The sequence below is a fragment of the Bos javanicus genome, chromosome 6 (genome assembly GCF_032452875.1).
Source record: "Bos javanicus breed banteng chromosome 6, ARS-OSU_banteng_1.0, whole genome shotgun sequence".
Lineage (NCBI taxonomy): Eukaryota > Metazoa > Chordata > Mammalia > Artiodactyla > Bovidae > Bos > Bos javanicus.
Window position 1 is genome coordinate 70,583,587 of NC_083873.1, and position 144,179 is coordinate 70,727,765.

At 42.0% G+C, this 144,179-nt stretch overlaps 1 long non-coding RNA gene and 1 other non-coding gene across 3 annotated transcripts; one reads left to right on the plus strand and one right to left on the minus strand.

The window, feature by feature from the left end:
- Positions 1 to 6,223: 6,223 nt before the first annotated feature.
- LOC133249555 (uncharacterized) lies at positions 6,224 to 68,489 on the plus strand. 2 transcript variants are annotated; one of them, XR_009737015.1, is made up of 4 exons: positions 6,224 to 6,414; positions 15,570 to 15,660; positions 60,254 to 60,434; positions 68,254 to 68,489. It is a non-coding gene; the product is annotated as an uncharacterized LOC133249555 (long non-coding RNA). The 2 variants fall into 2 exon arrangements; XR_009737014.1 differs by lacking the exons at positions 60,254 to 60,434; positions 68,254 to 68,489 and adding exons at positions 49,521 to 49,702; positions 50,831 to 51,512.
- TRNAG-UCC (transfer RNA glycine (anticodon UCC)) lies at positions 43,355 to 43,427 on the minus strand. The gene has a single exon. It is a non-coding gene; the product is annotated as a tRNA-Gly (tRNA).
- Positions 68,490 to 144,179: the final 75,690 nt, after the last annotated feature.

Below are 144,179 nucleotides of genomic sequence, written 5' to 3' on the forward strand. Positions count from 1 at the left end.
CTCAAAGGCAAATTGAGTCACTTGAGTCACTCAAAGGCAAACTGCACAGTAGAGGGGCCCTTCAAGAGTCAGGGAGAGGGTGTGGGTAGAATGCTGAGAAGGAAAAGAATCTTCTTCCCACTGACTGCTGCTTCATACCTTTGGTTGCTCCTTCCCAGGGTGACCCTTTGAGGCCCACTTTAGTAAGGGCATCAGAGGAAAGGTGGTACAGTGTGGTGGTACCATACATTGCCCTGATGCTGGCTGATTGATAACCAAACAGAGCATGGCAAATAGCATCCTTCTCCCACCTAAACTCCTACCAAAGATCAAATACCCCAAACATTATGTATGAGCTCCAGGAAACTTCAACGGGGTCTGGTCTGCATCTCCTCTGATACCATTTTCTGCACACGTGATAGGGTGAAGCCTTAACAGTACAGAAACATTCCCAGTATCTCTCTTAGCATCACCCTTCAGCACGGAAGAGAATGCAGTCTTTCTCTCTCCCTCTCCCTGTTCAGGGGACCAGCCAGGGCCCTTAACTTTACCATCAGTTGTTCCAAAGATACCCAATGTGGCCTTTGAATAGTCACCTTTCCTGACTCCCTGATTGGCCTGCTTCTTCCCACACTCCCTACTTTCTGCTCCAAGTGACCACCCCCTCTTCCTTTCTAAAATCATTAGGTCAAAGTTCACTTTCTTTAGTGGACATGCACAAATGAGGAAAACTTGTCAACGTTTTCTTCTACCTAGCTAAACAGTTTCATGACAGCTCAGCACTGGCAGCAGGAAGAGCCTCAGAGGAGGACCCTCATCCAATAAACCTGGGCTGCTTGTTTTTGGATCACATGCTGTGAAGTGATTTATTGTTTAAAGTGATGAAAAACGGTGTTCAGAGACTCGGGGGAGAATTTCAGTCTGCGGGGATGCCCCCGCAGTCAGCAAACAATCTTCGGAGCCGTTCGGAGCTAGGAAATGTGGGGTTATTTTGGTAGCTGTCAGCAGGAATTGGCTAGAGTCTGTATGTTAAATAAATACAAACTGCCTATTTAATTATTGAACAACGAGAACAAACGTCCCACTGTTGGCAAGTGAAAAAGAGCCAACACTCAAACTATGTAAAATCCCATCTCGTTAGTTCCCATGATGTGATGTGACCTTGCTCACACCCACAGGGCTGCCTTCAGGCCTCCAGGGCATCTTATCTCCATTTTATTGGAGTTTGCTGGAATTGGAGCACAAGTCTCCTTCAGCAAGAAAAGGCTGGGGAAACAAGCTCAAGTTAACCCCCAAATGGGCTCCAAGGCAACCGCTGTGTTGAAACTTCATGTGGGTTCTACTGCATTTTTTTTCTTCTTCTTTCTGCTTTTGCAAAATTGTTGACATCCTTGCCTCCTGAAAACTGCTGAATCTGAGCAACCAGGAGCAGGAAGTCTCTCCTTCATTTAGGAATGACTACAGCAAGAATTTAAACTCGTTATTTTTGAGAAAATAGCTGTGATATAATGATGATTTTACTATTTGCTTAAGAAGACCCTCAAGGTTAATTAGATAACCAGGCTAAGCTAACTAGAATTTGTGTGACCTGAAGCGGTAAACACTAGGAATTGATTCTAACCTTCCCTATGCACCCTTTTATTTTACTCTCTGTGTGTACATGTGCAAATATAAATAAAACTTGCTTTGTGTTGTATATCATTTAAAAATGTTGAAATCTAGAAGACAAGTGATAAGCATTTAATATGAAAAAATGGCTATTTATAGTCAAGATGAATAGGCTAGCTGACATGAATCTGTTAAAGTGAAGGAGAGAAGAGAACAGACCATGTCAAAACGAGGTGAGCTCTGGGTGCCAGAACTTGTGCTTCTTGCTAGAACTTGTTTTTCTTGCAACTTTAAAGGGCAGCAAACAAGGACCTCCTCGCAAATTTCCCTTTCTATGTTACATTCCATTCTTAGTGTTTAGTACATTGACAGGACTTCAACCTCATTTTCCATGAAGCCCTACCTTTTGATTTGGGGTGTTGAAGAAGACTCTTCAGAGTCTGTTGAACTGCAAGGAGATCCAACCAGTCCGTCCTAAAGGTGATCAGTCCTGGGTGTTCACTGGAAGGACTGATGTTGAAGCTGAAACTCCAATACTTTGGCTACCTGATGCAAAGAGCTGACTCATTTGTAAAGACCCTGATGCTGGAAAAGACTGAGGGCAGGAGGAGAAGGGGATGACAGAGGATGAGATGGTTGGATGGCAACACCGACTCAATGGACGTGGGTTTGGGTGAACTCCGGGAGTTGGTGATGGACAGGGAGGCCTGGCGTGCTGCGGTTCATGGGGTCGCAGAGAGTCAGACACAACTGAATGACTGAACTGAACTGAACTGAACTGAAGACTTAGGATTGAGCTTTGTGAAATTGGAACTTTGTGGAGAGCCTTCTGCCTCTCTAGGGTGAAACTGCAGTTGTGGTGTTTTTTATGTCCATATCCTCAGTGGACATAGTGTAGAGACTGTAGTTAGTGACTGCTCATCCTGACATCTCAGGTCAAAGGCCTCTCCCAGAGGCTGGGCCAGACCCCTCTTCTTATACATTCCCTGTGCTTTTCATTTGTAGTATTTGTGCTGTGCTGTGCTTAGTTGCTCAGTCATGTCTGACTCTTTTCGACCCCATGGACTGTAGCCTGCCAGGCTCATCTGTCCATGGGGATTCTACTGGAGTGGGTTGCCATGCCCTTCTCTTGTAGTATTTACTCCAGACTCTAATTATGTATTTAGATTACAATTATTTATGAATGTCTTCTTCCCAGTTAAATTGCAAATTCTACGAGAGCTGCAGCCATCCCTGTATCTCTTGGCTTTGTCGAGAGAGCAGCTACTCAGGTCCTAGGACCTAGTAATTGTTCAGTAAATGTTTGTTGAATAAATGCTATGTTTCTTTATATAGACATATATGCATATATCACTATACTATCAGTCAGTTCAGTTGCTCAGTCATGTCCAACTCTTTTCGACCCCATGAATCGCAGCACGCCAGGCCTCCCTGTCCATCACCATCTCCCGGAGTTCACTCAAACTCACGTCCATCACGTTGGTGGTGCCATCCAGCCATCTCATCCTCTGTCGTCCCCTTCTTCTCCTGCCCCCAATCCCTCCCAGCATCAGAGTCTTTTCCAATGAGTCAACTCTTCTCATGAGGTGGCCAAAGTACTGGAGTTTCAGCTTTAGCATCATTCCTTCCAAAGAACACCCAGGACTGATCTCCTTTAGAATGGACTGGTTGGATCTCCTTGCAGTCCAAAGGACTCTCAAGAGTCTTCTCCAACACCACAGTTCAAAAGCATCAATTCTTCGGCACTCAGCTTTATTCATAGTCCAACTCTCGCATCCATACATGACCACTGGAAAAACCATAGCCTTGACTAGATGGACCTTTGTTGGCAGAGCAATGTCTCTGCTTTTGAATATGCTATCTAGGTTGGTCATAACTTTCCTTTCAAGGAGTAAGCGTCTTTTAATTTCATGGCTGCAATCAACATCTGCAGTGATTTTGGATCCCCCAAAAATAAAGTCTGACACCGTTTCCACTGTTTCCCCATCTATTTCCCATGAAGTGATGGGACCAGATGCCATAATCTTCGTTTTCTGAATGTTGAGCTTTCAGCCAACTTTTTCACTCTCCTCTTTCACTCTCATCAAGAGGTTTTTTAGTTCCTCTTCACTTTCTGCCATAAGGGTGGTGTCATCTGCATATCTGAGGTTATTGAGATTTCTCCTGACAATCTTGATTCCAGCTTATGCTTCTTCCAGCCCAGTGTTTCTCTTAGGAGATGTAAATACAGTTGCACTTCAAACAACATGAAGTTTAGGGGCCCCAACCACTCAAAAACCTGTGTATAACTTTTGACTCCCCTAAAACTTAATTATTAATAGTCTACTGTTGACAGGAAGCCTCACCAAAAATATGAAGAGTCAACTAACACATATTTTGTATGTTATATGTATTATAATCTGTATTCTTAAAGTAAACTAGAGAAAATAAAACGTTATTAATAGAATGATAAGAAGAGAAAATCCATCTACAGTGCTGTACTGTCTTTTTGATAGCATTACAAGATGAATCATCTGTCACTACCCATATCAATATTGTCTTATATAATTCAAAACACTGTAGATGTCATATGTATTATTAACACCACACATCAAAATGAAAAGATAATATGAATAAGAAATTCATGTCTGTTTACAGGTATAATGACTCAGCATTGATAACAGAGAAGTGGTAGTATGGTTGCTTCATGGCAGCCTGGCCTATACGGTAACAACTGAATCAGTATAAAATTTGTATGATGTACAGTGTTATAGTCATATTCATACAGTCATATTTCAACGTATTAAAAACATTGTTACACTAACTCTTGCTGATAGGCTAATGTTCACTTTTCTCCAGAGAGAGAGGCATATGTACAGTAGTTTAATTATTTGAAAGCAAAGTTAAAAAACCATAAGAAAACTAGAACATTATCAATTTTAACTATCACTCATCTGGTGCCTATATAAGGACAGACTAGTATCTAGATACATGTTATGCATTCATGGCATAGTTTTTTCTTTTCTTTGAGCCTTCTAGGCTATGCAGTTTGTGAATTTGTTCAAATTCTTGCAAATCTCCAAAAAAGTTCCAATATATTTATTGAAAGAAAACACATGTAAGTGGGCTTGCATAGTTCAAAATCCATGTTGTTCACAGGTCAGCTGTGTGTATAGTACACTGTGTATATTCCTGGGGTGTATATATAACTGTGTGCATACCCACACACACTTCTGTGTTTACTTGATCTCTCTGAGCCTCATTTCCTCATTTGTGAAGTGAAAGTTAACGTGAGGCTTTTTGCAAACCCCAGGTGCTGGACCAATAGAAGGACTCAGAAATGCCTTTCATTTCAGAACCTCTGATAAATACTCCACAAATGCCTTCCACGCTTAGGGAATACATTTAAGCATCTCTCAAACTTTCTCTCTCTGCTCAAGCCAGTCCATCATTCAAATTATTCTAAATTTAGGGTCATTTCCAAATATAGCGCATTTCCTGGACAGTTCCTTCCTTGAAAGACAGCCCTGGCCAGCCTGAAGTGGGGGCTAATGCTTCTCTTCAGCCCGGTTGCATTTCTGGCTCCCTCTTGGCTGCAGCGTGTGAGCTGATTGGGGGCCCATGTGACTGTGTTCACGTCCAAGCTCAGTAGAATGAATTTTTCAAGCATGATTTGCAAGTCACGCTATCACATGCCTCCCGAGTCCAGCTGTGTAGCAGCTGCTGCCTTCCCTGCATCCGTTCATCCAGGACTTGGATCAAAAAGCACAAGTACATTTGCTTGAACTGATTTGGTCTCAGCCCAGCTGTGTGTTCCCCATTGTCATCAGGATGTTTACGGACCTGCTGTTCTGGCTGTTCTTGTTTCATTAACACACTTGGGTCTGAAGAGCGTTTTCCCACATGACCCTGGCCGAAGAGGCAATTTAGCTAGGTTGTCTCTGTTACTGAAACGTCTCGAAGGCATTTGTTTCAACCCTTCTGATCTAAGTATACACCTGCGTATTTCTACACTGAAAAATAGAACCCGGGCTAGGACTATCGATTTTGTGAAAGGTAGGTCAGGAGTTTCATTCTTGGTCCACCTGTCTTATCATATGATTTTTTTTTAATTACTATTTGACAAGAGGGCAATTTCAACCTAGGAGACAACCAGATTAGAGGAAGAAAGTCATTCTTCCTCATCTTACTTAATGGGGTAAACAGTTTATCTTCCCAGAAAGTTATTTTGAGTATTCCAAAAACACTGATGCCTGTCACACACCAGCAGGTATTTTATTGGCAGAATCTGTGCTGGCAGAAGAATGGGCCTGGGGCAGGGGTCCGGGGGAGGGGCGGGGTTTGGTGGTAGCATGGAAAGGAGCCTGGTGGGATGGATCGAGGCTCAAGAGCTGGCTGACCCCCAAATATGAGAACATGTGTGAGTCATTCACTCTCTCTGGGACTCCATTTCCTCCTATTAATAACAGGTACCATATATTATCATATTAAAACCTATAATTAAAAATCTGCCTTAGAAATACAGATTTCCAGACTCCCCCCAAAAATCTTATTTCAGTGTTTAAAGTGGGACCTGCGTCTATATATTTTGCAGTACCACAGCCCACAGCCAGTATTTTCCAGGGTCTCCCTTGCAACCACTGTGAGCCATCTGACCCAGGACAGTTTATACTGTTAATGAAGTGCTCTTTCCTGATAAAGAGCGTGGTTTTGACTTTCCAGAGCTCAAAACATTAAAAGGTGCAGCCCACGCACCCATGAGGCACTGACACTCAGAGATGCACTCAAGCCAGGATCACATGCAATAGTGAGGACTGGACACATGGCTGGTTGGAATTGGGATGTGCTGTAAGTATACAGATTTCAAAGATTCAGTGTGAAAAAAAGAATGTAGAATATCCAATTAATGATTGTATTGATTACATGTTGACATGCTGGTATTTTGGATATGATGGGTTAAAAAAAATACATTACTCAGGTTAATTTCACCTGTTTATTTTTTTTTAATGTGGCTACTATGAAATTAAAAATTCCACCAGTGAGCTGCATGTTTCTGTTGGACAGCATTGTTATCAAGCATAAGGCAATTTTTTGAGAACCACATGCCCATGAGGATAGACCATTAACATGCTGCTGTTATTGTTCAGTTGCTAAGTCATCTCCAACTCTTTGTGACCCCATGGATTGTAGCCCGCCAGGCTCCTCTGTCCATGGGATTTCCCAGGTAAGAATTCTAGAATGGGTTGCCATTTCCTCTCCAGGAAATCTTCCTGGACTAGGAATCAAACCCCTATCTCCTGCATTAGCAGGCAGATTCTTTACCACTGAGCTACCAGGGAAGCCCTTGGTAGGTGCCTTATAAAACAATCCAGGGTAACTCTGTTGGTCCTGACCAAAGCTCAGCTCCCAGTTTCCATTCTGACTCGAGGAATTTACAAGTGAAGGCTTAAGAAGGGATTGAACAGGCAGGAAACGGGGATACACTGTTTCCTAAGTCAGTAGATGTTCTTCTTAAGGCACATCTCCTGCCTGGATCCAGCTCTTTCTAAAAATAGAGAAGCTTTATCCATTCCCATTATAGAGTCAGACTTTCCCACTCTCTCAACCCATTCCTCTCATTCTCCGCTTCACCCCTTGGTAACCTAATATCAGGCTGTGCCCTGGATGGTATGACAAATATTAAATTAGAATAAAAATTTTCCCCAACAATATCCATTATAGCAAAAGGTGTAGTGAAACTGGGACACTTCTATGTTATTGGCTGTAGCAAAAATTATAACCCCTTGGGAAACCACTGTGACATCATATTTCAAGAGCTGTATAAATGCTCTTAATCTTAGATTCAGTAAAGCCACGCCAAGGAATGTCTCGGAAAGAAGCATTCAACAGAAGCAAGATAAATATATAAAGATATTCAATGCAGCATTATCTATACTACAAAATTAGAAGCCATTTAAACACCTAATCATTGAGGAAGAGTTAAGAAAATTATGCTGCAACAATTCAATATAATAGTATGCATTCATTCAAATTTATAATTATGAAGACTATGTAGAAACAGAAAAATGTTTACAAGATAATGTTAGATTTTATAAAGTAGAAGATGTAAATTTTATGTAGATTATGATTGTGTGTTAACAATTATGTATGCATATGGAAGAAGACTTAAAAGAAATGTGCAAAATAAAATCTCAGTTAGAGTTATTAAAACATAAATCAGAGCAGTTTGACCAGGAGGCTATACTTCTTATGGAATCCAGAGATGGGCTCCCACAGTGTCCATAAATCAAGTAAAAATAAATAATATTTTGTGTGGCTGTGCATAAAATGATTTTTTGAGAAGTTGAAGCATAATTTTCATTAGATTCTCAGAGGAATAATGATCACTTCCATCCCAAATTAACCAATGCTTAGTGATTGTGCTATTATTTTATTGTTTTAATAATTAAAAGAAAGTGAGGCATATCCTCTCCAGGGACTACCCCAAGGTGAATTTATAAGTGGGCTTGAGGGAGAATAAGAGCCTTAGATGAGAATGTGTCTAACTCTGGCAGAACTTAGGAGGAGAAATAGGAACCTTCAGGAGCCCCCACAGTTTCCCATTTATAACTCTGATCCCACCCTCATCCAGTCCCTCCCATCTCAAAGGTCCTAATCCTTCTCCCTTTAAGGACCCCTCCCCTGCCCCTCCTTTTTCCCTACTCCCTGCTAATATTCCAGTCAGGTCTACTTATCCAACTTCAAGCCCTCTAACCTAAGAAACTAGGCTTCCCTGGGGGCTCAGTGGTAAAGAATCCACCTGTCAATGCAGGAGACACGAGTTTGATCCCTGGGTCAGGAAGATCCCCTCGAGAAGTACATGGCAACCCACTCCAGTATTCTTGCCTAGAAAATCCTATGGACAGAGGATGATGGTGGGCTATAGTCCATGGGGCCACAAAGGAGTCAGATACGACTTAGCAACTAAACAACAACAACAACAGTCTAAGAATCACTTGCCTGCTAAAGGTACTGCAGGGCTGATGGGTTGCCCTTTGGGGGAATCTTTGCCTCTCAACAGGCTCTTTGGATGAGCAACACTTTAGCCCAATGGAGGATTATCACAGGAAGGTATGAGATACTAGGACAGGACCAGAGGCAGATCCATGTAAGGATACTGGCTGCTGTCCATCCTTCAGACCACATCAGACCACATCAGACCGCCACATTCCATTAGGAATTTGAAGGATTCCTGGCATGTGAGGAACATCATTCCATAATGAACATCATTCCCAGTGTCTATTTCTCTCCTCCAATGAAAGCACACACTAGTCAGGACCTTTTTAAAGAACCCCTTAGAGAAAGACAAATACCATACAATGTCACTTAGATGTGGACTCTAAGGTAAAGTGTTAGTCGCTCAGTCATGTCCAACTCTTTGCAACCCCATTTATTGTAGCCCACTAGGCTCCTCTGTCCATGAAATTCTCCAGGCAAGAATACTGGAGTAGGTTGCTATTCCCTTCTCCAGGGGATCTTCCTGACCCAGGAATTGAACCCAGGTCTCCTGCATTGCATGCAGAGTCTTCACCATCTGAGCCCATGACACAAATGAATTTATCTATGAAACATAAACAGACTCACAGACATAGAGAACAGAATTGTGGTTGCCAGGGGGAAGGGGAGGTGGAGAAGGAAAGGATTGAGAGTTTGGGATTAATAGACGCAAACTACTGATATTATATATAGAATGGATAAACAATAAGGTCTACTATATAGCACTGCTGCTGCTGCTGCTAAGTCGCTTCAGTCGTGTCCGATTCTGTGCGACCCCATAGACAGCAGCCCACCAGGCTCCCCAGTCCCTGGGATTCTCCAGGCACGAACACTGGAGTGGGTTGCCATTTCCTTCTCCAATGCATGAAAGTGAAAAGTGAAAGGGAAGTCGCTCAGTCGTTTCTGACTCCTAGCGAGCCCATGGACTGCAGCCCACCAGGCTCCTCCATCCATGGGATTTTCCAGGCAAGAGTACTGGAGTGGGGTGCCATTGCCTTCTCTGACTATATAGCACAGGGGACTATATTTGATATCCTGTGATAAACCATAATGGAAAAGAATATGTATGTTGTATAACTTTGCTGTGTAGTAGAAATTAACACAACATTGTAAATCAACCATAGTTCAACAATTAAAAAAAAAAAACTTTTAAAATAAAAATCCAACAAAGATCTCAGCTTTCAGGAAAGATTCTGATTGTTCTGTCTTGCCCATCTGTCTTGACAGTGTTGGGATTCAGTCATGCTCCACCCCACCCACCCTTTCTTAGTTGAAGGCATTGTTGTTGGTTTTTTGCCCTCATTGATGGCTTGAGGTTGGCAAGATTTTCTTTTTCTGAGACACTCACTCTCAATCCCCCATACAGTCTCCTGGGCTACCTGGAGCTGTAGTCTTGGTCCAATTCATCAGAGTGACGTTTCTTTCATGCCTTCCATTTAGCCCACTTGCCTGTAAGAGAATAGATGTTCCATAATGGACATATTGAGCTGTATATGAGCTGAATAAAAAAGACAAAGAAATGAGCATTTCTAGAAAAGTAGCCTGGAAACTCTCCCCTTGAAAACCAGTCGCCAGCGTTCATTTCATTTGTTAATGGCCTCACTTTCCAGCACTTCTTTTCTGTGGAAGCTTTTTTTCCTATTCCAATCTAACATTTACTCCTTCAACTTTTCTGTCAACTTCTTTTTTTTTCTCCCTGGAAACCTTTAAGCTAGCCAGATCCAGCAGTCATTTTTTCTTCATATATATATATATGTATGTGTATATACTTATGTGTATATATATATATATATATATATACACACACATATATACATATATATACTCCTTTCCTTCTAATTGGAGAAGGCAATGGCACCCCACTCCAGTACTCTTGCCTGGAAAATCCCATGGACGGAGGAGCCTGGTAGGCTGCAGTCCATGGGGTCGCTAAGAGTTGGACACGACTGAGCGACTTCACTTTCACTTTCCTTCTAATTACAAATTCACCAGCAATCTAACTTTCAGGGGAGGGGATCCCCAAACCCCAGGCAGTTATCTCTTGCCCATCCCTGAGCATCTTCCAGGAAGGGCAAGATGATGTTAGACTTTTCTTCAAGATGTGTTTCCATGCATCGTTGTGGTAAGACATAAAACACTCTTCTTCATGTCTGACTTGAGTGATGGCTCTCTAATTTGATAATCTCCCATCTGATGGCAGTGCGGGTTTGGGGAGCTTGTCACCATCACCTTGAGGACCCTTGATTGTATGAGAAGCAGTCACTCTTACTTATTAAAAGGAGAGATTATAGCAGAAAAATACTGGGGATCAGATCAAATCCTGGCTACTTCCTAGATGCTATGGCCCTTCAAGAGGAAACCAAGCCTCAATTTCCCCATCTGACAAAGGTAACATAATAATGGTGGCTATTTCATAAGTCCATACACATTTCACTGTGACAGAAGATCCATTATTGTTACCAAATGTCTCTTCTCACTCCATAATCTTGGATTTTCAGCCGGGTTCTTGGCTATCTGAAATAAATAAAGATTATTATTTCCCAGTCTCCTAGGCAGCTAAATGTAGGCATGGGACAAAGTCCTGGCCAAAGAAATTCAAGTGGAAGAGGTATGGGTAATTTCCTGGAAGTGTCTTTAAGGTGAGAATTTGCACTTCTTTATTTTTTCATCCTTCATCTTGTATAAAAGTGGGATGAAATGGTGGGAGTCCTGTAGCCATCTTGGACAATGAGAAGACTTAGTGAATGAAATCCACCCAGGACAATTTAACAAAATAGAGAAGAGCTTAATTCCCTAACATAATGGAGCATCGTAACTGCCCTGGATTGTTTGCCTGCAGAAATTGGCAGAGGAGAGAGAGATACATTTTATCTCATTTAAGTATTGTAATGTTTTTCTGTTGCTTTCATCCTAAACAGGACCCTAAATCTAATAAGCATTTAGTACATAATAGGTATCATTAAGAAGCAGTCACTCTTACTTATTAAGAGGACAGATTATAGCAGAAAAATACTGGGGATCAGGCATTTTGGAGAACCTCTCCCAATCCCATCCACCCCCCACAATATAATAGAACTTGCAGATGCACCTTCTGTAATGCTAATGCTTATTGAGTGTTAACGATGTCCCTGGCAAGGTAGCAAGTGCCTTCCATGGAATATCTTCTTTAAAGTTCATAACCACCTCAAGAGGTTGGTACTATTTTAGTGTCTATTTATTTGGCTGCTCCAGGTCTTAGTTGCTGCACTGTACAGGGTCTGCGATCTTTGTTGTGACATGCCGATTCTTTGGTTGCCACATGCAGGAATCTTTTAGTTGTAGTGTGGGGGATCTAGTTCCCTGACCAGGAATCGAACTTGGGCCCCCTGCATTGGGAGTGCGGAGACTCAGCCACTGGACCACCCAGTGGAAGCCCCAGGGTTGGCCTTATTTTAAACTTTCATTTTTATAGACAAGTATATTAATTTTCTAGGACTGCCATGATAAAACAACGCAGACTGGGTTCCTGAAACTACAGAAATGAATTTTCTCACAATTCTGGAGGCTGGAAATCCATATCAAGGTGTTCACAGTTTGGTTTCCTCGAAGGCCTCTCTCCTTGGCTTCCAGATGGCAGCCCTCTTGGTGCGTCTTCACATGGTCTTCCCTCTGTGCCTGCTCATCTCTGGTGTCTGAGTCTTAATTTCCTGGTATCATAAGGGCACAAGTCAGATTGGATCATGGTCTGTTCTGATGGCCCCATTTTAACTGAATCATCTATGCAAAGGCCCTGTCTCTAAATTCAGCCATATTCTGAGGTACTGTAGTTAGAGCTTCAACATATGCATTTGGGGAAACACAATTCACCCATAATAAAGAGGAAACTGAGTCAGAAGAGAAGTTAAGTAATTTCCCCTAAAACTATACAGTGAGAAAATAGCAGAAGCCTGGTTCCCAAGTTCAGACAATGAAACAAGTCACGTGTTTCCATTCCATGTTATCATTTCTAATAAATTTGGCATGATGATAAGCCCCCACTTCCCAGAACTCTGTACTTTTAATATTACATATGTGTGCAATCCGTTGTGTCCGACTCTGCAACTTCATGAACTGCTCCTCTGTCTATGGAATTTTTCAGGTAAGAATACTGGAATGGGTTGCCATTGCTTCCTCCAGGGGATCTTCTTGACCCAGGGATCAAGAATGCATATCTTGCATCTCCTTCTCTGGCAGGTGGTTCTTTACCAACTGCACCATCTGAAGCCCATTTAATAGCATGTGGTGTTGTGTGTTGTGTGTTAGTCTCTCAGTCATGTCTGACTCTTTGCGACCCCATGGTCTGTAGCCCACCAGGCTTCTCTGTCCATGGAATTCTCCAGGTAAGAATACTGGAGTAGGTTGCCATTCCCTTCTCCAGGGGATCTTCCTGATCCAAGGATCGAAACTGGGTCTCCTGCATTAAATCTATAGATTTGAGCTTTGAAGGCATAGCTTTGTGTAGTCACCCTTCTCCATTATCTTAACCCTTATTGTCACCTGCTAATGGTCCTGCGGTCTGATGGCTTCAATCCTCCAGGTCCTGGGGAAACGCACCCCCTGGAGCTCTCTGCCCTCCTCACTAGCCAGTGCTCTAGGAATACAGTACTCTAGAAAGAGGCCTAAACATTTGTACAGATGTCAAGGAGAAACTACAAGCTTCCTCCGCTCTGCCTGACTAATGTCCATGTAGGTGACCTGGGAAATCTGCCACAGCCCCAAACCCCAAGCCTCAAATCCTGCCTTCAATGCAGGAGTCATCAGAGGGAGGTGGAGAGTAACCCCAGCCCATGGGTCCCGGCACTGCTGTGTACTGTTGCTTCCTCCCCACCCTCCTTGCTGTACCTCTCCAGGCTCTCAGCTTCTTTCCTACTGCCTGTGCCCTTCATGCCTCATTGCCCTGGCACCTCCTTGGGCACAAGCCTCCTTGGAATCTGTTGTTTTCATTGCCACAGTTTTCTCCTCTGCCATGTCTAACTGATCCTAGAAATGAAGAACATAGCTATTGGCTTGGGGACTTAAAAACCAAAGAGAGCTCTATTTCCAGCCCAAGCACGAATATAAGGTTAAATAAAAATAGCTGCTACTAAATATACATATATTAACCCAATGAATCTTCACAGCACCCCTAAGTTATTTCCCTCTTCTATAGATAGGAAACTGTGGCACAGAGAGGTTAGGGAACTTGCCCAAGGCCATACGGCAGAACAAGGACTTAAACCAAAGTAGTCTGTCCAAGGAGCTCATACTCTTAACCATTTCTCCAAGTATCACAATTTTATCTTTCTCCCAGATAGCATGCAGGTGCAGACACATGCACATACATTCCAAAGACTGTCCTTGGATGAGTCCAACAGGAACCTATGCACCCAATTTATAAAAAAGTTTGACAAATGTAAGATTGCATTGTCTACATACCAATAGACACACCAGTATTTTCTATTCCATAATTGGCAAAATAAGGGATGACCCCAAGGTCTCAGACCATTCCAGGCATTTTCACACATATCATCTCATTTATCCTTGCAATGATATTTTGAAGTAGGCACTATTGTCTCCATTTTACAGTTAAGAAAACTGAGGCTCAGAGAGGTTAAGCAAATTGTACTGGGTCACGCAGCTAATGAGGGGTGGAGCCAAGATTTGAACACAACACTTTAACACTTTTGATATAATGTGGGGTACCCAGGTTACAGGCTAGGTGACCCCAGCACTCATCTCACTACACCACACTGCCTCCCCACTCTGAATGCTGCTGGAATTCTGAACAGGACTGCCAAGGAGGAATGAAAGCAAGGGTGCAGAGTCAGCTTAAAAAGAATATGACATTTACATTAGCTCTAAAGTCTACATTATTGTATTTATATAAACATTCAACAAAATCTGAATTCCAAAATAAAATAGAGCTAATCTCTTGAGTCCCAGCTACCACTTCACCTCTCACCTGCCAAAACCCATCCAGTGAAGAAATTCAACCTGAAACATCTCTAAAGTATTTGTGTTTGAAGTCAAAACCATAAAACGTGCATTTGCTAAAACCCTTTCTCTAAAAATCTATTAATAATGTATGGCCAGAACTTGCAGACAATGTAATTGTTGTTTTAGGGATTTGCAACCCAAGTATTCTATTTTTGGAGGTTTGATTTTTGCCTAGTGATTTTTGGGTACAAGTTTTAAGGAAGGCACATGTTTATCCATTTGCTGATTCGCCCTGGCTCACAAAGCCAACAAAGATTTAAACCCAAATTGCTTTCAATCTTCCCAAGTACCTCATTTTTATCAAAAAGGGACTTGCTACATAAATGATCTGTTGCTCAAGTAGGAATACTCATATGTTAGATGTTGTCAGTATAGTTCCTAGTACTAAACCACTGCCAGCAGGTAAAGGAGCTGAGTTGTAGAAATCGAGAGCCACCGTAGCGGGAGGCGGGACGGGGCGATGGGGCATAAGGATTTCTGGAGAGCCTCTCATTAAGAAAGCATAAATACAAGAATTCTAACCAACAATTTAGGTAAATTAGGAATGATTCCCTTCTGTGTCCCAGTGGTGTTGTGGAAAAAACACAGAATTATGTGTAGCAGTTATGAGTTTGAACCCAGATTCAGATGTGAGAACTTTGACAAGCCTCTTAATCACTCTGAACCTCGGTCTCATCTTCTGGGCACATCAGAACTTATGATTTAGGCTCTTATGAGGTAACAGATTTCAAAATACCTCCTATACATCTGGCATAGAAAGAATATTGAAAATCTTTCATCTTTTAATAGGAAGGATTAAAATTTTCAGAGTTCATCCAGAACTTGAATTTTAAATAATTTTCCATCTAAAAGGGCAAAATTTTAATTTATATGTATTTCTCTAGGAACATGTCAGTTAAGCAAAATAAAAAGGGAAATCCTAAAAGTCTATAACAGATACCAGGAATATCTGAAATCTTTTTCTCAATTTCCAGGTGTTTGCCACTGGAATAACTTGGAGTCAGCCGGCCGTGTATGCTACGTCCTGCCAAAGACTTTTGGGCCATGGGGTTTCTTCACTACAAAGTGAGCAGACCACCCATTCCACTCCCTCACTGCGTATTGCTGAGAAGAGAATGTGTGTGGCCCATGGCCATTGTTCAGTGCTGTTCAATTTGGAACAGCTTTCTAAAGAATGCGTCCATCCATCCACCCACTCGCCCACCCATCCTTCTATCCATCCATCCATCCATTCACCCATCCACCCACCCATCTACTCACCCACCCATCCACATACTCATCTACCCACCCACCCATCTACCCACCCACCCATTCATCCACTCATTCATCCTCCCTTCCATACATCCATCCCTTTATTCAGGAAATATATGTTAAGTATTTACTGTGTGCCAGACATTACTCTAAACATTGTGGTTAGAGTGGTGAACAAGCAGATAAAGTCTCTACTCCTATGGAAATTACATTCTGCTGAAAGAAGACAGAAAGTAAATAAGTGAACAAATAAATATATAAAAATAAACAGCTTTGGCAGCAAGACAAATGCCAAGAAAAAGGGGAATGATGCTTCTAATCAGGGCTTGGAGCTGGAGGAGACTATTTTTGATAAGTGTCCCAGAGAAGGAAAAACTGAGTCAGGTCCAGAATAATAAGCTGGAAGACAAACCATGCAGAAATCCAGAGTTAGAAAACTAGGCAGAGGAAATAAGTCAAGGTTCTAAAGGAAGAAATAGCTTGGGATAATCATGAATAAAACAAAGTTTAAAAGTCCACTCCAAAGCCAGGGTTGAGAGTGGGAGTTAGTTTGAGATGGGGCCGGAGAGGAAGGTCACTTTGCCTGTGAGCCATGGCAAAAGAGTATCCTCAGTGTAATGGGAGGGTTCAAACCCAGAGAGAGGTGTGATCTGATTTCCAGCCGCGGAAAGTCCAGAATCAGGCTGAGGAGAAGTGTGTCCCCTTTCACGTGTGTACTTTTGGTCAGCATTGCCTTCCTTCTTCCTTTTCCTCCTCTCCTTCCCATCACAACAGTGCTGTTGAAATGGCCATCAGGTCAGGGTCAGGGTACACAATCAGAAGTGTCACTCCCTGTTTTGCCAAAAGTTTCCACTTTTAACTCAGAGTCAAAGGATTTGTTAAAAAAAACAAGCCACTCATTGTATAAAAATAAATAATACAGATATTTATTAGAGATTATGACACAACTGAGCGACTTCCCTTTCACTTTTCACTTTCATGCATTGGAGGAGGAAATGGCAACCCACTCCAGTGTTCTTGCCTGGAGAATCCCAGGGACGGGGCAGCCTGGTGGGCTGCCATCTATGGGGTTGCACAGAGTCGGACATGACTGAAGCAACTTAGCAGCAGCAGCAGCAGCAGCAGCAGCTTACTTTCAACATACTAACATTAAAAGAAAAGAGAAATAGAAACAGCAGAGTATACATCATCAAACAGACCAACATCCAAACTTAGCTCGGTTGGTAAAAGAATTCTCCTACAATGCAGGAGAACCAGGTTTGATCCCTCAGTTGGGAAGATCCCCCGGAGAAGGAAACGGTAACTGACTTTAATATTCTTGCCTGGGAGAACCCATGGACAGAGAAGTTTGGCAGGATACAGTCCATGGGGTCGCAAGAGTCAGACAGAATTTAGTGACTAAACCAATAACCACCACCAGACTTAATCAGTGCTGGGAAGTCCCATGTCACAGCACATCTGGGGTCTCAACTGGGAAAAGGTCCAGGCAGTGCATCCACTCCATGGGCGACATTTCAAAAATTGCAGTTCAAGGTTCCTGCTTATAATCCCAGGATGGATGTAAACGGATATCGTCATCAATCTGTGACCAAATTGCAAGCTTGGTTTCATGTTAATGCTCTTTGTTTTGTCTTGTAAAACTTTAGTCAGTTCAGTTCAGTTGCTCAGTCATGTCTTGCTCAGTCAATGTCTTTGCAACCCCGTGGACTGCAGCACGCCAGGCTTCCCTGTCCATTACCGCCTCCCAGAGCTTACTCAAACTCATGTCCATCGAGTCAGTGATGCCATCCAACCATCTCATCCTCTTTCTCCCCCTTTCCTTCCACCTTTAATCTTTCCCAGCGTCAGGGTCTTTTCCATGAGTCAGTTCTTCACATTAGGTATCCCAATTATTGGAGTTTCAGCTTCAACATCAGTCCTTCCAATGAATATTCAGGACTGATTTCCTTTAGGATGGACTGGTTGGATCTCCTTGCAGTCCAAGGGACTCTCAAGAGTCTTCTCCAACACCACAGTTAAAAAGCATCAAACCTTCAGTGCTCAGCTTTCTTTATAGTCCAACTCTCACATCCATACATGACTACTGGAAAAAACCATGGCTTTGACTAGATGGACCTTTGTTGGCAAAGTAATGTATCTGCTTTTTAATATGCTGTCTGGGTGGGTCATATCTTTTCTTCCAAGGAGAAAGCATCTTTTAATTTCATGGCTGCAGTCACCATCTGCAGTGATTTTGAATTCCCCCTGCCCCGCCCCGCGCCCCCCCCCCCCCCAAAAAAAAACACCTTGGAATGTTGCAAAGCCCAGGGCTTGGTTGGCCAGGCCCCTTTCAGGGGCTCAACAATCTCAAGATTCCTCTCCCATCTTATCTAAGGTGCTGCAAATCTTGCACACAGAGCAGCAGTCACTCCCAGTCACTCCTAGTGAGGGCAGTGTCCAGGCAGGTTAGAAGCAAGGTCAAAGACCCATTCTGCTTTGTCTCTGAAGCCTAAACAAGACAATTTATTTAATTTTCCTAACACTCTCGGGCAGGACTCTATGGATAATCCCTTCTACTTTTAGAAATGCTGGCTCAATTGCTAGACTCCTCATGTAACTGCAATAAGACCTCATATATGTATGGCACTCTGACATTTTTTGCAGGGCGTTCACCATCATTATTTGATTTTACCCAGAGAAGTAAAAACATCAGGCATTTTTTTTTACCCTCATGTGACAGGTGAGGAAATTAATGCACAGGGAGGTGAATCAGTATGCACCAGGTCATAGAGCTAGTTGGTGGCAGATTAGAATCCAAGTCCTGACTCAAAGCCTGGATTGCATCTGAGTGGTTCTCAATGGGGCTCAGTAGGGGTGGGGGAGTGAGCAATTCTTTATTATGCTAGACTGTCCCAGATATTGCAGGACATTGTGAATCCCTGGCCTCGGCCTGGAGCAATCATGTGAAAAAGCCTTGTGACAAACAATGCTCCCCCCTCATATTTCCACACACACCCTGGGAAGGATTAGAAATGCCCCTGATAGGGAAGAGTGAAGTTTAATCCCCTCCCATATAGATGGGAAAATGAAGACACAAGAAGCAGAAGGCACTTAGCAGCTGCTCACACATTTGCTGTGTATTGTTTAAACAGCTGTCGCCAATACTCTCCTCTAGTCTTATCTGGTAAGCACAAGGATGCTGACCCATGCACACCATTTATTTATTTAGTCATTTGACAGACGGCTCCTAATTACCTTGTAAGGAAGGGTTCTGTGCTCTAAGCTAAGGATGCCATGTTGCGGAGGGACATGGTGCTTGTCCTCTTCTAATCACGGGGAAGACAGGGGTGGAACCCCAGAAGCTACTGAACAATTACAAGGCAAAGAAGTAAATGTCAGGATGCAGTCACCAAAGTGAAGGAAAAATCTAGACAAGGGCACCCACCTCAGATTCGGAGGCACTGGGAAGGAGAGACTTTCAGCATCACAGCTGCCCAGAACCAGAGCATATTGGAATATAACAAGCTTGCCGTTAATGAAGATGTTTAAAGAGAGAAGAGATCATCAGATGGTTGAGAAAATGTTAAAGGGTTTAAGTGGCACCTGAGAGGTCAATGTCATTGCCAGTCCTGTAGCCGGGGATGTCCATCATGTTCACAGAAGACAACAAAGAGAATGCAGTCACATCTGAATTCTGTAATGATATGTTGATGTGCAGCAATAAGGGAACCCGCTGCTAGACCAGGTTATAAAAAGAAATGATCTGGTTTCCCCCCAAAGTGCTTTCTACAAAGTACTGAGTTAAAAAAAATAAAACTTACCCTTTCCATCTGTTCATTCACACGGGGCGTTTTCCGAACAATATTGAGCATTGAGAGGGGGTTGGTAACCCCCAGGACTGACCAAAAGGTGGGCTTCTGGGGGGACAGGGCAGGGGCACGGTCCTCTACGGAGGGACTTTTAAAGGGGCACTGGGCACTTTTTTAATCTGAGGTAGCCAGGAGAGTCAGGAGAGCTCCTTAGCACCAATTAACTTTGGTCTGTGCTGATCCGGAGAGGTTGGCAGTCCAAACGTCAGTAGAGGACAGCTCCTGACAACTCAGTGACAAGGGAGAGCATCTCGGGGGACGAGGGTGCCCAAAGACCACAAACGTTGTTTGGTCTTCTGGGAGGTGAAGTGTCAGCTTTCAGCAAGCGTTCCCTCTGTGCAAGGACGGAAAATGGCATCTAGAGAGCTGCTCTAACTGGGTTAAAAGTCGTGTTTGTGCCACTCGTGTCAAAAGGACAAGGCTCAGAAAAAGGAATCAGTCATTGGTCAGGGCGATGATTGTGAATTGCTGATGGCTCAGATTTAAACTTCAAAGGATAAAGCTGTCAGCGTTAACTTTTCTTGTTGCTTCTGTGTTTTCTACTGGAATTTTCTTACTCAAACTAGATGTATGCCAGATACCTATGTGATAATTAAAGAGTAAAATAATGGCCATCAGACTTAGAAAAAAAATCTCTCTTCCCTGCCCATCTTCACATTCAATTTACCCACCTAAACGCCTCTTGTCATTTCAACTATTCTCTCCAGTCTGGCTTTAGCAAATCCTTTCACCAGTGCCGAACTTTATGTTTCATCAGCTTGTTTTTGATGGAGGGAAGCATTGAGATGAATGAGCTATTCTCTTTGAGGATTTCGATTAATTCATTTTCCGTGTTCAGTGTTCAATTTAGGATTCCAAACATATCTTGTGGTTGTCAAACCACCCACTGACCTCTGGTTCAAAAACTCCATCACATTTAGGAGGAATTTTTTGTTCTTGAGAGCCCCCTTATTTTCAAGAGTTGGTCTTTAAAACTCTGTCTTTCCACATCCACCCTCGCCTCCTATTTTGGACCGCTCAGGTCTCCTCTCTCTCTTGAGCCTCCCCCCACTGCACCTCATCCCAGCCCTCTAGGTCATCACAGAGCAGCAAGCTGAGTTCCCTGTGTTACACAAGCAGCTTCCCATTAGCTATCTATTTTATGCATTGTAGTTTATACATGTCAATGCCACTCCCTCAATTTGTCCCACCCTCTATCACATCCTTTCTTAAGATTTCTCCTTCTGTTTTCTTTTACTTCCTTTTTTGTTTCCCCAACTTCACCCAAACTTTACCTGATTTGGACTCAAAAATATCTTTCTAGCAGGGGTCTCTCCTTAGAACATAATTAGATTCTGGGGTTCCCTACACTTTCATGTTAAAAATTATTCCTGGTCTTTTTCTAAATCGTATTAGTACTTCGTTAAGCTTTGCTCAAACACACATGGTCCCTTTAAAAAGGTAACATTTAGTACAACATCCCTATAGAAAATGTAACATAAAAGCAAAATGATTAAAAATTACCTAGAATTTTAAAACCTTTTTCTTTTTTTTTTTAAAGTTTTACATAAGTTTCAGGTATACAGCATGGTACTTCAACTATCCTGGCATTGTAATCTTACTACCCCCAAATGAATATTCTTAACATTTTACTGTATTTCCTTCCAGATACATGAGTGCATTTGTATTCTATGCAAAAACACTTATTTCCCTTAACTTAAAAAAATTAGAAAAGAACACTCTCAGTTTACTGAAATCCAGAAGTGCAGTAGATGCCCCCATAGAGAATTGGACAGGATTCACTCCAGATCTTCAACCAACAGAGCATTTAATGGCTCTTCAGTACACGTGGAGAGTTCAGCTCAGTTTTCTCATCTTGACTGTGCATTAGAATCACCTGGAATGATTGGAAAAAATACAGATGTCTGGGGCCATGTGCAGAAGTTAGGTTTCAATTAGTCTGGGGTGGAGCCTGAAGTGAGTGAAAGTCACTCAGCCGTGTCCGACTCTTTGCGACCCCACGGAATAGTCTGTGGAATTCTCCAGGCCAGAATACTAGAGTGGGTAGCTGTTTCTTTCTCCAGGGGATCTTCCCAACCCAGGGATTGAACCCAGGTCACCAGCATTGCAGGCAGATTCTTTACCAGCTGAGCCACCAGGGAAGCCTGGGGTGGAGCCTTAACATCTCATTTTTCCTTCTAAGATCCCTGTATGATTTTAACATGAGGCCAGACATGAAGGCATTCAGCAGCCAAAGAGATGGTTGTAGATTCTTACACTGTGATTAACAATACCTGAAGACACCATGTCAAGGGGAGACAGTGGGACCTGATGGCTCACATCTCTGGCTGATGTGGGGATGGGTGCTGGGGTGATAGGGCACTGGTACTCAGGCTTACACAGGCTAATTGACTGGAAGGCTCTGATTTACCTTAGGTGATCACTTCATTTCCTCTTCATCCCATTTTTATTTCCCAACAGTAGTCAAATAAGTGAGCTGAGCTCACTTTAGGGCCTTGCCTACCTTCTCTTTCCCAGCTGCTGCTTCTTCCTCTGCTCTGCGGACCCTCACTCCCAAGGCGATGGCCGGTGATTTTCTGGATTGCTGGCTAACCCCTGCGACCTCCTTTGCCATCTTTCTGAAAGACTACTGGCTCTGTCTTAGGGGTGACTTTGTGCACTGACTTGACACAGCTATAGGGAAATGTACAAATGAGAGGATGAAGGGAGCAACATCTTAATTAATCAGATTCTTCAATTTCCAGAACACTACAGACCCTTTTCCAATTGTAGGAGGAAAGATAATCATAGGAAAATAATCCAGTGTCAGGAAACTAAGGAGTCAACAAGTTTCTAGGGTTTCGTAACCAGGAGTCCACAGATAGACTTTAGAGGGTCTATGAACCACTTGAAGGTAAAATGTTGAGCATACGTGTCCATGTGTGTATGTGTGTGCATATTTTTCTGACTCTTGCCACGACTGAATGACTAACACAAAACAAGCTCTCTTGAATTAGGACCCATTTGGAAAATATCCTGACCCTCCCCACAGAAACACACACACACACACATACACACATGGACCCACACACTCAACAATCAAGAGAGTTTAAGAATCACTGTTTCAGGGTGTGTCTGGCTGTGTGGTTCCTACTCCAGTATCACCTCTTATTCTTTTCCCTGTTCCTGATATCAATCTGCTTTACGTCTTGTCTCCATCTACTCTATACCTACTGCCCTAGAGCAGGTCCTCTTCACCTTTCACCTGGAAACTGTTAAGTTTCCTATCTAGACCCTTTCTTCTCTCCCTCCTTCCTGCCTTCTTTTCTTGGCTCTTTCCTTTACCAAACCTCTCTCCCTCATCCAGTTCACTCCTGTCACAGCAAAAAGATCCTCTTGTAAGCTCCAAATTTGATCAAAGGCACTCTCCAGCTTAAACTGGGTGTGGCGGGCTGTGTTCTCAAAGTACCTACAGAATAAAAATCATGCATTCTGTTATGGGATTTACCATCTCTCATACACTTCATTAGATGGTTCCAACGATCCTCCTAATGTTTTCCTCTATGACTCCACATCCTGGCCCAAGCTTCTGCGTCTCTTTGCCTCTGTGTCCTCTACTCCCTCTATGTAGAATGGATCTTTCCTTTACCTCATGTATGCATACTCTATCCAAACGTAGAATGCATGTCTGCCATGATGCTTTCCATAATCCCGCTCATTCTCTCTACAATATAATTTTGTCCGTCGTTGTCTTTCTACTTGCATCATGATTTATGTATGTGTTTTCACTTCCCTTGAGGATAGGACACACATACAATTTATCTCTGGATCCTGCATAAGCTCTGGTATAATACTTTTGGACAGAATTTTTTGCTCTATAAATGCTTATTTAATATTATTCTCTGCATCAGCTACAACAACAAAACACCACAGGCTGGCTATCTTCAACAACAGAAATCTGTACTCTCCCATTTCTGGGGACTAGAAAACCAAGATCAAGATTTCGGAAAATTGAGTTTCTAGTGAGACCTCTCTTCTTGGCTTGTAGACAGTCATTTTCTTGCTGTGTCTTCTCTATGCTCAGAGAGACAGAGCTATGGTATCTTTTTCTTCTCTTAAATGGGCACCCGCCCTGTTAGATTAGGGACCCACCCTTATGACCTCATTTAACCTTAATTGTCTCCTTAATAGCCCTATCTCCAAATATAACCACATGGCGGGTTAGGGCTTCACCATACACATTTTAGAGAGACACAATTCAGCCCATAGCGCCCTCTGTATCTATCTGAAGTACAGATGGACGTGGGGTTTCCCTGGTGGTCTAGTGGTTTAGAATTTGCCTTGCAGTGCAGGGGACAGGTTCGATTCCTTGGTCCAGGAAGATCCCACATGCCACGAGCAACTAAGCCCGTGAGCCGCAGCTACTAAGCCAGTGCTCTAGAGCCCGTGCTCCGCAGCAAGCGAGTTGCCCCCACTTGCCACAGCCAGACCAAGCCTGCACACAGCAATGGAGGCCCAGCGCAGCCAAAAATCAAATGAATAACTGAATCTTGAAAAAATAAGTATAAGTGGACAATCTCCAGTGTGTCTGATAAGGATCCTGTGTCATGGCTGGTTTCTCAATCAACAAATGAGTCAGTCATGTGTAATGTACTTAACAGGGGAAAAAAAAAAAACTGACATTTTAATGTATTGTTTTACAGACTCTAGTCATTTGCACATGACTCTCATAACTTTTGTCATATTTTTATAGCAAATGTAGCACTGTTTCAGAGAAGGCAATGGCAACCCACTCCAGTACTGTTGCCTGGAAAATCCCATGGGCGGAGGAGCCTGGTAGGCTGCAGTCCATGGGGCTGGACACAGTCGGACACGACTGAAGTGACTTAGCAGCAGCAGCAGCAGCAGCAGCACTGTTTACGTAAAATCACCCTTCAATTGATTCATGTTTCCACTTAAATATTTTGAAAAATCACCTGTGAAATCATCTATCTAATTGTGCTTTTATAATATACATTAAGATGGGAGGAGAAGGGTATGACAGAGGATGAGATAGTTGGATGGCATCACTGACTTGATGGACATGAGTTTGAGTAAGCTCTGGGAGTTGGTGATGGACAGGGAAGCCTGGCGTGCTGCAGTCCATGTGGTCGCAAAGAGTCAGACACAACTGAGTGACTGAACTGAAGACAGATATATTACAATTAAAATGATTTGTCCAAAATGCTCAGTACTGCACCCTTCAGAGCCCCACTCTACTAGGAAGGATTCTGTGTATTTCCAGCCCTATTGAGGTCAGGCTTGGCCATGTGACCGGCAGTGGCTAGGGACGGGTGGTGCTCCCGAGCAGACAATTTACGGGCATTCTCTGGACTTACATGCTTCCTTCTTCCTGCCTCAAGACTCAGATAAGATTTGGGCTTTACAGTCCAGGTTTGATGCACGATACTGGATGCTTGGGGCTAGTACACTGGGACGACCCAGAGGGATGGTATGGGGAGGGAGGAGGGAGGAGGGTTCAGGATGGGGAACACATGTATACCTGTGGTGGATTCATTTTGATATTTGGCAAAACTAATACAATTATGTAAAGTTTAAAAATAAAATAAAATTTAAAAAAAAATAAATAAATAAAATAAGGTTGAAAACAGGAAAAAAAAAAAAAAGATTTGGGCTTTAACCTGGTCCTGAAATAAAGAAAACAGGAGGCAGACCTGAAACCACCTGGTAACTTACATGTATGTGAGTGAGAAATAAATGTTTATTATTCTAAGCCACTGAGATTTTTCTTTCATGTCATTGGTTACTGCATCCAAACTTAACCTAAGCTGACTAATCCAATGTCCATTTGTATATTACCTAGAGTCATTTTACATAATAGGATTTTGGGAATCTTACACCCTTTGAGAATCTTACACCTTTTGAGAAACACTGCTGAGTTTCTGAAGGCTTGAAGGAGGAGGCCATTGGCAGTATCTCTGTTTGTCGAATGACTCATTGTTTTCATCTTATGGGAAAATTATTTGAATAGAATGTTTAAAACCTGTAAATAACCCGCATCCTGGCAAATCAAGGACTATAGCTTTTCTGCCACCCTGGGCCCTTGTCGTTGTAGCGTCAAGAGCTCAGGAGGATGCTTCTTTCCATCACATACCTGTGGCGGATTCATTTTGATATTTGGCAAAACTAATACAATTTGTAAAGTTTAACAATAAAATAAAATAAAAAAAACAAAGTAGCCTTTAGTCTCAAGAAGTGGTGACGGAGACTTGGCACTCAGATGACCGGAAGGCATTTTTTTTTTTTTTTTGTCTCAAATGCTCCACATTCTCCCACTGACACTTCAAAGACTTCAAAGGCAACTGGACTTTGGGGAGTTCGAGGCCTTTGAAGTGGTCATAGAGTGTGTGGGAAAGCTTTTTAGGGCTGGAACAGGTGAATGATCTTAGAAGGGAACCAAGAAGTGTTTCTTCTTGGTCTGCCGGTTACCCTAATCCATGCAGTCTTATAAAAATATTAGTTTTCTGCTATGTTAGGAGAATAGCAGTGGTGTAATTCATTAATATTCAGTTTTATAAAAGTTGCTGCTAGGTGAGAATGACAAAATTTTGAAAGCTCTCAGTCTCACAAAATAAAATAGGGGATATGATGAAACCATTGGTCATTCCAAGGTACTTCTGAAGGGCCACCACTGAGAAAAACAAACATCTTTTGGCTTCTCCATTTCTGTCCGTGTTGTGCCCCCAGATAATCATTATCTGCTTTCGCCAAACAGGGGTCTTCCTTCACCCTCTTCCTCTTTAACTCCTGGGCTGCCTGGGACAGTTAACCCCCGCCCCCACCCCCAAACTCCCTCCAGCCCAGTCTTCTGTGAAAGTCTGCTTTCCTGATTCTCTTGTGAACTCCTAGCAAAAGTTTTTTTGTTGTTTCTGGCGTTACCAGCTCACTTCCTTCCCCTTATCTAAATGCGAATGCTCCTCAAAGCTCCTTGGACCCTGTTTGGCTTCTGTTAGGCTCTCTGCTCTGAGAAACTCATCATCCCTACAATACCATTAAAATTTTTTCTATTTATTTATTTTTGGCTGCTCTGGGTCTTTGTTGCTGTACTGGGGCTTTCTCTAGTTGCAGCAAGCAGGGGCTACTTTTCGTTGAGGTGCACGGGCTTCTCATCGTGGCTGCTTCTCTTGTTGCAGAGCATAGGCTATATAGGCATCAGGCTTCAGTAGTTGCGACACACATGCTTAGCTGCCCCTCAGCATGTGGGATCTTCCCAGACCAGGGATTGAACCCATGTCCCCTGCATTGGCAGGCAGATTCTTAACCATTGGACCACCAGGGAAGTCCCTACACAGTCATTTTGAGGTTAATTTGCCACCAGCCCTGACTAATTCTTTGCAATCAGGTGATTGGTGCCAACTCAGAGGGCATATCCCGTTGGGGTTCTACCATCACTCAATATATACAAAACCTTCCCCACCATCAGTCCAGTGAAACCTGCTTTTACACTGTACATCACACTTCCATTTTCCTTGGAACCATTTTTCATTCCTCCTTTTTCAGGACCTCTATACAGCCTATCTCCAAATGAGTTTTTTTTTTTTTTTAATCTTCTTGGATCTTTTTATTTTCTTCTAATTCAGCTTCCAAAATCCTAGTTCAGACTCTAGCAATCTCACACCAGCATTCTGCCATCACACATGTAAGGTGCCCAGTTTGGCAGATTCTTCTGGTTGTCTATTAAATGTCTATTCTCCCCTCTTCGCTTATTAAAAGAGCTCCAGTTATTTGAGGTGTTGCAATATGCTCAGGTAAAGTCTCTCCCCTGCTATCTACACATCTAGTTCTGCTGATGAGCACTTCTACCAGGTAAGATTTCTGGGAGAGCTTTTGTTCTCTTGATAAAAGATAATAACCAGATAGCACATGCCTTGCCACACACACACTCACACATTGGCTTCCTATCTTCCTTTTTTCCTAGATAAAATGTAGAATCAATGGGTGAGGTTAAGATACCAAAATCAGCTAGGTCACCTCAGATACTTTCCTGAGTCCTTGAGAAACTTACCTAACCTTTTTAAGCCTCAATTTTGTATCTGTAAAATGGGTACAGTGACAGCCATATAGGCAGTGAAGATTGAAAGTAGTATGTTTATAAAGCATTGAATGTGTTTATACAAAGGCCTTGTCGCTGTCAGCAAGTGGTGGATAGTCCTCCAGCTGTTTCCATTTTCTAAATTCCTATTATAAAAGTGAAAATGAAGGTCGCTTAGTCTTGTCTGACTCTTTGCAACCCCATGGACTATAATGGAATTCTCCAGGCAAGAATACTAGAGTGATTAGCCATTCCCTTCTTCAGGAGATCTTCCCAACCCAGGGATTGAACCCAAGTCTCCTGCAATGCAGGTGAATTCTTCGCCAGCTGAGCCACCATACTTAGCATAATTATGGTACATAAATGCATTGTTTTATTTTGTCTCTTGGATTACCTGTCTCCTTGGAGAGAAGGAGACTGTAATAAACTTAGAGCAATTGTCTGTTTTTTACTGTTTGTTTCATTACCTCCAAATTGCCTTGTCCAGTTCTGGGTGTGGAACAGGCTCTTAAAATCTCTTAAAAAATAGGCTCTTAAATAGGGATTTAATGAAAGGTTACATGATAAAGGTGATGGAAATAAAATCTTAAATTAAGTATTGGCTGAGGTTAGGAAATCAAGATGAGAAGCTATAAAGATGATCATTTTGCTTTGTAAATATCTTCAAGGGAAGACAGATACAAACAGAGAGGATGCTGCTGTGAATGGCTTCTCTTCTTCCCTAAGTCCAGACTCAAACTCTTTTCTCAGCCCCCATTCTTTCCTCCCCAAATGCTATTTCAACTCCAAAGCATTGCAGAGCAATTCAGATTTTCCTGGAGAAAAAATTCCTAGTCAAACCCTTGAACATACAATCTTTCTCCTCCTGTCTCTTTCTGGCTGTTCTGCTTCTCATATTTCTCCCCCAAAAAAGACTGAAAAATCCTTATATAAAGACTATCATTTGCCATCATCTGGAGCACTAGGTCTGCCTCCTGAGCTTGGACACAGCACTCAGCAAACCAAAGTCCTATTGTTGAGCCGTCCCTGGGGCTAGCATGCTTGTGAGGGCTGTTTGTAGTCTTATTTCTGCCTTGAAAAAGTGAAAGTGTTAGTCACTCAGTCATGTCCCACTCTTTGCAACCCCATGGATTGCAGCCTGCCAGGCTCCTCTGTCCATGGAATTCTCCAGGCAGGAATACTGGAGTGGGTTGCCATTCCCATCTCCAGGGGATCTCCCTAACTCAGGGATTGAATCCACGTCTCCTGCATTGCAGGCAGATTCTTTACTGTCTGAGCCACCAGGAAGCCCCATTTCTGCCTTATGCTGCCTCATTCCAAAGAACCAGGGCAACCCCCACTTCCTTTAAATCTCCTCCACCTACGCTACCAGCCTCCATTTTTTACCTGTCTCGTCTCCACTCTACTCTTTTACATCCTTCTGTTTTTGTCTTCTCCCTTTGCCCTAATCATCAGCATACACTGTTTTTACTCCTCAAAGGCCTGGGAGAAGGTATTGAGACAGGGGTACATCTGCTGTCAACCAGGAACAGTCAGAAGAAAAGGAGATTCTTGACTCACCTTGAGTTTCTACGGCCTTTCTCCTCATCAAGGCATGGGCAGGAGACTACTTCCTACACAGGATCAACTTTTTAGCTTTATCTTAGCCTTGAGAAATCTTTATCTGGAGAGGTCTGGGCATCTATAAATGAGAATCCCCATCTCTGAGTAGAGAGAAAATTTAACCCAGGATATTCTAACGCCTTCATTACCCAATGTAGTTTGGGACCACAAATACAGATAAATGTATCCAACATGTCCTTAGTCTCCCTTTGGATATGTGATCTTATGGCTTGGCCTTATCTTCTTCTAATCAAAATGTATACATGCCAAAAACATTTATTCTGGCACATTCTGCATTTGTAAATGCAGAACAAAAAAGGTAAGGCTGTAGTGGGAGAAATTGGTGCATTTATTTTCTCTGTCACTGTATTTGATTTTGTAAAAACCCTGAGCAGATGTTAGCCTCCTCCACTGCCCCGTCAGGGAGACCCAGGCTCCAGGTATCTCCCCTATGAGGATGGGGAATGGTAGGTAGGGAGGGTAGGCACTGAGGGCCACTCACATCAGACACAAGTCTGTAAGGAAATAAACATGCTAATGTAGTATTTCCAGGGCTTGTTCCAACGGTGTCATGAAGAGATAACCATCACAGTCATTAGCCAGATGTGTTCTTAGCCAGATGTGCTCTGATTCCCTCTTTTCTTTCACCAACTCACATCTGCCCCCACCAACTATGGTCCTAGAGGTGGTGGTTGTCAGTGGCGTGGGTCTCAATCATGGAGACCTCTTGCCCCCTCATGCCTCTCCCCTCTTCTCTTCCTCCCATCAAACTGCTATTTTGTGTCTCTGTTGCAACTGGGTCATGTTTTTGACTTTACCAAGAGGAAGCAAGAGGCCTTCGGTGGGAAAGCAAGAGGTTTCCAGTGTTCACCAAATACAGATGCTCAGGAAATGGGGCACTCGTGTGGCTTGTGTAGAGGGAACTTCTCAGCTACAAGGCTGTGTCCTGTGTGCGGGAGGCCCCGCTCACTCCTCGCTGTCTCCCAGCCTGCCTGACTCCAAACATCCCCGGGAATAATTCAACTTCTTATCTAAGGTACAGGCCAGCTTCCTTGAACCACCAACTGCTCAATTGCACAACATGTCGGTTATATAAGAGGATCTTAAGAAAGAATAAAATCATGAGCCCCACATAACTGCCCCTGTCCAGGCATCACCCCCAGCCCCAAGAAAGGGGCCCAGTTGGGGCAGTTGGTCCATTTGTAAACAGAAGCTGCAGAACAAACCGTTGGTTTCGCTGAATGAAGCTTCAGGGCTCCACATCGTCCTTGTGTTCCCTCAGACTCCCCTGCCCCCACTCCACCTCTGTCACCCCAAATGCAGGCCCTCATTACCCTGGATGAGAATAGAGGGCTCCTCATCATTTATTTATTTTTAGCACTTGCTCAAACTAATTGGTAGCCCTGCAACCCATACATAATACAGTGATCTGGAAGGAACTGACAGCTATTTAATGATGGATGGTATCGGATGGGGACAGAGAACACGAGGCTTATTCTGCAGTGGGTCTTGTTTGACTGTCTGCTGTTGTTTGGGGGTATGCGTTTTCTGATGCACTTGGTCTCTAAAGGTTATCAGCTGAAAATTACAGAGCCAGAGCTCAGCAAGGCGGGTGCAGTCCTCTTCCTACTTCTTCACTGGCCTACAGAGGTGGGTTCAGCAGTTCTGAGCCTTTGAGAGAAAGAGACCCAGTATTTAGAGAAGGAAGGCCGTGTCTTTGACTCTTTCACCTGCCTGGATCCTGGCATGGGAAAGGTAGTAAGGAGTTTGGGAAGAGCATGAGTTCTGGAAGCAAACAAGTCTGGGGAGTCTCAGCTTGAACACTCAGCACTTACATGACTTCAGATAAATGGCTTAAACTTTCAGAACCTCAGTTTCCTCATCTCTCAAAATGAGGAGAATAAGACCTACCCACCAAGGTGTTTTAGAGGACAAATGTGAAAACACCAATTATACTGCCTCCTACAAGCTTAGGTATTCAATAACAAGTTCTTCCTTAATTTGAATTTACCACATCTAAGATTCCTTAGGGAGCTATGAACAAAACACGCCAAGCTTTGCACTTCCATTTTGCTCTTTATTAGTAGGTCCATAATATAAGATAGACAAGACATCAAAGTAACATAGAGGACATGACTGAGACGACTGGGATTCTATTACTGATTATACCTGAGAATGTGCTCAGAAGCTGTGCAATCAAAATGCTTTCATGCTTCCCTGGTGGTCCAGTGGTTAAGAGTACGCCTTGCAATGCAGGGGATACCGGTTCAATCACGGGTCCAGGAGGATTCCACATACCGTGGGGCAACTAGCCTATGCACCACAACTACAGAGCCCACCTGCCCTACAGCCTGAGCTCCGCAACAAGAGAAGCCACTGCAGTAGAAACCTATGCATCACAACTGGGGAGTGGACCAGTGCTCGCTGCAACTGGAGAAAGTCCATGCTCAAAAATGAAGACCCAGTGCTGCCAAAAAAAATAAAAAATAAAAAACTAACTAAAAATTTTTAAAAAGAAGGTCTCCTTTAGGACCCTTCCTACACTGTGAGTAGGAATGTAAATTGGTGCAGCCACTATAGAAACAATATGGAGTTTCCTTAAAAATACCAAAAATAGAGCTACCGCGGGATCTAGCAATCTTACTTCTGGGAATATATCCAGAAAACTCTAAAAGTATATGAAATATACTTGCACCCCAATAGTCATAACAGCACCATTTACAATAGTCAAGACATGGATGCACCTTAAGTGTCCATCAACAGAGGAATGGAAAAAGATGTGACATATATTATACTCACAATGGAATATTATTTCAGCCAAAAAAAGAATGAAATAATGCCATTTGCAGCAACATGGATGGACCTAGAGAATATCATACTAAGTAAAGTAAATCAGACAGACAAATATTATATGATAACACTTATATGTAGAGTCTAAAAAAAATAATACAAAAGAATTTATTTACCAAACAGAAACAGACCCACAGACATAGAAAGCAAACATTTGGTTACCAAAGGGGAAAGGCAGGAGAGAGAGGAGTAAGTTAGGAGTATGGAAGTAACACATACAAACTACTATACATAGAATAGATAGGCAATGAGGATTTACTGTGTAACACAGAGAACTCTATTCAACAACTTGTAATAACCTATAATAGAAAATAATTTGAATACACATATATTTAGCCAAATCACTTTGCTGTATACTTACACAATATTATAAATCAACTACACTTCAATTTTAAAAAAGGCCTTGTATCCTAGGCTGTATGTAAACTTGGATAAATTATATATATTTAAGCTTTCTGAGTCTTAATCATCTCAATCTCATTGGGATTTGAGAGTGATAAGTATAATAATAAGTATACTAACAAGTATAATGTACTAATTAAATGCTGAAATAGAGCAGGTGTCCCCCAAATGTTACCGTCATTTCTTCATTAAGTAGTAATCTTCTAGTTTTGAACTGTAATTAGATATTCATTTATGTAACAGATGTTTATGGAGCAAATGTGTTTATATGGCAGACACAGTCCTAGTTGCTGGGCATCCTATACTCTGGCTTGGGAGAGAGCTGATAAATTGGCAGATGAAAGTTTATATAATTTAGTGTAAAAAATATGGGATTCCATTAGGCTCATGCTACAGAGCTACTTTTTTCATTCAACTATATTTTATTTCATTGAAAATTGTCTGTATCAGTAGATATTAATAGAGAGCTTTTTCATCCTTTTATATAGCTGTACATTGTTCCAAAGTGGGTGTGTATACACACACACACATTATTTAGCCATTACCTTATTGATGGCCATTTGTGTTTTCTACCTTTTTTGGAGGAAGGGAATTGAAAAAATGATATCCTCATTCTTATGTTATTATACTGTATGATAATTTTTGTAGGTTATATTATTTTTTAATCTTTAAATAAAATATCATGGGCCCCAAATACTATCAAATCTCATGATTTTAATGAGTAATATGTCTGTTTCAGTTTGAAAAGAGTGAAAAAGAAAGTGAAAGTCGCTCAGTTGTGTCCAACTCTTTGCAACCCTATGGACTATATAGTCCATGGAATTCTCCAGGCAAGAATATTGGAGTGGGTAGCCTTTCCCTTCGCCAGGGGATCTTCCTGACTCAGGGATCGAACCCAGGTCTCCCACATTGCAGGCGGATCTTTTTACCAGCTGAGCCACAAGGGAAGCCCAAGAGTACTACAGCGGGTATCCTATCCCTTCTCCAGTGGATCTTCCCGACCCAAGAATCGAACTGAGGTCTCCTGCATTGCAGGTATTTTCTTTACCAACTGAGCTATTAGGGAATTCTTGATTGATATTTGTCAACAGTTCATCAACCATGTCAGTTTTGGGGAAACATTTTGACAAGGTTTTTTCAAGTGAACCCTTCCCACTGTTCCATGTGTTTCCTCTGGGTGAGAGGGGAGTACCCAGGTGAGTGCAGGATGCAGTTCAGTTCAGTCCCTCAGTCATGTCTGACTCTTTGTGACCCCATGGACCACAGCGCGCCAGGCCTCCCTGTCCATCACCAACTCCTGGAGTTTACCCAAACTCATGTCCATTGAGTCGGTGATGCCATCCAACCATCTCATCTTCTGTTGTCCCCTTCTCCTCCTGCTCTCAGTCTTTCCCAGCATCAGGGTCTTTTCCAATGAGTCAGCTCTTCATTCACATCAAGTGGCCAAAGTATTAGAGTTACAGCTTCAACATCAGTCCTTCCAATGAACACTCAGGTCTGGTTGGACCTCCTTGCAGTCCAAGGGACTCTCAAAAGTATTCTCCAGAGGGATGCAAATGGGACATTGAATTTCTGGGCTGCTTCTTGCTCAATATGATCATGGATGTGGGGGGTTTTTTTGTTTGTTTTCTGTTTGTTTTTTTTTCCCTCTTCAGGTCTTATTTCTTTGAGGGTAATAATTCCTACCTACTTCTATTCACTAATATGCATCATTCATTTGGCAGCTCATTGGCTATATCAACTTCAAGTCCCTGAAATTATCCTAAAGTACTTTTAGAATCTTTCAAAGGTCTGTCTCTCCCAGTCCCCTCCACTATAACCTGTGTTCCTTCATGCAACAGCCTTCCTGGAAGATTTATTCTTTGAATTAGAATAAAGACTATCTTCAGTTTTAGGTTCACAAAAAAATTGAGAAAAAAGTACGGAGAGTTCCCATATACCTCCTGACCCGTACAAGTACAGCCTCCCCCACTACTGGCATCCCCCATCAGAGTGGTACCTTTGTTACAACTCTGTATAATTCTACATTAACACAACAGTATCACTTTAAACCATAGCTTACATTAAGGTTCACTCTAGTGATGTGGAACATTCTATGGGTTTGGACAAGCATATAATGACATGTGTCCATCATTACAGTATCATACAAAGCAGTTTCACCGCCCTAAAAATCCTCTGTGCTCTGCCGATTCATTCCTCCCTTCCCCTAACCCCTGACAACCATTGCTGTTTTTACTGTTTCCCTAGTTTTGTCTTTTCCAGAATGTCATATTGTTGGAATTACACAGTATGTAGCTTTTTCCAACTGGCTTCTTTTACTTATTAATATGCATTAAAATTCCTCCATGTCTTTTCCTGGCTTGATAGTTTGTTTCTTTTTAGTGTGAATAATATTCCCTTGTCTGTATGTATCATAGTTTATTTATCCATTCACCTACTTAAACACATCTTGGTTGCTTCCAAATATTGACAAATACGAATTAAGCTGCAAAAAAACATCTGTATGCAGGTTTTTGTGTGGACATAAGTTTTTAACTGATTTTGGTAAATACCAAGGAGCCCAATTGCTGCGTCATATGGTAAATTTTGTGAGGAACTGCCAAACTGTCTTCTAAAGTGGCTGTACCATTTTTCACCCCCACCAGCAATGGATAAATCTACTCCACATCCTCACCAGAATCTGGTTTTGTCAGTGATTTGGGTGTATAATTTGGATTTAGATTATGATAGGTATCCAGTAGTATCTCACTGTTCTCTTAATTTGCATTTCCCTCATGAAGTATAATGTTGAACTCTACCTTTTAAATTTTCTTAATCCATTTTATTGGTTTTTAGTTTGGTTAGTTACTGCATTGACATTCCACTGTAAAATGGTTCTTGCTACACAGGGTCATTGTGAGGAAGAAAGGAAAGAATCTTATCTCTGTAAATACAAAATCTCAGTTTATAGCTTTTATTTCTGTATCTTGCTCAAGTTGGATAAAGCCAGAGCTGGAAGTCATATTGGTGGAAAGTCAGTGCCCATGAAGTTCATAGGATAATCAACCTCAAATACACAATGCCTTGTGAGCACAGAGAAGGAAATAACTGGCTTTGCCTGAGGAGTTGAATTAGATTTTATGTTGCCTAGAATATAGTAACCCCTCATTCATTCTTCATCAAATGAGAGGACGTTTGAGAAGGTGGACTCTGGAGTTGGACTCCTTAGAATTGAAACAGTCCTCCATTAGTTGATCAGATTATGACTTTTGGTCAGTTACTTAACCTCTCATGTGAAAAAATGGGGCTAATAGCAACCTGAAACTGGAAGCAACCCAAATGTCCTCAGTGGATGAATGGATAAACAAAGTGTGGTATATCTACACTGTGCACTATTACTCAGTCGTAAAGAAAAAGAATGAAGTACTGATACATGTAACAACATGGATGAACCTTGAAAGCATTAGGCTAAGTGAGAGAAGACAGACACAAAAGGTCCCGTACTACATGGCTCCATGTATATGGAGGGCCTAGGATAGGTAAATCCATAGAGACAGAAAGCAGATGGGTAGCTCCCAGGGGCTAAGAGGAAGGAGTCATGGGGAGTGACTACTTAACAGGTACAGGATTTTATTTTGGGTTGATGAAAATGTTTTGATGAAACAAGATAGCTGTGGTGGTCGTACATCATCGTGAAGGTACTAAAAGCCATTGAATTGTACACTTAAAGGTGGTTAATTTTATCTTAAATGAACTTTCAGTTCAGTTCAGTTCAGTCGCTCAGTCGTGTCCAACTCTTTGCGACCCCATGAATTGCAGCACGCCAGGCCTCCCTGTCCATCACCAACTCCTGGAGTTCACTCAGACTCATGTCCATCAAGTCAGTGATGCCATCCAGCCATCTCATCCTCTGTCATCCCTTTCTCCTCCTGCCCCCAATCCCTCCCAGCATCAGTCTTTTCCAATGAGTCAACTCTTCACATGAGGTGGCTAAAGTACCGGAGTTTCAGCTTTAGCATCATTCCTTCCAAAGAAATCCCAGGGCTGATCTCCTTCAGAATGGACTGGTTGGATCTCCTTGCAGTCCAAGGGACTCTCAAGAGTCTTCTCCAACACCACAGTTCAAAAGCATCAATTCTTTGGTGCTCAGCCTTCTTCACAGTCCAACTCTCACATCCATACATGACCACTGGAAAAACCATAGCCTTGACTAGACGGACCTTTGTTGGCAAAGTAATGTCTCCGCTTTTGAATATGCTGTCTAGGTTGGTCATAACTTTCCTTCCAAGGAGTAAGCGTCTTTTAATTTCATGGCTGCAGTCACCATCTGCAGTGATTTTGGAGCCCAGAAAAATAAAGTCTGACACTGTTTCCACTGTTTCCCCATCTCTTTCCCATGAAGTGATGGGACCAGATGCCATGATCTTCGTTTTCTGAATGTTGAGCTTTAAGCCAACTTTTTCACTCTCCGCTTTCACCTTCATCAAGAGGCTTTTGAGTTCCTCTTCACTTTCTGCCATAAGGGTGGTGTCATCTGCATATCTGAGGTTATTGATATTTCTCCCAGCAATCTGGATTCCAGCTTGTGTTTCTTCCAGCCCAGCGTTTCTTATGATGTACTCTGCATATAAGTTAAATAAGCAGGGTGACATATACAGCCTTGACATACTCCTTTTCCTATTTGGAACCAGTCTGTTGTTCCATGTCCAGTTCTAACTGTTGCTTCCTGACCTGCATACATATTTCTCAAGAGGCAGGTCAGGTGGTCTGGTATTCCCATGTCTTGAAGAATTTTCCACAGTTTATTGTGATCCACACAGTCAAAGGCTACCTCAATAAAAATACTCACTGGATATGCTAAACGGGAGGTTTGACATAGCTGAGTGAGTAGTAAATTAGTGGGATGGAAAATAGAGTTCATTAAATTACCCAGGGTGCCACAGAGAGCCAAGATATGCAAGACAGGTTGCATAGGGCGTGAGGTAGTACAGAATTCTAGAAAGATAAAAGACAAAAATGGGATGAAGAGTATTTGAAGGGGGAAAAAACCCCAGAATTTTCCATAAACATTTGTTGGAAGAGTACAAACCTCAGATCCAAGAAACCCAAAAAGTTCCAAGAAGAATAAAAGAAAACTCATACCTAGGCATATTCTAGTAAAACTGTAGACTGTCTAAAGCCAAAAGAAGATCTAAAAGGCAGCCAGAAAATAAAAGTCACTTCCAAAGTGGTGACAATTAGACAGCTGGTGAGCTTTTCAACAGTAGTAATAAAAGACAAAAGACAGGAATAAACTATGCGATATGCTGAAAGAAAAAAGTGCTGCTAGTGTAGACTTTCAAAGAAAGCAAAAATATCTTTCAATAATGAAGACAAAATACTCTTTTTAGACAAACAAAAATTCAGAGTTTTACCACCAACAGATCTTTGCCCAAGAAAATTCTAAAAGATTCGTTTCAAGGAAAAATTTCAGATATTAGTAAATACTGGGTAAGTCGAAATATAATTTGACTGGATAAGCAACTAAATTAATGTGTAAATTATGGGATTAAATAAAACGTATAACTAAAATAATTAATGTGGGAGTATTTATAGAGAAAGTGAAAAGGGTCACAGTGTTTGGAGGTCTTACAATGCTTGGGAGGAAAGGTAAAGATATTGATTAATGTGTTAAAATATGTACAGCAGTCACTGAAAGAAGACTGCCAAATGTCCCCTATATCCATTGTCCTTTTCTTATATAATAATGAAACTTTACTTTTTATCTGACCACATGACCATTTTCAGCCTTTGAGGCTACAGTGGTTGAGGTGCAACAGATTGCATTTTATTTCCAAATATGGGGTGCCCCTCCTCCTGGGAGGATTATGTATTTCCTTACCCTCCTGACATCAGGTTTGATCTCCTTTGGGAGGGTTTTATTTAAATACTGGTGATATCAGTCTTGGCCAGGTGATTTGTTTAGCCAATAAACTGTCAGTGGAAATGAAATATGTCACCTTCTGAGCAGAAGTTTTCAAAACCATCATGAAGTTCTACCATCTCTTTTTCTTCTGCTCTATCCTTAGCAATGCTTCAGAAAGGGACTGGGGCCAGGAACGAAGAGCAAAAGCTGATGTGTACATGTGACATGAATGAGAAATAAACCCACATTAAAGCCACTTGGATTTTGGAATTGCTGGTTACTATAGCGTAATTTAGCCTTAGGTGAGTGATACAGAAGTTAATGCCCAGAAATAAACCACTGCTATCACAACAAATAAACGAATACAACAACCTCAAATTAGCAGTATATAGTATTGGCTTTCAGAATGTGAAGTAGGTGCCTAGGAAATGTTAGTGGAGGCTAACATATATAGAAAGATGATAATCCATATTACAGAGTGGCCAAATATTGACCAAAACTTGCCTATGCTAACTTGAAAGACAAACTATGGATGGAGGTTCATAACATTGTACAGGAGGTGGTGATCAAAACCATCCCCAATAAAGAAATGCAGAAAGGCAAATAGTTGTCAGAGGAGGCCTTACAAATAGCTGAGAAGAGAAGAGAAATGAAAGGCAAAGGAGAAAAGGAAAGATATGTCCATTTGAATGCAGAGTTCCAGAGAACAGGGGGAGAGATAAGAAAGCTTTTTTAAGGAACAATGCAAAGACACAGGAAAACAAAAGAATGGGAAAGACTAGAGATCTGTTCAACAAAATTAGAAGCACCAAGGGAATATTTCATGCAAAGATAGGCACAATAAAGGACAGAAATGGTATGGACCTAACAGAAGCGAAAAATTAAGAAGAGGTGGCAAGAATACATGGAAGAACTATACAAAAAAGATCTTAATGATCTGGATAACCATGATGGTGTGATTACTCACCTAGAGCCAGACATCCTGTAGTGCAAAGTCAAGTAGGGCTTTGGAAGCATCAGATGAACAAAGCTAGTGGAGGTGATGAAATTCCAGCTCAGCTATTTCAAATCTTAAAAGATGATGTTGTGAAAGTGCTGCACTCAACATTCCAGCAAATTTGGAAAACTCAGCAGTGGCCACAGGACTGGAAAAGGTCAGCTTCCATTCCAATCCCAAAGAAGGGCAATATCAAAGAATGCTCAAATTACCACACAATTGCATTCATTCCATATGCCAACAAGGTCATGCTCAAAATCCTTCAAGCTAGGCTTCAACAGTACAGGAACCAAGAACATCCAGATGTACAAGCTGAATTTAGAAAAGGCAGAGGGACCAGAGATCAAATTGCCAACATCAGTTGGATCATAGAAACAGCTACAAAATTCCAGAAAAACATCTACCTCTGCTTCATTGACTATGCTAAAGTCTTTGACTGTGTGGATCACAACAAATTGTGGATAATTGTTAAAGAGATGGGAATACCAGACCACCTTATCTGTCTCTCGTGAAATCTGTATGCAGGTCAAGAAGCAAGTAAGAACCCGACATGGAACAATGGACTGGTTCAAATTGGGTAAGGTGTACCTCAAAGTTGTATATTGTCACCTTGCTTATTTAACTTACATGCAGAGTATATCATGAGAAACACTGGGCTGGATGAAGCACAAGCTGGAATCAAGATTGCTGGGAGAAATATCAATAACCTCAGATATGCAGATGACACTACCCTTATGGCAGAAAGCGAAGAGTAGCTAAACAGCCTCTTGATGAAACTGAGAGGAGAGTGAAAAAGCTGACTTAAAACTCAACATTCAAAAAACAAAGATCATGGCATCTGGTCCCATCACTTCATGGCAGATAGATGGGGCAACAGTGGAAACAGTGACAGACTTTATTTTCTTGGGCTCCAAAATCACTACAAATGGTGACTGTACCCATGAAATTAAAAGATGTCGGTTCCTTGGAAGAACAGCAGTGACAAACCTAGACAGTGTATTAAAAAGCAGAGACATTGCTTTGCCTACAAAGGTCCATCTAGTCAAAGCTGTGGTTTTTCTAGTAGTCATGTACAGATATGAAAGCTGGCAATAGAAAAGGCTGGGTGCCAAAGAATTGATGCCTTCAAACTGCAGTGCTGGAGAAGACTCTTGAGAGTCCCTTGGACTGCAAGGAGATCCAACCAGTCCATCCTAAATGAAATCAGTCCTGAATATTCATTGGAAGGACTGATGCTGATACTGAAACTCCAATACTTTGGCTACCCGATGTGAAGAACTGACTCATTTGAAAAGACCCTGATGCTGGGAAAGATTGAGGGCAGGAGGAGAAGGGGACAACAGAGGATGAGACGGTTGGATGGCATCACCAACTCACTGGACATGAGTTTGAGCAAACTCTGGGAAATGGTGAAGGACAGGGAGGCCTGGAGTGCTACACTCCATGGGGTCATAAAGAGTCAGACATGACTGAACAACAGCAACAGCAATGAACTTATGATATAAGATGAAGAATGTGGGAAATACAGAATGGGATTTAAAAGTTGCACATTACCACATTGTAACAGCCTGAGATGACTAATGGAATGATCCATATGACCAAATAAATCAGTGTCACAATAAAGTAAGGAGATGCAACCCTACACTGAAAATGCACAGATCTTCAGATTAGAGGTTTTTAAAACTTCAGCTCTATGCTACCAACTCTTTGCTATTTAGTCACTAAATTGTGTCTGACTCTTTGAGATCCCATGGACTGTAACCCACCAGATTCTTCTGTCCATAGAATTTTCCAGGCAAGAATACTGGAGTGGTTTGCCATTTCCTTCTCCTGAGGATCTTCCCAACCCAGGGATGGAACCCAGGTCTCCTGCTTGTTGGGTGTATTCTTTACTGCTGAGCCACCGGAAAGACCAGAGACATATCTAAAGCATGCTACCAGAGACATATTTAAAACATAAAGACAATGGAGAGACTGAAAATGTAAAGGAAGAAAAAGAGCAGACCCTTAAGAGCAAAGCAAAGTGGACACAAATATCCAACTCCACATTCTTTATTGCATAGACACAGCTAGACCATTCTCAAACTGGACAAAGTTCACTTAAGAACAAAATAGTGGAATTACAGTTCAAAAATAGCCTCAGAGGTTTTTATGATGGGTTAAATTGTGCCTCTCCAAAATTTATGTTCAAGTACCTTGAGATGAGATGAGACTGTATTTGGAGACAGGATCTTTAAAGAAACAATTAAGTTAAAATAGGGAGGGACCCAATCCACACTGAGTAGGGTCCTTACAAGAAGAAGAAATTTGGACATAAAAAGAGGCGCCAGGGATGTGTGGGCATGGAGGAAGGACTGTACCAGGACACAAAGAGAAACAGGTGTATCTCCAAACCAAGGAAAGAGCTTTCAAAGAGAACCGACACTGCAGACACCTGATCTTGAACTTCTAGCCTCCAGAACTTTGAGAAAACCACTTTCTGTTATTAGAGCCACCTTGTCCGTGGTTTTGTTTGTGGTATCCAGTTTGTGATACTTTGTGACAGCATCCCTAGGATACTTAAGAAAGCCTTAAATAATAGTAGTAATTGCAATAATGTCATACCCTAGATCTTTTCAGGCCATTTCCTTTTGGAGAATTCCAAAGATCAAAAAAGCGGCCATGTGCAACAAGAAGATGTCTTCTGGCAACTCCCTCCTTACAAAGAGGCTTTTAATAATGGGCCTTGGCACAGAGGTAACCAGCATTGTGCCCTGGGGCGGGTCTCACCATTGTCCTCCTCTGTGGGCAGCCGAAGAGAGCCAAAGATGCAATGCCATCCAAGGGAGTGCCATCTGGGAGGATGTTTCTAAAGAAAACAGGAGGCTCTGGTTCCTGGATTTGCCACTCTGATCCAGTTTAATCGCTAACATCTATAAGAAAAGAAAAGTCCTCTTTCTTTCATATCACATTGGGCTAGAGCCAAATGAGATTCTTCATGCTGATGGTGAGGGGTAATAGCCATATCATAATCATCATTTTAGAGAACATTTCTCTCCTACCAGCTCTTGCTGAACATATTTAGATTCTGAGATAACATTAGGGGGTAAGAACATTTGTCCTTTAAAGACTTCCATTTGAGGGCTTCAACTGCTCACTGGCTTTGTCATTTGTTATTCATATGTGTTCATCAAATTGTTCAAATGTTTTTATTTCCTCCTATCAATGGTTTCATTTAGAAAACACTTCGTATCATCTCCAAGCTAATTATTTAATAAAAAAAGGTTTCTTTCATTTTTTATTTTCTCATCTCTCTTCTTTTGACATTGAGGTCATTTTTCTCATCTGAAACTCCAATGTGTGCTAACTTTACATTTTTATAAATTCATACATTGCGGGCACTTTGTTTTGGTCCAGTGTTTTCCCCCCAGGAGGGGAAAGTTGTATTTATAGGCGTCTATAAATGCGAGGCTTTGTTGTGCTGATCTTTTCTTTCTTCTCACCCCCTCGAGGTTGTGGCTAGAAATCTGTGCAATTCTTGCTTTAAAAAAAAGTAAAGAATGAAAGACAATGTGGTACAGTTGGTCTCTGTTGATTACTTGGTAGTCTGGTGACTGTAGAAATGCTGATCAAAGGCTCTGGACAGTGAAAGCCAAGCTTGTGGGGGAAGAGGCTGAGGGGCAGCAGGATTTAGGAAAGTTACAGAGCTTTGCTAGTATAATCTAATAACTTTTCATACCTTCTTCTTCTTCTTTTTTTTTTTTTTTTTAGATTTTTTTGATGTGGACCAGTGTTAAAGTCTTTATTGAATTTGTCACAATATTGCTTCTGTTTTATGTTTTGGTGTTCTGCCCACAAGGCATGTGGGATCTTAGCTCCCAGACCAGGGATCAAACCTGTGCCCCCTGCATTGGAAATGCAGAGTCTTAACCACTCGACCACCAAGGAAGGGCCCTTCTTTTCCTTCTTTCTTTCTTTCCTCTCTGCTCTTTGGTCTTTCTACTGCTCTCTATTTTTCCATATTTTGTTTTTTCCTTTCTTTCTTCTTTCCTTCATACATGGAAGGAAACTACAAGATTGAACCACAGGCTGGAAATGGCCAAATATCAGCAATTTCACACACTCAGCCTAATACTGGAGAAGGCAATCCCATGGACGGAGGAGCCTGGTGGGCTGCAGTCCATGGGGTCGCTAAGAGTTGGAGACGATTGAGCGACTTCACTTTCTCTTTTCATTTTCATGCACTGGAGAAGGAAATGGCAACCCACTCCAGTGTTCTTGCCTGGAGAATCCCAGGGATGGGGAAGCCTGGTGGGCTGCCGTCCCTGGGGTCACACAGAGTTGGACACGACTGAAGTGACTTAGCAGCAGCAGCAGCAGCAACCTAATACACCAAAATATTCAAGATTTAAAACTTCTGTACACAAAGAAAAGAGAATAACAGTACAATATTATTTTCCAAAAATAGAGATTCTTCCTTATTCAAGAAGGCAATCTGGCTTAGGACTGGCCGTGGGTTTAACCAGGCCTGAATGGAATCCTAGTCCCACAACTTGTTCTTTGCAAGACTTTGATCAAGTGACTTTGCCTCTCTCAGTCTCAGTTGCCTTATCCATAAATGGGAAACCTGGTACCTATTTTACAGGATTTTTCTGAAAACTGAAAGTAAACATAAAAAGGCATGACAATCTTAAAATTTTATTTAAGATTTTATTTTATTTATTTTTTTAATTTTATTTTATTTTTAAACTTTACATAATTGTATTAGTTTTGCCAAATTAAAAAAAAATAAAGTGAGATTTTGAGGCTGAAAAAAAAAAAAAAGGCATGACACCTTACAGAGTGAGTGGTCTGACACATACACATGTCTAAATTTTTTATGATACTTTGGTGATGAGAAAAATGCAAATTTATTCAAAAGCATTACTGAATACTTGTGGCTTCAAGGCAGAAGTTACAAGCTGATTCAGAAAGAATTGATCACATTGGAAAGAAAATGTATTACTCAGTTCAGTTCAGTTCAGTTCAGTTGCTCAGTCATGTCCGACTCTTTGTGACTCCATGGACTGCAGCATGCCAAGCCTCCCTGTCTATCACCAACTCCTGCAGTTTACTCAAACTCATGTCCATTGTGTCAGTGATGCCATCTAACCGTCTCATCCTCTGCCATCCCCTTCTCCTCCTGCCTTCAATCTTTCCCAGCATCAGGGTCTTTTCAAATGAGTCAACTCTTCCCATCAGGTGGCCAAAGTATTGAAGTTTCAGCTTCAACATCAGTCCTTCTAATGAATACCCAGGACTGATTTCCTTTAGGATGGACTGGTTGGATTTCCTTGCAGTCCAAGGGACTCTCAAGAGTCTTCTCCAACACCACAGTTCAAAAGCATCAATTCTTCGGCGCTCAGCCTTCTTCACAGTCCAACTCTCACATCCATACATGACCACTGGAAAAACCATTGCCTTGATTAGACGGACCTTTGTTGGCAAAGTAATGTCTCTGCTTTTTAATATGCTGTCTAGGTTGGTTATAACTTTCCTTCCAAGGAGTCAGCATCTTTTAATTTCATGGCGGCAGTCACCATCTGCAGTGATTTTGGAGCCCCCAAAAATGAAGTCAGCCACTGTTTCCACTGTTTCCCCATCTCTTTGTCATGAAATGATGGGACCGGATGCCATGATCTTCATTTTCTGAATGTTGAGCCTTAAGCCAACTTTTTCACTCTCCTCTTTCACTTTCATCAAGAGGCTGTTTAGTTCTTCTTAGCTTTCTGCCATAAGGGTGGTGTCATCTGCATATCTGAGGTTACTGATATTTCTCCTGGCAATCTTGATTCCAGCTTGTGCTTCTTCCAGCCCAGCATTTCTCATGATGTACTCTGCATATAAATTAAATAAGCAGAGTGACAATATACAGCCTAAGACCATGAACAAATATTTAACCAAAACAGTTTGCCTCCAAGCATCAATATATGGGGGACCAAGTACCAGCATGTGATTGATTGAACAAGGATGGGTTTCCCCAAGACTTAATTCCTTTTGTGATATATCACATACATGGGGCTGTGGGCAATTATGTGAAGTAAGTGTGTGTGTGTGAAGAACATAGTGTCAGGAGTCAAAAGTCAGGATATACTGAAAGGTTTTCCCACAGTTTCAGGAAGACCTTGGAAATCTCATTTTCCAACCGGATGAGGCTCCCCCTCACTTCAGTTGTGCAGAGTAGAAGCTCTTTGGGGAATATATTCCGGGGCACTGGGTAGGGCTTTCTGTTTAAATACTGACTTAATTCTGGGACAGTGGCCACCAGGTACTCTGATCATCACACTGCTGACATCTTGTGGGGCTACAGCAAGAATCTCACAGTCCTGAGGGCATGACGGGAAGCCTTGTGGCTCCATTTCAAATACCCAATGGCTGGGATGAACAACCATGAGGGGTGTAGGTTGAGTATTTGTCTGATTGCAGTGATTATGATAGTTCCTTTACAACCAACAAAGTTGGTTCCTTTACAACTGCATGCTATTATGGGCCTTCCCAGGTGGCTCAGTGGGTAAAGAATCCACTTGCAACGCAGAAGAGACAGGAGACGTGGGTTCAATCTTGGGTCTGGAAGATCCCTTGGAGAAGGAAATAGTAACCCACTTCAGTATTTTTGCCTGGAAAATCTCATGGGCAGAGGAGACTGGTGGGCTACAGTCCATGGGATTGCAGAGAGCCAGTCATGACTGTAGAGACTGAACACAAGCACATGCTAATATATAGCTTGCTGGCCAAGTAACATGCCTTTAAATACGTTTAATAATTTTTGAATCACTTTTAATTTTTTTAATAAGGAGGTATTCACACTCTCCTGTAGGTGTGTGAAGGATTTTGAAATTTGAAAAAGAAATTCATACCCTCAAGGAAGTCGGGAACCCCCGCCCTAGGCTCTGTGACTAATCTCTTCCTGTGTCTTGCTCACCCAGTGTCTGAACTGACCTGTCATTCAGGTCTAATGTTTGATCCTGGGGAAACTTTATGAAATATATTCCATCCTGACTGGGGGATAGTTCTCTACAGCAATGGGCCATGAGTCCCCAACCTCCCTTTGATTTCTCAGTCCAGGTCACCCTCTAAAGGATTCACCACCAACCACCTGGTCCCATTTCCCCTATTTTGATATGGGAACTTGTTTTGGGGGTGTCTTTTGTTTTTTTTTTTTCAAAACCAAAATTTAAGCAAAACCAAAATTTAATTATTTATAACATCCAAATTTCTCTCTATGGTTGTCTGGATGGCTCAGACAGTAAAATTCACCTGGCAATGCAGGCGAAGACCTGGGTTGGATCCCTGGGTTGGGAAGATTCCCCTGGAGAAGGGAATGGCAACCCACTCAAGTATTCTTGCCTAGAGAATCCCATGGACAGAAGAGTCTGGCGGGCTATAGTCCATGGGGTCACAAAGAGTAGGACAGGACTGAGCAACTTTCTTTCTCTTATGATAGGGACCTTTTTTTTTTTAAGAGAAGAAAATGATTAGCTTTTAAAATTATGACCCTATCAGGAAACAATGTCACATTCCAGTCTCACAACCAGCAAAAGCTGAGGAGGAAAAATGACTAACCCTGGGGTTCTCCAGCCCCTTCCTCCTATGGCTAGCCCGGCCCAGTACGGAGATAACTCTGGGTTATACAGCATGTTTCACTGGCTTCAAGGTGAGCCTCAAATACCTTCCAGCAAACGCTCCCTGACACATCCCTGCCTTTACCCCATCACACGCCCTGCTCTCAAGGCATCCGGATGCCAACATTCTGGAGATGCCTCTTCTCAGCTCCAGCTGGAGAAGGACATAAACACACATGGCCTTCACAGCCCATGCCAGGATCGAAAAATGTTTGGCCACTAGCACTCTCTTATTTGTGGTTATTTCTTGCTTCTAATTTTGCAGCCCGCACCAAATCCTCCTCCAAGAGGATACTGCCTCGCAAGCTGACAGCTCTCGGGGTTGGGTGCGGGGAACGTCTAAGCTCAGCACACCACCTGCACTCATTCCGAGACTCAATCCAGGTCCTCTAATGAAAAGTGCCCTAAGCAGGGTTTCTCAGAGCAGTCCCTGGAACACAGCAGGAAAGCCAGTCGGCCCGCCCCAGCACCTCGTTGGCTGCATTTCCTGCGCCCTCCCTAGCTTTCTTCCTCTTTCCTCTCTGCCTACATGCTTCTTTGTCCTCTTCCTGGTGCCGCTGCCACCGTGACCGTCCTTTTGTTGTGGGGGCCCATTGTGTGGGCCAAGTTTTGCCCCGGGGGAGGGCCTCAAGCTGGCTCCGTGGATTCAAAGTGCCGGGGCTGCCGAAGGAAGATTGTCTGACCACAAGCCACCTGGCATCCATCAAAGACAAACAAACACGCTGTGCTTATCACCAAGCTGCCCGGTGTAGCCAAACTGTAAATTAGATCCATAACGGCCTCCTCAGCGGCATCACATGGCCCAGGCACAGACCCTGGTGGCCCTCGGTCTTAACTGCAAATATGAATACTTGAGTGTCACCACCTTGGCTTTAGTTGGAGTGTGAACTTTATTTCAAAATATCCTTTAAAGTTGGAATATATGTACACACACATACAAAGACTGGTAGCACAAGGCCAAGATATAAACAGTGGTTGCCTTTGCCTGCTGACTATGGATCTCTGGGACTTCTTTTCTTTGTATGGTTTTATATTTTCCGAAGTTTCTCCAATGAGGACTTAATCATTTTTATAATGTTGAAAACATGGACAGATACTTTTAATTTAAAATGTTTGAAAATCAAAACATCCTAACTTCTGTGTGGATGAGGAGGTGGAAAGCAAGGTGGGCTTAGTTTAAAAGGAGGGCAAATTCTAAAACAGACTTACAGAGATAGAAAACAAACTCGTGGTGACCAAAGTGGGAGGGAGGGGGAAAAACAGAAGTATGGGATTAACAGATACTGGCTTCTGTATATAAAATAGGTAAGCAACAAGGATATACTGTGTAGCACAGGGAATTATAGTCATTATTTTGCAATAACCTGTAATGGAGTATAATCTGCAAAAATACTGAATTGCTATACTGTACACCTGAAACTAATATAATATTGTAAATTAACTATACTTCAGCTTTAAAAGAAAAAGGCAAATTCTGATTATATCAGAGCCAAGCACCTGGGTGAGTCAGAACCCAGTTACAGTTCCAGCAAACTTCCCCAGCGGAGCCATCTTTCACCTCAGGTCTGGGTCCTGTCACTGCTGATGCACTCAGGGTTCCTGCAGAGACAGTGCTGATCTTCTTGTAGGATTTCAAACCAAGAGGGATATTGGGGAAGTGCTTTCTCCTACTCACCCCAGCCACACCTCTGCCAACTTTGCCTGAGGGCACAACAATCCTGGAACCCCAGAGTAAAGGCCAAGAGGCTTGTCAGTTATTTTTGGATATACCCTTAGGCGCTTCCTACTTTTCCTCAGCGGTCTCACAGAGCTGGAGGTAAGGTGGTTTCTCACCTGGTACAGTGCCTCACTCAAGTTTATGCAACAGAGCACAGATCTAGGTCAAATCTGTATCCATGTGAATAAAACCACCAGATCCCCTCCCATCCATCACTCCCAGGAGTCTTGTCCACACAGTGACAAGAGTTGACTCAAAAGTCTCGTTGTTTGGGGAGTTGTATAGATACAATTCTCATCAGAACATCATTCACTTCTACAGGAAAGTACACCAGCCAGACTGATCATATATCACAAGTATATCTGTGATAATACGATTTGAATCATTCATTTTTAATCTGATTGACTTGGCACTTGACTTGAGACTGAGGATGGCAAAGCTCTCCCAGGACACCCCATCTCTCAATGTATGCAAAGAGACACGGGATCACCATTCTAAACACATGTTCGATCGGAGAGTTAATTTTCTTTTTTCATTTTATGAATTATTTTGGAGAATTTACTCTATCGAATTTCAGAAAGTTAATTTTGAGCTCTAAGAAAGCAGATCCTGCTTTCTTGTCTGCTGCTTTCCAAAACAGTTCTGCCAAAATTCTTCATGCAGATACACTGCCGAAAGATAACAGCAACAGAAGTCATGTCATGAAGCCGAGGATCACTGGGGGAAATGCGAATCCACAGGCCTTCAGATCTGAGGCAGCATTCTCAAATGCTGAAGTCATCTCCTATCCACCCGAGGCCCTCAGATCTGCACATCGATGTATGAAATTGGAGGCTAATATGCAGGTATTGATTTCTCGAAGGGTGAGTGTCAATATTTACAATCCCAAGAGGTGGCAACTGATGGAGGCAAAAACCAAAGTCGAGCTGGCAACTACCAAGGTCACAGTGAGCAATAATCCTGCTCTTCACAATGTGGGTCAAAGCCTTTGCCTCCAAGTGGTGCCCCATTATTTAGATGAAAAGCAAATACTACATTTGGTCTTCTAGACACTACCAATCTCTATCACCTAACAGCCAGGCAATGTGAAACTCCAGGTAACTTACTAGATGTTTTCTACCACACAAGCTTGGTCAAATTAGTCAGCTCTGGGGACAGGGGTTTTTTTCCAACTAATTGCTCAAATCACCTATTCTTCCTTCAGTCCAAAAGCTTGTTCCCTCCTCTCCGTAAATATGAAACTGTCTCTCTGACTAGATCGCAAATCTTAAATAAGATTTACTTTTTTCCCTCTCTCCACATCTCCGGCAAACTACTCGTTGTGTGTGTGTGTGTGCTCAGTTGCTATAGTCGTGTCTGACTCTTAGCGACCCCAAGGACTGTAGTCTGCCAGGCTCCTCTGTCCATGGGATTCTCCAGGCAAGAATACTGGAGGACGGTGCCATGCCCTCCTTCAGGGAATTTTCCCGACCCAGAGATTGAACCCACGTTTCCTGCACTGCAGGCAGATTCTTTACCCACTGAGCAACCTGGGAAACCCAAATTACTCTTAAAAGGCAATTGCAAGTTTATAGGTCTTTTCCCCTTGGTCAGTGGGCTAGCTGAGGTAAACAACCATGCATTACTCTCCTGGGAAGTCAAAGTTTGACTACTCTGCTGGATAGTGAAATCATCAAAGCTGCTCTAGTAATATCTATTGCAAGGATGGACAAAATTGGAGCTTCATTTTTGCAGTCAGGGTCTTTCAGAAATCAGGCGAAACCTGGATCATTTCTATATTTAAAATGGGGAAAAATCCAAATTCTTAGTTTGAAGCTCCCTGTGTACACAAGGCCGGGACCAAAGTTCCCCCTGACTTGGCCCTCCTCCTGATGACAAGCTCTTTGGGTTTGGCTGGGATAACTCAGGTCGTTTCAGCCCTGAATACCCCACATGCCTCAGTGGTACAAGAATGTAACTCTTTCCCCTTACAGGAAAGGATAGCAGATCTGATGCCAACCAGAAGATGCATGAATGTCAGGGGAGACAATGGTAAAGTTGCGAGGTAGACTGTTTATATTTGGGGGGGCTGCGTTCCTTCCTCTCTCCTGTTTCAAAACTTCCCCCCATTCTTGGCTATTTTCCCACTTTATATTCCCACTTCTTTCCATTTATTGTGTTACTAATTATTGAGTGCAAACATTTAACATCACAATTTAGCATCAAAATAAGATTGTGTACACAGAGATGAAACAGATCAACAGGATCAAAAACATGTCAGCGTCCAAACATGCAGGATGTGTGACCGTGGCTTGAAGAACATCCTGGAGATGATTGCGGAGCCTTTTTTTAAGAAATGCTGTAACATCAACCCTCTTGATGGCATAGAAGATAACTTTGTGTGGAAAATCAGCCTCTAATGACTCTGAGTAGAAAAGTATTATAGAAAAGTCATACTCTGTACGTGAAGAAGTTTTAGGAATACCTTACCTTACTTTATTTCACTTATGACTTCCCTTTTGCATATGCACAAGAGTTTATTTGATGAAAGTTTGTATCTAAATGAGGATTCTTTTAATATGCTTAAAATAAAAATTCAAAGCCTTGATCATGATTTAATTTGCTATTTTCTTAGCAGTATGTAAAATCATGGCGCTTGTATTAGTTTGCCAAAGTGAAAATGAAAGTTGCTCAGTCATGTCCGACTCTTTGCAACCTGATGGACTGTAGTCTGCCAGGCTCCTCTGTCCATGGAATTCTCCAGGCCAGAAGACAGGAGTGGGTCGCCATCCTCTTCTCCAGGGGATCTTCCCAACCCAGAGATTGAACCCACGTTTCCCACATTGCAGGAGGATTCTTTACCACCTGTGCCACCAGAGAAGCTCTGCCAGGGCCACCGTTAACAAAGTACCACAAACTGAGCAGTTTACATAACAGCAATTTGTTTTCTCATAGTTCTGGAAACTGTCAAAGATCAAGATGTTGCTGGGGTTGATTTCTTCCAAGGCCTCTCCGCTTGGCTTGTAGATCACCATCTACTCCCTATGCTATGGTTTTCTCTCTGTCCTGTCTGTGTCCAGATCCCCTCTTTGTATAAGGACACTCATTGTATTGGATTAGAGTTCATGCTAATGACCTCTTTTTAACTTAATGACCTCCTTAAAGACCTGGTTTCCAAATACAGTTTATTTTCAGGTACTGGGGGTTAAGACTTCAATAATGAATTTTAGGAGAACACAATTCAGTTCATAACACTACCTTACAATTGATGGCTTCTTAGTTCAATGAATGTTAGAGCACAAACCTCAGAGTATTGTAATGATATTAAATGAGTCCCTGGAGCATAGGAAGCACTATGTGAGCCTTAACTGTTTATTGTTACCTACTTCACAGGGTGGTTGAGAAAGCGAAACAAAATAGCTCTTGCAAAGCGCTTAGCACCAATCCTAGCGCATAGGGAGCGCTCCATCAATGTTGACTGCTATCTCACTATTAATTTGGAGCTATTATTATTTTTAAAATTATTCTTATACCAGTAAATAAAAGTTACTGAGAAAAAATTCACCATACGCTTCAAAAATAGGAAATCTTTTTTTTTTTTTAATCTTGGAACTTAATGATGACATTGAAAACCCTAGTGCACAATTAAGAAAGCAAGAGCTGGTAGCCATGACTTCAGGCGTAATGCTTACAAGATTACTTTAATGTGCAAAAGTGTTTTGTAATTACCTAATTGTCTGGCACCATCTCAAGTCCTATTTTTTAACCCCTTCATGTCAAGCCAAAGACATCTCCAGCGGGTGTGACCCACTGATACAAAATGCATTAAGCTTTTATGGCAGAGCCATGAGACCACCAACAGCATCAAGAGATTAATAATTGGAGTAAGAAAGATAAATTTCTTTTATGAATAATTCAGCCTCTCATTAGAAATTAGAAACTTGAGAGCCCCAATACTTGGGAGAGTAAACAGAAACCTGCCTTTAATGGGTTGTAATTTTAAATACAAAGAGGATGTTGCCAGTTGTCACTTAGACAAGCTATAAACATACTTCTCAATGAAAAGAAACTCCCTCAAAATGAGATCACTCAATTGAGTCAGGTTTGAGACAAATAATGAGATGAATACATTTCTGATCGAGTTTAACAACAATCTTTGTCATCCTGAACAAGGTGATTAACTTCCTTACAGATAAACTTATGAAGTTTTTCAGCCACACACATAAATTTTATATCTAAACTAGGCATTCCTCCACCAAGTCATACTTTAAGATTGCTTCTTCTATCCCAAGCCCAGAGCTTTTCACTGAATCCACGCTTATCAAAGTATCCTCCAAACCTCTAGAGCTTTCTAATATTATCAACAAGGGTACTCTGCACTAAAAATAAAACTAATGAAGGTGGTCCTAGGAAGAGTTGTGCATTTTACGTCACGCCTTAGGTGTGCAAAACTCCAACCTTGGCCATCAAATACAAAGGAATGACTCAAATGATGGAAATTTCCATTCAAGTAGGAGGGAAGGATTTTATCAAGGAAATACAGTACAAGTTTGCAGGTTTCCATCTACAAAAGAATATATAGATTTGTTGCAGAGACAAGTTGTGCTCATCAAGCCCATTTCATGTTCTTCCTGGGCACACAGTCAACCTCCTCTGCAGTAGGTAAGGCCATGTGACAGAGTCCTGGCCAATGAAATGAACGACATTTCCAGGCCTGGCCCTAAAGACACTCCCAGAGCCATCCTCCACTCTCTCATCTACCACGTGCCACCTGGTTGGTGACTCAAGCCTGGAGACCACAGCACTCAGGGTAAGTTTGAGAGAAAAGCCCTGAACATGGCAGAGCCACACTCTAGCAAGAGCCTGGATCCTTACCACCCATATTCTACTGTGACATGAGTGAGAAATGCACATTCACTCTGTTAAGCACTGAGATTTAGCAGCGATTTCTTGCAGCAGCTGTAGCTTTATTTACCATGAATACTACATGTACGAACTTTACTGAAAGGACTATTACAAGGATCAAATTTGTGTGTTTGCTTTTTAATTTATTCAACAAGTGTTTGTCTCAAGTCCATCATGTAAGAGTTACTCTACTAGAAGCCAACTCCTGAAGCACTCTGCTGATAGAGTTTAAGACCTTGGACTTTCAAATCAAAATAGGGATTTGAATTCTGACTTCTTCACTTATCGGCTGTGTGACCTTGCTCATGTTACTTAATTTCTCTGTACTTTAGCTTTTTCACTTGCAAGATGGGGGAATGGGAATTAAAAAATCAAGGTATGTAAAATCCTTAGCTCCATATCCGGTTATATCTCAAAAAAAGTTGACATCATTGTAAAGTCTGGACAAAGCTCCACTTTTCCAAATTAAACATAACATAAATTATGGTGAATCATCAAATTTATAAGTGCATTCTACTTGCGTAACTATGAAACTCAAATCCAATTACATCTCTGGAAGAGACTGAAGAAAAGTTAAAGACAGATTCCCAGCACTTGCCCTGGTGAAGACAAAGAGGCACATCCTCTGGCAGTGTACTTGGAAATCACAGTTTAGTCGAGGAAAAGTAAAATTGCTGGTAAGGTTACTTGCAGATCTGGAAGAAGAAGAGAGGAAGAAAATGGCAGTTACAGGAGGGCTTCCTTCCCTCGGGAACCCCCAGTGATATGTTTCCTTGGCATGCTGGGGCTTTCCCAGTAGGGTGGGCCCATTAAATAAATACATATTTATTTTTCTTTACTTTTGTAAAACCCAGTAATGCAAAGACTTATGTTTATTTAGTATTTTCCTATTTGTTTTCATAGCCAAGACATGTTTGCTGGGTTGGGCAGTTCCTTGAGAAGATCCTATTTCCCTGTCCTGCCCCAGTCAAGAGTTTTTTGGAAGAGAAAACAAAATGACATTTTAGAGGTATGATTAAATAAGCTGGTATTCAGAGATGCCATTAACTTGGAGAAGAAGAAAAAGAAAAAAAAACCTACAAAGTAAAACTAAATCAAACTGAATACATTGGCATTGAAGGACCCCAAGCCTGGAAAAATCTTGTTTAAAAAGTTCATAGTATATAATTTTTTGTAGGCCTGTTGTCCTGGTTTCAATTATCGATAGTTAATGAACATTACTTTTCTGATGTGAACAAAGAAAATCAAGAAAATGGGAGCTCATGCTCGAACAGGCAGTAGGTAACTTGCTTTAGGGGAGAAGCAGAGATCCAAACCAGGGTACAAATCACCCATCTTTGCCTATTCAATGCCCATGGGTTTTACCAAAAAGGAGAGTTTGGGCAAAAATTCTAGGGCAAAGATTCTAAAAATGAGAAGGCAGCAGCTCCCTAAAGAGCTATCCAGGCAAGTAGCTAAATCTATTTTCCATTACAAATGGAAGGGATCACATTGTCCCAGACTTCAAAAAAGGTCAGTGTGAACTTTAAAAACCTCCATTTTATTTGCTCAGTAGTTTGCGTAGACAGAAGACAGAGCCATTTGTAAGAAAGGATCACAATTTTGTGACTCTAACCTTAAAGACTGGAGAAAGATAGGAGCTTCGCCTTCTTGGCACTCCCCCGATGCGATCTCAGGTGGCCAGAGCGTCCTGGGCCTTTGTTCCCCTGTGGCGCAGAGAACGGCCTGGGAACCAGCTGCCCTCAAGGGATTAGAGCCTGCAGTTTCTGCAAAGTCTTTTGAACATTCTTAAGCAAGGTCGGAGAAGGCAATGGCACCCCACTCCAGTACTCTTGCCTGGAAAATCCCATGGACGGAGGAGCCTGGTAGGCTGCAGTCCATGGGGTCGCTAGGAGTCGGACACGACTGAGCGATTTCACTTTCACTCTTCACTTTCATGCATTGGAGAAGGAAATGGCAACCCACTCCAGTGTTCTTGCCTGGAGAATCCCAGGGACGGGGGAGCCTGGTGGGCTGCTGTCTATGGGGTTGCACAGAGTCGGACACGACTGAAGCGGCTTAGCAGCAGCAGCAAGCAAGGTGGACTAGCCAAATTTTCTTTTTAGTGGTCTTTCATTTTAAACAAGACTGTTCTCCCATCCAAGTACTAACCGGGCCTGACCTTGCTTAGCTTCCAAGATCAGACAAGATTGGGCATGTTCAGGGTGATATGGCCGTAGACAACAAGACTGTTCTGAAGAAGGAAAATCTGTCTCCTGTTGGAGTCAGAAAGTCAGCCTTAACAATGGAGTTAACTGATTACCTTCAGAAACCCACTTAGCCCAGACTAGGCTCAGGCTAATAAAGAATTTCTTCAGCAGCCCCAGTACCCCCCAGGAGAAAGGGGATGACTGTTTTCATCTAATTTTCCCCACATCTAGGTTCCATGCCTGGGCTTCCCTGGTGGTTCAGATTGTACGGAATCTGCCTGCAATGCAGGAGACCTGGGTTTGAACCCTGGGTCAGGAAGATTCCCTGGAGAAGGGAAGGCTATCCAAGCCAGTATTCTTGCCTGGAGAATTCCATGGACAGACGAGCCTGGCAGGCTATAGTTCATGGGGTCACGAAGAGTCAGACATGACTAACTAACACTCAAATTCCGTGCCTACATTATGAATCTTTGTGACTGTCTTTGAGAAGTTTAGAACTGAACAAGAGAGGGAATTCCCTGGCCATCCAGTGGTTAGGACTCTGAGCTTCCACTGCAGGGCAGCAGGAAGCACAGTTTAATCCTGCATGTTGCTCAGTGTGGCAAAAAAAAAAAAAAAGTTCTTAAAATGCTTTATCTTCAAACAAAATAAAACACACAATTGAACAAGACCTCAAGAAGGTTACACAGAGATAGGAAAACCCAAAACAAATCCTTGTCAAGGGGAACCTACCAGGCCTGGAAGTAACTCCTCAACAAGACTACCTAGCCACCACATTTGACTGCTCAGAGAACCTGAACTCCAATTTAGGATTGGAACTCAGGAGTGAAAAGCTGGAGAGAGGCAGCACTGCTAGGGTATTGGTCTGTGTGTTCCATGTATGGACTCAATGTAATCTTTACAACAACTCTATGAGGCAGGACAGTCATTATCCAATTTTATAAATTAGGAAATAGGATCAGGGAGTTTGGGTCATTTCCCCAAGTTCACAGAGCTAGTAAGTGGCAGAGCTGGGATTCAAACCCAAGGGGCATGACTCCAGAGTTCATTAACTTAACTACTAATTATAGTATTTCTTCTATAATCTGGAACCCTTAAGATAAGAAGGAATAACTTCTGATGTTGGAAATGCAGGCAAATAGGTATTTTTGAGCGGCACAGCCTTCTTAGCACTCTTCACCTCTCACTTCACAGGACTCCGTTGATTCATATAACCTCCCATTCATATGGGACGTTAGGTCCCAACATCTGGGATCTAATGCCTGATGATCTGAGGTGAAGATGATGTAATAATAATAGAAATAAAGTACACAATAAATGTAACGCACTTGAATCATCCCCAAAACATTTCCCTCCCTGCCCTAGTCCGGGGGAAAATTGTCTTCCATGGCACTGGTTGCTGGTGCCAAAAAGGCTGGGTACCACTGCTATAAGACCCCCCCAGTAGCTATCCCCAGGTCAGTACGGCTACAAGCAGTTTCTCCTGTGCCTCACAGGACACCATCCCTCAGACATCCTATCCTGGCAGATCAAGCACCATGGGAGGAAGCGGCTCTCAGTCCTTCCAGCCCAGTAAGAGTATTCACATTTTCCAAGATCCCTGATTACAAGCCTGAATAGAAAATTTGCTTTCTGATTCATAAGCATCCTTGCCTTTATGTTTCTACAGAAAGCACTTGTGCTAATAATATGATGCTTAATAATGAGATGTCTATCAAAGGAAGTGAAATGTCAGTGGGGAAACAATGATGTTGGACCAAGTCTAAATGTCATGCCTTTTAGAGAGTCTTCACCCAAAAGGGTCCTGCCCAAAGCACTGGTATTTATTAAAGGTGCTGCAAAGCAGAAATATTTGCTTTTCTTTCTCATCGGTGGTTCTAGGGAACTTTTCCATGTTTTAGAAAAGTCCTGGGCCTGAAAGTGCTCAAGCATCAGGCTGGCAGAGCTTGGCAGAGTAACACTGCCGCCAAGTTGAGGACAAATCTATTTGTCCCTCTGTTACCATTAAAACCTTCATCCCTACGTTTAGAACCTGACACGTGCCAAACTGCCCAGTTGTTCCTCGCATGTCAGTAAAGTGTGCAGCTAAGCACGGGGTTTGAAATACATCATCACAACTGTCCAAACACAAACCCCAGTGTATTCAAGAGTCCCAGAGAGGATAAGGGTGTGGGACTAAAATGATGTAAATTGGCCAAGACTCAAAATACCATTTAAAATCAAGCACAGAAAAAAATAGTGCCTGTGAAAAACACTGGATTGACAAGCATAAAGGCATCAAGATTTGAGTCCCGTGTTTTCTGAGCTCTACAGAGAGCCTGCCCCCTTTTTGCTTGGTCTATGTGGCTCATTCTGAAGGGACAAAAAGAAAGTTCTGTTTTAGAAGACGCCTGGCCAAAAGTGTGCCAACAGAACAAGACCCTAGCAACATTGTGTCTGCCCAGCTCTCCACTCCATGAAAACCAATTCAACTCCAGTCAAATCAGTGGGGTTTGGAGGTCATAGGATGAAAAAGGGCTGAAAGGGGCCTCTGGTTACTACAAAAATAAATAAATATAGTCCTTTTAACTTTCAATGTAATTTTCACAGGGAACCTAAAACAAAGAAGCATTGTGCTCTATAATCTAGCCTATCTGGTAGGGCTATGTCAAGTTATGCTACAGTAACAAGCAACTCTAAAGTAGCAGTGGCATCACACAATAAAGATTTACTTCCCATCCTACTGCTTGTCCATCACAATTCAGCTGGGAGGCTCCACTCACAAATAGTCTTCAGAGACCCAGGCTGATACAATAGCCAACATCTCCAAAAAGCCAGAGGGGAAAAAAAGCCCTGGAGGGTCTCAGAGTGGCAGCTACATGATACAGCCTGGAAGTAACACTGATTCAATGGCTAAAAACTCATTAGTCAGAACTACTTGCATGGTTCCACCCAAATACAAGAAGGCCAGGACGTACAGTCCTACCACTTGCCATGGATGACTATCACTGACACTCTTGATCACATCTCTAAGCATCGAAATTCAAACTCTTTGATTCAAACCTTCTATACATCATAACCTTAATATAGAAGCAGAGCTCACAGGCCCAACCTGGCTACAGGGTTGTTCCAGGCTTGAGGCTGGGAAGCCAAATTGTCTAGATTGTTCTACATAGCCTAAGACTCTTATCTTTGGTTGGCTATCCCATTCTTACTCCAGAAGATATCAGAATCCCTGACTTAGTCACGGAATAATTGATTCCCTTGCTCATTTTTTTTTTTTTTTTTAGTCCTCCAGAATGGAGAGAATTTGGAAACAAACCAAGTATTCTGGAGCCTTTCTGGCTCAGGCTCCTTTGCATTCTGGGTAGGAGAAAAACAGACCCCTGGAGCTGGGCAGGGAACCTAGGGAATAATTGTCTGACATTGGTTCTGATCCAGAATTACTGCTGGAGGTCTGTGAAGTCAGCAGTATTTGCCAGCTGCCAGGGAATTCTCCTCTCCCAGGTGTGTGTGTCTATTTTTAGAATGTATGCAGATCTCATGATCCATAAAACGTACATTCAGTTAAAAGGGACCCTGAATTCATCCTAACATTACATATTTTCTCAACCAATAGCTTCTCAAAGTGCATTCAGTGTAATTTCAAGGAGCGGTGAGGAGAGAGTGGTCTGCCAAATTTGGGGGAATGATTCAAAAGACTTAAAGAGGTTCTTGTATAAACCCCTGCTCTCCAGAAAGGGTATTTTGTGAGGGTCTTTTTTTGGCATTCTCAGACCCTTTTGGCAAAATTTCTAAGACAAAGGAAAGCCATAGCCAAACATTTCGATAATTGATTCTGAAGCTAAAATTTGCTTCACTATCACACTGAGGGTGGGGTGAGGTTATAGGGTGGGGAGCATTTTAAGAACGTCAGTCTAGAGCTCTGTGTAAACAAAACCTCTGCTTGCTGGCAGGTCGGTGTAAGTGACATTTGGTCAAAGGGCATCGTGAGAAGCGTTAAATCAACAATTATAGAGCTAGAAAGGAGCGGGGGGGGGGGCGTTGTACACACACACCCTCCAGGGTTCACTGTGATAACTGAATGCCTGTCATCACTTATTCCAGGTATATCAGAGGAACCTGCCCACAGTTATAAATGGAGGGAAAAGCACATGGACATTAGGATCATGGCAACATCTCAACTCCTGATTTTCTGTCATGTTAGCATAGATGATAAACTCAATTGTCCAGCCACTTCCATCTGTGGGGTGACTGCTGATGGTGCAGAGTAGGGAATCAGAACAGCCTCTTTAAGTCCATCTTGTTCATATACCTAATCAGTGCTCCTGCTCTTCTTGGCAGGCTTTTCTGGAAGAGTTGAAGGAGGCGTTACTGAGTCATATATGCCAGTTGCACACAAATCGACCATCTGAGGAAAACCTCCCTGTTGATCGTCTTCCCTCTGAAAGTGGCCGCAGCTCATCACATGAGCTTTGCAGAAAAAATTAGCCTGCTGTACCCATCACCAAACAAAGGCAGAAAGGTTTGCCCCCAAAGTTCAAGGGAGCCCCTCAGCTCTGAGGCCATCTACTCCCGAGAGGCAGAACATGCTGGGTAACTATCAAATCCTCACACTGGGGAGAAATCAAAGGCAGGTGAACCACAGGGGAGCCTGTTGCTTCAGACTAGGCTGCTAGTCACTGCTCCTAAAGACTCAAACACATGCTATTGTTGGAATTTCTGGGAACCAGAGTGACCCCATAGCCAGTAAGACCAAGGGAGTGACTTCCTGCATTACTCTGAGTCCCCAAGTGTCTTTGTAATTAGCTTATATTGGTTAGTATATGTGACTCTCCCTTTTGTTTCTCTCTTTGGAGATCTATCAGCATTATTTTTGCTGTTCAGTTGCTAAGTCATGTTCAACTATTTGCGAACTCTTGGACTGCAGCATGGAAGGCTTCCTTGTCCTTCACCATATCCCTGAGTTTGCTCAAACTCATGTCCATTGAGTGGGTGATGTCATCCAACCATCTCATCCTCTGTCTCCTTCTCCTCCTGCCTTCAATCTTTCCTAGTATCAGGGTCTTTTCCAATTAGTCTTCACATCAGGTGCCCAAATTATTGGAGCTTTAGCTTCAGCATCAGTCCTTCCAATGAATATTGAGGGTTGATTTCATTTAGGATTGATTAGTTTGATCTCCTTGCAGTCCAAGGGATTCTCAAGAGTTTTTTCTAATGCCACAGCTCAAAAGCATCTTTTCTTCGACGCTCAGCCTTCTATTATGGTCCAACTCTCACACCCATACATGACTACTGGAAAAACCTTAGCTTAGACTATATAGACTTTTGTTGGCAAAGTGACGTTTCTGCTTTCTAATATGCTGTCTAGGTTCTTCTTTGCCTTTCTTCCAAGGAGCAAGCGTCTTTTTGCATTTCATGGCGGAAGTCACTATCCACAGTGATTTTCATGCCCAAGAAAATGAAGTCTATCACTATTTCCATTTTTCCCCCATTTGCTGTGAAGTGATGGGACTGGATGCCACGATCTTAGTTTTTTGAATGTTGAATTTTAAGCCAGCTTGTTCATTCTCCTGTTTCACCTTCATTAAGAGGCTCTTTAGTTCAGGGCTGAGAGGGAGACAAAGACAGAAGGGGCTGGTCTGCAGAACATGAAAAAAGTTCCTGCCACCATCCTGGGCAAAGCCCGACTTGGGACAAAGGTATAGTTCAAGCCCCAGATCCATGGGGCCAGGGAGCTCCAGCTCCCCAGGGAAGCATCTGCCACCTGCCCAAGCAATGGGAGCAGGAGGGCCGAAGGCAGACAGAACGCAGGGAAATGAGCGGATTTCCCTGACACAAAGAGGCCGCCCCTCTTCCAGAGGCTCCTTGGGAGCAGCTGCAGATGGAGAAGATGCTGCTGAAGGGGAAAATGTCTGGATTTCACTTTCTGTGTTCGGGGTAAACCCACGGGCCCTTTGGAGTCAAAAAATTATTGAAGTCAAGGAGCACTGACAGCTGAGGTGACTGCAGCCCGCCTCCGCTCAGCAGGCTGTCTTCTGGGAAGATCAGGATCACAGAGCCCATCTGCCAGTACTTACCGCTGAATGGCCACGATCAGTGCTGCGCATGCGCAGAAATGACGCACTGCCGCGGGCCAGGAGGGTAGGTCTGGAGTCAGACTCCGGGAGAGGGCAGGGCCTGCAAGCAGCCTGCAAAGGTGACCAGGATACCAGGAGCTGATGGAGTGAACTCAGATGAAAAGAAAGTACGTAGGAGGGGTCGCAGAGTGTCTCCTTGCCAGTGAAGCAGCTCCTCGAGCAAGGGCGCTGAAGGCCCTGGAGTGGGACTGTGAATCTGCTTCTGAACAAAATCCCAAGCTGATTCCAAGGCAGGTGGTGCCCTGAGCCACATTTTGACTGATGAGACTGATGTTTTATAGGACAGACCTGTGTGTCCTGTGGACATAGGAAAATACATTTTTCTATCTTCAAATGTTTTGGTAAGCTCTTCCAGGTCACTGTATCTTCTTCTCAGGCACAATGGCAGGGAAAGAAAGAAGGGAAAGAAGGAAGAAAGAGTACCTCTGTGGGGCAGGGAGTCCTGTCCTAATGGGGTCGCGTGCCAGCCATCCGAGAGAGCGGAGCTCCGTGCTTGAACTCAACCAGAGTCGACTATGGAAACTTTTGTGGGCAGAGTGTTTGCACGCCTGCCAGCTCACACACTCCCACGCAGATCTGCCCTTGGTCTTGCTGACTGTGAATCTGTGAAATGAAGATCAGTGGTACAGGGACTGATCTTCTGCCTTAGGGTCTTGTCCTTACATTATTACTAAGCCTGCCCCATGAGTTGTGATCTCTGTGTTCCTGAAACTGGGGTCTGACTAATTGTTAGGAATCCTAACATTTTTCCTTTGGAGTTTTGTTTTCATGATCATCTGAAGCAAAAGTTTTACAAGTTATAAAAATAACACTTTTCTTTTGGAGTAATGATTCTCATTTGAAAGTTTTCTTCCACAGAATCAAACTTGACTTTTTTTTAAAGTCAGTGTTTCTCCAGTGATGGTCTCCAGAAATATTAGGAGACCTTCAAATACATTCTCTGGGATCTATATGAATGGCCTTTTCTTTTTTCCATTAAAAGTGAAAACTACCATTTTTGAGAGTTGCAATGGAACAGTAGTTTTAAATATAGGATCTAGAAATGAAATTTTCCTTGGCTTATAATGACGTTAGGTGGAAAATCTCCAAGGTTGAAATACATCATGTGCCAATTCATTTGAATTCAGTTCAATTCAACAACTATTTATTAAGCTGTGGTCCTAATGCTATGGTCGGCACAAGGGAACAGAGTGCACTGAAGTTCCTGATGTACTTGGAAGAGAATTATTGTCCAAGAAGCAATGGGAACATTCTCTCTGGAGGAATCAGGAAGAGCTTCTTAGAAGGATGAATTCACCATTATGACTTGCAAAGAGGGAAAAAGAAAGGGGAAGAGAAAGAGAAAGGTAGACTGAATATGACAGATGCAAGCTGCAGCCTGAACAAAGACACAGCCTGTAACATGGTGTCATTAGTGCACAGGGTTTGAGGTCAGATAGAATGAGAAAGGAGATAAATAGGCAAGGGCACATGTGCCGTGCTGAGGAGCTTGGGCTCATTGGCAGGAGAATTTAACAACTCTTCTAGGTTTTAGTGCCTTTCCAGGATCTCTCTCTCTGTATGCCTTTATTACTCTGTTTTGTCTGGAAAGTTTGAACATGCTCAAGGGCCGTATTTTACAGGTCTCACACTCCTAGGTGTAAAGAAGTTTAAAAAAGGAGACATAGTATATATACATAGTATGTGTGTATATATATATATATATATATATATATATATATATATATATAATCTTAGCAGTGGCATCAGAATTTCATTTGAAGAAAGAAATGAATGTATTTGTTGGAAAAAATACGTGGATAAAGCCTTGGGATAGATTCCAAATATCTGAGAATTTGTGACTTTAAATATCAGAAGAGGGGAAATACTTCTGCATAATTGGGGAGAGAGGAATTGGGGTTCAGGTGCAGGGCTCAGTCCAAAGAGAGCTATTGAGAAGGAAGGAAAAGGTAGAAGGATTGAAAAGAAAAAAAGCAATATGGGAAACAGTGGAAGAATATCTCCCAACTCAACAAATCTTGAGAAACATCTTTAAAAATCCATTAGTGCTGTATAACAGTGGTGTTTTGTGGTGGGATATTGAGGACAGGCTTGAATTTCAGGACAAACTTGAACCGGGGTGTATAATGGAAGGGGCACAGCAGAATGTGTTGTGGAGCCTGAGGTGGCCCTAAATACGTAAGCCACTGGGAGTGTGCAGCCATCTTGGAAAGGGCCCGGGTTTCCCCAGGCTATGGTTCTGAACTAGATTTGAGAGGTGAACTGGTTAATTTTATGTGTCAACTTGTCTAGGTTGTGGTGCCCCCAGTTATCTGATCAAAAATCAGTCTGGGTATCATTGTAAAGATCTTTTTAGATTTGGTTAGCATTTACAGTCAGGAGACTTTGAGTAAAGCAGATTACTGTCAGTAATATTGGTGGGCCTTATCCAATTAGTTGAGGACCTTAAGAGCAAAGATTGAAGTTTCCAAAGAAGAAGCAACTTTGCCTTAGACTGCAAGATAGAAACCTTGCTTAAGTTTCCCACCTGTTGGCCTGCTCTGCAGATTTGGACCCAAGACTGCAACATTAACTCTTACCTGAATTTCCAGCCAGCCAGCTTGCCATTTGAATTTCAAATTGACAGCCCCAAAATCACATGAGCCAATTCCCTAAAAATCTCTGACTCTTGAGAGAGAGAGAATCAATTTTATTTCTCTGAAGAACCTTAATGCAAGGGGCAAGGTGACCCAAAATGATATGCACGTGACATAGCTCTACAGAGGGCGACAGTACATATTTCCAGGTCCTGGGCAGGAGCAAGCCTTGGTAGAACAGAAAGGTAGATGAACTCTAGACAGTCAAAGACATCCATGATTATCTGCGTCAGCTCTGGACTTCTAAATATGGGAGAAAAACAGACCTCTACCTTGTTTATTCTAATCTGGCCAAGTTTCCTGCCACTTGCTGATGACTGCACCTCTGCCTGAGACTGCCACAACCTCAGCCACTATAGAGTGATGGGCCTGAAGACCTGACTGAATTCCTCAGTAGGCTTTTTCCAAATAGCAAATTCGCTGAGCTTAAATGATCACATCTACTTGTCACCACCTTGAATACTGGAGAGGTAAATTTCTGTGGGTTAGGATTGAGAGTTTCATGGAGAAGTGCTAAGGAGATCATCACGAGACGGGAACAGAAGGGGTTAGAGGGTATTTTACACTATAAATGATGGTTTAAAAAATAAAAGCATAGCTTAAAAAAAAAGGAAATTCACTCAAAATAGTATGTGCTGTGCTTAGTTGCTCAGTCATGTCTGACTCTTCGTGACACCATAGACTGTAGCCCACCAGGCTCCTCTGTCCTTGGGGATTCTCCAGGCAAGAATACTGGAGTGGGTTGCCATGTCCTCCTCCAGGGGATCTTCACAACCCAGGGATTGAACTCAGGTTTCCCACATTGCAGGTGGATTCTTTACCAGATGAGCTACCAGGGAAGCCCTTGAAATAGTATACCTGGATCTATAGTCCAGAAGGTGTTTGGTTTAAACAAAACAGAAATGAGTACTCAGGGGTGTGGCCATCATCCTGTTTATAAATAAAGACATCTTCTATTTGTCTCCTCCTATAATTTCAGTTCATTTTTTCTCCTTATTCATGCATTCATTCATTCAATAAACATTTATTAAGTGAATAGGGGCTAGGAGCTCAAGGATGAGTAACACAATTCTTGCACTTCAAGAACCCAAAATTTAGTAGACAGGATAGTGAGCAGATAAATAACCAGATCTGTAAGTGATATTGTTGTTGTTGTTCAGTTGCTAAGTCATGTCCGACTCTTCATGACCCCATGAACTGTAGTCCTCCAGGTTCCTCTGTGCATGGGATTTCCCAGGCAAGAAGACTGGGTTGGGTTGCCATTTCCTTCTCTAGGGTATCTTCCCAACCCAGGGATTGGACTCCACATCTCCTGTATTGGTGGGCAGATTCTTTACTGCTGAGTTACCAGGGAAGCCCTGTAAGTGATATAGAAGAGATAAAAATAAGTCTTGAACCACAGGGAATGCCCAGAGAATTAAGAATGACTCCATAATGAAGGAGACATTTGAGCTGGGCTTTGAAGTTTAAATAGGAGCCTTGCAGTGAGAGAAGGAGGGGGACCATTTCCATCTCCTGCATCTGCATGTCTAGAAATGCAAATATTAAAGGAGATTTGGCCCATTCCAATGTCAAAGGTGGCTTCTCTGAGGAAGTTTCCCTTGCAGTGAGATCTGGGTGAATAAGAGTTGATGAGGAATGAAGAGAATTCAAAGGAACCCAAAGATGCAGAGGCCTTGTGGAAGGTGAAGAATGACAGGTAAAGAGGGGCAGAAATGGAACTCAGATCATAAGGTGGAGACTGGTATGAAATGAGGCTGGGGACATTTTTAGGGAGTCAGGATGATACAGGGATAGACAATGTTAAAGAGGCTTTTCTTTTCTCTTTTTCATAAAAGAAGTGAGAAGTGATTGAAATATTTTCTGTAATGGACCATGTGATCATTTTAGCTACTAACAATCTGAAACTCTCAGACTAAATATATTAAGCTTTTCCCAGGAGCCCTGAGATTCTCAGTTCCCACTGCCAGCATTCTAAAGCCAAGCTATAGGCTTACTGGCTGGACTCACCATCAGTATCAGAATATTATGCCATCTCCAGTAGCCACATAATTCTTCTCCATCAAGACTGGCACACTGGCAAACTTTAATAACTGCCAGGTCTAATTCTGAACAGACATTGCCCTTTAGACTTGCAAAGGGAGCCCTTTCCCCTCCAGAGGCTGCCCTGTCAGTCTCAGAATGACATCCTATAAAACCAAGTATTAGACAAAGCACCAGATGCTTTGTCTAATAGATGCAAAAGATGCAATAGTAGGAGGCAATCATATCTACACATAATACAATCTCTGAGAAACAGGGTCTGGAGCCCAGCAGATACTGCTGCACTGATGGCTGCATTTTATTCTTACCCTATTGAATATGTCATTTCCCACAGTTAGGATGTCAGTCTGTGACCTGAATTTCCAAGCAAGTTGCTTGTACCCTCAGCCATTAGCTTGAAGCAAGGTGAGAATTTTAGCATGCAAAGCAGGGCTTATATATTCAGTGTCGTAGGTAAGGAAGATGCCTTGGATTTTGGCCTGGTCGAGGAGTTGCCTTTATTTTTCATTAATATCATCTTCCTTATAAGAACATGTTGACACAAACACACACACTACACACACTGGACACACAAAGAAAATTCTTGAAGGCTTCCCAGTGAGGATCTCTTAAGAAGTAAAGCCCTCAGAGGCACATTTTATCTAAAAAGGCAAAAAGCTGAGCTGGAGGATTAGAGAGAAGAAGGCTACGGCTAAGGACAGCTATAGCAGACACGCCATGATTCTTCGGGAACCTCAGATTTTCCTCGAGGGAAAGAAGGACTCAAGGTCAAATGGAAAAGCATGAGAAAAAATGAAATTATGGCTCTGTCTTAAATTGCAAGCAGCTCTTTTAGAAATGCTTTTCTGTACTGTTGGTAAAAGGTAGGGGCAACTAGTTTCTTTTCCAGAAACCTGCCTAGAATATGGAAGTGAATTTTGAAAGCAAACAAAATCCGTTTTATCTTCAAACTTCAAAAGGCTTGAAGTTCTATATTCCTGGCTGTCTTCATATTCAAACTACTTACCTGGCCTTTGCTTTGCCCTGTGGCAAACAAGCTTCTTGAACACCAAGGCTAGTTTGTGACATTAAGAAGTGAGCATGTAAACAGCTTAAATGCAGCAAGTGGGTCAGTCTTTGTAAAAGAACTCAGTCTTGTCATCCAACCAAAAGACAAGCAGAATTTTCTGACAACATTGAGAAATGGTGAATATATGATTTCCTGCCTCTACCACCCACCCCAATCAGAAGACCCACTTTCTCTTCACCTTCCCCATTCTAAGCATTCTTGTTCTTTCTCATTCTCCTTACTCTTAGCAAACATTTCCCTAGATGCTTTTGCCCAGTGATAGCATTTTGGGATTAAGAATATACCCTCTCAAAGCAGCAGGGGGAACATGGCTTGTTTGCAGGTACAAGTTCTGGCATTTTAGTTATGCTTCTGTTGAGCACCAGCTGTATGCATATAGAGCTGTCTTTTTTTGTTATCGCTGGTAGGGCCCCATGATAGGCATCTGATTTCCCTTCTTGCATCTTTTCTTCACAGAATGAGTCCTTCCTATCCCAGAGCAATTGTGCTTAGTCTGTATGGCTTGGGTGGAGTTTCCTTCCACCTCCCATCCCACAAGAAAAGTCACGTGGCCTGGCCTTCATCAGTTCCAGCAGGTATTCCAAGATTCTTTGCAGTGATTGGCTCAGAGATATGTAGCAATTGTTGACATTTGGAGTTTCTTGACTCTCTTTGATTGCAACTTTCTGTGCCCTGTTGCAATAAAATTCAGTTAATACAGTAATTAGTATTCTGTTTTGTTCACAAACAGCATTGAGGTTGAAAATGGATGTGCATAAACAAATATTTCCTCATTTTCAATGACTGATGCAGGAAGATCTTTGCTTATAAATGGAAGCTTGACTCAGGTGAGGCCTCCTGGAATGCCACAGGGTTTTAAAAGACAAGTCCAATCAATATAGGTTTACAAAAATAAACTCTATTCTCCCATCCAAAGTACACCTTGTGTGCTAAGTCGCTTCGGTCGTGTCTAACTCTTTGAGACTCTATGGACTATAGCCTGCCAGGCTCCTCTGTCTATGGGGATTCTCAAGGTAAGAATACTGGAATGGGTTGCCATGCCCTCCTCCAGGGGATCTTCCTGACCCAGGGATCGAACCTGCATCTCTTACGTCTGCTGCATTGGCAGGCGGGTTCTTCACCACTAGCACCACCCGGGAAGCCCCAAGTACACGTTGTTTGACCTAGTGAAATTTGCACACACGCTATTTGTTTGTGGGTTTTTTTTGCTTGCTTTTCTCAAAAAAACTTTTGCCACTAACAAAACAACCTTTAAAATATCCCTCTCTTTGGGTTATAGATGCAATCCCCCTTCCATACAGTTTGGATTATGGAAGACTATTTAAGGATCCATGGTTTATTAGCAAATCCGCAATGCCAGCATAAAAGCAACATTTGTGATTTTTCTCTCCACTTTCAATTTAAAGGGAAAATTGCAATAGTATACTTATTTTCGATAGTCCTTTCACATTCATTGCTCAGGGGATATGATGACGTTAATAATTTGGGGGGAAATGTCTCAGAAATTAGCAAAGTGGTCATAGGTTAAAATGACTGGGCATGGTTGCTGTGCCATTTTTGATGTGCAGCAAAATAGGCTTTATTTATTTATTTATTGGCTGTGCTGGGTCTCTGCTGCCACATGAGCTTTTCTCTAGTTGTGGAAAGAAGGAGCCACTCTCTCTAGTTGCTGTGTGTGGGCTTCACACAGTGGTGGCCTCTCTCTACAAGGGCTCCAAGGCACGCAGGCTTCAGCAGTTGCAATGCACAGGCTCAATAGTTGTGATTCCCAGGTTCTAGAGCACAGGTTCAGTAGTTATGGAGTAGGCACCCAGGTGCTTGGTGGCATATGGGACCTTTCTGGAACAGCGATTGAACCCATGTCGCTCACATTGGCAGGCAGATTCTTTACCACTGAGCCATCACAGAAGCCCAAGGTACTGTTTTTGTTTAAGAGGAAAGCTTTGTTCTAATTCATGCAATTAACTGAAAAAAAAAAAAGTCAAAAGTGAAAAAAAAGTGAAGAGTCATATGTAAATAGTGGTTTGCCCTCTGGGAAACTTGGGATCAGAAGATTTTAAAACTACTTAACAGACTTGGAGCAGTATTGGTGTCCTAAGTTTGGTTTCCATTTCCTGGATAGACACTTAGTGTGGTGAAAAAAAAGGGAAGAAACTTTTGCTGATGCCCCTGTGTGCAGACAACTGAAGAAGCAGAGAGTTTGCATTGGGTAGATGCTACCTACTTGACTGCTAAACCCCATTCCAGCTCTGAGAGTCTGGCTATGAGGCTATGAATTTTCTTTTTACATATGTGGCAAGCAATCTTGATTATAATTTGACTTCTCACACAGCTTGCCTTTCGGGAAAAGCTGTGCTGGCCAGAGGACATGAGTATCTCATTTTCTTTGCAGCTAGTATATTACATTCTTGTTAAGAGTACAAGCCCAGGAGTTGCAGACACCTGGATCCCCATTCTGCCTCTGCTTTTTCACCAGCTATGTGATTCTAAGCAGTGTCTACACTTCTGAGCCTCTGTTTTGTCAGTCTATAAAATGAGGACAGTAATGAATGTCTTCCTCACTCAGGTGTGATATGAGTAAGTGACATAATGCAGGTAAAGTGTTTAGAACATACCTTGGAACATGATTCATTTACTCTTGCTATACTTCTTTCATAAACAAATCAGAAGGCATTCTGATTTAAATATTTCTTTTAAAAGATATTTTTAAAGAAAAATCTCAAACACAGAAGCTGCTGCTGCTAAGTCGCTTCAGTCATATCCGACTCTGTGCGACCCCAGAGATGACAGCCCACCAGGCTCCCCCGTCCCTGGGATTCTCCAGGCAAGAACACTGGAGTGGGTTGCCATTTCCTTCTCCAATGCATGAAAATGAAAAGTGAAAGTGAAGTCGCTCAGTCATGTCTGACTCCTAGCAACCCCGTGGACTGCAGCCCACCAGGCTCCTCTGTCCATGGGATTTTCCAGGCAAGAGTACTGGAGTGGGGTGCCATTGCCTTCTCCAAACACAGAAACAGAGGATTGTATAAAGAAGCCTCATGTACCCATTACCCAAAAGTCATCAAATAGTAATGGCCATTTTTGTTTTACTAACGTCCCCGCTCACACCCTTTCTCTGCCGCCCACCACCCCCAGCAAATTCCAAACATGAGTAACTTCACATGAGATTTATATGCTTCTTGATAAGAGACAGTCTACTTCTAGGGTGCTTCTAAAGGACCACTCTACTCTCACTGTGCTGTCAACTGAGACCCTGAATTATTGTGAATTTTCCTAGGTGACCTTCTCTAGATTGTGTTTCAGAGAACATTTTCCCACAGTGTGTTCATAGGTTTTATGCCAAAAGATAGGAGTTCTCTGATCAAGAAAACTCTCAAATTGTTGAATTCAAGAATGCCATCTTGCTTTATTCTGGGTGCTTTTCAGATCTTTTAATAGGTTCTTTCACCACAGTCTCTATGAAGTGAATCTCAGTCATATATAATTCTGCAACCACCTTTCCCAGAAGCACCTTGGGGAACAAGTGCTCAGGGACATACTCTGACCAACACAGAACAAACACCACTTCATAGCCAGATGGTCTGCTCCAGGTCACAAATTTGCATTTTCTTTGAATTTCTAGAATTGCCATTTGGTTAGTGCAACTGGAAGCCAAAATCTTAAATTCTAGGACCACACTGTCCCCACTGCTAAAGGAGAAATGGTATAGATTCTTTGCCTGTATTGACATATAGGGAAGAAGTAGAATAAAATAGACTGAGAGGTGAGAGAAGCATGAATAGAATTAAAATGAACCTAAAATGCAATGTCTTGATCAGCTCCCAAGACCTGAACTCCTAAGCAATCATGGTCTATATAAGCAGAACCCTGTGAAGTTGAGGCCCTGTTTGTTTACACAGCCATTGGACTACTAGCATTAGACTGGAATCTTTATTTAATGACTTAAAGAAGGGGAAAAACAGGAGACTTGGGAAATCTTGGAAAACTATTGAGCCAAAGTGCCCTCTGAGGAATGCCATCAAGAACATACATAACCTGTTTGGTTTTGGAACAACTCTGTTGTCATGTGTGTCTCTGGGAATGTTGCTTTTCAGTTGATACTAAGATGCTGTCCTCAGGAGAAAGGAAGAAGTTGTGAGGCTACAAGGTGGACACCACTGGAGTTCACCCATGTCCACTTCTCTCCTGCTGAGAACTTGGGAGATTGTACTTCTCCATCCTCTTGCAGTTAAATAGAGCCATTTGACTAGCTCTGGCCAAACGTGACCAGAAGTGCGTTAGTCCATCGGCATGCTTCTCCAGCCTTTCGTGTCCTCACTACAGTGATCAGGGTCTCATCTGCATATTTCAGAAACAAAATGGAGGAGCATCTGTCAACCTGAGCAGAACCCTCCGTGACCCAAGATAAACACATAGTGTGAATAAGAATAACACTGTACTGTGTTTAAGCCACAGGGGCCTGGGGGTTAATTTGTTAACATAGCATAAGTCATACTTTCTGAGAGAAGATTTCCCAGAGATCTGATTCAATAGTTCTGGGGAGCCACAAGAGGGTCTAGCACAATAGAGTCAGCAAATAGTGCAAATACTGGGTAAGATTTCCTATGTTGAAAGGAAATCTTACCCAGTATTTGCACTCCTGGACATTTACTACAGATAAATGAAAATTTATGTGTACACAAAAGATCATAGCAGCTTTACTTGTCATAAACAAACCTGGAAAAAAGCAAAATGCCCTTCATTAGATGAATGGCTAAATAAACTATTGTATCCATGTCATGGGATACTGTGCTGTGCTGTGCCAAGTCACTTAAGTCATGCCCGACTCTTTGCAATCCTATGAACTATAGCAGGCCAGGCTCCTCTGTCTATGTGATTCTCCAGGTAAGAATATTGGAGTGGGTTTCCATGCACTCCTCCAGGGGATCTTCCTGACCCAGGGATCGAAGCCTCATCTCTCACATCTCCAGCATTGGCAGTGGGGTACTTTACCACTAGCGCCACCTGGGAAGCCCTTATGGAATACTACTCAGCAACGAAGAGCAAATACTGAAACTATTGATATGACTTACATGGATTTCAAGAGCATTATGCTGAGTGGAATAAAAAGCCAGTATCAAAAGATTATTTACTGTACAACTCCATATATACAATCTTCTCATAATGACAAAATTATGGAGATTGAGAATACACTAGTTATTGTCAGAGTTTAGAGGTCATGGTGGAGAGAAGAGTGGGTGGGCATGACTATAAAGGAAGTACTGATTACTTGAATTTAATTAATTCAATATAATAAATGAATAATTAATTGAATAATTAATTCAGTAACATGTAATACAATAAATGTAATACAATACAGAATGAAGCAGGGCAAAGGCTAACAGAGTTTTGCCAAGAAAATGCACTGGTCATAGCAAACACCCTCTGCCAACAACACAAGAGAAGACTCTACACATGGACATCACCAGATGGTCAACACCAAAATCAGATTGATTATATTCTTTGCAGCCAAAGATGGAGAAGCTCTATAGAGTCAGCAAAAACAAGACTAGGAGCTGACTGTGGCTCAGATCATGAATTCCTTATCATCAAATTCAGACTTAAATTGAAGAAAGTAGGGAAAACCACTAGACCATTCAGGTATGACGTAAATCAAATCCCTTATGATTATAGAGTAGAAGTGAGAAATAGATTTAAGGGACTAGATCTGATAGACAGAGTGCCTGATGAACTATGGATGGAGGTTCGTGACATTGTACAGGAGACAGGCATCAAGACCACCCCCAAGAAAAGGAAATGCAAAAAAGCAAAATGGCTGTCTGAGGAGGCCTTACAAATAGCTGTGAAAAGAAGAGAAGTGAAAAGCAAAGGAGAAAAGGAAAGACACACCCATTTGAATGCAGAGTTCCAAAGAATAGCAAGGAGAGATAAGAAAGCCTTCCTCAGCCATCAATGCAAAGAAATAGAGGAAAACAATAGAATGGGAAGGACTAGAGATCTCTTCAAGAAAATTAGAGATACTGGGACTTCCCTGCTGGTCCAGTGGTTAAGACTCCCAGCTCCCAATTCGGGGGGTCCCACGTTCGCTCCCTGGTCAGGGAACTAGATCCCACATGCTGCAACTAAGACCTGGTGCAGCCAAATAAATGAATAAATATTAAAAAAAGAAAGAAAGAAAGAAAATTAGAGATACCAAGGATACCATGTTTGTTTCATGCAAACATGGGCTCGATAAAGGACAGACATGGTATGGACCTAACAGAAGCAGAAGATATTAAGAAGATGTGGCAAGAATACACAGAATAACTGTACAAAAAAGATCTTCATGACCCAGATAATCATGATAGTGTGATCACTCACCTAGAGCCAGACAACCTGGAATGTGAAGTCAAGTGGGCCTTAGGAAGCATCACTATGAACAAAGCTAGTGGAAGTGATGGAATTCCAATTGAACTATTTCAAATCCTAAAAGATGATGCTGTGAAAGTGCTGCTCTCAATATCAAATTTGGAAAACTCAGCAGTGGCCACAGGACTGGAAAAGGTCAGTTTTCATTCCAACCCCCCAAAAAAGCAATGCCACATAATGCTCAAACTACCGCACAATTGCACTCATCTCACACGTTAGTAAAGTAATGCTCAAAATTCTCCAAGCTAGGCTTCAACTGTACATGAACTGTGAACTTCCAGACGTTCAACTGGTTTTAGAAAAAGCAGAGGAACCAGAGATCAAATTGCCAACATCCGTTGGATAATCAAAAAAGCAAGAGAGTTCCAGAAAAACATCTGCTGCTGCTGCTGCTGCTAAGTCGCTTCAGTCGTGTCCGACTCTTAGCGACCCCATGGACTGCAGCCTACCAGGCTCCTCTGTCCATGGGATTTTCCAGGCAAGAGTACTGGAGTGGGGTGCCATTGCCTTCTCCAGAAAAACATCTACTTCTGCTTTATTGACTATGCCAAAGCCTTTGACTGTGTGGATCACAACAAACTGTGGAAAATTATGAAAGAGATGGGAATACCACACCATCTGACCTGCCTCTTGAGAAATCTGTATGCAGATCAGGAAGCAACAGTTAGAACTGGACATGGAACAACAGACTGGTTCCAAATAGGAAAAGGAGTACGTCAAGGCTGTATATTGTTACCCTGCTTATTTAATGTATATGCAGAGTACATCATGAGAAACGCTGGGCTGGATGAAGCACAAGCTGGAATCAAGATTGCCAGGAGAAATATTAATAACCTCAGATATGCAGATGACACAATACTTATGGCAGAAAGAAAAAGAAGAACTAAAGAGGCTCTTGATGAAAGTGAAAGAGGAGAGGGAAAATGTTGGTTTAAAACTCAACATTTAGAAAACTAAGATCATAGCATCTGGTCCCAGCACTTCATGGCAAATAGATGGGGAAACAGTGGTAACAGTGACAAACTTTTTTAGAGAGGCTCCAAAATCACTGCAGATGGTGACTGCAGCCATGAAATTAAAAGACGCTTACTCCTTGGAAGAAAAGTTATGACCAACCTGCTGCTGCTGCTGCTGCTGCTGCTGCTGCTGCTGCTAAGTCGCGTCAGTCGTGTCCGACTCTGTGCAACCCCATAGACGGCAGCCCACTAGGCTTCCCCGTCCCTGGGATTCTCCAGGCAAGAACACTGGAGTGGGTTGCCATTTCCTTCTCCAATGCATGAAAGTGAAAATTGACAGTGAAGTCACTCAGTCCTGTCCGACTTTTAGTGACCCCATGGACTATAGCCTACCAGGCTCCTCTGTCTATGGGATTCTCCAGGCAAGAGTACTGGAGTGGGTTGCCATAGCCTTCTCCTGACCAACCTAGAAAGCATATTAAAAAGCAGAGACCTTACTTTGCCAACAAAGGTCCATCTAGTCAAAGCTATGGTTTTTCCAGTAGTCATGTATGGGTGTGAGAGTGGGACTATAAAGAAAGCTGAGCACCGAGGAAGTGATGCTTTTGAACTGTGGTACTGGAGAGTCGCTTGGACCACAAGGAGATCCAACCAGTCCATCCTAAAGGAAATCAGTCCTGAATATTCACTGGAAGGACTGACGTTGAAGGTGAAACTCCAGGACTTTGGCCACCTGATATGAAGAGCTGACTCATTTGAAAAGACCCTGATGCTGGGGAAGATTGAGGGCAGGAGGAGAAGGGGACAACAGAAAATGAGATGATTGGATGGCATCACCAACTCAATGGACATGAGTTTGAGTAAACTCCGGGAGTTGGTGATGGACAGGGAGGCCTGGCTTGGTGTGTCCACGGGGTCGGACACAACTGAGCAACTGAACTGAACTAACTGAACTGAATCCAATGGTATGGAACTGCACACGTATTGTACTAATGTCAATCCTCTGGTTTTGACATTATACTAGAGTTATATAAAATGTGACCACAGGGAGAAACTGAGTGAAGGGTACATGACATTTGTCTTTACAATTTCCTGTAAATCTATATTTCACAAGAAAAGTTTTAAAAGAAAAAAGAAATCTCGAGATTTCTACCAAGTCCCTTCAACATCTGTTTCCTCTATTTTGGACAACAGCTAAACCTCTGCTCCGCTTTTACAGACATCTGGCTTTGAGTTTTACTCAGCTCCTTGGCGTCTTCCACGTGTGTCCAAATCACCCGTCCATTTGAAAAGTTTGTAAACAGACCTGAGAGTTTACGCTCTTTGCAGGTACTTCTTTTTCAAGATTTGCCCCCTCAGTTTCTAGTCATTCTTGCAGTCCCAAACTGTATCTTCTGACACCTCAAACCAATAAGATTGTAGTTTTCCGCTTGAATTCTAGCCACCCTGTAGTTCATAGAATGCAGAGTGTTCTCAGAGGAACAACCGAAGAAATGTAGGTCTCATCCAATGCTGTCTGCCTGTTTTCAGTGTTTTTCACTGTGTTGTTGCTGTTCAGTCACTGCGTTGTGTCCGACTCTTTGTGACCCCATGGACTGCAGCATGCCAGACTTCCTTGTCCTTCACCATATCCTGGAGTTTGCTTAAACTCACATCCATTGACTCAGTGAGGCCATCCAACCATCTCATCCTCTGTCATCCCCTTCTCCTTCTGCCATCAATCTTTCCCTGCATCAGTGTCTTTTCCAATGAGTCACCTCTTCACATCAGGTGTCCAAAGTACTGGAGCTTCAGTTTCAGCATCAGTCCTTCCAGTGATTATTCAGGATTGATTTCCTTTAGGATTGATCAGTTTGATCTCCTTGCTGTCCAAGGGACTCTCAAGAGTCTTTTCCAACACTGCAGTTTGAAGGCATCACTTCTTTGGCACTCAGCCTTTTTTATTGTCCAGCTCTCACACCCATACGTGACTACGGGAAAAACCATAGCTTTGACTATACGGACCTTTGTAGGCAAAGTAATGGCTCTACTTTTTAACATGCTGTCTAGGTTGATCACAGCTTTTCTTCTAAGGAGCAAACATCTTTTAATTTCATGGCTGCAATCACCATTCTTTATGTACATATATTTACATATTTAATGATAGTTATATGTACATGCTGCTGCTAAGTCACCTCAGTCGTGTCCGACTCTGTGCGACCCCATAGACGGCAGCCCACCAGGCTCCCCTGTCCCTGGGATTCTCCAGGCAAGACACTGGAGTGGATTGCCATTTCCTTCTCCAATGCATGAAAGTAAAAAGTGAAAGTGAAGTCGCTCAGTTGTGTCCGACTCTTAGCGGCCCAGATATAAAACACAGAATGCATAAAAGCAAATTGCAAACTTGTAGTAGTATCCTATAGGATGTTTTACAGTTTATAAACCACTTCTCCATTTTATTCACATCAATCCTATGAATTAAAAGGAATATTATTCCACAATGAATAAATTTTATGTAATTTACCTCAGATCTCTTCACTTTGAGACCATTCTTCTTTAGCATTTTATGAGCATTTCATTCTTTGTGTTCTCCATAAGCACTTTAGTTCATGAGAGTTCTCTCATTTTCTGGCTATTTTCCCTCCTCTTCTTCCCATGGGTGTTCTCACTCACTTTCATAATTTTAACTACTCTTATGCACTACAAGTCCTAAATTTACATCTCAAGCCATGACCTCTCACTAGATTGACTCATGTATCTAATTAGACTCTCTACTTGGATACACATAGATAGCTCAAAGAACATATTCAAAATTCAACACTATATCTTCACCTAAGACCTGATTTTATTTCTGTATTTTCTGTTTCTTGGAATGGCTCTACTATTTTCAGCACTCAAGTTAGAACCATGAAAGTTATTTCTCACCCTTAGATTCAACTGCCCAGCAAGTCTTGTCAATCCTGTACCTCATTTATTTCTTGAGTCCTACCTTCTCTCATCTCTATCTAGCCTCTGCCTTAGTTCAGCATCTCGGGAGTTTTCATCCAGACGATTGCAATAGACTCATAACTGGTCTCCTCATTTCTGATCTTGCTATGGACTGGGCCAGGGGTTACAGGCCCAAGAGGGCAGGTAGCAACCTTGGACTGTGAGGTGAAAGAGGAGCCCATGTGTTTAGTAAGTGACTCTGGCAATGTGGAACGCCCCCAGATTAGAAAGTTAGCACCAGCAAAGATTAATATGCTCCTGATCTTCTGGTCTTAGCAGACAGGCTTCGTGTGAAGAGAGCCTTGGGGAGATGGTGGGTAGGCAGGCAGACTGCAATTTCTGATGGCTCCTGTCTTTTGGGAAGTCAGAGAATAGAGAATGAAATAGGTGCAAACGGAAGTGGATAAAGGGGTTCAGTGGATTTCCTGGCTAACTCAATGACTCTGCCGGACGAATGGTAGAAAAGCAGCAGGTGCCCCACCCCAGAACTCTGCTCATCAACAGCAGGCAGAAAGGGCGAGAGGAAAGGTTTTGGCTTAGATTGTTTACTGAAGAATTCTCAGTGTCTGATGTAGTCCAAAAACTTTAGTTTCATGTAAATGTTATACAGTCACTTGTGTTAATCAAACTTCTTTAATATAATCCTGTTTAAGTGTCTGTTGTTGTTGTCCAGTCGCTAAGTTGCGCCTGACTCTTTGCGACCCCATGGACCGCAACACACTAGGCCTCCCTGCCCCTCGCTATCTCCTGGAGTCTGCCCAAGTTCATGGCCATTGAGTGGGTGATGCCATCCAACCGTCTCATCCTCTGCTGCCCTCTTCTCCTTTTGCCTTCAAACTTTTCCACCATCAGGGTCTTTTCCAATGAGTCCGCTGTGTTTGTAGTAAGTGTTGAGTGTTTGTATTATATTCCAAATAGTCCCAAGAGTACGGTTGGGGGTAGGGAGGGATGCCGAATAACAATGTACCCCACACAACCAGTTATCTTAAAACGTCACATAGCAAATAAAGCAGTTCTTCACATTGCCACCCAGCACCACCTAAAATGCAAATCTGACAAATCTGCTTAAAATATTTCAGTGACTCCTCATCACAGTTATTAAGCTCAAAATCTTTGAGGTCTATAACTCCCCCACTCCCCACCATGACCTTGCTCCTCCTGTCTTTCAAGCCTTATCTAAAATTTTCCACAGGATTAAGAGTCTTTTCCCATAGTTAACCCCAGATGCTGCACTTGACTGTTGGTTTCATAGGCAAGAAGTCTCTCTGATCCATTTCTGTGTCATCATTACCTAGTATGATGCATGACTCATGCAAGTGTTTAAGAGAGATTTTCTGAACAATTAATTAAATCAAGGATCAGCAAACATTTTCTGTAAAGGGCCAGAGAATAAATATTTTTGGCTTTGCAAAATTAAAGTCTCTCTTGCAATTACTCAGCTCTGCTAATGTATCAAGAAAGCAGCCATAGGTCTCTCTCTCACACACACACACTCACACTCACACAAGAGGGCAAAGCAGCGTTCCAATAGAACTTCATTTACAAAACCAGGTACAGAGCTGAATTTAGCCTGCTGACTCCTGAATTAAAGGAATGGATGGATGAATACGCAAATTGCCTTAGAATCACTTGGTTTTGACCCTAAACCTTCTTTTCTAGGGAGGCAGACTTCCCCGGTCCCTCAGCACACAAATTCTTCATAATTTCCTAAAGCAAGGTCTAAATCAAAGGCTTCTCCAAGTGGATGAAGGACAAGATCTGTTTATTTTCTCATCCAACGGTCTGAATGGAATTATTTTGATGCAGTGTCACTTGAAAGGATAATAGTGGCGGCTTCATTAAAGCTGAACTTTACTATCATGTGTATTAAAAACAGGAAAAATCCTTCCTGATATTCAAGGCTGTGATGTACTGAAGCAAATACCCCAGGATTTTCTAACAGCACAGATTCCCATGGAAAATGAACACAAATGATAACAGAATGAAATGGTGAATTCGAGCATGGTTCAGGTATATGTACCACAGTCATGACTAAGGCTTCGCTGAGGCCCCCTGGGGGCAGAAATGATTGACTAATTGAGCAATTGGAAAAGTTGTGCCTTCAAAAGAAGTCTCAAGCACTAACTATGACCTTTATTAGCAGTGCGTATTAGTCGCTCAGTCGTGTCTTTGCAACCCATAGGCTCATTACGACCCCATAGACTTTAGCCCTCCAGGCGTCTGTGTCCACAGAGTTCTCTAGGCAAGAGTACTGGAGTGGTAGCCATTCCCTTCTCCAGGGCATCTTCTCGACCCAGGGGTTGGACCCAGGTCTCCTGCATTGCAGGCAAGTTCTTTACCATCTGAGCCACCAGGCAGCTCCTCATAAAGCAGTAGGACTCCTCGAATGGTTTAACTCTTCAGGGTCTCAATTTTAATATCTGTAAGTTGTACATAGTAATATCCATATCCCAGGGTTGTTTAGGGATTACAGGAGGTAAATATTTAAAGCCCTGAAAATGGTACAGGAAACACTATTGATCACTATCGTGCTGGGTGCTGTGGTGGGTGTTTTCAGGTGTCTTGTCTCATATACCCCCTCATAGCACTGATCTCTGCCCAACACTACTGTATACTTTAATTTGTTATTGCCTGTCTCCCTTCCCTACTAAAATCTAAGATCCACAAAGACAAGAACCAGTCTGCTTTCTGAACTAAGGCTGAACAGACTCCAGGCTCAGAGCCTAGACCCCTTTCAGTTAAAATGTCATTTTAATGACATTTAGTTTTTCATTTGCAATACTTTCTTACTATATTCTTTCAATTATAAAAGTGATACTTAGTTTCTCTTCATGGTTCTAATAAAAGTGCCCTTTTAAATTTATTTGATAAATAAATCCAAATTTGTATATGAATTTATTTAGATTTGTTTTTCAACAGTTTGCTGATTAAAAGAAAAGTATTAGGTAAGTGGTAGTGAAGATGATATGCTCATGACAAAAATATATACATCTATTCCTCAAATAGCTAAACTTGAGGGCTTGCTGGCGCATAAAACCTCGGAGGGTTTTTCCAAGACTGTCACTAACATATGGTGCTTTTATAAGTAGTGATCTTACCCTGAGCACAATGATCCAGAGATGCACTCCTGCCTTGGGAGACCAAGTTTTGGGAAAGAAAGAGGCAGCCTGTGACTAGCCTCTGGACATACCCTCCCTACCCCAACAGGAAAGGCTCCAAGTTCTTATTTTCTTACTCAATTTTGTTCTCCCAGCAAGTTTCTGGTTAGAAACTTTCTAGTCAGGCCCCAAACATCTTGGAGCCAGACATTAGGAAAATCAAAACAAAACAATAAAAGTGAGGCTTGAAGAAGAAAGCAAACAGCAATGGGAAGGGAGTTTGTCAAGATTTCTTCATTTTACAAGGATCAAGTCCCAGGCATGGGGACATTCGAAGGCAGGATTGCATCCTAACACAAGAGGACCCAGACTGTTTCTTCATAACTCTTTTTTTCTTTCTTGTTTCCCTTTCCCAAGCCTTCTTTTTTTTTTCATTTAAAGGAAGAAATTTAATGCATAGTCTGATGAAATCTTTGGGTCTTCTTTAATTTGTTTTCAATTACATCAGAGTAGGGTGGAGGGGGTGAGGGAAAGTACATGTCAATTTCCTCAGCACCATCTTATTTTCCATAAACTTCCTAACTCATGATGGTAGCTGTCCTGATGACAAGATTTCATATGCTGGGAGGATGGTCTTCTCTACCCGTGCTTCTCAAAATTTAGTGAGAGTGTTAATCTCCCAGGGGTTTTCTGAGTCAGTAGGATGGGAGGCGTCCAGAAGAGAGTCTGCATTCTAACTTGCTCCAGTGCTGCTGGGGATGCCAGCGATGCTGATCCATGGGCCATGCTGGATCCTTGAAGTTATATCATCACCATTTACATACAACATAGCATTTACAAGCATCTCCCTGAACTATTCTTGACCTAGATGCTGAACTGACATTCCTTTTCAAACCAGAAACATTCTCCTAGGTCCTGAAATATTAGAAAGACAAATAAGATTTGATTTCTGCCCTCAAGTAGCTTCTTGATCATGTCTAAGATCAAAGGCAAAGACATAAAATGGTAATTATTACGAGAAAAAGCCCCTGTAATGGGGCATAACATATATACCAAATTCAACTTCAAATGTATACATTACATTCTCTCTCTCTCATGCCCACCATTCCCCAAAATTAAAGTTAGCTCTATTTCATGCATCTAGGACTTGCCTGGACTCTAGATGGTGGGTGGAAGGGAGGTAGCAAATCATTTAGACAAACCTTGTAATGGCAAGAATGTAAAGCATTGAAAAATATTTTAATTTAAATTACCCTTAAAAATCTCTTTGGAATCTCCAGAAGCGGCATTTCATAAATCGCTGCTGAATTTGGTCACATCCTGAATCCTGTCCTCAATTTTGATGGAACCTGTGTCCTTATGCATATAGACAGTAGAAAGCAGAATACCAAGGTCCGATATTATGTTCTGCCTTGACATCTGGAGCGATAAGGAGGGCTTTGAACAGCCTCCCTGCAAGTCTCCATCCCCCGTCTTCAGCAAATGAGGTTCTCTAGTCAAACAACCCTCGTTATCAAGGGAACCAGGTGCGGTTCCCACTTTCCTTGGGTAGTGGGTTTCAGTTCCCTTTCAGGCCAGAGAATTATTCAAACAAGCCAATCACATCCTCCCATGGGAACCAGGGGTCATCTCACCCTCTTGATACAATGAAGCTTGCCTCACAGTCCTGGTTGTTCGCCCTGTTCCTGAGGTTAAGCCCCTGTGCACTATCCCCTGGGGTGGGTGTCCTCTTTCCCAGGCCGTGAAGGTAGGTGGCTGATCTCACTGGCCTGCTGTTGGGTGCTCTGTGTCTGGCCATGCCCGCAACCCTAGGGCAGGAATCCCTCCTCACCAGTGAGGTGAATAGGAGGCAATTAAAACAATGGATGGTTTGGCTTTGAGTGGGATTTCAGCTTGAAGTGTACTGAATGGCATGCAGCTATAGTTTGCCACACTGAACATGGATTTCAAGCAGTTCTGGCTTCCCTCTATCATCAATATTACCTCACAGGCATTCAGGCTTAGCTAACTCCCAGATGCCTTGGTATTTAAAACTATTTTGATTGGATTTCTATTTCAGTAATCCTTCCACTTACACTAATACTGTTCATTGTCTAACACAAAATTAGAAACATTTTAACCACTCACATATATTACAATTTATCCTGAAATCAATTTGGATTGTCTTAAATTCAATACCGTAATCATTACTAAAATGCAAACATCATAGAAAAATGTTCATAGCAGAATTACTTGTAATTGTCCTAAGCTGGAAGGTCCATCAAAACCCAATATCTCAACTCAAATGCCCATCAATGGCAGAACAAATAAGTGAACAAAAGTGTAATACTATTCAGCAACAACAAAAAACAAACTACAGCCACACACAACTACTTGGATAAATCCCACAAACATACTATTGAATCAAAGAAGCCTGACACCGAAGAACACACATGTATGGTTACATTACGTAAAAATTTTAAAGTCAAACTAATTTGTGGCATTAGAAGTTATAACATGGGCTAACTTTGGGGAAGAAGAAGGAGTTAATGATTTGGAGGAGAAATGAGGAGGGATCATGAAGGAGCATTTAATGTTCAATTTCTTGACCTGGGTCATGGTTTAATAGGTATGTTCACTTTGAAATAGTTCTTTGTTCTGAACATATCTTTCTTTCTTTTCTGAATGTATATTTCAATAAAAAGATAGGCTAATTAGAAAAAAAAAAAGTATATTTTCATCCATGGACTGTAGCCCACCAGGCTCCTCTATCCATGGAATTCTCCACGCGAGAATATTAGAGGGGGCAGCCATTCCCTTCTCCAGGGGATCTTCCCAATCCAGGAATCGAACCCAGGTCTCCTGCATGGTAGGTAGATTCTTTACCATCTGAAGCACTAGGGAAGCCCTATTAAGTGTTTACGACATGCTTAAAACGAGGGTGAGATTTCTGTGGTAATCAAGACAGCATGGGTGCCTAGAGTATATTACGATAAGAATTGAACATTAAAAATTAGTACTCTGGTTAGTAAGCGATAAAGTCCACAAGAGAGGTATTTATAGACTGTCACAGGAACTCACAGGAGGAAAAGATCGTTTCCAGCTGGGGGGGCTGGGGGAGGTTTCATGGAGGAGATGTCACTACTGCTGGGCCATGAAGGGTAGATAAAATTTAAATATGGAGACATGGCAGAAGATATTGGAGGGAGAAAAAATGGTACCAATGGGATGAATCTAAGGTGGTGGATGAGGAAGTCAAGTGCTTTAGGCTGGGGAAGATAGCTAAAGTCTTTGAGTATCAGGCTAAAGAGGACAGGCTCTGTCCTGCAGAGTACGGGGTCTTGATGAAGGAGAATTAAACTTAAGGGAGGTAAGGATAGACACAATATGGCTATCAGATCATAGATGGGAAAGCCAGCTAAGGAGAAGCCAGGGAAGGGACTGTGGCTATATCCCAGAGCTGAGGTGTTAAGTACTTGAATCTATGAGTCAACTGGGTGATGGAGAGGAAGGGCTGGTTCAGATCAGATCAGATCAGATCAGTTGCTCAGTCGTGTCCAACTATTTGCGACCCCATGAATCGCAGCACACCAGGCCTCCCTGTCCATCACCATCTCCCGGAGTTCACTCAGACTCATGTCCATCGAGTCAGTGATGCCATCCAGCCATCTCATCCTCTGTCGTCCCCTTCTCCTCTTGCCTCCAATCCCTCCCAGCATCAGAGTCTTTTCCAATGAGTCAACTCTTCGCATGAGGTGGCCAAAGTACTGGAGTTTCAGCTTTAGCATCATTCCTTCCAAAGAAATCCCAGGGCTGATCTCCTTTAGAATGGACTGGTTGGATCTCCTTGCAGTCCAAGGGACTCTCAAGAGTCTTCTCCAACACCACAGTTCAAAAGCATCAATTCTTCGGTACTCAGCCTTCTTCACAGTCCAACTCTCACATCCATACATGACCACAGGAAAAACCATAGCCTTGACTAGACGGACCTTTGTTGGCAAAATAATGCCTCTGCTTTTGAATATGCTATCTTGGTTGGTCATAACTTTCCTTCCAAGGAGTAAGCGTCTTTTAATTTCATGGCTGCAGTCACCATCTGTAGGGATTTTGGAGCCCAGAAAAATAAAGTCTGACACTGTTTCCACTGTTTCCCCATCTATTTCCCATGAAGTGATGGGACCGGATGCCATGATCTTCGTTTCCTGAATGTTGAGCTTTAAGCCAACTTTTTCACTCTCCACTTTCACCTTCATCAAGAGGCTTTTTAGTTCCTCTTCACTTTCTGCCATAAGGGTGGTGTAGCAACTCAAAGGAGCAAAATAGTCCTAAAGACCTGATGTTTGAATCCCAGATCCACTACTTCCCTGATGTATACATGTGGGTACATTGATTAGCCTCTCTAAGTGTCAGTTTGTCCATCTGTAAAATGGGGCTAATATACAGTGGTACTGAGGATTATGAATATGAATGAAGTACCTCGTACACAGCTCATAAGACAAACTTGACAAATGTGAGTGGTCGTTATAACTATTATGACCACCATCCCGGCCAGCTTTAACTCAGTTTTCTTTGGGTTTGGTCTAAATTAGATTGCTTTCAGGAGAAGGTAACCATCAGCTTGTAAGGAAGCATTCTCTATGAAACAATTGAAAATATTTAAAAATTCTTCTCAGAGTATATTTAAAATTAATAAATATCTGTGTATATGCTCATTGGTGCCTCACACATTCCCAGCATTAACCAAAAAATAACACCTTTCTGGAAACTGATGACCATAATCAGCTCTTGAGCTGGTCTGATGATCATCTGCCATCAAATCTAAACACAGCTTCAAGGTCATGAATCACACCAATGATGGCTCCCGACTAGAAGAGACGTTTTTTCGTGAGGACATTTTTATTTATTTATTTAACATCAGACACCACTCTGTCTGACTCAAAATGTGGTTAGCGTCTGTAACAAAATCCCTGTAAATAGGTCTCCCATGAGCCATTGCAAAGATCCTCAGTAACTTCATGCATAATGGAAGCTTATGTAAGTGTGTTGCCTCAGGCGGGCGCCTTCTCAGAGCTCCTGGGGGTTTCTCTTGTGATTTTTGAGTTCTCATGCCTTAGATGTTTGGGTTCTCTGAGCTGTCATTCCACAGAGATGTTTTCAATTCTGGATTTAAAAGCCAGTCCAAAAAAAAAAAAAGTCAGAAAGTGAACATTTATTTTTCCCTTCAGAATTAATTTGTCTGACATGAAACTCACAAAATTGTTGTTAAGAAAATAGACTTCGTTTCACCACATAATCAAGAGTTCACTGTGCTCTAAATGGTATTTTGTGAAAACGAAAACTTTACACCAAAGGGATCATTTTTAATAAACATATTCTGTTTACAGGGGTTTGTTATCTTACATTTAAAACTTACTTTACATATTTATAACAGGTAAACAGACTCAAATGTAGTTTAGATTAAATTTGGGTTGATTTTGATATATCATGCCTCTTATATGGAAGCTATTTATCTGGTAACCTTATCAAACTAGAATATAAGATCAAGCTTCTGTCATGACTGTGCACACAATTCTAACCAGCTTGGTTATCTGGATTCCCTTGTTAGAGAAGATTAGAAGCAAGAGTTAGAAGCTAGAATTAGATAATTTGACAATTGTCGAAAAGATAGGTTGACAACCTGCCACAGAGTGAAATAATACAAAATACCTAAAACATAAAAACATGCATGAAAATACAAGACCCATAGTTTGAAGCTATTAAATGTAGAGGTAAATCAACGGCTACTGACCTTCAAACCACATTGAGAAATGTTTCAAGTAGTCATCAAACATGCATTGAAAATATTTCCATCCAAAATGTTTTAAATTGATTTCCATCCACTGCTTACAGGGATAATCTTCAGACATTTAAAATGCAAATTTATGTGTATAGGACTTCAAAGTCAGTGGATAAAAGAGATGTTGGTATATATTTCTAAAAATGGCAGAAACTATCAGCACAATTAGTTTAAAAAAATAAAAACATACTACAACACCTAATAAAGAATTTTTCCTTTTGGGTGAATTTCCAATGTAGGTCCACATGCTGGATTTCAAAAGCTGACTCCATGAACTGTTTCTTGGAAAACTGCTTGCAAAAGATGATTTTTAGAAAAAAACAGCTAAGTGAGTTGAAGGCTTATTCACAATATGAATTAGGTTTATTGAAGTCTCTGAAAAGTCCCACAGTAAGGTAACATTCTAATTTTGTTAGACCCTGTACTTCATAATTTATTGGACCAATGAATCTTTTTTTAATGTAAAAATTATTCCTATTTTACAGTATCCATCTTCTGTCAATTGCTCTTTTGGAAATACTGGTCTCTGGCAATGATTCCCATTTCAGTAAGGGATCCAGCAGGAGATAGATGATACATTCAAAAGGGTCTAGCTGAAGTGATTGTAATAAAGGGACTATTCTGAGAGAGGGAGAAGGCAATGGCACCCCACTCCTGTACTGTTGCCTGGAAAATCCCATGGATAGAGGAGCCTGGTAGGCTGTAGTCCATGGGGTCGCTAAAAGTCGGACACAACTGAGCGACTTCACTTTCACTTTCCACTTTCCACTTTCATGCATTGGAGAAGGAAATGGCAACCCACTCCAGTGTTCTTGCCTGGCGAATCCCATAGACAGAGAAGCTTGGAAGGCTGCAGTCCATGGGGTTGCACAGAGTCGGACACGACTGAAGTGACTTAGTAGTGGTAGTATTCTGAGAGAGGTGGTCAGATCAGAGGTAAGAGAACTAGCAAGAACCCAGGCGTTAGCAAATGATAGGAAGCTGTCGTCATCCTAGGGAAGGGCACAGTATAACCAAAGTATGGCGAGCCCTGGAGTGGTGGAAGGGGAGCAGGCTCCAGGAACTGTGCCTAGTGGTATGCTTCCTGTATGTTTAACATACAGGAAGTATGTTTAACAACCCACTTTTCAGGGAGAAAAAAAAAAAAAAACCTATTTGTAATATTTGCTGATTTTCATGGCATAAATCCTCCTGCCATAGTCAATTTCAAGCTACCGAAGTAATGTCAGTGAATGTGGAGTTAGGAGGAGATGCAGAATACACACCTTTACCTAGGATTTCTAACACAGGAACACAATAGTTGTAAGTAGACTCTTGAGAGTCCTTTGGATGGCAAGGAGATCAAACCAGTCAATATTTAAGCTAACCAACCCTGAATATTCATTAGAAGGACTGTTGCTGAAGCTGAAGCTCTAATACTTGACTCATTGGGAAAAAACCCTCATGCTGGGAAAGATTGAGGACAGGAGAAGAATGTGGCAGAGGATGAGATGGTTAGATAGTATCACCAACTCAATGGATATGGAGTTGGAGATAGTGAAGGATGCGGAAGCATAGCAGGGGATCCTGGTCCCCCTGCAGTTCAAGAGGTTGCAAAGAGTTGGACTCGACTTAGTGACTGAAAAACAACAAGAACAACTTCAAGAGCATCCATAATTAAGAAATAATGGGTTTTGAGTATTTAATATTTTTAATGCCATGTATTTCCTATAAATTTACCTATTTTAAAAACTGGCTATGTTTAACAACTAGCTCACAAAATTACTGAGCATTTAACAAGCGAGTAACAGCAAACTATTGGCTGTAACCATACATGGAATGGTCACTTATCAAAACCAGAACCATGGGGGAGGATCCTTGAATGAGACACTGGGCTCTCTGATCTCTAACCAAAGAGTTGAGAGAACTCTGCATCCATGAGCAGATCCATGAGAAGAAGGCTGCAGGGGTCAGCCTCCCAGGGTACAGGACAGGGCAGCAGGGGACAGAGAATAGATCTGGGGAATGGAGGCAAAGGGAGAATAACCAGTGGATTCCCAACTGTGTATGTTCAAGACTCATATACTAATTTGGACAAGTGCCTTGAAAAGTACACACTGAAGCAAAAATCACTAGATATTATACATGTTTAATGCTGCTCAGGTGATTCTGATATACAGCTAGATTTAAAATAAAGTATTATATGAATACAGGTCTCAGTATTAATGATGCTACAACCATCACAATTGACTGTTTTTCTCTTTCCTTGAACTCAGCTGTTCTTCACTGACTTGTCTATTTGAGAAAATATCCTTCTAGATTATTTTGCCACATTAGGGGTAGTTTTAGGGTTCTGGGTGATTCAGGTAAGAGTAGTACTATAGCCAGAATTCAAAGGTTAGAGAGAGGGCTGAGAGGAGCTACACAGGTGATCAGGACCCCACCTAACTTATAAGCAGGGTACAGTAGTCCCCCTGAGCAGAGGAGACAGAAATCAGAAGTTAGGGCAGTTGAAGTAGCTGAAATCTGCCAAACAGCTCGGGCTGTCATAACAAAATACCAGAGACTGAAGAGCTTAAACAACAGGAACTTATTTCTCACAGTTCTGGGAGCTGGAGGTCCAAGATCAATTTGGCGCTGGTCAGTTTGGTTCATCAGTGAGAACTCTCTTCCTGGCCTGTAGAAAACTGCCTTCTCACTATGTCCTCATGAGGTGAGAAGAGAACGATGCTACCCGGAAGTCCATTCTCCAGAGCTTGTAAACCACAGCTTGACTCTGTTCACTCAACAAGCATTTCATGAAGACCTACCAGATGCTGGGCACTCTTTGACTCTTTTGCTTAAAATCTTTCAGCAGGTTCTTGTTACTGTCCAAGTCACTGGGACATCCAAGGCTATCTCATATGAGATATCACTCTCCTTTCTTGTGTTGGTTGTCCTTCACCATAAGTCCCCTGATTAAGTCACCTCCTGAAGGCTAGTGGTGCTTTGAGTTGGGGTATCAATTTGAGCTCCATCACTTACATGGTCATGTGACTTTGAACATGTTTTTTAGCCCCACAGAGCTCAGTTTCTCTATCTATAATAAGAAGTAATAATAGTGTCTGCCTCTTCAGGTTAACTTGAAGATCAAAACTAATCTTGTTCATAAATTACTTAGCCATGTTCCTGACATAGAGGAAAAGTTCATTTCATGATAAAAGTTCATTTTGTTATCATTATACCATGTGGGGCTCTGTGAAGGACTGTTGTGCGTGTGGGTGCTAAGTCGCTCAGTCGTGTCCGACTCTTTGATACCCTATGGACCACAGCCCACCAGGCTCCTCCGTCCATGGAGTTCTTCAGACGTGAATACTGGAGTGGGTTGCCATGCCCTCCTCCAGGGGATCTTCCCCACTCAGGGATTGAACTCGTGTCTCTTACGTCTTCAACATTGGCAGCTGGGTTCTTTATCAATAGCGCCACCTGGGAAGCCAATGAAGGACAGTTAGAGACATGCAAATATCTGCCTGTCCCCCAGACTTTTCCCCAGTACTGGTTCAAAACCAAGACTCTTCAAATATTTGTTCAATATTTAATCTCAGAAGGATGTCTGGTGCTCCTGTCCTGAATATATCTCCCTCATCGAAGCAAATACTCAGAGCTGATCAGACCCACTCTTCATAGAAGGCAGTGTATCATCTCTCTAGCAGTGAACTTCTCCGTAGGGATAACTTGTTGCCATCCCACTCAACCCAATTATCCTAGGTCCCAGGGCTTTATGAGTTCCTTGGCAAGGGACAGATACAGAGGAATGTACCATCAGCCTAGAGCCAAGTCAGCATTAATGTTCCATCAAGAAAGCAGTGGGGAGGCCTCCAAAAATCTTTTTCATAAGGCAGATCTCCAATGACAACTTTCTTTTACCGTATTTGGAATGTGAAAGGACATTTTTAGAGAAGGGCATGAAGCAAGCAATGAAGTGTAAGAATGTATTTCCAGACCTTAAACATTCTCTCTTATGGTAGATAAGAGAGATGATGTTTTGGAAGGTCTAGCTGTACCTTGCCTAGGAACAGTAGACAGTGGTAGCAACCTATTGATGGAAGATTCAGAGTCTACCACCCCACCTGTGAAATGTCCCTGAGAATCTTCCATAAAAGGACGCTCAGGCAGCTTCACAGCCCAGGACTTTCTCTGCCGTGTCCTCTGTCTACTATATTTTTCCATGTCCTGTTCTAGTTTCATAAGGCCACCATAAATGAATTACCACAAGCTTGCACAGTTTAAAACACAGAATTTATTGCCTCATAGTTCTGGAGCCTGGAAGTCTGGAATTAAGGTTTCAGTGGGGTTAGGTCCTTCTGGAGGCTCGGAGAATCTGTTCCCTGCCTCTCTCCTAGTTTCTGGTGAGAGCAAGTGAAGCAAGCAAGCACAAATCCTTGCTAAATTTTAGAGAAGTGCATGAAACAACAAAGATGTGTAATAATGTATTTTCAGAACATTTAAGGTTCTTGTTTGCTCATTATTACATATCTTGCATCCTCTGTCCATGAAATTCTCCAGGCAAGAATACTGGAGTGGGTTGCCATTCCCTTCTCCAGGGGATCTTCCCGATCCAGGGATTGAACCCAGGTCTTCCACATCGCAGGCAGATTCTTTACCATCTGAACCACCAGGGAGTTACCAGCAATCCTTGGCTTTGATTTGTGAATGTATCACTCCCATCTCTGCTTTTGTGTCACATGGCATTTCTTTGTGTGTTTTTGTGTCCAAACTTCTCTCTTCTTATAAAGGCACCAGCCATCGACTTGGGACCCCCCTCATTCAGTATGACTTCTCTTTAACCTGGTTTTTTCCACAAATACCTTGTTAGATTAGATTCCCAGGTCCTGGGGCTTAGGTTTGTAACTTGCCTTATAGGGAAACACAGCTCAACTCACAACCACCTCCATGCGGCAAACACCTACCTATGTTCAAGACTCTAATCATGTCAAAAACTATGGCTGGACCACAACTGCTTTTTCTACTGTTGTTCCTACATGTTGATTGCCAAGTCAGTTATTTCTTTTCCTGTGATTTCAGTTTAGTAACGTAAGAGTTATACAGATTTAAGGGCTTTGTAGATTCCGAATATGCACATTTTCAATCTATTATTCTCAGCTGAACCTTGATAAGTCTTATTTACCTAATGCGACAGGGAATACCTAATTCGATCAGTTTTAATACTGATCAGTAAAGACAGCATCTTTTTGAAAAATAGATGAACCAAAAGATTTTATAAGTGACATGCCAGTATGTTTGTATTTCTCAGCATTTTAAGTTTTATATATTATACCCAAAGACTTAATATCAACAGTAAGCAACAGTAGGGAGAAAATAATATATTGACAAATTCTATTTGTTGATCTTTCTAAATCTATTTTATTTAATGAATAAAATTATAATTGTGTTTCCAAAAATGAACTTTTAGTTTTCTATAACTGGGGTTGTCATTTATTACACACGTTAACACAGAAGGTTTTCAAGCAATAACATTCTGAGATTTCGATTAAATAATTAGGGTTGAATATATAGGGAGAAAGGAGATGGGTTTTTGCCATTTAATGAGGACAGAGTTTCATTCCTGGATGATAATAGGTTCTGGAGATGGATAGTATAACAACATGACTGTACTTAATGACCTTGAAATGAACACTTAAAAATAGTTAAATGGGAAATTTTGTTTTAAAATAAAATGCTTAGCTTATAGGTAGCCTCGCGGAAGATGCTTCTGATCCAGTCATCTCTTATAGAATTGGTTACTCTTTTTCTGTGTTCCCTCTGATCCTCTGTTCAGTTTTTTGTCTTGTGTATTCTATACCTCCCTTGGTCTCTATCAGAATACTCAAGCATCAGAAAATATTTAAGCATCACTATTAAGAGCTTCCTTCTTCCTCTCACCCCGTCCTTGTCCTCGCTGCTCTTCTTCTTTTTCTTTTTTTAATAATGTATTTATTTTAGTTTAGTTTTATTTTGGTTGCACTGGGTCTTTGTTGCTGCTTTCTCTAGTTGCGGTGAGCAGGGCCACTCTTCACTGTAGGGTGCAAACTTCTCATTGCAGAGGCTTCTCTTGTTGCAGAGCATGGAGTCTTGGGCAGGCTGACTTCAGTAGCTGTGGCTGGTGGACTCTAGAGCATAGGCTCAGTAATTGTGGTGCATGGACTTAGTTGCTCCACAGCATGGAGGATCTTCCCAGACCAGGGATCCAACCCTAGTCCCCTGCACTGATCCCTAGATTCTTATCCACTGGACCACCAGGGAAGTCCCACACCATTCTTCTTAAAGGCCATCCACACTTGTACTGTAAGCCATTTAGTGCTGGTCAGGGTAACAGGTAGAGCAGCAAAGTTGGCAAGAGTCTACAGGAAGTGGCTAAATTGATTTACATGAGAAATGGTGTGAATCACTCTCAAGGAAGACAATATATCCAAAAGTCAAAAGGAAGATGGGGGATCTGAATGCTCCTTGGGATCTAACACAGGCCATGTATCTTTTTGAATCACCAGTGGAAAACACAGTCCCTGGATCTTGGTAGGTAACTATTGATCATAGATGAGATCATAGAAAAAGCAAGAGCATTCCAGAAAAACATCTATTTCTGCTTCATTGACTATACTAAAGCCTTTGACTGTGTGGATCACAACAAACTGCGGAAAATTCTTAAAGAGATGGGAATACCAGACCACATTACTTGCCTCCTGAGAAACTTGCATGCAGGTCAAGAAGCAACAGGTACAACTGGATATGGAGCAATGGACTGGTTCCAGATTGGGAAAGAAGTACATCAAGGCTGTATATTGTCACCCTGCTTATCTAACTTATATGCAGAGTACATGAGAAATGCCTGGCTGGATGAAGCACAAGCTGGGATCAAGATTGTCAGGAGAAATATCAATAACCTCAGATATGCAGATGACACCACCCTTATGGCAGAAAGTGAAGAGGAACTAAAGAGCCTCTTGATGAAGGTGAAATAAGAATGTGAAAAAGCTGGCTTAAAACTCAACATTCAAAAAACAAAGATCATGTCATCCAGTCCCACCACTTTATGGCAAATAGATGGTGAAACAATGGAGACAGGGACAGACTTTATTTTCTTGGGCTCCAACATCACTGCAGATGGTGATTGCAACCCTGAAATTAAAAGATGCTTGCTCCTTGGAAGAAAAGTTATGACCAACCTAAACAACATATTAAAAAACAGAGACATTGCTTTGCCTACAAAGGTCCATCTAGTCAAAGCTATGCTTTTTCCAGTAGTCATGTATGGATGTGAGAGTTGGACCATAAAAAAGGATGAGTGTCAAAGAATTGAAGTTTTTGAACTGTGGTGTTGGAGAAGACTCTTGAGAGTCCCTTGGACTGCAAGGAGATAAAACCAGTCCATCCTAAAGGAAATCAATCCTGAATATTCATTGCAAGGACTGATGCTGAAATTGAAGCTCCAGAACTTTGGACATCTGATACGAAAAGCCAACTCATTGGAAAAGACCCTAATGCTGGGAAATATTGAAAGCAGGAGGAGAAGGGGATGACAGAGGATGAGATAGTTGGATGGCATCACCGACTCAATGGACATGAGTTTGAGCAAACTCCAGGAGATGGTGAAGGACTGCGAAGCTGGTATGCTGCAGTCAATGGTGTCTCAAAGAGTCGGACACGACTGAGCAACTGAACAACAAACAACAAACTATTGAATAAATTACTTCAATCTCACAATTTGGGAGCTATTCAAAGGTTTTAAAGGTGTGAGAGTAGAGACACAAGAGGCTTTGTGCTTTACAAAGATCATTGTTGTAGAAGTCTGGAATCTGTAGAGATTTATCTTTGGGATCTAGAACTCTGATTCATCCCATCTTTCACAAATAAGGTTTGGTTTCAATATAAATTATTTCACCTCCTTGGAATTCTGAATCCTGAAAAATAAAAAGATCAGATAAATCCAAATTTTTTAGATTGAGGGACAGTCTACAAAATACTTGACCAACACTTCTTAAAACTATTAAGGTCATAAAAAAAACAAAGGAAGTTTCAGAAAACTGTCAGAGATTAGAGGGAGCTAAGATGACAATGACTATAAGTAATTTGATATCTTGGTAGGACTCTGGAACAGAAAAATGATATCAGGGAAAAAGTACTGAAATCCTAGTAAACAGTGGAATTTAGTTGACAGTAAAGCAGAAACTCCAATACATTGGGCACCTGATGCGAAGAACTGGCTCATTTGAAAAGACCCTGATGTTGGGAATGATTGAAGGCAGGAGAAGGAGACGACAGAGGATGAGATGGTTGGATGGCAACTGACTCAATGGACGTGAGTGTGAGTAAGCTCTGGGAGTTGGTGATGGACAGGGAGGCCTGGCATGCTGCGATTTATGGGGTCGCAAAGAGTCGGACATGAGTGACTGAACTGAACTGAACTGGACTGAAAGCAGCAGTGTTGGTTCCTTAGTAGTGACAAGTAGTAAAGAAAGATGTTAACAGTAGGAGAAACTAGGTGAAGTGTGTATGAGAACCCTCTGTGCTTACTACCTTTATATTTTGTAAATCTGAAAATACTCTAAAATTTCAAAGTTTACTTTCAAAAAGTTTAGGGGATGTATGTAGAGATTAACATGGAAACTTAATTACCCTATGTAAATAGGTAGCCAACGGGAATTTGCTATTTGTTTCAGGAAACTCAAACAGGGCTCTGATTCAATCTAGAGGAGTGGGATGGGGAGGTAGATGGGAGGGAGGTTCAAAAGGGAGAGGATATATGTATACCGTGAACTTCCTGGTGTTCAAGCTGGTTTTAGAAAAGGCAGAGGAACCAGAGGTCAAATTGCCAACATCCGCTGGATCATGGAAAAAGCAAGAGAGTTCCAGAAAAACATCTATTTCTGCTTTCTTGACTATGCCAAAGCCTTTGACTGTGTGGAATACAACAAACTGTGGAAAACTCTGAAAGAGATGGGAATACCAGACCACCTGATCTGCCTCTTGAGAAATTTGTATGCAGGCCAGGAAGCAACAGTTAGAACTGGACATGGAACAACAGACTGGGTCCAAATAGGAAAAGGAGTACGTCAAGGCTGTATATTGTCACCCTGTTTATTTAACTTATATGCAGAGTACATCATGAGAAACGCTGGACTGGAAGAAACACAAGCTGGAATCAAGATTGCCGGGAGAAATATCAATAACCTCAGATATGCAGATGACACCACCCTTATGGCAGAAAGTGAAGAGGAACTAAAAAGCCTCTTGATGAAAGTGAAAGTGGAAAGTTAAAAAATTGGCTTAAAGCTCAACATTCAGAAAACGAAGATCATGGCATCCAGTTCTATCACTTCATGGGAAATAGATGGGGAAACAGTGGAAACAGTGTCAGACTTTATTTTTCTGGGCTCCAAGATCACTGCAGATGGTGACTGCAGCCATGAAATTAAAAGACACTTACTCCTTGGAAGGAAAGTTATGACCAACCTAGATAGCATATTCAAAAGCAGAGACATTACTCTGCCAACAAAGGTCAAGGCTATGGTTTTTTCAGTAGTCATTTGTAGTTGGACTATAAAGAAAGCTGAGTGCTGAGGAATTGATGCTTTTGAACTGTGGTGCTGGAGAAGACTCTTGAGAGTCCCTTGGACTGCAAGGAGATCCAACCAGTCCACCCTAAAGGAAATCAGTGCTAAATATTCATTGGAAGGACTGATGATGAAACTTAAACTTCAATACTCTGGCCACCTGATGCGAAGAACGGACTTGTTTAAAAAGACCCTGATGCTGGTAAAGATTGAGGGTGGGAGGAGAAGGGGACAACAGAGGATGAGATGGCTGGATGGCATCACCGATTCAATGGACATGAGTTTGAGTAAACTCCAGGTTGGTGATGGACAGGGAGGCCTGGCGTTTTGCAGTCCATGGGGTCACAAAGAGTCAGACACGACTAAGCGACTGAAGTAAACTGAACTGATAACTATGGTGTGATGCAGAGATCTCTAAATTCTTGAATTTCAAAGACCAGTAAAAGTTCATATAAAATCCAGGAATCTATCAGTGTTAAAAATAATTTGTTTCATCCAATAAGTAAAGTAACTTTTTAGAAAGTAACTTTAGAAAGTTACCACCATTCTAGAATCTGCCTGTAATGCAGGAGACCTGGGTTTGATCCCTGGGTTGGGAAGATCCCCTGGGGAAGGGAACGGCTACCCATTCTAATATTCTTGCCTGGAGAATTACATGGAGATAGGCGCCTGGTGGGCTACAATCCATGGGATCACAAAGAGTTGGATATGACTGAGTGACTAACATTTTCACCATTCAGTTGTTAGTAACACATTATAAAAGGATAGTTTTAACACCCCTAAATGGACAGAATGAAAATTTGAATAAAGAAAGCCTTTTTACTTTTTTGCATTTGGAGGCTTTTATACATCCTGCCAATGTAACAACATGGATGATGCTGAGGACATGATGCTAAGTGGAAAAAGCCAATCACAGAAGGTCAAATACGTGCCAAGTGTGCTTTTCACTCAGCTGTGTCCGACTCTGTGACCCCATGGACTGTGGCCCCACCAGGCTCCTCTGTCCACAGGATTCTTCAGGCAAGAATACTGGAGTGGGTTGCCATGCCCTCCTCCAGGGGATCTTTCCAACCCAGGGATTGAACCCAGGTCTCCCATATTGCAGGCAGATTCTTTACCTTCTGAGCCACCAGGGAAACCCAAGAATACTGGAGGTGGGTAGCCTATCCCTTCTCCAGGGGATATTCCTGACCCAAGAATCGAACCAGAGTCTCCTGCATTGCACACAGATTCTTTACCAGCTGAGCTACCCGGGAAGCCCAGAACAAATATATCAGGTATTTAAAATAGTCAGACTCTTAGAAACAAAGGTACAATGATGATTGCCAGACGCTGGGAGGAGGGCGGAACTGGGCAGCTGCTGTTCAATGGGTATAAAGTGGCAGTATATAAGAAAAATGGGTTCTAGATTCCTCCTGTACGACATTGTGCCTGCGCTGTACTGTGCACTTAAAAAGTCATTACTCAGACGGCTGAGTGTTCTTACCACAATAAAAGACAAAGAAATAAGGAAAAGCCCTTTTCACTGACTATTTGTCTTTATGAAAACCTTTACATGGTTCTTACTTTTCTTAGTTTTCTGCTGACTGGCCAAAACTGCTTCTTAGATGTAGACCAACATTTGGAAACTGCTGGGATAAAAGATGTGGCTGAATCTGTGCTGGCCCCAGGAAGTCACTGGAAGAGCTCTCTGTTTTGTTTTGAATAGATTATTGATATAGGTTTTTCCCCTAATGACTCAGCCCTTTTTCATTAAAAAAAAAAAAAAAAGAAAGAAAGAAAGAGAGAGATTTTGGGAGCCAGTAAATGTGCATTTTTTTGCCTAGAACATTAAGGTGAGAATTCACTGCTGGCTTTACTGATGGCCAGTTGTAAGACCTTGATCAAGTTGCTAATCTCTTCAACATCTTTTTCTCCCTCTGCAAAGTAGGAATTATTATGCTATGGTAGGCAACCTCGAAGATGGTCCCCAGTGGTCCTAATTCCTGGTATCCATACCCTTCTGTAATCCACTCTCCTACAGCGGGGCTGGACCCAGTGATTCACTTCTAACAAACAGACTATGGAGAAAGTAATGGGAGGTCACTCCAAGATTAGGTTACAAAGAAATTATGAGAGCTCTTTCCACTTTCTTGCTGAATCACTGGGAGGGAAGCCAACTGCCATGTTGGGAGCTGTCTTGTGGAGAGGTCACTATGGCAACCCGCTGATGGAGCCCTCAGCTAGGTGAGGAACTGAAGCCTGCCAACAGCCACTCAAGTGAGCTGGAAAGGGAGTTCTCCTCTGCCTTTAGATGAGCCCATAGCTAAGACCAGCAGCAGAACTGTGGCCTCCCGGGAGACCCTGACCCAGAGGTACTCAGTGAAGCCACACCCAGGGTCCTGACCCACAGAAAGTATGAGATCATGAATACTTGTGGTTTTAAGCTGCTTAATGTTGGGGTAATTTGTATACGGCAATAGGTACTAATACAAATGCCTACCTTGCAAAACTGTGAAGAACAATTGGTAAAATGTGCTTAATTAGATTATCTATGCTAATAAGCTAAAACATGTGAAACAGGAAGAGAAAAGCCTAGCTCATAAAAGGCAGCCTATAAATGTTAGTTTTCTCTTCCATTCACCTCTAAAATGAGAACAATCATAACTGCTCTCTTGTGAAAATGTTTTGAAAAATGTAATCTACTATGGAACTATAATACATGTAATAATGTAAGGTATTATTGTAACAAGAAAGAAAACATTGTTACTTTAAAAGCTGTTTGCAGTTTACACTGGTCTGGTTGGCCCAAAAGGAACGAAGAATTCTTAAGAAGACACTAGCTCTTTTGTTTGGGAGGTGGGGACCCTAAATAAGTGGGTACAATTATGAGAAAGAAAGGAATTCACTGAAAGCTGGAATTCAAAACAGGAGGTGACCCTGATAATGTAAGAACCCCCCCCAGGAAGCTTTGGCAATCTTGGAAAAGGTGTGGTTTTCCCACAATACTCAAGATTGGGCCACATACTATTTAATGCGTATGTTCAAAGGCAAAGTGTCTCTAAAAGGATGGAGGGCCTGGAGGGCACATGGGCAGGAAATACAAAGATCATGAGATAGGTACAGGCCTGAAATCTGACCCCAGAATAAAGCTTAGCCTTGAGTTTAGGGACAGAATGAAGGTATAAAGTAAATTATTATAGAAACACTCAAGGAAAAGGCTCTTTCTCAAAGTATGGAGGACAAGCATGTTTGTCATAAATATTTTCCACTACCTCTCATTTTTTTATTCTTATTAATTCTTAATTAATCTTCTTAATCTCTCATTCATTTAAGAGATACAAAGAAGGTGTGTTGTTTGCTAATCAAGGAACTGAATCAATAATAAGTCAAAATTTCCCACAATTTATGTTACTTTAATAAAATCATGTGATTCCTTGGGTCTTCTCCTTTTTTATCTTTTCCTTTCTTTGAGGGAGAAGTAGAACTTTTAAAATTATTTATTTATTTATTATTTTTTGGCTGTGCCACGTGGCTTGCAGGATTTTAGTTCCCAAACCAGGGATTGAACCCTGGCCCTGGCAGTGAAAGTGCCAAGTCCTAACTCCTGGACCACTAGGGCATTCCTGGTATGAGTTTGTGTGTGTGAAAACTAAGGATCCAGAGTAGTCAGAGAATAAGACATTTGTATACCCAGCTTGGGCATTGTGCCTGCAGATGTGGCTGGGTCTGTCCTTTATTTCAGTCTTTCATAAGCCACAGGACGAAGTCTAAGCTGCTTGGTGCAACATTCAAGGTCCTTCATCATCTGCCTTCTGACCATCTCTCCAGTGGCACTTCCCACCCAATCCTTACCCCCTCCTATGACACACACCAGCAACACCAAACTGTCCAACTGCCAGACTTCACCTGCTGTCTCAGACTTCTCTGCCTATAATCCACCATGTACTTCATCCTTAAGAGCCCAACTCAAAGGTCACCCCTACCGGGAAGCATCCTCCAGCCCTCATCGGTCTTTTCCCACAACCCCTCTGTCCTGGGCATCTGTTTCCATAACTGCATTATGTTTAAGTGTGTGGGCTGCTCAAAGCTACCACTCACTAGCTATGTGACCTTGAACCAGTTATTTAACTCCTCTGTCCCTCAGTTCCTTATTTGTTAAATGATGTAGGTATATTGTGAGGATTAAATGAGTCAATCCTTGTAAATTTAGAACGGTGCCTGGCACATCACAAGTGCTCTGTTTTCATTATAATTATGAATTTGCTTATCCTTCTGTTTGCTTATTTGATTCTGAGCTCCTTGGAATTAAGGACAACACAATGTCCAACACATAAAAGAAACTGAAGACTATACATTTCGTGCTAATGAAAATCTGGTGTGTGTGCATGAGTGTGTATTTTTAAACAGAAACTTCTGTAAGCTATGGATTCCTTAGTGAATTCCTTAATAATGCCCAGATGTTTGCAAACATGAACTAAATTTGATTTTGTATATTCCATAAGCATCTATTGATAATGATAATAAAAATCCTATTTTTGTTTAAAAATAAGCCCCCAAACACTCTCCTCAGAGCCCATGGAGAAGCAAACCAGGTCCATCTTTTATTTTCCTCCATGTAAACAAAACACCAAATTTAATTTGCATCTGTATCAAGAAGGCTTTTTTTTTTTTTTTTTTTTTGAGAGTTTCATTAAAAGCAGAATATAGCATTTGGGAAGGATAATTAAATGCATCTGAAACCCAGGAGATAACAAGAGATGAAGAATTTTGTAATAAAATCAGCCTAGTTAAATCCCCTCCCCTTCCTTCTAAGTTCAAAAATGACTGTCCTTGGAAAACAGAGTGGGCTCTTCATTTAGAGCCTTGCTGGAGGCTTGCAATGTCCCTTGGAGTCTCCATTCCTTGAGGCAGGAGGTAGACACTGTTACAGAATTAATTTGAAAGTCTAAGCTGGGGAGTGCGGCCATACTGCTTCTCCTGCAGACCTGACCCAGGTTCTACAACCTCCACGTGACCTTCCCTGACCACCCAGACATCTCTGAAGTCATAGTACTTATTAGCTAATCCAGAGACTTCCAAACTTTTTCTATTCACAGCATCTTGTGTCTCCCAGTTTTTGTGCGTGTGGTATTCCTTGGCCAAAAGAAATACCTAATCTTCATCATTAGCTGCTGCTGCTGCTGCTAAGTTGCTTCAGTTGTGTCCGACTCTGTGCGACCCCATAGACGGCAGCCCACCAGGCTCCCCCATCCCTGGGATTCTCCAGGCAAGAACACTGGAGTGGGTGGCCATTTCCTTCTCCTCATCATTAGCAGTTATGTCCAAAAAAATCATGTCCTAACAACTTAGCCGCTGCTTGAAAGAAATACTACATATGAACTGAAAGAAAACTGCTCTTTGAAATTTTATTCTTACATAACCATAATTACTTACTAATGGATATATGTGCCTGTTGGGCACTACACAACTTCTTAAACTTTGAAATCAGATTGGACACCACCACTTCCTTTGCTTGTTCCATACAGATTTTTGTGTAGTACTTAACATTTTTTATCACAGTAGAGTTACTGTGAGAATTCAGCTTTGCCAAGTTGTAAGACAGAGGAATGTAGTGTGATCTAATGTAGAAACAATGAACTACTAGTAACACATATGATGAGGATTACTGTCTCTGGGATTTTTTTATTAAAAAAAAAATACACTGAATTCACTGTAGCACCCTGGGGTGCCTCAGTGTGCAGTTTGGAAATCTTAAATATTATCCCTGGCTACTCTAAATTTGGCCATGAGCCTTCAGCCTTGGCATTAAGTAGGAACTTATTCCCACCGCCCCCAAACTACAGATCAGAATGCGCATTTTAACAAGATGCCTAAAGAGATTTGTGTGCATATAACAGTTTGAGAAGCACAGTTATAAGCATTATTGAGCACCAGATCATATCCTGCTATTCTGAGATGCCCTATATTAGTAGATATTTTTAGATTCTTGTGCTTTTTAAAAAGAGTATTGCATCTTTTCTGTACAACTTTCCCATGTGGGTAGTCAGCTAGATGGAGGGCAGAGATGTCATTATGTTTTGTGATCTCCCCAGTGTTCAGTGTGGAGTATCTTGCATGGAGTAAGGGGCTCAAATATCTGCTGAACAAATGGATCCAATCTCTGGGCCTCCCAGACATACTTGGTGGGATCACTTGTACAAGAAAATTGTTGGGAAAGCTAGAGCCCAAAGATACCAATGACATTCTTAGTAGATACAGAATGAATATGGCATTTTAGGATCTTGGGTTTAATATGTTAGTTCTTTTAAAATAGACACATCCCAATATTTGGGTCACAGCAAGATGAGAATTATACCTTATTTTTCAGCCTGATGGGAATATAATTATGTTGTAGAGTTACATAGCCCCAAACTACAGTGACATGACTATATAAAAGTGAAGGCAGAACAGAAGCTGTTAAAATTTAGGTATGCTGCATTTCCTGAAAATATAATGCACTGAGTGTTCGAAGATAATAATGCCATTTATTAATTGCACTCACGAATCATCTGAATGCCAAAATCTGCATCCATGCAAAATGTCATGGAAATTGGATTTGATTCTGTTTAAAACAGCTGTCTCCACTACAGCCAAACTGAATGTACCAAATTCTTGGGAATAAATTTGAAAGGAAAAGAAAGCAGAAACATTTCTTTGCTTTGTCAGAGCGTTCAAGTGTGTTCTCAGTGCCACCAGGTACTCACTACTTTTCTTTATCCTTCAGAGATATTTCTCCCATCAAATGTTCCACTGACTCATTGAGACAAAGCATCATGGTAGTGGATACAAGGTCACTCTGGTCTCTCTGCAGCCAGTGTGAATCTGCCTCATAACCACAAACTACTTTTCTCATCCCGAGCAGCCATCTCATAGATGTGGAAGGGAAGAGGGGGAGCCAGCTAGGAGCATAGAGTGATGGCATCTTAATAGACCAGTAGGTCTTGGAGGTATAAACATCTACCCTTAGCATGTGCTCCTCACTTCAGCTCTGTAGCACACCCTAGCCCCTCCCACTGCAGCCATCACTCAGCTGGGTTACTGCAGCAGGTGTTTACTTCATGTCTTGGCTTCATTCTTACTCATTAATACAGCCCATCTTCACAGAGCCTCCTGACAAATCTTTAAAAACAAAACAATACAAAAATAGACCACATTACTCCCTTGCCCCAAACTGTCTGATGGGTCAGAATTGCTCATGACCACTTGAATAAAATCCATCCCCCTTCCACAGCTAACCAGACCTTACAGGATCTGGCCACCATGCACCTTTCTAACCTCATTCCATATCCACTCCGTTTATACTACTCTCCAGCCACGTAGGTGGCACTAGAGGTAAAGAACCTGCCTGCCAATGCAGGAGGTGTAAGAGACACAGGTTCAATCCCTGGGTTGGGAAGATCACTTGGAGGAGGGCACGGCAACCCACTCCAGTATTCTTGCCTGGAGCATCCCATGGATAGAGGAGCCTGGTGGGCTACAGTCCATAGGGTCTCACAGAGTCGGACACAACAGAAGCAACTTAGCATCAGCCACACTCACCTCCTTATCCCTGGAATGTACCAAATTCCTTCACTCTTCCAGGCCTTGCGCTAGCTCCTCTTGCTGTCTGGAATGCTCTTTCCCTCGATCTTTGTGTAGATAACTGTTTCTCACCACTCAAATATCAGCAAAGAAGGAACCTCTTCAGAAAAGTTTGCCTGTCTACCCACCCTATATAAATAGTTGCTCTTAACAAATACATATCTCTCTGGATATTATTGGTATTATCCCATTTCATGTTCTTAAACATGTATGCTATCTGAATGCATCCTATTTATTAATTAACATGCCAGTTTTAGAAATTATGTTTCCCCATAATAATAAATGGAGAAGGCAATGGCACCCCACTCCAGTACTCTTGCCTGGAAAATCCCATGGACGCAGGAGCCTGGTAGGCGGCAGTCCATGGGGTCACACAGAGTCGGACACGACTGAGTGACTTCCCTTTCACTTTTCATTTTCATGCCTTGGAGAAGGAAATGGCAACCCACTCCAGTGTTCTTGCCTGGAGAATCCCAGGGACGGAGAAGCCTAGTGGGCTGCTGTCTATGGGGTCACACAGAGTCGGACATGACTGAAGCGACTTAGCAGCATAATAATAAATGCTCAGTGGGATCAGAGATCATATATATTTTATTCACTCCCACGTTCCTTGAACAGAGTCTGATATAAGAGTCACGCTTTTATTAAGGCTTTAGAAATGAACTCTCTTGTTTTCCTAGAATAATTGAGATCCAGAAGAGTTGTGGGCATGTGCCACACCATATAGGCAGTTAATGAAGAGGCCAAGGACCCAGTCTAGGAGTTACTGGCTCACTGCTATTTCTGTTGCACCTCCTGGCTTTCATTCAAAGGAAAAACAATCTCAACCAAAGTGGCTTAAAAAAACTGTTCAAAAGAAATTCAGATGACTCTGATTCAGACATGCCCCATCTTTGGACATGAAATTGTCTGCAAAGTTCATTGTCCAAACTCTTCTGTGTAAAGACTGCTCACCAAACTTCCCACTTCCCAGGGCATTCACATACAAGTCAGTCTAGACTTCAAGGTAGAAGTTTTTTTTTTTTTTTTTAAGTTTCATCTTTTATTAACAAAATAAATCTGTTGTTGAAATTAACATATCAGATGGAACAACAAAACTAGAAATAACTTAGATCTCTGAAGATAATTTATTCATTAAATTAGAACTTTTAAACACAGGCAAAAGAGAAAATAACTATTATTAAAATGTTCCAACCAAATTGCTGCTTATCTTACACTATGCTAATTAGTAACAGCACCCGAAATTCACTCTTCCACAACCATCAGAGAAAATTGGAGATTATAGAAAGGCTGCAGGAGGAGGGTTGATAGGCAGGCAGGGGGGCTGTGCTGGTAGTTATTAGAAAGACTGAATACAAACCATTAAGGTTTGAGTTCAAAACCATCCTTGGGGTTTTTGTCAGATTGTTAATACTTCTCTCTTCTTTCCATCATCCTGAGGACAACCCTGTAATACTTTCAAGTTAGGTTTCTCATAGGATTATGAGAAACCATTTTCTGCATGTAGATAGAATGATCCTAATAAAGCATAGAATATACTAGGTCACGTTCCCACTTAAAACCCTTCAAAGTCTCCTCATTGTCCTTAGGAGAAAAATGCACACTCCTTAGCATGAACTACTGGTCCTATCACAGTGGTACCCCATTTGCTTCTCAATTTTATCTTTCCTTTGTATTCTCTGCCTCAGTCACATGCAACTATATTCAGTCTTTCACCTGAGAACATTTGTAGATGCTGACTTCTTAGCTGGATGTATATTTCTCTTTTAAATGTTGGAAGTATAGTATAACAGCACATGTTATGGACTGACCTTTGTACTCCCAAAATTTGTATGATTGTGTGTGGAGATAGGACCCTTAGGAGGTAACTAAGGTTAAATGAGGTCATAAGTGTGAGGCTCTAATATGATAAGATTAATGTCTTCATAAAAAGAGAAACCCAGTAACTTTCTCTTGCTCTCTTTCTCTCTCTCTGTGTGTACAAGTAAGCAATCATTGAGCACACAGCAAGATAGATGGTGGCCCCTTACAAGACAAGAGAAGAAGCTTCGGAATCAAGGCTACCTTTCTGCCACCTTGATCTTGGATAGCATCTTTTATAAGCACCTTGATCCAGTATTTAGAACTGTAAGAAATAAATTTCTGTGGTTTAAATCACCTAGTTTATGGTATTTTGTTATGACAGCCTGAGTTGGCTAATACACTCTAGAAAATATTATTAGAATAATAAAATAATAATTACCCCCATGTCCAAGGTAAGAGAAACCCAAGTAAGATGGTAGGTGTTGCAAGAGGACATCAGAGGGCAGACACACTGAAACCATACTCACAGAAAACTAGTTAATCTAATCACACTAGGACCACAGCCTTGTCTAAACAATGAAACTAAGCCATGCCCATGGGGCCACCCAAGATGGGTGGGTCATGGTGGAGAAGTCTGACAGAATGTGGTCCACTGGAAAAGGGAATGGCAAACCACTTCAGTATTCTTGCCTTGAGAACCCCATGAACAGTATGAAAAGGCAAAATGATAGGATATTGAAAGAGGAACTCCCCAGGTCAGTAGGTGCCCAATATGCTGCTGGAGATCAGTGGAGAAATAACTCCAGAAAGAATGAAGGGATGGAGCCAAAGCAAAAACAATACCCAGTTGTGGATGTGACTGGTGATAGAAGCAAGGTCCAATGCTGTAAAGAGCAATATTGCATAGGAACCTGGAATGTCAGGTCCATGAATCAAGGCAAATTGGAAGTGGTCAAACAAGAGATGGCAAGAGTGAATGTCGACATTCTAGGGATCAGCGAACTCAAATGGACTGGAATGGGTGAATTTAATTCAGATGACCATTATATCTACTACTGCAGGCAGAAAGCCCTCAGAAGAAATGGAGTAGTCATCATGGTCAACAAAAGAGTCCGAAATGCAGTACTTGGATGCAATCTCAAAAACGACAGAATGATCTCTGTTCGTTTCCAAGGCAAACCATTCAGTATCACAGTAATCCAAGTCTATGCCCCAACCAGTAACACTGAAGAAGCTGAACTTGAATGGTTTTATGAAGACCTACAAGACCTTTTAGAACTAACACCCAAAAAAGATGTCTTTTTCATTATAGGGGACTGGAATGCAAAAGTAGGAAGTCAAGAATCACCTGGAGTAACAGGCAAATTTGGCTTTGGAATATGGAATGAAGCAGGGCAAAGGCTAATAGAGTTTTGCTAAGAGAATGCACTGGTCATAGCAAACACCCTCTTCCAACAACACAAGAGAAGACTCTACACATGGACATCACCAGATGGTCAACACCGAAATCAGATTGATTATATTCTTTGCAGCCAAAGATGGAGAAGCTCTATACAGTCAACACAAACAAGACCAGGAGCTGACTGTGGCTCAGATCATGAACTCCTTATTACCAAATTCTGGCTTAAATTGAAGAAAGTAAGGAAAACCACTAGACCATTCAGGTATGACCTAAATCAAATCCCTTATGATTATATAGTGGAAGTGAGAAATAGATTTAAGGGCCTAGATCTGATAGATAGAGTACCTGATGGACTATGGACGGAGGTTCCTGACGTTGTACAGGAGACAGGGATCAAGATCATCCCCATGGGAAAGAAATGCAAAAAAGCAAAATGGCTGTCTGGGGAGGCCTTACACATAGCTGTGAAAAGAAGAGAAGTGAAAAGCAAATGAGAAAAGGAAAGATATAAGCATCTGAATGCAGAGTTCCAAAGAATAGCAAGAAGAGATAAGAAAGCCTTCCTCAGCAATCAATGCAAAGAAATAGAGGAAAATAACAGAATGGGAAAGACTAGAGATCTCTTCAAGAAAATTAGAGATACCAAGGGAACATTTCATGCAAAGATGGGCTTGAGAAAGGACAGAAATGGTATGGACCTAAGAGAAGCAGAAGATATTAAGAAGAGGTGGCAAGAATACACAGAAGAACTGTACAAAAAGATCTTCACGACCAAGATAATCACGATGGTGTGATCACTGACCTAGAGCCAGACATCCTGGAATGTGAAGTCAAGTGGGCCTTAGAAAGCATCACTATGAACAAAGCTAGTGAAGGTGATGGAATCCCAGTGGAGCTGTTTCAAATCCTGAAAGATGATGCTGTGAAAGTGCTGCACTCAATATGCCAGCAAATTGGAAAACTCAGCAGTGGCCACAGGACTGGAAAAGGTCAGTTTTCATTCCAATCCCAAAGAAAGGCAATGTCAAAGAATGCTCAAACTACCACACAATTGCACTCATCTCACACGCTAGTAAAGTAATGCTCAAAATTCTCCAAGCCAGGCTTCAGCAATACATGAACCATGAACTTCCAGATGTTCAAGCTGGTTTTAGAAAAGGCAGAGGAACCAGAGATCAAATTGCCAACATCTGGTGGATCATGGAAAAAGCAAGAGAGTTCCAGAAAAACATCTATTTCTGCTTTCTTGACTATGCCAAAGCCTTTGACTGTGTGGATCACAATAAACTGTGGAAAGTTCTTCAAGAGATGGGAATACCAGACCACCTGACCTGCCTCTTGAGAAATTTGTATGCAGATCAGGAAGCAACAGTTAGAACTGGACATGGAACAACAGACTGGTTCCAAATAGGAAAAGGAGTACATCAAGGCTGTATATTGTCACTCTGCTTATTTAACTTCTATGCAGAGTACATCATGAGAAATGCTGGGCTAGAAGAAGCACAAGCTGGAATCAAGATTGCCGGGAGAAATATCAATAGCCTCAGATATGCAGATGACACCACCCTTAAGGCAGAAAGTGAAGAGGAACTCAAAAGCCTCTTGATGAAAGTGAAAGTGGAGAGTGAAAAAGTTGGCTTAAAGCTCAACATTCAGAAAACGAAGATCATGGCATCTGGTCCCATCACTTCATGGGAAATAGATGGGAAAACAGTGGAAACAGTGTCAGACTTTATATTTTGGGGCTCCAAAATCACTGCAGATGGTGACTGCAGCCATGAAATTAAAAGACACTTACTCCTTGGAAGGAAAGTTATGACCAACCTAGATAGCATATTCAAAAGCAGAGACATTACTTTGCCAACAAAGGTCCATCTAGTCAAGGCTATGGTTTTTCCAGTGGTCATGTATGGATGTGAGAGTTGGACTGTGAAGAAGGCTGAGTGCTGAAGAATTGATGCTTTTGAACTGTGGTGTTGGAGAAGACTCTTGAGAGTCCCTTGGACTGCAAGGAGATCCAACCAGTCCATTCTGAAGGAGATCAGCCCTGGGATTTCTTTGGAAGGAATGATGCTAAAGCTGAAACCAGTACTTTGGCCACCTGATGTGAAGAGTTGGCTCATTGGAAAAGACTCTGATGCTGGGAGGGATTGGGAGCAGGAGGAGAAGGGGACGACAGAAGATGAGATGGCTGGATGGATTCACTGACTGGATGGACGTGAGTCTGAGTGAACTCTGGGAGTTGGTGATGGACAGGGAGGCCTGGCGTGCTGCGATTCATGGGGTTGAAAATAGTTGGACACGACTGAGCGACTGAACTGAACTGAACTGAACAACAATAGTGTAGTTTGTGTATTCCAGGTATTGTACTAACCATTCTAGAATGTGATAGCTCACATAATCTTCAAGACACCCGTAATATAGCTATTATTGTTTCCATTTTACAAGTAAAGTACAGTTTAGAGAGGTTATATCTTTCTCTTAGCAGTGATAAACCTGAAATCAGTGTAGGTAAACAATGCACACGTCACGGGCACAAGGTGCCTGAAGAACAAGGACTGCGCCCTGGCCCTAACTGGCTGCAAGTCCTTTGTAATTGCTGCCCGTGCCTGCCCAGAGATTAAAGCCCTGGAGTCCTATGAGGGATTCCTGAAGGACCCTGGGATGTCTTGCCTAACAATATCTAATGGTGTGCCCAAAGATACTCACCTCAAGTATCTGGAGGAGGGATTAATTTGGAAGAGGGACTAGATTATTTTCCAAAAACTTAAGCAAAGTTATTTGAGTCAATGACAGGAAGTTTCTGAAAATAGATTTCAGCCACCTCAATGAAGATTTTTCTAACAGTTCAGAGATGGGATGGGCTATCTGGAGACCTGGGTCTCAAGAAGTGGGCTGAAGAAGGAACTGGAAATTAATTAAAGGCTAGAATGGAGATGACCAGACACTAGACTAGAGTCGGACCAGATTACCTAAAAGGTTCCATCCAGCTTCGGGAATAACCGACCCCAGGTTTTCACAATGGGTGGACTCTTCACGACCTTATTATTGGTACAACCATTTAAGTTTGCAAAACATGGGGTCCTAAACCAGCCAGACCTGTTAGGTGAAGATGTGGTTGCATTTTTCTGTCGCTTTTATAACCAGACTTTTTGCTTGGGAATAAGCAATTGTACTTGTGAGTTCGAAAAGGTCATCCCAGTTCTCCACTTTTACTTCACCCTCTTCCCCTGCCTCCTGAAGCCCAAACTAGGATGGTAAAATACAGCAAGGCCCAGTGAGGGGAGTTAAACCTTCTGCTTTCCATCTTTCATTAGCAAAATTACAAGTATAATACTTTATGAAAGGAAGTTTTATATTTTACAAAAGGAAGTTTTACTTTGAAAACTATTGGAGAAGAGATAAGGGAAACGAATATTTCTAGCTTGCTGTAGTTCACTTTGCCAAGTTGGCAGCAGATTTATTCTTTTTCTGGGATTGTTTTACTTTTTACTCTGTTTTCCCCCCACATTTAATTATACAGCCATCAAGCTTTTGTTCTCCCAATATACCTAAGTAACATTGGATGGTTTCTTTTCATTTTAGACTGACCAGCACAGTTCTCAGAAAATTAATTAATTCAGCCAATTTGTGCTTTGCTTTAAAGCAATAAATAAATGTCTTGAGTGCCTATTCTGTGCCAGGGTCTTTGCTAGACTTCAGGATACAAAAAATGAACAAACCCTGGCCTCCACCCAGGAGGAAAAACTTAACTGAACTTTTTGGGTTGCAAATTACAGAAACCAAACTTCAATTAGCTGAGGCAAAAAAGGGGAGTTCATTGACTCACATATTCAAACCACAGAAATGACCAGGATGACACGAACTAGAGACTTGAGTGCTTTTCAGATGTTTCTTCCCATCGCTTATCTCAGCTTGATTTCTGTTTTGGCAATTTCCCATGAAACTGACACCATAACAACCAAGAACTCCAGGTTATACCTTCTCTCTTTTTTCCCACCCAAGAGGAAAAAAAACTTTTCAACACAGTTGCATATAAAAATGTCCTAGGAAATAACTTGATTGGTCCAGCATAGGTCATATGCTGTCAGACACTGTGGCTACAGGGGCAAGGTCAGCAATCTTAGACTCTGTGGGAGAGGGAGAGGGTGGGAAGATTTGGGAGAATGGCATTGAAACATGTAAAATATCATGTAAGAAAAAAAAATAAAAAAAAATAAAAATAACTGCAAAAAAATATATTAAAGTATAATTCATATACAGAGAACTGCACATATTTAATATGTACAGTTTGATGAGTCCAGACATCTGCTACCATTTAAATCTCATATTACAACAGAGGGGTCTGCAAGGGTAGAGAGGGAGAACAGTTTCCTAAGACAAAGTGGGTGCTGGTGATGGTTTAGTTGCTCAGTTATGTTGGACTCTTTGAACCTCATAACTGTAGCCCACCAGGCTCCTCTGTCCATGGGATTCTCCAGGCAAGAATACTGCAGTGGGTTGCCATTTTCTTCTCCAGAGGATCTTCCTGACTCAGGGATTGAACTAGTATCTCTTGCATTGCAGGTGAATTCTTTACCACTGAGCCACCAGGGAAGGGGGTACTGTTATGTTACTTGAAAAAAGAGTGCTCCTATGCAGACCACAAATTCATCTCAAGGAGCTTACTAGGTTATAGGGAAGACAGATATGCAAGCAAATAACAATAATGTAGTGTTATAACACACTTTAATGGAAGTATGTTTAAGAGTAATGCTGAGGGCCATCAAAGCACGAGAAAGAAATTAATTCTTCCTGGAGGTTTAGAAGGAGCTGAATTCATGGAGAAATGAGAAGGGATGGGAAAACAGGATGAAATCAGGTTGTGGTAGGCCTAGTGTATGGAGTTGAGGAGTTTGGGTACAATTCAGTGGGCTACAGGATGGGACTTGAGACTATTATGCAGGGGAGTGTCACAGGACCACTTAGAGACATCCTCCATGGGATCCTGCTCTTTTGGAAACCCAGCTGGCCCTCTGATAGACATATCAATTTCCACAAGACAAGGAGTCCACAGGGCCAATGAGGTGTGTTCATTCACAGCCTGTATTCTTTCCCACTTCTAGATCACAATCCAAGTGCTCAGAAACTGAAATTCCCTGCTCAAAGGATGACAAGCCTGCTTTTAGGGTTTGTAAGTTCTGCAGACTGCCACAGGTCTCTGCTCTAGACCTCCATGGGTCTATCCAATGGGAAAAGAATAATCTTTTCAATGAACTGTGCTGGGAAAACTGGATATCCACATGCAAAAGATTGAAGTTTAACACTTAACCTCACATCATATACAAAATGATGTATATGAAGTTGAACACTTACCTCACATCATATAAAAAATTAATTCAAAATGAAGCAAAGACCTAAATATAAGAGATCTGTAAAACTCTTAGAAGAAGAAATTGAGATAAATCTTTATGACCTCAGATTTGGGAATGGACTTATAGATGTGACATTGAAAGCCTGAAAAACAAAAGGAAAAATAGATAAATTACACTTCATCAAAGTTAAAATTTTTGTGCTTCAAAGGACATTATTAAGACAGTGAAAAGACTGGGGAAGAAATATTTGTAAATCAAATGTCTGATGAAGAAGATATATTTATATATAAAGAGCTCATATAGCTCAGTAATAAAAAGATAGCCTAATTTAAAAATTAGAAAATGAACTGAATAAACATTTCTCCAAATAAGATAGACAAATGGCCAATAAGCAAATGAAGTTGTTTAACATTATTAGTCATTCAGTTCTCTTCAGTTCAGTTCAGTCCCTCAGTCGTGTCCGACTCTTTGCAACCCCATGAATCGCAGCATGGCAGGCCTCCTGTCCATCACCAACTCCTGGAGTTCACTCAAACTCATACCATTGAGTCAGTGATGCCATCCAGCCATTTCATCCTCTGTCGTCCCCTTCTCCTCCTGCCCCCAATCCTTCCCGGCATCAGAGTATTTTCCAATGAGTCAACTCTTCGCATGAAGTGGCCAAAGTACTGGAGTTTCAGCTTTAGCATCATTCCTTTCAAAGAAATCCCAGGGCTGATCTCCTTCAGAATGGACTGGTTGGATCTCCTTGCAGTCCAAGGGACTCTCAAGAGTCTTCTCCAAAACCACAGTTCAAAGGCATCAATTCTTTGGTGCTCAGCTTTCTTCACAGTCCAATTCTCACATCCATACATGACCACTGGAAAAACCATAGCCTTGACTAGACGGACCTTTGTTGACAAAGTAATGTCTCTGCTTTTGAATATGCTATCTAAGTTGGTCATAACTTTCCTTCCAAGGAGTAAGTGTCTTTTAATTTCATGGCTGCAATCACCATCTGCAGTGATTTTGGAGCCCCCCAAAATAAAGTCTGACACTGTTTCCACTGTTTTCCCATCTATTTCCCATGAAGCGATGGGACCAGATGCCATGATCTTCGTTTTCTGAATGTTGAGCTTTAAGCCAACTTTTTCACTCTCCTCTTTTACTTTCATCAAGAGGCTTTTTAGTTCCTCTTCACTTTCTGCCTTAAGGGTGGTGTCATTTGCATATCTGAGGTTATTGATATTTCTCCTGGAAATCTTGATTCCAGCTTGTGCTTCTTCTAGCCCAGCATTTCTCATGATGTACTCTGCATAGAAGTTAAATAAGCAGAGTGACAATATACAGCCTTGACGTATTCCTTTTCCTATTTGGAACCAGTGTGTTGTTCCATGTCCAGATCTAACTGTTGCTTCCTGACCTGCATATAGGTTTCTCAAGAGGCAGGTCAGGTGGTCTGGTATTCCCATCTCTTTCAGAATTTTCCACAGTTTATTGTGATCCACAGTCAAAGGCTTTGGCATAGTCAATAAAGCAGAAATAGATGTTTTTCTGGAACTCTCTTGCTTTTTCCATGATCCAGCGGATGTTGGCAATGTGATCCCTGGTTCCTCTGCCTTTTCTAAAACCAGCTTGAACATCTGGAAGTTCACGGTTCACATATTGCTGAAGCCTGGCTTGGAGAATTTTGAGCATTACTTTACTAGTGTGTGAGATGAGTGCAATTGTGTGGTAGTTTGAGCATTCTTTGGCATTGCCTTTCTTTGGGATTGCCTTTCTTTGGGATTGGAACTGACTTTTTCTGGTCCTGTGGCCACTGCTGAGTTTTCCAAATTTGCTGGCATATTGAGTGCAGCACTTTCACAGCATCATCTTTCAGGATTTGGAATAGCTCAACTGGAATTCCATCACCTCCACTAGCTTTGTTCATAGTGGTGCTTTCTAAGGCCCACTTGACTTCACATTCCAGGATGTCTGGCTCTAGATGAGTGATCACACCATCGTGATTATCTGTGTCATGAAGATCTCTTTTGTACAGTTCTTCTGTGTATTCTTGCCACCTCTTCTTAATGTCGTCTGGTTCTCTTAGATCCATTTCTGTCCTTTATTGTGCCCATCTTTGCATGAAATGTTCCCTTGGTATCTCTAATTTTCTTTAAGAGATCTCTGCTGCTGCTACCGATAAGTCGCTTCAGTCATGTCCCAGCAGGCTCCCTCGTCCCTGGGATTCTCCAGGCAAGAACATTGGAGTGGGTTGCCATTTCCTTCTCCAATGCATGAAAGTGAAAAGTGAAAGTGAAGTCGCTCAGTCGTGTCCGACTCTTAGCAACCCCATGGACTGCAGCCTACCAGGCTCCTCTGTCCATGGGATTTTCCAGGCAAGAGTACTGGAGTGGGGTGCCATTGCCTTCTCCCTAAGAGATCTCTAGTATTCCCCATTCTGTTGTTTTCCTCTATTTCTTTGCACTGGTTGCTGAGGAAGGCTTTCTTATCTCTTCTTGCTATTCTTTGGAACTCTGCATTCAGATGCTTATATCTTTCCTTTTCTCCTTTGCTTTTCACTTCTCTTCTTTTCACAGCTATTTGTAAGGCCTCCCCAGACATACATTTTACTTTTTTGCATTTCTTTCCCATGGGGATGGTCTTGATCCCTGTCTCCTATACAATGTCATGAACCTCTGTCCATAGTTCATCAGGCACTCTATCTATCAGATCTAGTCTCTTAAATCTATTTCTCACTTCCACTGTATAATCATAAGGGATTTGATTTAGGTCATGCCTGAATGGTCTAGTGGTTTTCCCTACTTTCTTCAATTTAAGTCTGAACTTGGCAATAAGGAGTTCATTATCTGAACCACAGTCAGCTCCCAGTCTTGTTTTTGCTGACTGTATAGAGCTTCTCCATGTTCTACTACTTCTATCTACTACTTCTACAGCTTCTCCATCTATCTACTACTATCTCCATCTATCTACTACTTCTACAGCTTCTCCATCTATCTACTAATGTGGGCAGGAATCCCTTAGAAGAAATGGAGTAGCCATCATGGTCAAAAAAAGAGTCTGAAATGCAGTACTTGGATGCAATCTAAAAAATGACAGAATGATCTCTGTTTGTTTCCAAGGCAAACCATTCAGTATCACGGTAATTCAAGCCTATGCCCCAACCAGTAACTCTGAAGAAGCTGAGGTTGAATGGTTCTATGAAGACTTACAAGACCTTTTAGAACTAACATCCAAAAAAGATGTCCTTTTCATTATCAGATCAGATCAGTCGCTCAGTCGTGTCTGACTCTTTGCGACCCCATGAATCGCAGCACACCAGGACTCCCTGTCCATCACCAACTCCCGGAGTTCACTCAGACTCACGTCCATCGAGTCAGTGATGCCATCCAGCCATCTCATCCTCCGTCATCCCCTTCTCCTCCTGCCCCCAATCCCTCCCAGCATCAGAGTCTTTTCTAATGAGTCAACTCTTCGCATGAGGTGGCCAAAGTACTGGAGTTTCAGCTTTAGCATCATTCCTTCCAAAGAAATCCCAGGGCTGATCTCCTTCAGAATGGACTGGTTGGATCTCCTTGCAGTCCAAGGGACTCTCAAGAGTCTTCTCCAACACCACAGTTCAAAAGCATCAATTCTTTGGTGCTCAGCCTTCTTCACAGTCCAACTCTCACATCCATACATGACCACTGGAAAAACCATAGCCTTGACTAGACGGACCTTTGTTGGCAAAGTAATGTCTCTGCTTTTGAATATGCTGTCTAGGTTGGTCATAACTTTCCTTCCAAGGAGTAAGTGTCTTTTAATTTCATGGCTGCAATCACCATCTGCAGTGATTTTGGAGCCCAGAAAAATAAAGTCTGACACTGTTTCCACTGTTGCCCCATCTATTTCCCATGAAGTGATGGAACCGGATGCCATGATCTTCGTTTTCTGAATGTTGAACTTTAGGCCAACTTTTTCACTCTCTACTTTCACTTTCATCAAGAGGCTTTTTAGTTCCTCTTCACTTTCTGCCATAAGGGTGGTGTCATCTGCATATATGAGGTTATTGATATTTCTCCCGGCAATCTTGATTCCAGCTTGTGTTTCTAGGGGACTGGAACGCAAAAGTAGGAAGTCAAGAAACACCTGGGGTAACAGGCAAATTTGGCCTTGGAATACGGAATGAAGCAGGGCAAAGGCTAATAGAGTTTTGCCAAGAGAACGCACTGGTCATAGCAAACACCCTCTTCCGACAACACAAGAGCAGACTCTACGCATGGACATCACCAGATGGTCAACACGGAAATCAGATTGATTATTAGTCATGAAAGTGAAAGTGAAGTAGCTCAGTCGTGTCCAACTCTTTGGCACCCCGTGGACTGTAGCCCACCAGGCTCCTCCGTCCATGGGATTCTCCAGGCAAGGTACTGGAGTAGGTTGCCATTTCCTTCCCCAGGGGAATCTTCCTGACCCAGGGATCGAACCCAGGTCTCCCGCATTGCAGGCAGACGCTTTAATCAGATTGATTATTAGCCATTAGGGAAATGCAAATCAAACCTAAAAAGATATGAAAGTGTGGCATGTGAATTATCTCTCAGTGAGTCAAATTCACTCAGTCATGTCTAACTCTTTGTGACCCCTTGGTTTGTAGCCCACCAGGCACCTCTGTCCATGGAATTCTCCAAGCAAAAACACTGGAATGGTTTGCCATTGTCTTCTCCAGGTAATCTTCCTGACCCAGGGATCGAACCCAGGTCTCCTGCATTGCAGGCAGGTTTTTACTGTCTGAGCCACCAGGGAAGCCTATCTCTCAGTAAAACTTAATTTTTTTTGAAAGGCAGCCTGAAGGGAAGAGGAAATAAGTAATTCAGTAAATATATAGACACATACACAAGTGCATAAATACAATGGACATATATTTAAAACAAAATGTCCAGATTCCCTTTGGGGAATTGCCAGTGATATTAAGTTATTCTGTAACAAACAACATTTAGGTATCAAAATTCTTAACTACTTAAAAGCTTAAAAATGAAAAGCATTCCATCCACTCCAGTTGCCTATTAAATGGGTAATTAATCCCTGTTTTCAGGCCTCATATATTCCTATGGAAATATTCTTCCAGTGCAACACACCTGGCCTCTCCAAACCCCTGTTCCCAATACAGCAGCAACTTAACTGACTGGTGAATTTAAAAATGAAACTGAGCGTGCTCTCCAGTGCAGCTGGGTCTGCCTCCAGAAAGGCATTTTGGAAGCTCCTTGTGGCAGTCTTTGTTCCTGCAAGGGATCAGAACACAACTTAGAATGGAGGGGAAAGGTGTTAGAGATCCACGTGGTGCACACTGTGGTGGTTTTAAAACATATCTGCAAATTCTTTGGCATTTTTCCCATCTGGAGGTAGAGTCTCTATGCACTTCCCTTTTGAACCTAGCTAAGGACTTTGCTTAATCAATAGAATAAGACAAATGTGGTGAAGCCTGACTTCTGAGGGTGTTTAAAGAAAAAATGCTGCATGGCTTCTGTTAGTTTCTCTGGAACAATCATTTTGGGACTCTTTAGTCACCGCAAAAGAAGTTCAGGAGCCCCGAGGTCACCATATGGAGAGAGCATATGCCACGGGAGGGAGAGACAGTGCTCTAGCCACAGCTGTTGGAGGCTTTCCAGCCCAGGTGCTAGACATGGCAGTGAATGTTTCTGCTCCCCACCACCATTTGACCGCAACCACGTGAGGGACCATGTGACACTCACCTCCATGAGACTAGCAAGTTCCCGTTTATTTGTAAGCAAATAAATGATTGGTATCATTTTAAGGCATAATCATTTTATGATTTAGGGTGGCTTATCAGAGGGGAAAAAAATCCAGAACACATAATATTCTCCACCCCAATCTTTACTAATAATGAAGTTTGATCTCCTCTCTTTTTTTCATTTTTGGCCCCACCATGTGGCATGTGGGATCTCAGTTCTGCCACCGGGGATTGAACCATGCCTTCTGCAGTGATAGCATGGAGTCTTAACCACTGGACTGCTAGGGCAGTTCCTGATCTGCTCTTTTTTTTTTAAATTTTATTTTATTTTTAAACTTTACATAATTGTATTAGTTTTGCCAAATATCAAAATGAATCCTCCACAGGTATACATGTGTTCCCCATCCTGAACCCTCCTCCCTCCTCCCTCCTCATACCATCCCTCTGGGTCGTCCCAGTGCACTAGCCCCAAGCGTCCAGTATCGTGCATCGAACCTGGACTGGCATCTCGTTTCATACATGATGTTTTACATGTTTCAATGCCATTCTCCCAAATCTTCCCACCCTCTCCCTCTCCCATAGAGTCCATAAGACTGTTCTCTAACCTCTCTTTCATTTTGTCAATTGGTTCCAAACTCAGGAGGGAAAATTTATTCAATGGCCTCCTAAAACTCCAACGTTATCAACCCAATATAAGAATTTTTCTTGTCCACTAAGTGGACATGGATGGTGTCTCTGCTTGACTTTAGTGGTCAAAAATGTCTCCCCAAACAGTCAATTAGAGGGGCTTTTTCTTAGAATGTTATTTCTTAAGTTTTTGAAAAGTCTTTAAAATAGCACTGAACAAATCTGCTCTATCTTGTGCATATACATCTGTCAAACCTTTCACAGCAGACATTTTTCTCAACGCCTTGCCACTTTTCTTCTTATTAGAGGTTCAAATAGTACAGTGGTCCTCAAACTTGCATGTGTGTCAGAATTGTGTGGAGGGCTCACAACACGGGCTCCTGGATTCCCTCCCCAGAATTTCTGATTCAGTAGGCCTGGGAGGGGCAGAAGAATGTTCATATCTAGCAAGTTCCCAAGTGCTGCTAATGCTGTGATCCAGCACAGATACTCTTTGAGAACCACTGAGCTTGAAGAATCAAATGTATAGAATGGTAGAAAGAGTCCTCATGTTGGCTGTGCCATCTTCTAGTAAAATGCAAAGGTCCCTAATGAGACGAAGGTCCCCATGTGAATAAAGAGGCACACATGGAAGATAATCAGTTTGTAACTCCCATTTATCAAGTGACAATGACCAAGACCATTTCATGAAGGTTGGTCATGAAGCAAGTGTTTTCTTTTGTCTCATTAAAATGCATGGTTTGGTCACAAAGACAGTCCCGGGCTACAAGCACTAGACACTGGTTGGATCCCAAATGCTGCCTGTTAATAATGAGTCCATCTATGAGTCTGGGACTCCAAGATGACTAGTAACATGTTTCATAAGAGAATTATTTGAATTAAGATATGTATTTCCTAAATAAATAAATGAATGAATTCTTAAAAACAAAAAGACAAAGTTCCCCAGTAAAAACCAAGACCTCTGCCTATAATACAGTTGTGAGCATCAACAATGATAATGACAAATAAGTGCTTTGTAAACCGTCTGAGGTTATATAGCCAGGAAATGTGGCTTGAAGAGATTTGCCTGTGGATTTCATCTAAGTGTTAATATCTCTTTTCAAAGTGACATGAGAATCAAATGAAATATGACAACTGAAAGCTGCGGCAGAATCCACTAACCCATTTCCTGTTTGTTTCCTTTATAGGTTCCTGTGCTTTCCAGAAGCCCCTAAAACCCGGAAGTAAAAGCAGAGGGGGTAACATGTGCTGAGTGCTTTCATGTGCACACGAAAGAGGCCATATTCCTGGAAGGGGAGAGCTGATGCCAGTCTAGCTGGGGCCATTATTCTGAGTCTCATTTCATCTGCAAAAAGGGACAACGATAGCCTTAATTTATAAGTTGTGAGGACTGAGTTAATATATGTAAAGCTCTTAGAAACAGACTTGGCATGTATTAATTAATTTTGTTATTGTTGTTACTGTCATTTTCTCCCTTTTAAAAATGAGGATTCGGCTCAGAGAGTTTGAGAAATATACCCCAGATCTCCTGGCTGGAACATCTCTGCAATCCTGCCTCTCAATTAAACAGAGGAATTAGGGCAGGAAAGTCGAAATAAAATGTGTACCCATAAATCTGCCATCATCATTTCTGCCTGGAAAATACATTGCTAATGGATCACAGCACAGTGCTCTGCAGAGTCAAGGCTTCAGGACCTTCCTGCCGCCAGTGCTGTGGTTGATGAGGGCTGCCTGGAAGCCCTTGAGATGTACCTGTTTGACCACACCAGGAGGGGGAAAATTGAACCTGGCACACTTTTAGAGCATTATAAAGTGAGAAGACCAAACCCAACAATGGAATCCTGGAATGAAAGGCTTGGGCTGCTTACCAATAGAACACTATCACCACCTTCCCTCTCCTTTTGGGTTATATTTCCCTGACTCGCAGCCTTCCACATCTTGGGGTGAAGTCAAAGAAAAGAGGGCAATGTCTACTGCCATTCTACTTTTGGTCTAGGCCAAGGGTTTCTTCATCTTTTAAAAAATTAACTTTGTATTTCAGAAGATATGCTTCAGTGACTCAATTCTGTCCCAGGCAACTTCACATTAAATGCTTCCTGATCAGCAGCAGGAACTCCATTAAAACCTAATAAAAAGGGAAACATTTTAAGGATCAAAGAAGATGAAACATTACAGAAACGCCACCATCATAGTCAAAAGTCCAGTAATTCTACACCATGAGTCCCTGATTCTTTACAATGGTGCTAGAAAAATTAATTGTTTAATCATGATGAAGACATGGCTATAAGTAATATTAATTGATATTGCCTTGGGCCTAAATTTTATTCTTCTACCACACTGAGAAGGGGATTATTATGTAGAGTAGTGGATAATCTTCAAAGAGATATTTTCTCATTCTCTGCACCCTCTCTCCAGCATGCATTCATGGGCACTTTCTCTCGCTGTTGCTCCCTAGCTGACTTCACGAGTTCTTATTCTAGTTAAGAGCTCAGAACAGAATCAAGTTCTCCTTGAAGGTGAACATGTTTAAAGTTATAGCTAACACATATTCAACTCTTAGATGTTTCAAGCACAGTCTTGTTTATTTAATGTGTTCAGTGCATACTGTTCTAAGCATTTCACAAATATTAACTCATTTAACCCTCATAACAATCCTATCAAATTTTACAGAAGAACAAGTCTAACACAGAAAGGTCAAGTAACTTGCCCAAGGTCACACAGCTGGAAAGTGGCACAACAGCTACCTTAGAAGCAGGTGTGATGATTCAGCCTAGGGAATGTGTAATGTTAGGTGTTTATGGTAAAGCTCTGGCTATCTGTTGATGACCTTCACGCTGAGTATGAACAATACTCACTTGCATGCTTGAACTCACTTAATCCTAAATTAACCCTAAAAGGTAGACTCTAATTTCTTTCCACTTTGCAGTTGTTAAGAACCAAGACAAAAATGGCCAAGTAACTTGCCAGGGCCACACAGCTAATACATGGGATTCAAACCCAGGAGGCAGACCCCAGAGCAGGCACCTGTATCCGGCAGGCTGTACAGGAGAGACTTGTAGCTCTATTCGCACTGTGCTTTGTCTCAGACATAAACCTCCTGTTTTCAAATGAAGCCTTCACCATCACCATTGCTGCGGTCTCATTATGTGGTCTGAGTAAACAGTGTCATTCCGCTATCCACACTTTCACCTCCCCAGTACGACACCCAGCTGCTCTTAACACAGATCTAGACACATGAGTTAGTCTGACTCCCTGTCTGACATCAGGGTGAAGGTCACATGTGAGAGCCAGAATTTAGTCATACTAACCACCAGGCATTCCTCAACCCATATTACCAACCCTGCTCAAATAGAGTCATTAATGCCAAGAAACAGTCAACTCCATGACTTTTAACCTAAAATCTGCATTTCCCCAGCAATTAAATTTTCTTACTTGCACATCAGGAACGGTCATCATGGCAGAGTCTGGACCAAAGAATGAAACCAAGTTTAGTTTTAAATAGAAAGGTGGAGGAAAGGATTGTAATACAAAGGGCAGTGGAAACGTTAGGTTCTCAGCCTTTTAATGCATTTAGCATCTGAGGGACATAGACTTTCCCTGAAGATTTTGGAAACCAAAACACCTGGATTCTAGAGGCTCATGCTAGTGGTTATCTTACAGACATTCCTTCTCTCTCCTCTCTCTCTGTCTCTGTGAAGCAGCACATGGCTATTCATTTCCTGATGGAGAGCTCCTGGGACTTGGTAACAAGATGTTTGCGATGGATGCCCTTTATCTTTGGAATCCCTTCCTTCCTGCACTGGCAGAATCCAAATCTCTTGGCCTTCCACATAGCCTGTTCCAAAGGTTGTCTTTTTAATTGAGCTTCTGCTTAAGAATGCTTAAGACTCTATGTGTTTTCTTGCTACTTACTGACACCACCATGAAATCCTGTCCGACAGTGCTGGGCCCTCATTTCCCCCCACGACGTTTAAAGATACAGCTCAGCACTCATTTAACTAATAACTAACCTCCCTCTTTTAATTTTCTATTAAGAGTGTTTTCTTTTCTCAGACCCTAAGAAAAGGCTTTACGGTGATCAGCTTAGGACTCTTGGGAGTTGAACCTATTTTGAGAGGGAAGCACAGAGAGAAGCCTGTAGTAGTGGATTCCAATGGCTAGGCTAAGCTAAACCCCAGCATCAGATGTGAGTTCCAATCTCTGGATCTTCCAGAACAAATGAGAAGGCATAAATTAATTTTGAAAGATTTTTAATGTTAATGACTTTAAAGTTTTAGTAAAGAGCACTATTTTCCCTAACATTATCTTGCACAAAAGTTGAAATACCTTGCTCTTTGTCCAGAGTTGAGTAACCAAACTGACCTGAGATCATTATTTTTTTAGAAAAAAAATCCTATAAACACAAACTTTCCAAAAGCAACATATTCAGTAACTAAAAGTTTATTTTGTCCACTGAAATCCATTTTATTGTGTGTCCCATTGTCCTAGTAAAACTTGAGTGAGGAAATCAAAATGCATGTTAAAACAGGGGTAGATTTTGCGGATCTGGCTGGCTCTCATTAACTCTTGATTTGTATATTTCCACATGTTGGTCGCTGTCTCCAAAACATCCCTCTGTATCTCCAAGGCCAATTCATTACCAGGACTGGGCTTCATGCTCTAACTGGATTGTCATTATCCTACTCTTTTCTGGCACCTGTCAAAACCCTGAGATGGCTTTTTAAGACGCTAAGGTCACTTGTGGCCATCCAGGCAGAGGCAGGAAGGCCTCCTGGTGTTTGCAGATCAGAGTATTCCCTGAATCTTGGCTTCTGGGCTCCTGCTTCCTGCCTGTTTCCCCTTGAAGGAGTCCCACAGGGCCATGGACGGAGGATGCAGTTTCCACAACTCAGGGGCTATCAAGACTCTGGGTCTTGGTTTTTTTGATGACCTCTGGGCCCCTATCTTGCTGACTTCCCCCCCTCTCCCCTCCCTTCCCATTCAGGTGTTTGAAATGACAAGCTGCTATTTATTTTGCTCCATTTCCCACTTTTAACAGAAACCAGTAGCTGAAGATGTGCCAGGTGGTCCTGTTGATAAACAATGAGTTCTAATACAAGATTTCCTCCTGGAACGCCAGCTTTTTTTTTCTGGCAGATGACCGAGGTGGGAGGAAACTTGGCTCTGTCTTCTAGACATTTTTCCTTTGGCAGCTTGTCTCCGTTCCCTACAGAGTGACAGAAGAAGGAGAATGGTACGCTGGCTGTGCAGGAGTTCCTGGGGCTATTTCTGGTGGTGGCTAACAGTCTAACCTTACTCAACTTACTAAATTCCTGAGGTCAGGCCACTTCCCAACTGAGCGTCTGGTCTTAAAGTGGCCCCCATTTGACTCTAGGATTCCCTGGTGATATTCCATCTGCCACAGCTGTGAAAAATCCAACTTTTCGATCTCTTGCACCTTCCATCAAAGTATTTCTTTTCTCTGTTCCTGGACACAGTAAGTGCTCAATAGACCTTTTTGAAAGCTCAGTGAACTCTACTCTCTATTTTCCCAGTTTCACAAATATTCCATTATTGCAGAATTAATGCATCAGCCCAGTAACTGACGTCCTACTTTCTAAGTTCCATGAGTGAGAGGGGAGTGTGCTGGAGGCTGAAGGTCTGATGGAGACCAGTTTGGTCACGTGTGGGCCATGTGGCCTTGGCTAGTTTCTGCAGATGCAAGAAGCATTGATCGAGTGACTGTGGATCAAGGATTGTGCAGGACACAAAGATAAAGAAATGAAATGCATTATGCCCACATGCAAGCAGTCTATAGGGGATGGAGGGCATGAAGCATAGCAGTATTGGCATGATGTGATGGAATTATGTGATTCCAGTGGGATGGAGGTATAATGAAGGGCCAGTCCAGCTGTTTGTGGGATCGGCAGCCAAGAAAGTCTTCCCAGAGGAAATTGCACTTTGGCTAGGTCCAGAATTATGAATCAACCATTCAAGGAAGGGAAAGAGGCATACTTCTGGCATAGAGAACAGAATATACAAATTCAAAAACAGTCAGAGGCACACAGATGGCCAACAGGCACATAAAAATATGCCCAGCATCACTATTTATTAGAGAAATGCAAATCAAAATGATGAGGTATCACCTCACACCAGTCAGAATGGCAGTCATTTAAAAATTGACAAATAACAAATGCTGGAGAGGGTATAGCGAAAAGGGAATCCTCCTCCACTGTTGATGGGAATATAAATTGGTGCAGCCAGTATGGAAAACTGGTATGCAGATTCCTCAAAAACTATAAATATAATTACTATTTGATCCAGCAATACCGCTCCTGGGCAGTATCCAGACAGAACTATTATTTGAAAAGATACATGTACCTTAATGTTCACAGCAGCACTATTTACAATAGTCAAGACATGGAAGCAAACTAGATGTCTGCTAACAGATGAATGGATATGACAGAAGAGGTGGTATGTATATGCATTGGAATATTACTCAGCCCTTAAAAAGAATGAAATAATGCCATTTGCTAGAACATGGATGAACCTACAGATGATTATACTAAGTGAAGTAAATAAGAAAGAGAAAGAAAAATACCATATGATATTGCTAAAATATGAAATACATGAACTTATTCACAAAACAGGAACAGACTCACAGATGTAGAGAACTGATTTGTGGTTACCAAAAGGGAGGGCTGGAGGAGGAATGGATTGGGAGTTTGAGATTAGCAGATGCAAACTGCTATGTGTATGTATAACTGAATCACTTTGCTGTACACCAGGAACTAAGACAACACTGTAAATCAACTATACTTCAATAAAATCCATTAAAAACAAAATGGTCAGAAGTTATCAACGATGGTTCAAAAAAGCTGGGACAAATGTTGTCATGGCAGAATGGTAGACGATGAGGCCAGAAGGTGAGGCAAGGTGATCTGTGTTTGATTTTCACCCAGAAGATGGCGGGGAGCAAATGAGGGTTTAAAAACAGGAGTAGCATATTCAAAAGCAGAGACATTACTTTGCCAACAAAGGTCCATCTAGTCAAGGCTATGGTTTTTCCAGTGGTCATGTATGGATGTGAGAGTTGGACTGTGAAGAAGGCTGAGTGCCGAAGAATTGATGCTTTTGAACTGTGGTGTTGGAGAAGACTCTTGAGAGTCCCTTGGACTGCAAGGAGATCCAAGCAGTCCATTCTAAAGGAGATCAGCCCTGGGATTTCTTTGGAAGGACTGATGCTAAAGCTGAAACTTCAGTACTTTGGCCACCTCATGGGAAGAGTTGACTCATTGGAAAAGACTCTGATGCTGGGAGGGATTGGGGGCACGAGGAGAAGGGGATGACAGAGGATGAGATGGCTGAATGGCATCACTGACTTGATGGACGTGGGTCTGAGTGAACTCCGGGAGTTGGTGATGGACAGGGAGGCCTGGTGTGCTGCGATTCATAGGGTGGCAAAGAGTCGGACACGACTGAGGGACTGAACTGAACTGAACTGAGCCTGATCAGACATGCATTTTTAAGTGCTCACTCTGACTAAGGAAGAGAAAACAGTTGAGGGAGTTAAAATCCATTTAGTGGCATCTTCTGTGCAGAAGCAGCTGGCAGCCTAAGAGGAAGACTGTGGGGGCCAATATAGGACAGAGGGAATGAAGAGAAGGATGTCTATTTGAGAAGTCTTTAGGAGGTATAATTAATAAAACTTAGTGGCAGCTTAGTTGAGTGAGGGCAGAAGAGAGGATAAGGGATCTTGGAAGACTTTCAGGTTTCTTTCTCAGGCAATTGAATATCCAATGATGACATTCGTATAGCATTTCTTTTCTTTTTTTTTTAAATTGGAGGATAATTACTTGACAGTATTGTGATGGTTTCTGCCATATATCGTATAGTGTTTCTTAATAGAGGTGCTAGTGGCATCTTGGACAGGAAGATTCTTTATGTGTGGCATTCCCTTGTGCATTTAAAATTGTTAACATCTTTGGCCCAATCCCCTAAGCTCCAGTAGCATTTCCTAGTTATTTTGACATCTAAAAAGTGACTCCCCACATCCCCTTGAGACCCTGAATACAGAAGGAAGAATGAATTGGGGCTGGTGAGGAGGAATGAGACCAGTTGGGGGCACACTCAGTTTGAGGTAATAATTAAAGCTCCCATGTCTTCACCCAATCATCTCCTTGTGACATCACTTAAAGCCACTCCAACTAGAAAGGTACCTTGAATTGAACCAACTCAAGTCTAATGACTCCTCTGTCACACAATATGCCCTGTATCATTTGGTCCCAGCTCAGCGTAGTGCATAAATGTGGTTTCCAATGTTCACAGGGGTGGGAAATTTTGTGAGAAGCCCAAGATCTCTGCAGTCAGGTTACAGAACATGGGGTCTGTGCTGTTTATTCTCCCTGTGCCTCTCTGTATCCATTGTCCACATTCCCTGTCTTCCTCTGTGCTCCTGGAGGCTAAGGTCTGCAAATGCCTAAACTCAGAGTCACGTCTGGCTGCAGCTTGGTTTGGCCAATAGGAGGCACCAGTACAGAGACTGGAAGGCAGAAGAGAGGCCAGGGGTGTGTCTTCTCTCGCTCGCCCTCCCCTGCCTGCTCTGATTCTGGCAGCAGTGGCCCCGGTACTGTGGATGTAGCTCCTGTCAGTCCCCTCTCTTCCATGTCTCAGGCTCCAGTACCACTGTCTCCCCTCTTCCTGCTCTTTCATGTTAGCAGACTAGTTCACATCCTTTTTAATTGCAAATCCATAATTAAAACTTGCAGAAGAGACTGACCACCCCCTTCCTCTCCAGCTCCCACATATAGACATTTAAGGTACTTCATTGGCCACCTTTCATCTACACTTACCTCTGGGTCCTTATAGTCTCCTCTTTAAGGGCATCCGCTAGCTGTGTTGAGAGTTTAGCAAAGAGGCCCCTTTGATGGCTATGCGAGACCCCCGCCTTCCAAAAGACAGATGCCCTGATTGGAGTGATGGCTTACCTGCTCTGAACAGTTTGTCTCTCTAAAACATCGCTGGCCCAAATCAAACTATATAAAAACGTATTCCTATAATTCCAGTGCAGAAGACTTAGTGATCCAGGTAGTATTATCTTAACCTTGATGTTTCTAGATAAAAACAGAAAACAGCATGTTGACCATCCTTGAATTACCATATTAAAACCCTTTAAAAAACTTAACAAGATACGTAAAAGTCCCAAAGAAATAACAGATTTAGAAGACCTCAGAGGTCACCTTAATTTTCTCATGTTTCTGTAATTCCATTTTGTAAAAAAGTAGGGCATTAATTAATCAGTCTGTGGTAATAGGAGTTATCTAGAGCTTGCCACTCAGAGTGACCTATGGACTAGCAAATCAGCATCTCCCAGGAGCTTGTCAGAAATGCAGAATCTCCATCCCCACCTCCCAGACCTGCTGGATCCAACCTGCACATTCAACAGGTTCTCAGGTAATCCCTGGAGAAGGAAATGGCAACCCACTCCAGCGTTCTTGCCTGGAGAATCCCAGGGACGGGGAGCCTGGTGGGCTGCTGTCTATGGGGTCGCACAGAGTCGGACACTACTGAAGCGACTTAGCAGCAGCAGCAGGAGCAGCAGGTAACCTCCGTGTACATTGAAATTGAAGAAGCACTGATCTAAAAGAGTTCTCAAACTATCTGTGCTGAAGAACTAGAGTGTGGTGTTTTTTTTCCCCCTTTAATCTGTTGTGGATTGATGCATTTGAAAATGCAATGAAATTAAATTATATTATATATATATATATTATAATGAAATAAAAAGGCAGAGACATATAAATATAAAATACAAACCCAAACTTTTATTATTAGATTCTAAAGACATGGAATTACTCAGTCAAATTGCTATGAAAGTCTCTAAATGATGCACACTCACTGTTTCTCTGGATTCCACAACATTGACCGACAACAGGTTCATGGATGGTCAGTACGCAGTGGGCCACACTTTAATGAGCCCTGTTCCGGTTTATTGACATTTTTACAGAAGGGAAAACAGAGGCCCAGACAAACAATGTACTCAAGGTGACACAGCTGAATAATGAAAGACACAGTATTGAATTTTACATCTCCAAAACTCTTCCTGATATACCTTATTAACCCTAGTAAAAATTTTAAATACTTATAGAGCACATGATTAAGGTCAGGTATAATGTTTTACAAGGATTGTCTTGCAGTCACTTCACATACTTGTCATTGAGATTCTGTCAGTGGCCTTATTTTATGGTTGAGGAAACTGAAGTTTAGAGAGGTTAATACCTAGTCCAAGTCTCCTTGGGTAAATAAGTGATGAAGCTGGGGTGTGGACTCAAGCTTAACCATTAAGTAAACATGCTTGTACCAGTCAGAGTTCTCCAGAGAAACAGAACCAAATAGGAGGTGTGCATGTGTGTGTGTTTGTGTGTGTGTGTGTGTGTGCGTGTGTGTATGTGTCTTAAGGAGATTTATTATTAGAAAATGACTCACTCAATTATGCAGGTAGGCAAGTCCCCAGGTCTGCAGGGAGTCAAAGGCTGAAGACCTAGAAGAACCATGTTTAATTCCAGTTTGAGTCTGAGAACCAAGAGAGCCAATGGTGTAGTTCCATTCAAAGGCTGGCAGGCTTGAGACCCTGGAAGAGCCAGTGCTTCAGTTTGAGTCCAAAGGCAGGAAAAAAGCTGATGTTCCATCCAAAGACAGGCAGACAAGAACTCTCTCTTACTCACGGAAGAGTCAGCTTTTCTGTTCTATGCAGGCTTTCAGCTGATTGAATGAGGCCCACTCACCTTAGGGAGAGCAATCTGTTTTACTCAGTCTACCAATTCAAACATTAATCTTATCTAAAAACATCCTCACAGACACACCCAGAATAACGTTTGACCAAATATTTGGGCAACCTGTGACCCAGCCAAGTTGACACATAATATTAACCATCACAGTGTTTAACCACTACCCCACTTTACCTCCTGTCTCTACTCTGTTCATGAATTATTAATTATGGGGACAAAAGCATCAGTTACACAAATCCCACAGACCTGGGGTTGCAGGCAATCTATTTTACATTAAAATAATATGCTGACCCAAAGTCCCTTGGGGTATCTGCAATTAAGCCAAGTTTTCTGCCACTTTATAGCAAGGAACATTTTTCCTCCAATATTCAATAACATAACCCTCATTTCCATTGAGATCTCACCAGAAACACCTTTAACATTCATGTCTGTAGTGACATTCTATTCCTGACAATATATGTATTCTCTAAGACAAGAGCTTTCTCTACAGATCTGCTCACTTCTTTCCGAGTCTTCATCAAAACTGATTTAATGTCTACTTCTACCAACAATCTTCTCAAGATAATTTCTATCACATACCTTAAAATTCTTCCAGCTGCTACTGCTATCCAATTTCAAAACATTTCCACATTTTGAGGCATTTATTATAGCAGCATCCTGCTTTCAGTACCAAAGTCTCTATCAGTCATGGTCCTCCTTTTATTTTAAGGAGCTGGCATATCCAAAATTCATGTGGCCAATGGACTGGAAATCCAAGCAGGAGCTCATGTTGCTATCTTGTCTTGAGTCCAAAATTTGTTGGGTAGGCAAGCAGGCTGGAAACTCTTGTAGGAGGTAAAGCTACAGTCTTGAGGCCAAATTTTTTCGTCTCTGGAAACCTCAGTTTTTGCTCTTAAGGCCTTCGACTGATTGGGTGAGGCCCACTGTGTTATCAGGGCTTCCCCTATGGCTCAGCTGGTAATGAATCCACCTGCAGTGCAGGAGACTGGATTCAATCCCTAAGTCAGAAAGATCCCCCAGAGAAGGGACAGTCCACCCATTCTAGTATTCTGGCCTGGAGAATTCCATGGACTGTATAGTTCATGGAGTCGCAAAGAGTTGGACATGACTGAGTGACTCTCACTTTCACTGTGTTATTAAGTGTGATCACCTTTATTTAAAGTCAGTTGGTTATGGATATTAACAATATCTACAAAGTACCTCTATAACAACACCTGATCATTGTATTTATTTTTTTCCAGAGCATTTAACATCCCCTAACACATTAGATACAGGCTCCCCTTGTGGCTCAGTGGTAAAGAATCCCCCTGCAACGCAGGAGACACAGGAGATATGGGTTTGATCTCTGAGTTGGGAAGATCCCCTGGAGAAGGAAATGGCAACTCACTCCAGTATTCCTGCCTGGGAAATCCCATGGACAGAGGAGTCTGGTAGGCTACCATGGCATTGCAAGAATCCGATACAACTGAACGACTAAACAACAAAAACAAACATATTAGATAATTTATTTATTTATTATGTTATTTACTGTATGCCCCTCTCCTTTGAATTTATAAATGTAAGGAATCTTTTCTGTTTTGTTCACTGATGTGGCTTAAATACCTAGAATAGTGTCCGACATTCAATAAATATGAATTGAATGAATGAATCCAGGTTTTGCCACTTAATAAAAAGCAACAACCAATGGATGAATTATTTAACTTCACTGAACAGTTAAAAGCAAGCAAATGAACAAAAATCTGTCTCTTAAGATTGTCATAGGACTAAAGGAAATAATGTTTGTGAAGTGTCTGGAAAACAGAGAGCATTCGGTAAGTGGCATTGTTGACTGTCGTCTCTTCTTGTTGTTCATTCAACAAATAGGGTGTTAGCAAGTAGGGGCTTACAAAGCCCCTACTGTGCATCAAGTACTGGTCACTGAAGATATCACAGAGTGTAAAAGAGTCCCTGACCTCTTGAGACTTACTTTCTAGTGTGAACAAATGTCCTGCCCTAGATAGCTAGCTTCTACAGTGTTATTCTACAAACCTGTGGCTTGTATTCTACTTCTACAAACCCATGGCTCTATTTCATACTCAGGTTCATGGACAAAGTCATGCCTCAAGGACACGATGGGCATCTGTTTCAAAGTTCAGCACTTCTTCACTGTTGGGTGCTTTGCCACACAGATCTTGCTCCTCTGGGCAGTTGGGATGTATACACTTGGGCTTAACAATGACAGATCTACCCTGAAGGGTCAGGGTAGTTAGTATCACATCTGAAGCTTCCTTGAGAGTAGGCTTGTTTCACATATGACTTAAAAAAAAAACGGATGAAATATCATTAGGGTGGGATGAAAGAGAACTTTCCAGGTAATTCTAGTCTGAATGATGTTGACTTTATTACAATTACTGCTCTAAGGAAGATGGTAATTACAATTAACTACAGGCTGAACAGGCTTTTGATGCTTTCTATAACACCCCACCTACTACAAACACAGGGGCAGATGCAGATGTCTGGTTGTGGGGATGTGGGTGAACCCTGAGGACCTACAGAGCATGGTCAGGCATCCCCACAGCAGGGGTTCTCAACCTCAGCTGCACTTTAGAATCATCTAGAGAGCTTTAAAAATTCTGGATGTTCAGGCTGCAAGTAAATCAGAATCTCTGGGAGTGGGATTCAGGCCTCGGTCCTTTTTAAAGCTTCCTGGAACTCTCAGCATGTGGTTGAGATTTAGACCTACACCCTTCAAGGCTCTAGTTCCTGCTACGACTGCTAAAACTTCAAGAGTACCCAAGTCACCCAGGGATTTGCTAATGGCACAGATTCTGGTTCAGTAGCTCTGGCGCTGAGACTCGACATTTCCAAAAAGTTCCCAAGTAGATGCTGAGGCTGCTAGTCAGCATTTATATTTTCAGTAGCAAGACTCTAGTCAGTTCTGATTCAAAGCAGACCCTGGAGGGTAGTTCTGTAACTAACAGAGGAGCTCGTGTTGACTCTGGAGAGAGTGTGGGATGGTTCCAAAAGTTATAAAGAAATCTAAAGGCCTTCTTAAACTACATCTACTGCCCTGAAGTCTGCAAGCTGGCTTAGTGCTGAAGTAGTGCAAAGTAATGATCAAAAATGTGAAACCTGGAGTTAAACCATATGTGAATTCAAACCCTGGTTCCCCCCATCTCCAGCTGTGCGTGTGTGAGCATGCTAGGTTGAGTCAGTCGTGTCTGACTCTTTGTGACCTTATGGGCCATAGCCAGCCAGGCTCCTCTGTCCAGGGAAGAATACTGGAGTGGGTTGCCATTTCCTCCTCCAGGGGATCTTCCTGACCAAGGGATTGAACCTGCATCTCTTATGTCTCCTGCATCGACAGGTGGGTTCTTTACTACTAGTGCCACTTGGGGAGCCCCCTGCAGCTGTGTGCTGTGCTATGCTTAGTCGCTCACTCCTTGAGACCCCATGGACTGTAGCCTTCCAGGCTCCTCTGTCCATGGGGATTCTCCAGGCAAGAATGCTAGAGTGGGTTGCCATGTCCTCCTCTAGGGGATCTTCCGAACTCAGGGATTGAATTGGGGTCTCTTGCATTACAGCTGGAATCTTTACCAGCTGAGCTACAGACTGTAACAAATCACCTAACATTTCCATGCCTCAATTTCTCCATCTGGAAAATGGGCATGTTAGCAACACCTACCTTATATTCTTGTTATGAAGATTAAATGAATTAATACATATAAGACACCAAGAACAGTGCCTGGAAAATAGTAAGTGCTCATTAACTGTTAGGTGTGTACTTATTAGAGTAGAAAGGTATAGGTTTGGGGATCAAGGCAGACATGAGTTCAAGTCCTAGCTTAGCTACGTAACAATTATGTGACACTAAGGAATTTGTCTCCTCTAAGCCTCAATTTTATCATCTGTATGTGACAGTAATGCCTATTCCATAGACTTGTTGAAAAGGTCAAAATGATATGTGTAAAGCACATGGCACATAGTAGGTCTGAATGTTTGTGCCTCTCAAAATTCGTATGTTGAAATCCTAACCTCTGGTGTGATATATCAGGAAGTGGGGTCTTTGGTCAGAAGAGTGGGGCCCTCGTGGATGGGGTTAGTGCTCTTATAAAAGAGATCCCAGAGAGCTCCCTGGCCCCTTCCACTCTGTGAGGACACAGTGAGAAGTTTTTAACCTGGAAGAGGGCCCTCACTCAACCAGGCTGGTGCTCTGATCTTGGACTTCTGGATTCCAGAACTGAAATAAATAAATATCTGCTGCCCATAAGCCCCCTCAGCCTGCAAAATACTGTTATAACAGCTGAGCAGACTCAGACAGTAGGCATCAGTGAGCAGCGGATGATGGGGAGGGCTCAGGCCTGGATATACTTCATGGTGGGGGCTCCTACTGTGTGACTAACTTTTAGGGTGACCACCTCTCAGGGTCTCCATTTCTGCATCAGTAGAATCGAGATGACAGCAGTGCAGCTAGGAGGAGATCTGAGTACATGTGAAAGTGTTTAATCAACTGCAGAATCAAAAACTGCAAATATAAGGTTGTAATGTGGTAATGGCATTTCTCCCCAAACCTCCACCCCAGAGAGAACAGAAAGTGAGACTCGTGCTCCGGCACCCACCAAACACTTTCCCAAAGTACAGCGTTCAGTAAGTGGGAAATTGACACAGGTAACATCTCACTTGCCGCTTAAGCCTGATGACACTGTGAAAGAAATGTCATCACTCAATAAAAACAAAAACCCCTCTTGCCTTGTTTGTGGGGCAGTTTCTCTCTGACAAAGCTTCTCTCCTATGCTTCTCTCCTTCCCTCTGCAGCTTTTGGTGGTACTCTTAGCAAATACCCCTCCAAACACTACCCAAGTCCATTAAAGAGGGAGGAGGTTGTGTGTTTAATGGGTATTGAAAAGCAAATTGGATAATGCATTCTAGAGGGAACCCCCAGAGGGAGCAAGGTGGCACCCAGTGGTGCCAGGCCACTTGTCTCAGCTAATAAAACCTCCCCCAACAGCCACCCCCTGCGCCCAGCTCCTAAGTGCCATCTGGCACCCACATCTTGAGATCTGCCGCTTCTGTTTGTGCTCCAGACAGCTACAGCTCACTTCCATGTGGCAACATAAGTGTATTGACATTTATCATTGGATTCCACTTTCCCGAACAGAGAGAGACAGGCCTGGCAGGCACGGAGGGCATACTTCGCTGCAGGATCGCGCCCAGCTGCTGACACTGGGGATTACTTCCCTATTCTGTCACCCTTTGGCACAGACACCTCTGCGTGGTGCTAATGACAATCACTGGCTTGTGCTTCAGATAAGGAGGAGAGAGGGTGGTTTGCAAATCTCTACACTCCATGCAAGCTTCTCTTTCTAGGACAAAAGGATGCAACTTTTGTAAATGTAATTCATGTTTCAAGAAACGCCACAAACATGTATATATGTGTGTGTGTGTATGTATACATCAATATCCACATGTATACCCATATATGTGTGTGTATCTCTATTTCTATATATCTACATTTCTATATCTATCTCCATATGTTCCTGTTAAAAATACTGTGGCGTTATTTGAGCATGTATCTGTGCATGTGTCAGCGTGTTCTCATACGCATGTCTGTGTGGATAAACAGCATATAAAAATACAGGTTATTTTCCCACAAACTGCATCCTGATACTGCATTAAGCAACAGACTCAGTTTCCATTGCAGTATTAAGACTCAGGTTTTTGTCCCCACTGAAGGGCTAAAAATCTGCTCAAAAAGCCAAAATGTTTTCCCTTTCCATTTAAACTCATTGTATTCCCGTTTGTGAGAGTCTCAAACGAGCTTTTAGCAAAAACAAACAAACAAACAAACAAAAAAAGACAACTTGACCCAACTTTTGGAGCCACTGCAAATGCTACGTAAGCCAGAAAGTTCCCCCAAATCACCTCATTTGTTCAGGTGTTAGCCATTGTTCCTAGTCTTTTTTTTTTCCCCACCACATACCATTGTTTTGAAAGTGAGCCTGTGGTCAGAACAATGCATCTTCTATAACTGGGATTGTCAAAGAATGAACCTCTCACTGTGTTATCAGGGGCTCTCATTTGCTGTGATCTCATAGTCAAATAATAAGCCTTGGGAGTAGCCAGTGAATCACGCTGCCTTGGTGGCAGTGTGATGACGACAGCTACGACATCTGGAATCTACTAGATAGGAGACCAAGGAGGAAACGTCTGTGGGTGAACAGGAGTTTACTACAGAGAGAGGAAAGAAAAAGACCTTATCACTGGGGAGGAATGGACATGGTTTTCTGTAATGCCTACCGTGTCTCAAAGGATTTAGTCATTCAATAAATATTATCCGAGTTGAATTGAAAGATCTCTATCAACCTGAACAAAGGCAAAGATAGAACTCAAATTTTCATTAAGGATGTACACTTGTATACCTGTGGCGGATTCATTTTGATGCATAGCAAAACCAATACAATATTGTAAAGTTAAAAAATAAAATAAATAATAATAAAATAAAAATTAAAAAAAAAGGATGTACACTTGCAAGGAAGGATAATGAGGCAGAATTGTGTCCAAATATGCCTGACTTTGGATTGAACTTCCTGTCCACAGATATGGAGGATGAGCCGGCAAGAGTCTTCTGTGAAACAGGAAGACAAAGGGTCGAAGAAATTAAGAGCTGGAAGGAAGTCAGATGAGGTGCCTTGAGCCCGGGCTGTGAGTAACTCCCAAGAACAAGGCAGATGGCTCCCACTCCAGGGCTTTTTGGCCTCCCTGTGCTGTTATGTGTCCGCGCCTTCTGGGGATTGAAAAATGGTGGCCAAAACCTTCTTGCCAGAGGTCAGACAGTTCCCTTAAGTAAGAGAAAAAGCCAAATGGAAGCAGTCTCATTCTCACCTTGGAAACAGAAATAAAGGGTCAGAAGACATCTCCACAAGTCATTCAAGGCAAAGACTCTTTAGTGCTAATAGTAAGAGACATGATATGGGGAAATGAACATGATCATATCCCACTGGGAGGAGACTACACTGATAAGATATTTCTGAAGGACAGCATAACAATAGGTATGAAAAGCCTTCAAATTTTGCATATCCTTTGACCCAGCTAGAGTATAATCGACCCAATTGTAGGATTTTATTCATAGGGAATAAACTATCAGGGCTTTGCACAAAGCTATAACTAAAATAGTATTAATTCTGCTGTCGCTTCTAACAGTAAAAAATAGAAACAATTTAAATTTTCTCTTACAGGGATTGGATGAATAATTAGTACATAGACAAACCAAAATCTTAAGCAGTAATTAAGTTGATGTGTAAAAATGTTAATTAGCAGTGAACTGCCCATGCTATGTAATTCAATTTTTTTTAAGTTATAAAACTACAAATATGGTGTGATCCCATTTTCATACAATGCATGAGTAGAAGTACACACACCTAAATATTGAGGGTGGTTATCTCTAGATGGAGGGATAATGTATGACTCTCATTTTCTTTTTTATATTTGTTTCTAATGTCTGAGTTTTTTTATAAACATGTATTATTTTAATTATGTTTAAAATGAGTAAATGGTAAATCATCTGTTTCTGAAAACTTTGTAGCTGATTGCCTTATTCCTTGGGGTAGAGATGGGGGTTGGGGAGGAGGAGAATAAGTAGAGATCAAAATCATCTTTTAAAATTAGTATTATTGTACATTATAATATTATATATAATATCATATTTTATTTTATTGTATATAATATACCACGTATAATAATGACACCCTTTCTCTTATCTAACACAGTATCCTTTATGGCTTTTGTTTTATTTGCTGCACCTTCTCAGCCTCCTTTGCTGGCTCCTTTTCATTCCCCTTGATCAAGATCTTGTACCATTGGGCTATCCCATGACTCGGTTCTTGGGCCCTTCTTTTTTCCCATCCACACTCACTTTGCTGGTGGTCTCATTCAATCTCATAGTTTTAAATATAATCTCTATGCTAATACCTCTCTAATTTATATCTCCATCCCTGGCTTCCCCTGCCTATCCCTTGCCCCAAGAACTCCAGGCTCATAGATCTCCCTCCCTACTCAGCATCTTTACTTGGATGTCTAGCTTAATAAGTCAAAAAAGCAAGTTCCCTCTCTTAGCTACCAAATCTGCTTTTCCTTAGTCATCACATCAAATAATGGCAACTCCATTCTTCCAATGGCTCAGGACAAAAATTCAGTGTCATCCTCAATTCATCTGTTTCTCTTATATTGTGTATTTAATCCATCAAGAGATTCTGTTCACTCTGCCTTCAAAATGTATTCATGTTCTGTCCAGTTCTTATCCTCTGTGTGGCTGTTACCCTGGTAAAAGCCACTATTATCTCTTGCCTGGATCCTGACTAACTGGTTTGCCTTGCCTACTTTTAGTCTGTTCTTAATTTAGCAGCCAGGGCGATCCTGCTAAACATTCATCAAATCGGGTCATGCCTTTATCAAAATCCTCCCACAGTTCCTCATTCCTTTCCGAGAGTGAGCCAAATCCATTACGACAGCTTAAAGGTCCTGCATGATCAGATTGCCTTCTCTAACCTCATTTCTTTCTTTGCTCCCCCTCTGTGGCAGTTTTAAAACCTGCTCTTCAAATTCTTTGACGCTGTTTTTATTTAGAGGCCAGGGAGCTCTGTCTCTTGCTATTGATCTGGCTTCTGTGACTGCTAGGCATAAGGTTACATGCAGCAGCTTCCATTCACTGCCTTTTGAGTGTATTTAATTCAATGGATCCGGCCACCATGGCTGAGGGAGCCTAGGAGACTGTAGAACGTGCCACATGGAGAGAAACTGAAGACTCCAGCCAGTAGCCCCTCCTGAGCTCTCAGCTGACAGCCAGCACCTACTTGCCAGATATGTGAGTGAGCCTTCTTCAAAGTGGATGCCTCAGCCCTTCACTGATTCTCTCCAGCCAACACCACGGGGGAATGGAGACAAGTTGTCCCCACCAAGTCCTGCTCATGTAAACAAAAAGATGATTGTTGTTGTAGCCATTATGTTTCACAGTGGTTTGTTCTACAGCCTTAGAGATTCTCCCACTGCAGCAGCCTCACCCCTCTATGTTTGCCTCTCTATCCTCTTCGCTGCTCCCTGACCACACAGACATGCTTTTCTCATGGCCTTAGTACTTGCTGTTTCCATCTACATCCCCATATTTACACAAAGGCCTCACTCAGTCTTTCCTGGTAGCTCAGCTGGTAAAGAATCCACCTGCAATACAGGATACCCCAGTTCGATTCCTGGGTAGGGAAGATCCCCTGGAGAAGGGAACAATGGCTACCCTTTCCAGCATTTTTGCCTGGAGAATTCCACAGACTGTATAGTCCATGGGATCACAAAGAGTCGGACACAACTGAGCAACCTTTACTTTCACTTGCTCATCTCCTTTAGGTCTGCAATCACTTGCTATCCTTCCAGTAATAATTTCCCTCCCAAACTGGCAAACCAAACATGCTCTCCCTAGTGTCTTCCCTTTTTCCACTTTATTTTTTCCCTTGGTAATCATCACTGTCTAATCACGGCATCCAGTCTCATCACTTCATGGCAAATAGATGGGGGAACAGTGGAAACAGTGGCTGACTTTATTTTTCTGGGCTCCAAAATCACTGCAGATGGTGATTGCAGCCATGAAATTAAAAGACACTTGCTCCTTGGAAGGGAAGTTATGACCAACCTAGACAGTATATTAAAAAGCAGAGACATTACTTTGCCAACAAAAGTCCATCTAGTCAAGTCTATGGTTTTTCTAGTAGTCATGTATGGATGTGAGAGTTGGACTATAAAGAAAGCTGAGTGCCGAAGAATTGATGATTTTGAACTGTGGTGTTGGAGAAGACTCTTGAGGGTTCCTTGGATTTCAGGGAGATCCAACCAGTCCATCCTAGGGGAGATCAGTCCTGGGTGTTCATTGGAGGGACTGATGTTGAAGCTGAAACTCCAGTACTTTGGCCACCTGATGCGGAGAGCTGACTCATTTGAAAAGACCCTGATCCTGGGAAAGATTAAGGGCAGGAGGAGAAGGGGACGACAGAGGATGAGATGGTTGGATGGCATCACCGACACAATGGACATGGGTTTGGGTGGACTCCAGAAGTTGGTGATGGACAGGGAGGCCTGGCGTGCTGCAGTTCATGGGGTTGCAAAGAGTCGGACACGACTGAGCAACTGAACTGAACTGAATGGACTATATGATTTATTCATTTAGATTGTTTGTTGCACGTCATAGCTTTAAATATCATCTCTATACTGATTACTAGAAGGTGAACTCTGTGGAGATAGGAATCTTTGTCTGTTTCATTCCCTATTGATTCCTATGTGCCTCGAACAGTGTCTCCCACGTAGTCACCTCTCAATATTTGTGGTTCTACTGCAGCCATGTACAAGGATCTGTTTCCTCTGAGATTTGATCATCCTTCTCAAGCTCTCTCCTCTCTGGGGCTCTCTGTTTTCCTTCTCCATGCTCTTCCCCTCCTTGCTAGACAAAAGCAGCAGCTCTGCTCAAGTCTCAGACCATCAGAGACACTGGACAAGCTAGTTCCTGCACTAGAAGGACTTTCTCCTTCCTGGGCACCAGGAACCTTCTCTGTATCAGATCCTGTGTTCATTCCACAGTAGGGATTGATTGCAGACTTTATGCTCAGGTTTCCAAGCCTTGCTCTTGATAGCAAAAATCAGTAAAAACTTCAGCTCTGACAATGAATGAGCCAAGAACAGGTGAATTACATGCTCTAAGAATCTATTGTTTTGTAAGAACTACCCCCAATCTTAGAGGTTTAAACCAACAATCACTTGCTTTATTCATGAGTTTGCAGTTTGAACTGGGCTTGGTAAAGACAGTTTCCCTCTGCTCTATGTGCATCCACTGGAGGCAAATCAATTAGGGGCTGGGAGACCTACTTTCAAGTGTGTAATTTTTTTTTAATTTATAATATTATTGGAGTACAATTGCTTTACAACGTGTGTTACTTTCTGCTGCACAACAGAATGAATCAGCTATATGTACGCATACATCTCCTTCCTCTTGAGCCTCCCTTCCTCCTGTCCCACCCATTTAGGTCATCATGTAGCACCGAACCGAGTTCCCCACACTTTATAGCACTTCCCACTAGCCATCTATTTCACACATGATAGTGTATATATGCCAATCCTAATCTCCCAATTCAGCCCACCCCTCCCTCCCTCCCATGTTCACAGGTCCATTCTTTACATCTGAATCTCTATTTCTGTCCTGCAAATAGGTATATTTGTACCATTTTTCTAGATTCCATATATATGCTTTAATATATGATATTTGTTTTTCTCTTTCTGACTTACTTCACTCCTTCTCCAGCTCAGCAAAATCTGGCTTTCAGACTTTATCTATATTTTGCTTTCAAAAAAGTTCTAATTTGAAGCTCAGAACACACTCACTTTTCTCAGACTTCACTGGGACATTTTTGTATAGAAAGGAATGCCATTGGCCCAAAGGCAGAGATCCTCAGGGCAACACAGCTAATAATGATTGAAATATGTATCAGTTTAATTTCACAAATAACTAATATATATTGTATTTGATTCATTCATTAATTTACCTAATATTCTGATTATGAGAACAGGAATTGAACTGACAGTTATATGTCCAGGCCTGAGATACAAGTGCTTTAACAAATCTTTAGTAAATGAATGAACAATGATAATCATAGTTAACATCTAGTGTAATAGTTAAATTAATTATTACTATTATTTCTTTGCTGGCACTAGTCATAGCATTTTACCTGAACAACTCTAGAAGATATTATTTTTTTTCCTATTCTTATTTTACAGATGGGTAACTGAGGCACAGGGAGGTTAAGAACCTGCTGTGAAATGGCAGAGCTGGGATTCACACTCAGGCAATCAGACATTGATACCCGTCTCTAACCCTTACATATGAACTGGGTGCGATGGGGACCATATAGGAGAAGCATCGTAACCCAACTCTCAGGAGCTGAGTAAGGCCTCCCAGGAGGTAATGTCTAAGCAGACTCCTAAAGGACAAATAGAAATAAGAGTCATGCAAAGAGATTGAGAAAGGGCTTTCTTGGCAGGATTTGCAAGATCACCTCGAGAGAGTGCCAGGCATGGTGCTAGGAATACAAGGAGAAATAAAACATTCTCCTTCATGAAACAATGCGTGGTGGGGGACAGCAGATATGTACACAAGACACCGTGAGGAGGTGGAGGAAGCAGGAATTGAACCTGCTTGAGTAACAAGTTAGTGAGGGCTTCCCAGAGGAGGTGGCATTAGAGTTAAATCTTGGAAATTGTGTAAGAGTTTGTTAAACAAACAAGGAGTTGGAGGGTCATTTCCAATAGAAGGAAAGACATGTGCAGTGAAATGTGAAAGAGCTTTTGGAAGTTAAGCAAATATCAAATAGGGTAGGCAGATCATAGCTTTATTTTTTTAATATTTTCAGAAAATTAGTCTGCAGTGTTGCACAGCTTTGCCTCAAGCTTTCTGAGAGCAGCAAGTTCTGTTTGATGTTGAACCTTTGTTCATGTCTCTGAAATACAGACATATGTATCCTTGTTCTCCAGCCAGGGGTCATATAGGCTCATTGTCTTTGTCATTCACAAGATACCCCTTCATATGGGAGGAGATTGCTAATCTAAGTCTCTTGTCTTCCCAGACTGCAGGGATTTCATTCTCTCCTTGGCCACTTCACTCTATAAGCAAGAAGTTCATACTGAACGCCAGCATGTGTGTGCACAGATGGAGCTAGCCACTGCAGGGAATAGAGGAGAAATCCAAAGTGTTTTTCCTGCCATCTTGAAGCTCCTCACTATTAGCCTGTAAGGTCTGCTTTTCCAACTTCAAATCACAGTGCTACCTTCCATTCAACACTCTCCAATGCCCCTCCATAATGTGGGAGTTTAAGGATGAGTTCACTGAAGTCAGGTGGACACGTCATATGACCTTGGGCAAGTTATTAATCTTTTTGAGCTTTGGAGTCCTCATCTATGAAATGTGATAATATTATTAACCTTATGGGGAATTTGTGAGGATTGAAAGAGTTAATGCATGTGTAGAAATTGACACAATTTTGGAAAGAAGTCCCCGAAAAATATCTTAATGTGGTTTAAGGAGAAAGGGGGAATTTGTAGATTCACATGATTGAAAAAGCCAGAGGGTATGCCAATTACAGGAAGAGCTTGATCCAGGGGCTCAAATGTTGTCACCAGAACTTAATTTTTCTCCATGTCTCTGCTCTCATTTCTTGGCTTTGTTCAAGGCTCCACATAGTATTAAGATGGCAGCCAAGAAACATAGACTCCATTTTCCTATGGGCCAGTCCAACATTCAAATCGAGTCCTGAGTCTGACACTTTTGATCTGAACACATTAAGATGTTCATCTTGAACTGATTACCTGGCTAGGGGATGAGAAATCTAATTGTCTTAAGCCTGGGTCTTGACCACTACTTTTCACAGAGACTTTGATCTTCATGATATTCACTGTAATGAGTTTCAACGAGGGACAACATGAAAAGTGAAGCTGCCTACTATTGGCTTGTATCAAGGTCCAGCACTAAGAATGTGGACTCTAAGGCAAGACTGCCTGAATTTGACTGTGGCGCTGGCATTTTCTGGAGAAGGCAATGGCAACTCACTCCAGTACTCTTGCCTGGTGAATCCCATGGACAGAGGAGCCTGATAGGCTATAGTCCATGGCGTCGCTAGGAGTCAGACACGACTGAGCGACTTCACTTTCACTTTTCATTTTCATGCATTGGAGAAGGAAATGGCAACCCACTCCAGTATTCTTGCCTGGAGAATCCCAGGGACAGGGGAGCCTGGTGGGCTGCCGTCTATGGGGTCGCACAGAGTCAAACACAACTGAAGCGACTTAGCAGCAGCTGGCATTTTCTAGCTATGCAACTACATGTGAATTATTTAGTCTCTTTCTGCCTCAGTTTCCCATCTGATAATTAGGCTTATTGATAGTACTTATCTTATAACATTGCTCATAAAGAATGAAAACAGTTAATATTTGTAAAGTGTTTAGAACAGTGCTTTTTAGTGCATTGTAAGTTCTACCACAATTTTCAATTTTTTAAAAATAAGCTTGTAGTTAACTAAGCTCTCAAATCTCTGTCATGTATGTGGCTGCCAACTCAGTCTCCCCCAATCTAAAAGTGTGCAATAAGGCCTTCCCTGGTGGCTCAGACAGTAAAAGTGTGCAATTGATTTCTTTTTTCCAGTCTAAATGCACGACTTTGCATTTAACCCTATTAAATTTCTTCCCGTGGTGCTGGCTCAGCAGCACTTTATTTCCCTCACTTTCTGCATCCACCCATCCACCCGTCTCT